Source organism: Lathyrus oleraceus, chromosome 1 (assembly GCF_024323335.1).
Source record: "Lathyrus oleraceus cultivar Zhongwan6 chromosome 1, CAAS_Psat_ZW6_1.0, whole genome shotgun sequence".
NCBI classification, from domain to species: Eukaryota; Viridiplantae; Streptophyta; class Magnoliopsida; order Fabales; family Fabaceae; genus Lathyrus; species Lathyrus oleraceus.
In genome coordinates this window covers 456977578-457121756 of record NC_066579.1, presented here as the reverse complement: position 1 = coordinate 457121756, position 144179 = coordinate 456977578, and the positions used below count along the sequence as shown (strand labels likewise).

General features: G+C 36.2%; 12 protein-coding genes across 24 annotated transcripts; 4 read left to right on the top strand and 8 right to left on the bottom strand.

Annotated features, from left to right (window-relative positions):
• Positions 1-4674: 4674 nt before the first annotated feature.
• Positions 4675-9682, bottom strand: LOC127084788 (probable protein phosphatase 2C 62). Its single transcript, XM_051025310.1, has 9 exons — positions 9240-9682; positions 8537-9073; positions 6586-8417; positions 6350-6472; positions 6122-6209; positions 5694-5863; positions 5330-5473; positions 5067-5195; positions 4675-4951 (listed from the first exon to the last, which is right to left on the bottom strand). Exons 1-9 carry the CDS (start codon positions 9463-9465, stop codon positions 4790-4792), a joined length of 3411 nt encoding a protein of 1136 aa, XP_050881267.1. The 5' UTR covers positions 9466-9682; the 3' UTR covers positions 4675-4789.
• Positions 9683-15040: 5358 nt separating this feature from the next.
• Positions 15041-16530, top strand: LOC127084779 (chlorophyll a-b binding protein CP24 10A, chloroplastic). The gene is made up of 2 exons (XM_051025302.1): positions 15041-15551; positions 15857-16530. Exons 1-2 carry the CDS (start codon positions 15319-15321, stop codon positions 16404-16406), a joined length of 783 nt encoding a protein of 260 aa, XP_050881259.1. The 5' UTR covers positions 15041-15318; the 3' UTR covers positions 16407-16530.
• A 3595-nt stretch (positions 16531-20125) lies between these two features.
• LOC127084767 (cationic peroxidase 2) lies at positions 20126-38227 on the bottom strand. Of its 3 annotated transcripts, none has more exons than XM_051025289.1 (4): positions 37818-38227; positions 21058-21236; positions 20821-20983; positions 20126-20734 (listed from the first exon to the last, which is right to left on the bottom strand). In XM_051025289.1, the coding sequence occupies exons 1-4, from the start codon at positions 38032-38034 to the stop codon at positions 20316-20318; spliced, it is 978 nt and encodes a 325-aa protein (XP_050881246.1). In that variant the 5' UTR covers positions 38035-38227; the 3' UTR covers positions 20126-20315. The 3 variants fall into 3 exon arrangements, with proteins under 3 accessions (XP_050881246.1, XP_050881239.1, XP_050881231.1); XM_051025282.1 differs by having other exon boundaries at positions 21058-21177; positions 37759-38221; XM_051025274.1 differs by lacking the exons at positions 20126-20734; positions 20821-20983; positions 21058-21236 and adding exons at positions 36667-37266; positions 37357-37519 and having other exon boundaries at positions 37639-38171.
• Positions 38228-52533: 14306 nt separating this feature from the next.
• Positions 52534-53660, bottom strand: LOC127115302 (uncharacterized). The gene is made up of 2 exons (XM_051046880.1): positions 53391-53660; positions 52534-53304 (listed from the first exon to the last, which is right to left on the bottom strand). The coding sequence occupies exons 1-2, from the start codon at positions 53658-53660 to the stop codon at positions 52534-52536; spliced, it is 1041 nt and encodes a 346-aa protein (XP_050902837.1).
• Positions 53661-55972: 2312 nt separating this feature from the next.
• Positions 55973-58850, bottom strand: LOC127084746 (cationic peroxidase 2). Of its 3 annotated transcripts, XR_007788784.1 has the most exons (5): positions 58219-58850; positions 57933-58095; positions 57466-57840; positions 56599-56689; positions 55973-56500 (listed from the first exon to the last, which is right to left on the bottom strand). XR_007788784.1 is itself a non-coding variant. In XM_051025260.1 (4 exons), exons 1-4 carry the CDS (start codon positions 58612-58614, stop codon positions 56658-56660), a joined length of 966 nt encoding a protein of 321 aa, XP_050881217.1. In that variant the 5' UTR covers positions 58615-58850; the 3' UTR covers positions 55973-56657. The 3 variants fall into 3 exon arrangements, 2 of the variants coding, with proteins under 2 accessions (XP_050881217.1, XP_050881211.1); XM_051025260.1 differs by having other exon boundaries at positions 55973-56689; XM_051025254.1 differs by lacking the exons at positions 55973-56500; positions 56599-56689 and having other exon boundaries at positions 57253-57840.
• A 14843-nt stretch (positions 58851-73693) lies between these two features.
• On the top strand, positions 73694-75775 carry LOC127084735 (probable inactive receptor kinase At2g26730). Its single transcript, XM_051025244.1, has 2 exons — positions 73694-74452; positions 74941-75775. Exons 1-2 carry the CDS (start codon positions 73789-73791, stop codon positions 75615-75617), a joined length of 1341 nt encoding a protein of 446 aa, XP_050881201.1. The 5' UTR covers positions 73694-73788; the 3' UTR covers positions 75618-75775.
• On the bottom strand, positions 75710-82439 carry LOC127084686 (protein LNK1). Of its 8 annotated transcripts, none has more exons than XM_051025198.1 (9): positions 82272-82439; positions 79819-80644; positions 79497-79692; positions 78786-79318; positions 78321-78672; positions 76944-77609; positions 76496-76644; positions 76187-76322; positions 75710-76101 (listed from the first exon to the last, which is right to left on the bottom strand). In XM_051025198.1, the coding sequence occupies exons 3-9, from the start codon at positions 79497-79499 to the stop codon at positions 75997-75999; spliced, it is 1944 nt and encodes a 647-aa protein (XP_050881155.1). In that variant the 5' UTR covers positions 79500-79692; positions 79819-80644; positions 82272-82439; the 3' UTR covers positions 75710-75996. The 8 variants fall into 8 exon arrangements, with proteins under 8 accessions (XP_050881155.1, XP_050881165.1, XP_050881180.1 ...); XM_051025208.1 differs by having other exon boundaries at positions 80548-80644; positions 82272-82406; XM_051025223.1 differs by having other exon boundaries at positions 79497-79685; positions 80548-80644; positions 82272-82406.
• Positions 82440-83437: 998 nt separating this feature from the next.
• On the bottom strand, positions 83438-87664 carry LOC127084675 (uncharacterized). Its single transcript, XM_051025173.1, has 5 exons — positions 85383-87664; positions 84938-85100; positions 84673-84836; positions 84036-84294; positions 83438-83887 (listed from the first exon to the last, which is right to left on the bottom strand). Exons 1-5 carry the CDS (start codon positions 87401-87403, stop codon positions 83780-83782), a joined length of 2715 nt encoding a protein of 904 aa, XP_050881130.1. The 5' UTR covers positions 87404-87664; the 3' UTR covers positions 83438-83779.
• A 20654-nt stretch (positions 87665-108318) lies between these two features.
• Positions 108319-114507, bottom strand: LOC127084665 (uncharacterized). Its single transcript, XM_051025162.1, has 2 exons — positions 113803-114507; positions 108319-109207 (listed from the first exon to the last, which is right to left on the bottom strand). The coding sequence occupies exon 2, from the start codon at positions 109203-109205 to the stop codon at positions 108420-108422; it is 786 nt and encodes a 261-aa protein (XP_050881119.1). The 5' UTR covers positions 109206-109207; positions 113803-114507; the 3' UTR covers positions 108319-108419.
• Positions 114508-119189: 4682 nt separating this feature from the next.
• LOC127115301 (protein MAINTENANCE OF MERISTEMS) lies at positions 119190-119857 on the bottom strand. Its single transcript, XM_051046878.1, has 3 exons — positions 119813-119857; positions 119291-119716; positions 119190-119213 (listed from the first exon to the last, which is right to left on the bottom strand). Exons 1-3 carry the CDS (start codon positions 119855-119857, stop codon positions 119190-119192), a joined length of 495 nt encoding a protein of 164 aa, XP_050902835.1.
• Positions 119858-126176: 6319 nt separating this feature from the next.
• LOC127084652 (uncharacterized) lies at positions 126177-131334 on the top strand. 2 transcript variants are annotated; one of them, XM_051025153.1, is made up of 10 exons: positions 126177-126561; positions 126752-126962; positions 127627-127752; positions 127844-127999; positions 128626-128752; positions 128889-128930; positions 129349-129531; positions 129643-129685; positions 129861-129938; positions 130577-131334. In XM_051025153.1, exons 1-10 carry the CDS (start codon positions 126482-126484, stop codon positions 130641-130643), a joined length of 1113 nt encoding a protein of 370 aa, XP_050881110.1. In that variant the 5' UTR covers positions 126177-126481; the 3' UTR covers positions 130644-131334. The 2 variants fall into 2 exon arrangements, with proteins under 2 accessions (XP_050881110.1, XP_050881102.1); XM_051025145.1 differs by having other exon boundaries at positions 129349-129540.
• Positions 131335-132079: 745 nt separating this feature from the next.
• Positions 132080-139371, top strand: LOC127084641 (potassium transporter 7). The gene is made up of 10 exons (XM_051025132.1): positions 132080-132547; positions 133496-133724; positions 134055-134303; positions 134465-134515; positions 135868-136128; positions 136386-136438; positions 136546-136660; positions 136777-137031; positions 137728-138250; positions 138466-139371. The coding sequence occupies exons 1-10, from the start codon at positions 132281-132283 to the stop codon at positions 138995-138997; spliced, it is 2535 nt and encodes an 844-aa protein (XP_050881089.1). The 5' UTR covers positions 132080-132280; the 3' UTR covers positions 138998-139371.
• The last annotated feature ends 4808 nt before the right edge of the window (positions 139372-144179 follow it).

The following is a 144179-nucleotide window of genomic DNA, read 5'->3' as shown; positions in this document are numbered from 1 at the left end:
TGCCGGTCTTGGATATTCATCTCTTCCTGAGCATGTTGTATCTCTCACCCTCATACCTGGCGTTCAGATCACATGTCTCCTTGAGCTTATTACCCAGTAACCGGTAATACCTCGTCCCGCTGCTTCCCCAGGAGTGTCCTTGTGGACATCCCCAGCGAAGTCCCTTAGTGGATTGTTTTCATCCGGATTTTATCCGAAGTATCCGCTGTGGATAGTTTTTTGCTGTATTGGCATATTCCCCAATACATGCATCTTCGAGTCAGCTCGAGTCTTTCCATTGGATCTTTTCCCTTTGGAATTCTGTTCCCCGCGCTTTGAGTCGTGACCTACTCGCGCATTTTTATCCCTTTTCTATCCCCAGGAGAGTCCCTAGGGTCTTGGTCCCATGGAGTGAATTGCTCATATGGATTATCAGTGGCTTCTGATTTCTTTACTTTTTTGGACACATATCTCCACAGAGTGCTACCATTTTTCATAACTACATTTGCATCATGAGGTCTCTTAGGGACCAAAATTCATCTCTTTGTTATTATTTAAGCCCATTCTACCCCGTCGAGACGAAGATTTTAACCTTCACTTCTCCGGCTAGAATGACCTTAAATAGGGGCATCTGTAAGACCCCAATTTTGACCTATGGCATCATAACATTGCATTTGCATTGCCTCAAGGATCTTTAGCATCTTGGTTCCCTTTGCCTTTGGGTGGGACTCCTTGTGATTGGTTTGAGATCACCAAGCATGCTTGAATTATACATCATTGTTTCTCTTACTTTTGTTTACTAACCAAAAGCACAAAAATGTGTCACTAACATCTTTTGTTTGAAGCTTGAGTATCATCCAAGACACTTTGTGGGTTCTATTTAGATGATCAGTCAACACAAGGGAATGGCTTGAGATACTTCCAACAGGTTCAAATGGGGTCTATTCGTCAGTCAAAACGTTAATCTTGAAGGAGCAAAAGTTTGTTCATGAGTTGTCATGCTCGTTAGGCGAGCAGAATGGGTCGCCTAGCGAGTCCCAAGAAAAGCCACCGGAATCACCTACGCCCAGAGGAATTTCTTGAACTGTCATGCTCGCTAGGCAAAGCCCACGTGTTGAAAAAAAAAAAGAACGAAAAAAAAAACGAAAAATAAATAAATAAATAAATAAATAAAATATAACAGAAAAATTTTGGACTTGGGCCTCTCTCATTTGAGCCCAGAAGTCCACAAAAATCAGGTTATAAATTCAGAGTTTCAGTGAAACAAAAGGCCATTTTATTCCTATTACCCTGGCAGGGAAAAAGATAGTGAGAGAAGAGCTAACAGAGTTCAGAGCAACCTCCAGAGACTGAAGGGAACTCATCTGCAAAGAACCAATTCCCTCTCATATAAACCCTAAGAGTGCTTTGCAAACCCAACCGGACAATTCAATTTCATTCGATCTCTCTAGTCAGGTTTGCCTTATTCCCATTACTTTATGCTTTTAATTTGAATGCTCTGAATGTATGAGGTATTATGGGTGAATTTGATACCCTTTTGATGCATGTGTTTGACAAGAGGTTTAGGCCTCCTACCCTTGGTTGCTTTTTGTGAGCTTTTTGTGAATTTTAATGGCATGATTCATGTGGTTACATTTTGATTTGGGGGCAACTCTTGATTACCCTATCTTGTTTCTCTAACATGTTTGTTGAGTTTTGTTTTGTGAGGGCTCATATGACTCTTGCAGGGATAGCTTGCTTGGTGTTCCACTTTATTTGTGGGGTACCACCTGGAGGTCTATTCCGATTACCTGTACTGACTCACTTTCTTTGATGGTGCTAGCTTGAGAGATCTCTGGGTTTCTTATCTCTTTAATTGTTGTTACTTCGGATCTTTATCCGTACGGTAGATCTCTCGATCCCTTTACTTTTCCCGCATGTTACCGATTTCTTAGGTTTCGTATAGCCTCTCGTGGCATGTCATTTAAGGTAGTGCGGTTCCTTCATCTAGGACTGCCTTTTTGCATGAGCATCCCTAAACACCCCAAACTCATTGATTTTTCTTCTCCTAAGAACACGTTATCTCCTTCTACTATAGGCAAGTAAGTCTCCAAAGGTCGAGCATCCGGTAGATTGCGTAGTAACGTCGTTCACCCCAAAACACAAGCCTTACCCCATAGGTGGTCGAACTACGTTTTGCTCTGATTTTCATCCCAGATGAGATACGTAGGCATAAGACGCGATGTCTTAGCGAGCACACTCCTCTTTAACCCATAGGTAGCCGAGCTACGAAGACTCTGATTCTCAAATTCAGATGAGATACGTATGCAGTGGATGCGACGCCCGTGCGAGTCATTTTCTTTTGACCCTTCTTTTAGTAAGTAGTACATTAGATAAACATACACACTTTTCTCATCCCTTCAATCATGTTTGCACAAATAAATTTTCAAAAAAAACAACAACCTTTGCAACAAATGTGAAAAGGGCTCCCTAGGAGTACCTAGGATGCTTTGGGTGCCTAACACCTTCTCATTGCATAACCAACCCCCTTACCCAGATCTCTGACATTTTTACTAGTTTTTGATTCGATAAAACTTTTAGGTTTTTGTTCGCTTTCTAGCCATTCCTTTGGATAAATAGAAGTGCGGTGGCGACTCGACTTGTATGATTTACCTTGGATTTAGTCAATATCTCTAATGGTAACGAATACCCCGCTACAGCATCCTTACTGAATTTTCCATTATGTTGCTTCACTTTCACACGCTCTTATCAAATTTTAGTCGGTATGTTGATTAATGACAGCCTCGTCACCATTATGTTCTTTTGCCAGGCATTGGGATCTCTAAAGTTGAGATGCCCAATTCTATAATATCATAACCAATCTTCTCTACTATTCGCTGTCGCAAGACACCTATGCTCCATAACCTTCAACTCAACCTTGAAAGTTCTATTGGCATTCATATGAGCTTTTAGGATCAAAACCTTGTTTTCATCCATAATGCGTAGCGCCCTGTTCTTAATGTGAATCTTGTAACCTTTCTCAAGAAATTGACCAATACTTAGAAGATTACACTTGATTTCGAGAATGTATAACACATCCTTTATCAAATAATATCTATTGTCCCTTCTCCTCATTGAACACTTGTCTTTCAACTCTAACTTCATCTTCTTGAGGTTCCTTCTTGTTGGAATTGCACTTTCTTGCAAAATGGCCAAACTTTTGACCATTAAATAATTGTACACTGCTCTTGTCAACGATTCTTCTTCCACCCTTACCTCTTGCATAGACTCCTCTAGAGTTGTTTGATCCAGCACCCCTACTACCACTATTTTCACACTTTTAGAATGTTAAATTTTTGAAATTTTGGAACTCTCTTCCACCAAAATTTTGAAAGTTTCCTCTACCTTTGTTCATGGGACACGTTCCCTTCGCCTTCTTGTCTTTCAGGAGGTTGCAAAGTTATCTACATCTTTGTCTTATCAGCATTCCTTTCCTCCATTCTCTGCTCATGTTCCTCAAGAAAGCCTTACTTACATCTCCTCTTTTTTCTTTGTCATAAGATCTTTCGATTCCTCAATCACTATGATTATGTTATTGAATCTTGTCGTCAAAGAAATCAAGATTTTTGCGACAACATACTGTTATGTGATCGTTTCTCCACATGCATTTACTTGGTTCACCAACCGAGTAATTGTCGTCATAAAATGTTGATGTTCTCCTTCTCCTCCATTTGAATCAATTCAAGTTGACATTTGTGAGTTTGTAACCTTATCGCCTTCGCCTTGTCAGCCCATGCGTATGCTTTCTCCAAGATTTCTCACGCTTGCTTTGATGATTCGTAATCATTGACTTTCTCAAAATTATACGTGTCAACACATTGATAGATTAAAAACAGCTCCTTGAAATCTTTCTTTTTCTCTTCCTTGTGCGCAACTCTTTGTGCATCAGCTACATCTTCCACAAGAGGATTCACACCGTTCTTTATCACTTGGAGAACATCTTAGTAGCCAAACAACACTTTCATTTGCTTGCACCATTTGTCGTAATTCTTCACATCAAGGATGGATAAGTTTGCAGGAATTCTTTCATTAAAGACTGAGGTCGTGATTATACACAAGGAGTTTGATGGATCGAACAACTCTTGATATCAAATGTTAGAACTTGGAATCACAAGATTGGTGAAAATTAATTGAGTAATTGAGTGTGGAGAGGGAAAGAGAGAGTAATTATGGATGAAATGTATAGTAATTTTCTCACAAGATACAAGGGTATTTATACAACAATACAAGAGATTAGATATAATTAACTAACAATAAAACTAAAACTCTTAGGTCTAACCGATTGCACTATTAATACAACTTGTTGCACTTTGCTTCTATTTCAGTTTTAACCCAAAAAAAAAAAACTCCAGGTATAACCAATTGCACTTTACTTCTGTTTGAAGTTTTACAAAAGAGTGCAACTTGACTTAAGAGTACAACTTGTTGCATTGACTTGAATTATCTTCAATTTTAACATAAACATTCTTAATCGCTCTGAAACTTTCTTCAAATAAGAACAATTTACTACCATCTCAGTTTCTCATAATATTCATCCTAAGAATTTTCTTACCTCACCAGGATCTTTTATCTTAATTCTCCATTCAAAGTCTCTTTGAACGGACTACTATCTTACTTACCAGAGGTTGTCATCAAGATATCATCGACCTATAGAAGTTGGTATAGAATGATGTCATCACTCCATTTCAATATGTATACACAAAATATACATAAACGGTTGTATGTGCACGTGAAATATCAATAGATATTGAGACAAACAAACTAGAAACAGCTATGTAGTTTGAACTAATGACACTATAACAGTTACATCATCAAGCTTGCCTCCTGCATAACTCACATAGCCCAAAGCCTGAGCTGCATCGGCAAAAGGACTTCCACTGGATCTTGATCTTCCAACCTCTTGTGCCGCCGTCGCCAAAATTTCTGCTATTTCCTGCAAGTTATCCATACACGAACTAAGCATAAGCTACCAAGTGTTTTAGACTTCAGAAGAAATAGTAGATATTCAGACTCAAAAGGAAAATAAAGACGTAAAGGCGAGAATCAACCTGAGGTTCCAGGCTAGCTTGTAGTGATTTTGATATAGTTGATGCGATTTCATGCTCATAAAGATTGTCAAAAAGGCCATTTGTGCCAAATACAATCACATCACCATTGTTTAGATCGATTTTGTATTCCTGAAACACAGTTACTTTGAGTCTCGATCGTATTCAATCAATTTATCTAAATTACTCTTGTAGGTTTGATGAATATTACTAATTATTCAGGAATCAGGTGCAAATGAGAAAATGTTATGAGGTAGACTGCATACCTCTATGACTTCTGAGTGGTCGTCGCCTTTAACCAAATGTATCGGAAAACTGAGCTCGTGAAACATTGCATTTGATATTTTGAAGACGGAACCATCTCTTATAATGATAAATCCAGTGTTACCAACATTGGCTGCATGGAGAGCCTGCAAATAAATTGTTATAGATGATTCACATTCTTTGAAAATGTGGCGCGGAAGGATTTTATTTATACTTTTCTGATCGCTAAGGTAGTTGAAAATGTTGTATCAATCGAATGTATAACTCAGATGTCACTCAATCTGGCACTGCCATTATCATTCATTTGAGCAACCGACTTGTCGTGTTCTAATTTAAACTATTTCGCAAAAATAGATAATCACTTACCTGTCCGTCAAAATAAGCAACCAAAACCGAAGATGACCCTGGAGAATGAGTTTCAGCAGCACTTTTGATAAGAACATCTGCAGGTTTTATTGTTGAAATGTTCTCATAAGTTGACACAATATCTTCACACTTTCCCATGAGTTCCCTGATATACACTCTGGTATTACTCCCTGCATGATTTTTTCACGTGTATAAGTATAGTTTACAACCGAAAAAGACAAAAAACCAGAGCTTTGATAATGGCCGACTGGGAACGATACTCTTTACTCAATCCAACAAATGGAAATATCATGTTTTAAAAATAGTAAATGCATGTTAACAAATTACTGAGGAAAATGAAAATATATTCAATAAATAGCATTTTGATAATTCAATTGGACTGTTAAGAGTTTGTTTTAAAACTAACATTCAGTGTAGCAATAATATACCTTCAAGTGACCACTGGCCAACTCCATCAGCCACAACTAGCCAGTTTTGGGGAGAAATAATATAAGCATCTTCTCGATTTGTCAGTGCCTGAAAGTTGTTATCAGTAGGCTTATTTACCATCTACTTTAAGAATTCAAACCAAAGTTGCGTAAAATATAATAAGCATAGACGGTCAAATTTCTCATCAAAAAGATTTGAAAGTCAAGATATTCATGTCTGAAATGTACCTCGGAGGGATGAGGCAAGCAAGCAGCGCCAGAAACCAGGAAAAGCTCCGGTCTTGTAATTCTTTCGGTATTGCCAACGTCTATTTTGTTTTCCAAGTCTGAGGATGGAACCAATTCATCGAGCTAAACAACAAATTGAAACATAAATCGTATTAGAAACGGTAACCACTCAAAGAAAATCATATGCTCGGTAAAGTGAGTTATAGCCCTCCATAAGGAAAGGGAATAAGACTAACCAATGCTGACTTTTCCATTTCACTTGAATCAACTGAGTCATCCACAACGTGGAGGCTTGTTATATCATCATAAGCATGAAGTTCAGACCCCAAAGAAGTAGAAACTTGTGCTGACTCGCTTAAGTCAGTATCAACACCACCAGTCAAGTTGTCTGTTGCACTATAATCAAGTTGTTCAGACTCTAAATAAGTGGATATTGGCACCGATGCGTTTAACTTGGTATCAACATCAGAGGTCAGGTTGCCCGTTTCACTATAATCAACTTGTTCAGCCTCTAAAGAAGTGGATAATGGTACTGACTCGCTAAACTCGGCATCAACACTATCAGTTGGGTGGGTTGTTTCCTTATTTACAGATTGTTCAGAGTCTAAAGAATTCGGTACTGGCACCAACTCACTTATTATGCCGTCATTAACATCATCAGTCAAGTTGTCTGTTGCACTATAATCAATTTCTTCTGGCTCTAAAGAAGTGGATAATGGCACCAATTCACTTAACTCGGTATCAACACTGGCAGTCAAGTTGTCTGTTGCACTGTAATCAACTTGTTCAGCTTCTAAAGAAGTGGATATTGGGACCGATTCACTAAACTCGGCAACAACGCTATCAGTCAGGCGAGTTGTTTCACTATCAACAGACTGTTCAGAGTCTAAAGAAGCCGGCAATGGCACCAACTCATTTGTTAAGATGTCATCAACACTATTACTCAGGTTGTCCATTTCACTATAATCAACTTGTTCAGACTCTGAATAAATGGATAATGGCACTAAGTCAATCTCGTCTGCGTCAACACTACCAGCCAGATTGTCAGCTGCACTACAATCAACTTGTTCAGACTCTAAGGAAGGGGACACTGGCACCAATTCACTTACTGTGGCATCAACACTGCCAGTCAGGCTGTCTGTTGCACTATAACCAACTTGTTCAGACTCTAAGGTAGTGGATACCGGCACCAATTCATTTGTTTCGGCATCGACACTCCCAGTCAGATTTTCTGTTACAGTATAACCAACTTGCTCAGACTCTGAAGAAGTTAATACTGGCACAAACTCAGTTATGTCTTCCTCATCTTGCGTAGACTCTAAAGAAGTGGATACTGGTTCCAGTTCACTTATGTCAGCTCCGATACTGCCAGTCGGAATGCCTGCTGCACTATAACCAACTTGTTCCGACTCTGAAGAAGTGGATACTGGCACCAACTCACTTGTTTCGACATCAACACTGCCAGTTAGATTGCCTGTTGTACTATAATCATCTTGTGCAGACTCTAAAGAAGTGGATACTGGTTCCAGTTCACTTATGTCAGCACCGATACTGCCATTCGGAATGCCTGCTGCACTATAACTAATTTGTTCTGATTCTAAAGAAGTTGATACCGGCACCAATTCATTTGTTTCAGTGTCAACGTTGACGGTCAGATTGTCTGTTGCACTGTAATCATCCTGCGCAGACTCTGAAGAAGTTGATACCGGCACCAATTCATTTGTTTTGGTATCAACACTATCAGTCAAATTGTCTGTTGCACTATAATCATCTTGCGCGGACTCCGAAGAAGTTGATACCGGCACCAGTTTACTTGTTTTGGCATCAACACTGCCACTCAGATTGTCTGTCGCACTATAATCATCTTGCACAGACTCTAAAGAAGCGGATGCTGTTTCCAATTCACTTATGTCAGTATCAACACTACCCGTCAAGTTGCTTGTTGTTCCGTTGACAGAATGATCAGACTCTATAGAAGTGGATAGTTGCACCAATTCAGTCAAGTCACTAGCATCTCCGCCGCCTTCTGGGCTGTTTTTTGCTCTATCCACACCGCCACCATTGTAAACTGTAGAGAGATGAGCAACTTCAATGTTAGCCTTCTACCTGACAAACAGAACAATAACTATCAAAAACATAAATGGGCATTGTTGATTAAGGAGACAACCACATAAGCCAAAATATCACCTTCTTTCTCCTCAACTTCCAAAGAAGCACCACTGCTCAGATCAGAAATCACATCCGACTCTAAAGGAGAAACTGTCGAAACGCCAACTCCTTCGAGACTATCAACTCGAGAATCTTCCTTAGACACATTCAGGAAACCAGTAGGCTCAGCAACATCTTCACTACAAACCGCACCATGACCATCATCACCATCCTCAACTGAATCCAACATCAAACTTTTATCATTTTTTTGCAAATCATTGATCGCAGGTGTCTCCCTCTCAGGAACAACACTACTTTCGTCTTCACTCTCGAGAAGCTGAGGATTTTGATCAGCAACAGCAACTACTACAGTCGAAGATGATTCATTTTCTTCTCCTAAGTTACTATCATCCTCATTTCTCAACTTTTCAACACCATCATCACTCAGCAAAACACCAACACCTCCTTCCTCAATAACACCCTCAGGAACAAGTTTCTGTTTGTTTAATTCATCTACTACTTCTCTAATCTCACTAGCATTTCCAAATGTAAACACAATACTTCCATCCGAATGTTCTGTCAATCAAAGCAAGTTGAACAAAACACAAATATCAACAAAAAAAACCAAACTTTTTCAAATGAACAAAATAAAAAAAGAAACCCGCTAACCTAAATTGAAAATTGACAAAAACCCAATAAACAAAAAGGAAAAAAGCTAAAAGCTTGAGTTAAATCAGCTTACGAGATGAAGAGATGAGTTCAACAGGCTCATGTTCATGAGGAGATGAGGTTGAGGATGAAGCTGAACCGGGAAGAACATTGGTGTGGCGGCGAGTGGGGGTGAAGATGAAGCGTTTGGGAAGTTGAATTGAAGATGAAAATGGAAGGGTTTGGGAAGGTGGTTTAGGAGGAAGAATGGTGGATGGAAACCAGAGACAATGGAAGGTTCTGGAGAATAGGTTAGTCATTTGATGAAAGTGTGATTAACATTAATTGATTGATTCTATTTCTGAGTTAAGGATTTGAACTGTGTTTTGGAATGAAGAAAAGTATGAAGGAAAGGAAAGGAAAGGAAGGTCACGTGGTGAAAAGAAAAGAAACAAAACAACAATTGTATAAAAGCTTCTGCGCCATAGGTGTCATTCATTAACTTGATGCATGTCGATACTTTTTTATGGATTATACTAACATTGATCTCAACTCATAGATTAAGTGTATTTTTTATAAGATTGTTTTTAGAATAAAGTTTTTTTATTGAGAATAATTCTTCAATTATTTATGTTGGTATAATATTGTGAAAATTAAAAATATATTAATGATAAGTATTCATTTATCATTTTATATAAAATTATTTTTTTAAGAAACTTTCAAGAAACTAATTTTTCATTGTAAAAAACTTGAATTGTAAGGGTTAAATCACTCTCTAACCATAAGTGGTTTCATCTCCATCTGCTTGCATGGTGGATGGTTAACATATTCTCATGTAGTTGTGCTTGAAAATATGTGGTTAATCCTACGTCAATCGAAAAAGCTCCAAGGAAAATGGCCAAAAAAAATCTTTGAATATGTCACTACATGTTGAGGTTTGAGAATTTCTTCTAAAAGATATATCTATAATACACTAGATCCAACCAATATAATGCCTAATTCAATATGTGGATCTATGTACTTGCAAGTATTGTCAAGGTGATCTAAGGTGGTGGAGTCAATTGATTGATCATTTGTTTTGATGATGCCAACACCTGATATCAAACGACGTCTCTTGAAGATAACTCGAAATATTATCAAGCTATCCTTTTGAAGATGCTCTTGAAGATCAAGCCATCTATTTGAAGTCACCATTATAGTTGTCAAACGACATTTAAGTAAAAGATTTTAGTTTCAAGGTTCACCAGTGGTTTATCCTCTCAACTCTAAAATAATGGTAATCAACTTGAAGATATCTCAAGTCTCATCAAGCTACAAGATTAAAGGTTCTTGTGTGATGTTAAACTCAAAGATAATGATGTCAAGACTCGAAGCTTTAGAATTGTGAAAGAGAGAAAGTGTGAAAGCTCGGCTGGTTGTGTTTGTCTGAGTATCTAGTGTCTTGTAAAGACTCAAAGGTATTTCTGAAAATATTATGACAAAATATCACACACTAAAAACCTTTGAGAAACCTCTTTAATTTGTGGAAAACACACAAAAATGTTTTTAAGACCTAGCTAAATGATTAGAGGATTTTTTACAATTGGATAATCGATTAGCCCTAATTATCTAATTGATTATTTTCACTTGGTTGAGTCTAAAATCGATTGGGGCGGTCTCTTAATGACTGATAACGGCTAAATATTGAAACCTTCCATTTGTGGCTTGAACAATCTGTTGGACAAGTGACTTCAAGCACGAGAAAGGGGTGAATTCTAGTATTCAAAAAATTCTATTAAATTTAAAGTTTTGATACTTCAAAAGAAAATTGTGTTAGTATTTTTTAAGATCAGAGTAAACAAAGAGCGGGAAATAAAAATGGTAAAGTAAATGGCAAAAATTAAGAGATAAGAGTTTAGAGAGATGACATCAGTGATTTATCCAGGTTTGGTCGAATGCTGACCTACTCCTGTCCCCATGAGATCTTGTCGAGATTTTGACTATAAACTTGAGCTTTTACAGGTTATGTCCATGAACCTTCGATACAAGCACATCTAGAGATTTTACAATGGTTTATCCCCAACCAAAAATGAAGTTTTTACCCAGGTTGAGCTAACAAACTGATTTAAGATTTTCCAGGATAATCTCAATAACCAAACTGAAAATTTTCATTGTAAGTTTTATAACTAAACATATATTTTAAGACTTCTTAAAAATCTCAAGAACTAAACTCGATTTCCCATGAATATCACACTCATGAGAGTAGTAATGATGGCGCGACGCCAATATAAATTATTCCTCACAAATAGTTTTCAGTCACAAGCCACTAAGGCAACTTAGGTGAAAAAGAAAATATTTTTGATAGAGAAGAGAGATGAATTCCAAAGAAATAGAGAAATTCGAAACTCACATATGAAATAATAAGGAGAGGCGACTCCTTTATATGGGAGAAGAATTTGCTTAAAAAGGAAACGATCCATAGAGAAAATTAATTGTCCAATCGACCAGGTATTTATTCCAATCGATTAAATGATCTAAATAATCGATTATTTGGGTCCATTTTGGAAAGTTTGGATAGAGAGTCGTTACCAATCATTAAGACATTATCATATTGATTATATAATCGATTTTTCTTCTTCGAATCTATTGGTTATATGCCTCAATTGATGAGATAGTTCAAAAAATGCTTTAAATGAAGTTGACAATTTCCTAATCAATTAGCTAAGGCCTGAAAACATTTTTAGGTCTTTTATTAGTTAAGAAAGGGATTCAAAAATATATTTTTTTTGTACGTGTGCGTGTGTGTATGTTGTATGCGTGTGTGAGTGTTGTGTGTGTGTATGTGTGTGTGTATGTGTGTGTGTGTGTGTGTGTGAGAGAGAGAGAGAGAGAGAGAGAGAGATTTGCCCTAGTATCTTAAGAGTTACTTTCCTACTTTCACAAGATTCTGGTCACTTAGACAGACACGACCAAACGAGATTTGACAATTCCTCTCTTTCACAACTTTGAGACTTTCAATATCATTTTTCAGATACATCGATTATATAAGAACTTCAGTAGAATCTTAAGTCTCATACTTGATGATGCTTGGTATGTCATAAAGTTTGGTCATCAGGATTAGAGAATTGAAAAGTTATTGTCACCGACTTCAACAACCATTGGTGTTGTCATCAACAAAACATTAGGAAGTTTCCCAGCAGGATCATTAGCTTCATACATGGAAGCACATAGAGCCACGTTATCACCCTTTTTGATGATGACAATGCATCTCTTAGTGAAGTGGTAAAAGAAAAATAGATAGATGTATAATTGTAGTGGCCAAACTCCCCCTCACATGAGGAAGGAGTATACTCCACTCCCTTTGAGGGTATACTTATCCCCCTTGGCATAATTAAAAATAAGGAAAACAATCAAAGCACATAGATCACAAAATATTAAGTAGAGAAAAAGAAGAAAAAGAAGGAGAAGAGACGCATAATCATATTAATCCATGCATGATTTTTTTTAGAATTCCTAGTTCAGTTCTTATGAAAAAAAGTTTTCTTTAGGAAGATGTTTTAAAAAAACTTATGTGGGATGATTAGAGGAGGTCACAAATTCAAGTATTCATTCCCTTTTTTCAATGATACCTAAAAAATTGTGTGTAACCTCAATGTATTCGTCCCGAGAGTGAAGAGTCGAGTTTTTAGTGAGATTTATAGCACTAGTGTTGTCACATCTTATCGGGACAACTCCAAGATTAACACCATAATTACTGAGTTGTTATTTCATCCATATAATCTAAGAGAAACAACTACCTGAAGCAAGATTTTAGGGCCTCAGTTGTGGATAATGCAACACTTGCTTGTTTCTTGTTATGTCAGGAGACAAATGGGTTCCTAAGCAAGTGATATGTATCGTTGGTACTTTTTCTATCCAATTTGTACCCGGCGAAACCATAATTGGTGTACCCAACTAAGTCATAATTCACTCCCTTAGGGTACCATGGACCTATTTGTTGTATTCCACTAAATATCTCATGATGCATTTGACCGCATTGATATGTGATTCTTTCGGGGATGACATACAACAAACATTATATCAGGACGAGATGCAGTAAGATGGAGAAGAGAGTGTACATACCTTGATATTTTCTTTCTTCAACTGGTTTTCCAATTACTTCATTATCGAGGTTGCATGATGTTGACATTGGGATTTCTATTACTTTCGACTTCTCCATGTCAAGCCTCTTTAATAAGTATCTTAACTATTTGGCTTGATTGACAAATTTCCTTCCTTAGTTTGATGGATTTTAAGTTCTAGGAAGTATCAAAGCTACCCCAATATCATTGACATTTCAAATTCATTTTGCATCATTTCTGAAAATTCCTTGCACAAGGGTTCATTAGTAGAACTGAATATGATATCATCAACACAAATATGAATTAATCATATGTCATGTTCGGTTTTCTTGATAAAGAGGGTTTTATCAACTTTTCATGTCCGAAACTTGTTTTCAAGCAAGAATTTGCTTAGACAATCGTACCAAGCTCTAGGAGCTTATTTCAATTCATGTCATTCTTTCTTAAGCTTGAAAACATGATCGGGTAAAGTCGAGTTGATAAAACCTAGAAGTTGATCAACATATACCTCCTATTGGATGTAGCCATTAAGAAAATCACTTTTTACATTCATTTGAAATAGTTTGAAATTCTAGCTAATAACATCCCTATGACCTTTAATCTAGCTACATGAGCATAGGTTCATCAAAATTTATTCCTCCATGTTAATAAAACACTGCCAATTTTGTTCAGCTTGTTACGAAAGACTCATCTGGTACCAATAATTAAATTTCTTTTTGAGAACGAGTTCTCAAATGTTGTTCCGTTCAAATTAATTTAACTCTTCTTGCATGACAAAAGACCAATGTTCATCAATGATAGATTCATCGATTCCTTTTGGCTAAATTTGTGAAATAAAAGCCACAAAGTTGCATACCTTATTAAGGGATCGTCGAGTAGTGACTCCTTTATAAATGTCTCTAATGGTAAAAACATAAATAGTTACTATCCATCTCCTTCCACATTGTTGTCATGATGTCATCCCTAATTCATTTGTGACGAGTTTTGAATTCAATTATTCATCCCTATCTAAGTTTAGGAAAAAAAACATAAATTTATTATAGAATCGACTTTAAAGCCATAAATGGTAAAATCCATCTCCTTCCACAGTGTTGTCATGGTGTCATTTAATATTTTAGTATGAGAGAGAAGAAGTATGACTATAATTTAACCATTGGTAGTCAATATACTTTTATTTACAATATCTTTTTTTTCTTTACCCTCGCATCTTCTAAAAGGATTGATAGATGTTTAAAAACTATGGAGTTTTTAAACAAAAAAGAAAAAACTACAAACTATTATGCAAAACGAGTCCGATCAGTTGGGTATGTCTGTTTTACCCGCATTTTAATGCAGGACGGGTTAAGGAATTTGACCCTCACCCTCTAATATGTCGGTCCCGTCCACCCCGTTTTCTTCTCGTGTATAGGCATTTATATAAATTTTTGTTTTTTAGACTTAAAAGATGCAATGCCCGCATGCTTTCCACATCACATCCTCACTTTTTTATATGATCGATTTAGGTTTTAAATCCTCATTCTCAACTATGACCATCTCGTCCCACCCTATTTTCTATGAATTTTTTAGGGACGGAATTAGATGGGACGGACATGCCCAATAAATGTGTTAAAAGAGAAATTCACATCTTCCCTATCACATCTTTCAAGAAGTCAATAGTGATTGTTAAATCAATATTAAACTAAAATTTAATATCTATATTTTTGTGAGGCTAAGAAGCACCCTATGCTAAGAACCACACATATTGGTTCATTAAATTTGTTTTGTTTGGATTTACCTGTGTTCCAAAATTCACATCAACAAAAACAAAAGATAGCAAAACCACAGTGAAGTAGTGGAACAAGGTGTCCACGTGGTTGGAAGCCAAATCAGCTAAGGATTCACATCCATTTTCCTATTGGTCCAAAATCTATCCATTATACCTTAAGATTTCTTCCTTCAGATTTCATTGGCCTTCTATGAAAACCCCTCACATTATCATCCACTTCACATAAAATACTATCTAGCAAACTTCTATTACTATTATCTCATTATACATCTTTAGTGAAACTTCTTTAGAGTGTGAAGAGAATAGAAATGGCAGCTGCAACATCTGGTGCTGTGTTGAATGGTTTGGGATCTTCCTTCTTATCTGGTGGAAAGAGGAGCCAAACCTTGCTAGCTACTGCCATTGGAAGCAAAGTTGGTGTTGCAGCTGTTAGTCCTAAAAGACTTATTGTTGCTGCTGCTGCTTCTGCACCTAAGAAATCATGGATCCCTGGTGTTAGTTTCGGTGGAAACCTCGTCGACCCCGAATGGCTCGACGGATCGTAAGTCTCGCCTTTTCTTGCAATATAAGTATACGCGAATAATTGATTTTGACATGTTTAGAAGTTCCGGTGTATAATTGGTTTTTTACTCTAGAATTTATTCTAACTATATGCTAGCATTTGTAGTTTTTGGTTCTACAATGGATTTTTAGCTTTGAATTTATAGTTCAATTCACTTCGAGGTGAATTTTACGTGATCCTATTCAAACATAAATCATTTTACATTCGAATTGCTTAGAAATAATTTTACAGAATCGACTCAGTTTCTTTCAGAATTTTGAGTGTTCAATGTTATTCAATTGTAGGCTACCGGGTGACTTTGGTTTCGACCCACTAGGCCTTGGCAAGGACCCAGCATTTCTCAAATGGTACAGAGAAGCTGAGCTCATTCATGGAAGATGGGCAATGGCTGCAGTTCTAGGAATCTTTGTTGGTCAGGCATGGAGTGGAGTTCCATGGTTCGAGGCCGGAGCTGACCCTAACGCAATCGCTCCATTCTCGTTCGGTACTCTTCTAGGCACACAGTTGATTCTCATGGGATGGGTAGAGAGCAAGAGATGGGTTGATTTCTTCAACCCGGACTCACAGTCGGTCGAATGGGCCACTCCATGGTCTAAAACCGCGGAGAACTTCGTCAACTCAACCGGAGAACAAGGCTACCCCGGTGGAAAATTCTTCGATCCTCTGTCACTCGCTGGTACCATCGAAAACGGAGTCTACATTCCAGATACAGACAAGTTAGAGAGATTGAAACTCGCTGAGATTAAGCATGCTAGGCTTGCTATGTTAGCTATGCTGATTTTCTACTTTGAAGCTGGACAAGGGAAGACACCCCTCGGGGCTCTTGGCTTGTAATCGAAAACATTTCATGTAGATAATTGAACTGAGATGCTAGAAAGTTGCAAATGAAGCTTTTTCCTAAGTCTGTTACTCCATGACAAATTAAATTCTATGTTCTAATATTCGATGCATTTATTTACCTTGTGTTTGATCTTATATGTAGAATCATAGTATATATACTTTGCATTTACCTTGAAAACATATCTAAGCATTTATAACTAAAAGATGAAGCGAATTTATCTGAATGTGCTATAGTTATATGAATCCACCAAAAAAAACATTTGGAAGGAGCTGATGTGAATCACAATGAGAAGCTGTATGAGTCACAGTCTATTCAACAAAAATGTGGAATGGTCATAGTCCAACTGAGATAGAAACAGACTGATAGATAGATGTCATAATCTAAGACTTGTGAGCATTGATGGTGGCTGCGGAGAGGGTTGACATAGAATGCAAAATCTACTTTTCAGATTGAAGGTGTGTTCGGTGACACCAACACAATATTGACATGCACGATTATATTTAGATTGAAGGTGTGTTCGGTGACACCAACACAATATTGACATGCACGATTATATTTAACTGTATTGATTTTTAAATATTATTATCGGGCATCAGTGTATAAGTGGTGTCGTGTTAGAATTTAGGATTTAAGTTATTTCAATCATAAGAACATCAAACATGAGAGGCCTTTCAGAAAAATGTCTAATCATAAGAACATCAAACATGAGAGGCCTTTCAGAAAAATGTCTAATCATAAGAACATCAAACATGAGAGGCCTTTCAGAAAAATGTCTAGGAAAGAAATTGTCATTGATCGTAACACTTTATGTCGATGATAGAAACTCCAAGATTATATTTGTTGTGTTTCGATTTTGAAAATAGCCACAAAAGAAATTAGTCGACCCTATTTGTTGTGTTTCAATTTTGAAAATAGCCACAAAAGAAATTATCGGGTCGACTAATGTAACACTCCGGTTTTTTCATTTATTTTATTTTAATTGAGTTTATTATGTTTTATATTATTTTATTTGAATGCTCTATCTAATTTATTGATATTATTGAGGATTAGTAAAATTTTATTAGAATTATCATTAATTTTAATTATCTTAATAATAGAAATAATAAGAAATTGAATTTTAGAGAAATAATTAGAATTTAAATTAAAATTAAGGCAAAATGTGAAATTAGTGAGAATTGGGGAGAGTTAGGGAATCGGATTTAGGATTTTTTTAGAGAGTTAGGGAATTAGATTTAGTTTTTTTTTAGGAGAGTAAGTTGTCAGCGGAGTCAGAGAGAGAGTCTTAGCAGAGCAAAAAGTAGGAGAAAAGAGAGATTCAATTGTCATGACTACAAATTTGCTGCGAATTCGAGGTAAGGGGAATGTGATTGTTCATGATATGAGTATTTAGGACATAAATGATAGAGAGGATCCCTGATCATCTTTCTCTTTTCTTTAAATTTCTCTTTTATTCATGAAATTGTTGAATCTAGAGATGGTTTGTGCAAAGCCCTATTGATTGTTGTGATTTGATGTTAATTTAGTGTTGTATTGGTGAGTGATTTTCCTATGAAATTGCATGTGAAATTATGAGTTTTGATGTTCATGTTGATATGCTTTAAATTGATGAACATGTTAATGACTTTGTGGTTAACCAATGATATAAATGATTATTATGTGAAAATTGATGTGCTTAATGCTGTATAAGTGATATATGAAGATTTGCTGTGAGTTTTGTATTTTTTGGGATCGAAATCGGAGCTTAGAAAATGCTCCAACGGTGAAAACACAGAAATTTGCGCTCTCCACAACGATGACGGGCGTCAGCGGGATGACGGGCCATACGTCATCATGCCGTCTTAACCAAAATTGAGACCTAAAGCGAATTCTAAGAATTAAGCATTTATAAATTAATTGTTTATATAAATAATTTAAATATATTTTTATTTTTCAGGCTTTTTGAAATGAAAAGTTATTTATTAAATTATCATAATCGATTTCTTGTAAAATTTCTTTTTCAGTGGATAGTAAAGTCAACTCATTTAATTTTTGTTAAGACATTGGTGGTCTTAAATACGATTTTAATAATTTTAATTGTAATTTTAGTTTTAATTTGACCGTCATGCTTAGGGGTTGACGTATTTTAAAAAAGTTATATTCATAAATATGACAGTGAAAAAGATTGAGAGAAAGAAAAATAGTAGAAAACTTTTGTTCATAAATATGATATGTTTTAAAATGAAAAGAAACCTCTTAATTGTTTGGGCAATGTATGTTACCTTACTAATTAGTTAAACAAGCTTCTAATCAATTAAACAATTGTCCATATTGGTTTTAAGAAGTTTTATTAAAAGAGATGAGAGGTTTGAAAATATTTTTGTATATGTGTGTTGTTTTAGTACCTCAAAAATTACTCTTGTTTCATTTATAATATGCTGATTAGAAACTAGATAGAATGCTAAGCCCAATACCATACGAACTTCACACTTTCACATCTTCAAATTCACAACTTAAAGATCACCACTTTCACTCCTTCAAGTTCTTTTCTTTGATTAACCTTTGTCTAGCACTTTCCACTAGAATTTGAAATATTTTTCTGATGATACTTTGAGAAATCCCTTTCTTTGATCAAATGTAATCATCACGAATCATTTGAAGAGTTGTCATCATCAAAATTATTCGATATTACATGCACAACACATACAACCACAAAAGTATGCTTTGAAACCTAAAGTGATGAAAAGAAAGAAAACATGCTTCGAGGTTGCTAGAAATAAAAAATGCTAGAAACAAAAGCAGGAAAGTCGATGGAGGACAATACAACCTCAGATCGGTCGTCGTCGCCGATATATGTAAGACTGAAAAGTTTGCGGCGATGGTGCAAAATAGTGTCGGAACCTCAATGGAATCAATGGAGCTCTAGCAACCGGCGTTGGACATAGGTCCTCGGAAAACGGGTATGGTTTGAGTGTTTGGTGTGTATCAAGCTTGGCCGTTTTGGTTCACGGATCCGTTCGTTAATGAGTCGTGTTTTGGGCATATTATGGATTTGTTTGGTTTCATCAATTATAAATATGCATCTCTATCATTCTTATCAGAACAACCTTCATAAATTAGTTTGAAACACAGAGATGGGAGATCTCAATCTTAGTAGAGAAACTTAAATAGACAGGGATAGAAATTCCTCAAAGTTTTTAGAATTTGGGAAACCTTTGAAGGTATATCAAGGGATCGAGAAATACTTCTAAATACATTGAATTTGTGTGATTTATATATAGAGAGTTGAAGAGATTGAAAGACACTTTGTTAGAAAATATGATTTGTTCTTGAAAAATTGCGTAACTATTTTTTTTTTTGTAATTCTCTTAGTTTTTTGTAACAATATTTTTGGAAATATAGTAAATTGGAGAGTTGATCTCTCATTATAATAAATTAGTTTTTCCTAACCAGATAAGCAAATTTTTTATGTTCTCTTAATTTATCTTCCTCTTATATGATGTGGATTTGCATTATGATGTAGGTTATTTTGATTGTTTGAGAGTATTTATTTTGATTATTATCTTTTTTTTTTCATTTATCTTTACTATCTAACAAAAAAAAATTGATTGTGATTGAAAGCAAGAATGAAAATTATATAAAAATTATGAGTAATTTAAGGTAGAGGGGTTGTGAGAACACTCCTCGCCATGTTTACATTCCTAAATGTACACATGCCCAAAAAAAAGTTTGGTTGTTAATAACAACAAGAAAACCCTATTGGTATAAATGTCACATTTTCCTTTCATAATTTTACAGTTCCAATATATTTTGTATGAACATGAAAATAAAAACAAACAAAAAATTATTCAGTTAAATAAAGAATATGCCAACAATACAAACTAATCAATAAAATCACTACTTTATCAATAAAATCACTAATTCATTTAGTTGAAAGAAGAACATATCTTGCGGATTTCACCATCAACATCTGTCTTCACTCCAATGTTACTCATCTTTACCATTGATTTTCCAAATTCAACATTAAATGTTAATCCAAGCAACCCTCTTAAACCCAAATATCTCTGCACAAAGGTCTTTGTAGAAGCATCATTCCACAGCGCCTGATCTGATTGAAGAACTCCACGTCCATTCCTTAGATTAGCATAGTAAGAACTATCAAATTTGTTTTGACTTCCATTATCAAATGCAACCCTATTTGTAGCACCAGTATTTTGAGGACACAATGTTAGTAATTGTGAAAGAAATGAAGGGTCAATGGAAGGGTCAGCAGCACCATTTGTAGTGAAGTTTCTCAATCTGTTGCTGAAGAATTGACATGCAGTTGTACCAATTGTATGTCCACCTATTTCATGAAAATAAATAAGTAACACAGAATTGTTGCACAAGAAATCATGGGATTAAAACTAATGTGATTGTTTAGTCACTTACCAACTAAGGTGACAAGATCTTGAGTGGTAAGGCCTTTTGCTGCAAACTTCTGCTTTTGCACATCAACAGAATCATCAGGAGCGGGCAAGTTACCGACATCGGAAGCTTGTGATACGCGTCCGTCTCTTCGTCCGGTAGGCACTTGCCAACTCAGTCCACCACTCTACAATGTGTGCATAATTTAGTTAGGTCTATATTTGAGAAAAAAGTTAATATATAGTTGAGTTAGTTATTTACCAGAACAACCGAATCACGAGCAGCGAGGGCAAGAATATCAGCACAAGAGACAACACCGGGACATGCGGTCTCGAGCTGTGTCTTAGCATCATCAATAACTTCATAGCCTCTTAAACCAAGGTTTGGAAATGCTGTTCTCTCAGTGCCTGATCCGGCAACAAGAACAGATGCATCACAACCTTGAACAAAACAATCATGGAAGTGCATCCTAAGTAAACCAGGAGCCAAAGAAGAATCAGAGTTAACATGGGATGTAACAGTTGACTTAACAATGGATTCAGCTTTAGGACATGTACTTGAATAGAATCCTATACTTGTCCCTTGGCCATGCACTAATGTGTTCAAAATTGTCAAAACAAATAAAAGAAACACGCCCTTGAATAAACTATCCTCCATTTATATTGTTGTAAAAAAAATCAAGAAGTTAGTTATAATCAAGTGAATTGAAACGCAAGCTTTTATATGAAATGAAATATATAGGAGTTAAGACTTTAGGGTTTAGATGAATATAAGAGAGCTTTTGTATTAATGATTGTGTGAAATGATATTGATGAAGAGCAAGTATTTATATGGAAACTTTAGGGTCAAAATTAAGAGAAGGAGTAAGAAAAGACGGCTTGTATATACAAAATGCTTGAAATTAGCAGACTTTAGGAAATGAATGAGTGTGTGTGAATGTTAAAACTAGTGTGGTATACTTAATGTTATTGTGACTTGAATGTGTCTAATCAAAATATTGAAATGCTAGTAGTAGTATAAATAAACATTGTTGTCATTTTCGCCATGCAAATATATATAACTACTTCATGATTGGATAATTTCTCCAACAATTCCACCGCGTTTAATTACTTTTTCTGTTGATGTCCGGATTGGTTTTCTGTTGATGTCCTGGTTGGTTGATTAGTTGACTTATTATTTTATTCAATTAAAATTGAGTGAATCATTATAGGTAAGTTATTAGTGGTGGTTATTGGGATGATTAACTGGATTAGGTTGCTCTGTTTAAGATGTTTGTTTAAAATTGTGCAAATATCTTTAAGATAAAATAATTTAATTTTATACTATACGATTACTATTTATTCGGTAAGTAAATGATCAAAAATTACACACTCTGATGACATTATGACGAGTCAAATATGATATAAATATCACTTAAATAGAGTCACTTAAAAATAAAAACATTAAATAATGAAGAGGAGACAAGAGAGGAGAAAGATTTCAGAGTGCGGAAATCTGAAGTGAAGAAAATGAGATGGAAAGACCTCTATTTATAGGTGAAAATCTGACCCGATTGGAAAAAAACTTAGGGGAAAATGGAGTGGATCCGATCTAAAACTAGCCCTTATAGAACTTGATCAGTAAGGAAACATGATATGCAAGGTAAAATTATGGAGGCTTGCTAAAAAACTAGGGCTACCGTTATGGGATAACACACAAGTAATTAATTAAGAATTATTAATTAATTTACAACAAATAAATTAAATAATACTAAATAATGTTCACCATTTCGGGTACCATAAAATAATGGATCGCCCAAGCCAAAGTCTATCATAAATCGAGTCGAACCGAGTCGAGCAGAGTCGAGTCGGTCGAACGGACTGCGGCAGCAGAGTGCGCGTGCATCTGATGGTTCATGGTGGCCAATTTGGGGGAATCCTTGCTTCTTTTGGATCGCCATTCGATGGCCATTCTGACCGGCCTGGAATAACTGCCCCCCAAGACCTTGTCTTTGTATGACAGTACAAGGGTTTATTGTATTCTCCTCGTTCGTATCGGTCATTCCTTTAGCTTAGATGGAAATCCAAGGGAAGACGTAACTGTTTTTGGGGATTCACACCTTTAATGTGCCTCATGCTTCAAATGTCTTTTCGTAGGTTCCCTCGTAATGATCTTCAAGAACTGAAACACTTGTGTGTTTCCCTGAGGTGGTCTGAAGTGTTGATAGGGTTTATTCCTTTTAAAAAGCCATCATACGATTCTTGAGGAGTCAATTTCGTATTTCTTTGAGACGCTCTTTTTGCTTCATTGTTATCTGCATTTTCTACAATGTTTTTCCTTTCTGCATTTTAAGGAATTAGTATCCATCATGAGTCAAAAATTACAAGAAGATAATTATGCCTCCTGAGTTAACACAACCTTTTCATCAACTATTTGTGTCTTTGTTCGTGAGGGTGGCCTTGACGGAGTCTTTCTAGACATTGGCCCATCTTCGGATTATGGCATCTTGACTCTTGACGTAGATAAGAGAATTTATAGTAAGTGTGGAAAATGTTCCATCCCTTTCTATTAATGCACCTTCTCAATCTTGGATCTCCGATTTCCCTTCAACAACTTTGAAATAGAAGTTATGAATCATTTGATGGTTTCCCCATCGCAGTTGGACCCTACAAGTTGGGCGTATGTTAAAATTTTCTAGTATTGGTGCAAATATTTAATGGGGAATCCCTTTTTGTCCCTTTTCTTCCATATCTTCAAAGTTTAACGTAGTTCTACGACTTATACGTGGGGTCATGGTTTGGTTAATATTGTGCAAAATGTTTGTAGTTTTAGGACATTTCCGAAGAGCTTGAAGCATTTTTTAAAATTGATTCATTCTAGTCATCCCTCTCCACCCATATGCTTATGCGACTGTATGCATCGTAGGGAACGAAATGGGAGGCAAATGTACTGGTCTATTTCCCAAGTCCTAGAACAGGGGTCATTTCTTGATGGGGAATTAATTGTATGTCTATAAGAAAGACGACCTATCTCAGAAGGATCTATATCAGAAGAAATGGCTGGTGTATTTTGTCTAAGAGTTGGGTTACCCCGGGGGCATTACTCCTCGGGATGAAGCTTCACGAAAGCCCTAGAAACGACTCATTGAAACCCTCTCGCTAATGGGTGCTCATACCAAGGAGGAGATAAATGTCATTTTTGGATGTACTCGGCATCTCTATTATCAACTCAATTATTTGTAATATGCTTACTTTGGTTATCCTTATGTGCATATGCAACGAGGGATGAAAATGAACTCTACCTATTAAGACGCAGAATCCGACCAACTCAGACTACAATGGGCCCTTCAAATATTATAAGGGTGGTCAATGCTCCTTCCCCCTCAGGGTCTAGTGGAGGTGTTATTGTTTTGAATTATCCTCGATAGCCATTGCGTACGTAGGGTCCTCCAGCTCCTAAATATTTTATGAGGCTAGGCCCTCATACTCCGAAAGAACAACGAGCGTCTACCTCAGGAGAATATTGTTCTTATCTAGCCAACTTTACTGGGCGGGCTCTTGAGGAGGAACTGTTAACTCTGGCGTACTATACCTGGCACGCTTTTGTTGCTCTGTCCATTGGTAGGGTCAATCGTTGTTATGTTTTCTTGTCCAGCCAACAAGACAAGTAGAAGCAATAGCTAGAGGAAAGATTTGCAGCTTGACACTCCAGAGGGATACATACCTGCAAAAAATGCATAAATCATCTTCTTTTCTTATCAGGTAGGTGATGCTTTGAGTGCCCTCAATCTCCTCAACTGACTAGTTAATCATGTAACCCATTTGGTGAGGGTTGCATCAAGTAAGGATAAATACCTAACTTCTACATGATCTACTTTATCGGCTACACGTGCTTCTCTCTCTGTGGTTCTGGGAGACCTTGAAAACCCACACCTTGAGAATTCCTATTTAGCTCAAAGTTTAAATGAATAATCCACAACTAGTATGATGATTGTTTCAAATTCCTTTGTGAATGCCTTGTAGGAAGTAAATCCTTTTTACTATCCTCAGTGTATTTCTAGGGAGCAAGTACAACTGCAATAGATGCTCAAATATGGGAAGATCATCCCCATTAGGGATTAATGGCTCTTTTTTTTTTTTTTTAATATTCTACAATGTAAAGTGTGAGTGAAATGGAATAGATGGTGTGTCAATGTTCTTATATGTTTAAGGCGTGTATATATTTGATCATGAGTACTTTGCTCTGAACATTGCATGAACTTACGAAGTCTTTCCTACGGGGTCGCGCATTGACGTGTAGCCAACTTACTGCAACCTCTAGAGTGTGCTTCATAAGGGTGGACTTTCATTATTGTTTTAGTGGTTTTTACACTTTTTTGTGTATGTGCTTCGTGTTGTGGGGTTTTGATTGATGTGGTTGCACAGACATGGCATTTGCGATAGCACCACCGAGTCTTTGTGTTGGGACTCGAATCCCTTCGGTTGTACCCCGAACTCGTCATTACCTTGCACAATCATAAATAAAAAATATTTCTTAATTTGCATTTTTTTATTAGCAATTGGGACTTCAACATATCTAGCACATATAAATATCATTTTCTCTCAAAACCCTCACAATGTTATAAAAATTACACCTCCAATATTAATTTGAAAACTCGCAACTCATTTGTTCACTCATATTTTTCAAAAGAGTTTTGAATCTTTCTTGAACACTTGCAAACATTTTCTTTCGTCTTATGCCTCATTATTTTCCATTATCATATGGATCTAACTTTCGTATTTGTAGATTTTTTATTGTTGAGGAGATATATCTATTGAATTTAACGTTTATTTGAAGATTTGGTTAAGATTTTAAAGATTCACAATGTGTGTGGTGTTGTGGATGATTTTCAAAATTCTAGGGGAAAATAAGGTGGTTCTTCTCTCCAGGTTCATATTGGTAGTGTTGTATGGAAGCTTATAGACAAGGTTGGAGTTCTTCTCAATATTCGGACACACCAACGCTCAAGATACCCGAGGATTGAGTAAAGATCGCCGCAGAATGGAGGCTTTAGAGTCCGATTATGTGGAACCTTGTTTTGTAGGTGATATGCATTTAAAAAGGAAATCATCTTTTTTTCAAGTTTTGATTATGACAACTTATTTATGATGACTCCAATGTCTTCTAACAAAGTCAAACATAAGTTATTAAAATGGATAAAGATGCAAACCTAAGTATTATGGTTTGATGGACTTGGCTATCCGATGATGGAACCAAATAGAATAAAAGCTCAAAGCCTCATCTCATATAAACTCAAGCAAGTGTCTTCAAAATAAAACATCTGACAAGGTTTTGAAGTACAAGAAAGCCATACCCAAGTCCTAGTGAATATTGTGTAAAGCAAATGGGCATTCTCATAAAAGTACATGGCTAAAACACACACAGACACACATTAAAATATATTTTCAAACTAATTTTTCTCAAAGAAAATATTTAAAAATATGTCTTGCGGTTGTGACATATGAACTACGAGCAGTCATAATTTCTATGGGAAAGGTTTTGGATTTTCTAATTAATTAGAGTACTTATCTAATCGATTAGATCAGTTCAAAATTAAGCTCTAATTGATTACGACATCATCTTAATGATGTACAACAACTAGATATATTTTTCTTCCTTTTTGGAACTAGTAATAGATTACTATTGGAGATTATAATTTATTAGCATTAGGTTCTAATCAATTATATTATCTTAAAAGGCATTAAAACCAATTTCCTTTTTTAGCCAACCTCTAGCGTATAAATATAGGCCCCCTCCATTATTTCAAATCATCCAGAAATGTGTTTTGACACTTCTCTCTCTCTCTCTCTCTCTCTCTCTTTCTCTGTCTCTCTCTCTCTCTCTCTAATATTTTTATTTACTTCCTCTGACTAATATTTTAGCCGAAGTGCTTATTTGAGAAAGTCCTTTTGTGAGTGAGGAATATATGTATTTATGGAAGGGTAGAATTGTAAAATTCTACAAGGGAATTTTTTGTTATACCTTGGTTGAATATTATCTGTTTAGAATTTGTTTGGTTTATAAGCTAAACATTTAAAAGCTTTTGGTTTGGGTATTGTGTGGTCAAACCCCTATTTAGGTTCAAGCTTAGCCAATGCTAAAAGCTTGATAGGTTCGAGATTAGCCCATGATAAAATCTCATAATTTCTTGGTTAGCCCGTGATAAAATGAAGGTTAGGTTAAAGCTTAGCACATGATAAAATCTTGGATAATGTTCGAGATTAGTCCGATATTAAAATCTCTTAGGTTCTTGGTTAGCCAGTGATAAACCAATGTTTAAGGTTCATGAGCTTATCCCATGTTAAAAGCTTACAAAGTTTGTTTAGAAGTTTGAAGACTAACCGTTCCAAGGTTCTCGTGGAAAGAAGACTAACCGCTTTGAGCTACCGTTTGTGGAAGGAGAACTAGCTGCTTGAATCCATCTTTTGGAAGAGAAGACTCATATCGCCTTTAAAGTCACCAAAGAGGCGTTGCCTATCCAACTCACTTGCACAAACCTATCTTTCCAATCTTCATAAAGGATCGCACAAGGATCAAACATATGTATACCTGGTAGATCTTGCAAGGTTATCCATCCACTTTTAGGAAGGATCTCTACACTGAAAAAGGAAAAAGACACCTAAATTGTGGGAGGGACCCCCATATGTCGGGAGTAATCTATGAGGGGCGACATTAATAACTGTCAAAAAGTCCACCACAAAAGGGGTAAAAGGGATCATGACCCCTAACTCATGAATAACAGATAGATGAAAAAAATAGGGAATAAAGGTGTCGCCAATAGTGTTCATATTGGATTTCTATTTTTGAATAACAGGCAAATGGAAATCACGACGGAGAGGGCCTCCCGAAGCATTATCATGCACGGCTGGAGTTTTGGCACGTTAAAAGGTATAGAGGTATGATTGGATCACTCTTATATCTTACTACATTTAGGCCTAACATTATGTTTAGTGTATGCATGTAGGCTCGATATCAATCCTCTCCTAAGGAATCATATTTAAAAGTTGTAAAATGCATCCTTAGATATCTTAATGGTACTTCTAAGTATGGGTTTTGGTTTTCCAAGGGTAGCGATTGTAGTTTAGTTAGTTTCTCCGATTCCAATTTTGTCGGTTGCAAATCGGATAGGAAGAGTACTAGTGGAACTTGCCACATCTTTTCAAACTCCTTAGTAATTTGGTATAACAAGAAGCAAGTCTCCATTGCTTTGTCAACTGCAGAGGCGGAATATGTCGCAGCCGGTAGTTGTTGTGCTCAAAGTTTATGGCTCAAACAACAACTACTTGACTCCGATATTAAACTTCAACGTATTTCAATAATGTACGATAATACTAGTGAGATCAATCTAACCAAAAATCAAGTGCTACATTCGCGTACTAAACATATTTAGACACATCACCATTTCCTACGAGACCATGTTAAAAAAGGTGATGTCGTGTTCGAGCATGTTGATAGTAAAAATCAACTTGTCGATGTTTTTACAAAACCTCTTGCGTCTGAGCCATTTTTCAATATTTGTCAGGAATTGGTCATTCTCGATATCTCAAATCTTGCCTAATATATGTTGTTGCATGCACTCTTTATATTTTCTTTTAACCTTCTTTTGAAAGTTTTAGTTCATTTGAGTGCATCCTCCGTATATCATCTTATGAGGTAATAATGTTCTCAAATTATCTCTTTGTTCTTAAGTTTTTTTAATATTGCTTATCCATGACTTGTTTATTTGATCGCATGTTTATGATCCATGATTATGCAATATATTTTGATGTATGATAAAATTTCATGGTTGTTCACTTTCAAAAATTTCATTGGCTAACCCTTAAGTGTTTTAAATTTATATGTTTATAGTGACATCATCTTTGATTTCTTCATTATATGTATTTCATGTCTTTAATTCATTACATTTGAAGTATGTTAATGATATTTGTGTTGGAGCATGTTGTTTACTTAAAATATCTTCATTTTCATGATTTTTGCTTATGTCCATAATGTATCGATACTAAGGAATTTAGAGTCAATACATTCAAAGTTTGTACTGACTCCAAGAAAGAATGAGTCGATACATTGCTTGTAATGTTGAATATTTTTTTTGTTCAGTATGTATTGACTTCATCCTCGAATGAGTCGATACATTCATGTTTTCTTCAGTATTTCCTTTCAGTGTGTATCGACTTCAAACTCGGATGAGTCGATACATTTGTTGCTTTGTAATTCTTTTGGGATGTTGAAGTCGACCCCAAGGCCCATGGGTCGACCCATTAATATACAAAAGTCATTTTTCCCGTTTTCACACGTCAGACCATTTAATCCAATCTTAATGCCTCTTTTACTCATTTTTCAAATTTCTCTTTATTTTCCAAGCAAGCTAGGATCCATTTTCTCCTTCCCTAGAAAACTCATTTATTTCTTCTCATTTCACATTTCTTCATAAAATATACCTCTTCCATTTTCAAAATCAATTATTTTCATCTCTTGTTTTCTAGTTTGTGTGATTAGGATATATATCTCTTAGGTTAGGTAGTTGGGTTCTTCAATATCACTCCAAATCTTTCCCTGTTCATTACACCTTTTCTCAAACCCCTGGTGTGCACTCTTTCAAACCTGAAAAATTATGGCTCCCAAATTGAACAAGGGAAAACTTGATGGCACTTGTCATACGGTGAACTGACTTTATGTGTTTTGCTTTGGAAAGCAAATGTCGCGGTTAGCAAGAGTCGCCACCGACTTTTCTTTTATCCAATAAGGAAAGGTGGAAAAGAACAGGAAAGACCTTAATTAGATTTTGGGTCCGGGAGGTACATTATACAAAGGGAAGGTGTTAACACCCTTTGTATCCATGGTTATCCATGGGCTCTTAATTGCTTGATCACTTATGTTTGTCTGGAAAAAGTGGTTGTGAATTGTTTAGAAAATGTTTTGAAAAGAGAATTTAACTTTGTAATGATTCGTGTAGGAATGTATACAAAGTGGTTATCTCGTTCAGTTTTGAAAGTTGTTTAGAAAAATATAACTCGGTAATGATTCTAGCATGAATGTATACCAAGTGGTGATTTTCTAAAAGATGTTTTGAAAAGGTGTGAGGTGTGAAAAGTATTTCGATTGGTGAGTAAGCAATTAAGAGTTATACCTACCCAAGGTCTTGATGGGCATTTCCTATCCTTGTGAGGGTAAAACCGTCCTTATTATTGAGAAATAAGTAGTTTTATCCTTTGGATGTAAAAGGGTCATCGTAGGGTCATCGATTGGTCATTGAAAGCAACGGTTGTAAGGATACCTTAGCATTCGAAGGGACTATCATCATTTAACCGTAGGCTACACTGAAGGGTCATCGAGGGACAAAATCATATATTCGAAGGCAACATCCGAGGGGCTATGATTTATTTTAGAGGGACATGATGATTTAATCGAAGGGTCTTGGCTAAGGGTATCCCCACATTCGCGGGACATGACCATAATACCGTAATATCGTAGGGGAACAAAGAGAGGTCCAAGATCGCATATTTAAAGGCAAAGTTTTACAATTAATTAGATAGCCGTAATCGATTAAGTAATTAGGTCCACATTAAAATCGATGAAATCAATACATTAAAATCAGCTAGATAATTTAGGATGTATCTCCACATTAAAATTAAGTAATTCAGAATCCATCTCCATAAGGGTATCCCACAAATAAAGTGGAATACTTAGCCGGCCGTTTCTTCGGGAATGTGTAAGCCTTTACACAATTCAGCACACGGGTTAGAACATCGAGATAAAGTACAATTGAAAATTGCACCACAAAATAAACACAACAGTCATAAAGTCAGGCCAAATAATGCAGAATTATAATAAATCTTGATTAGATAAACATCAAGCAGAACAAAAAAGAAACAAAACAGCCACTGTCCCGTTCGCTCCTGCTTCGCCTAGCGAAGGCTTAGCGAGTGCTCGCTACAGGCTCGCTTAGCGATGTGCTAGCGAGCTGCTACGGGTTTTGAGTTTGATAGCAGCATGATCTCCGGCACCCTGAACTTTATGGCATTTAATTACCGGAATAGCATGGATAAACATTCAGGATATTCAGGCATACTTAAATTCACATGTGAAATCAAATTACATATCCGAAAATTTAATCATGATGCCTTATGTATGTAGCGATTACCGATTAAAAGCATAAAACAGTAGTGATGCGCAAACCTGTTTGCAATGGAATTGCAGCTTTGGATTGGCAAATCGGGTCGAATTGGGCGGAGGCAACCTTGGTGCGGATGAGCGGCCTTCAGGGTTTCTTTACTCGGAATTCTCTGAGTTGGTCTCCAGGGTTTCTATGCCAGGGTTTCTGTGCCAGGGTTTCGGTCCGTCTTCGTCCGTCCCTTTTCGTGACTGAAGTGTCGGTATTTATAGTGATTGTGGTGACCTAATGGGCTCAGAATGAAGCCCAAAAATTCTGATATTGGCAAGCTTCGCTAGGCGAGTATTGTAGCGAAGGGTTCGCTAGGCGAAGGATTTGCTCGCCTAGCGAGCAGGCCATCTGTGACCTAATGGGCTCAGAATGAAGCCCAATAATTCTGGTATTCGCAAGCTTCGCTAGGCGAAGGACTTGCTCGCCTAGCGAGCAAGCTAGTTTGGGCCTTTTTCTGGATTGGGCCTGTTGTGAGCTGGGCTTTTGTTCCTTTAAGGTCAATGCCTTGAAAAATAAGTTGGAGTGCCTTGAAAAAGTGTTTTGTAAGATTAACGGGCAAATTTTGGGGTATGACAACACTTCTTCATCAGTACCTGTAAGTTCTCTTTCATTGTTACCTCCTTCTTATGTTGCTGATTTTGAAAAATCATTCAGACATCGGATTGCGGTCAAGCAACATGTGTATGATTATCCTGTTGCTAGTGAGTTACACATTCCAAAGATTTTTTATCTGATGAAATTCCAAGAGATCAACAATTGTTTGAAAGTTTCAACGAATTACAATGAAGACTTGATTCAAGTCTTTTATTTTGGGTTAGAGTCAAGGCAAGGATGCACGTTTTGTTTTCAGATGTGAAAACACTTCTATCATGTTATGGAAGACACATGAAGGGAGGTATTTTGTCTGTCTATGTTCTCAAATTACTCTACCTTTTCTGATTATTCCTTTCATCCAAATTTTGATTTGAGAGGTTACCTAAATTCTTGTCTCAAAGCCCCTAGGGCAGAAGATAACTTGGCCAAAATGTCAAATGGTTATTTAAATAAAAATCCACGTATTCTGCATTGGATTGTGACTCATGTGTTGCGTCCAAGAAAGGGTGGTCATTCTCGAATTGAGATAACTGAGGTTCATATAATGTATCTTCTTCAACATAAAATTCCTATCAATTGGCCAAACTACTTTGTTTCTAGAACGTTGCTATTAAAGAGTGTAACATAGGGTCTTCTCTATGTTATGTTTCTATGATTGTGAAGTTTCTGAAGCATTTATGTATTGGCGTGCCAAACCTTCATAACATATCTTTTTGTCAAGCTCAAGAATTTAGCATGAGCACAATGAAACACATGGGATATCATTGAGATGATGATCTAAAGGTTTACTATTATAAGATGAATGGATATGGTAAGATCATCTATAAATACGATGATTCGGCTGAGTTTGGCATTGATGAATGAAATATATAAGAATAAGTTCCTAACATGGATGCAGACATGGTTAACACTCATATTGATGATGATAATGCTTGGCAAGGTGGTGCATCTGAATATAAATACCTGCATGGATGGGGTGAATGGCAACATAACTCATGGACTCAACATGTCACTACTTATAGAAACTTCTCTGGTGGCTCAATTGGTGATGAATCATCTATTCTTACTTTGCTCGAGAACATGCGTGTTGAGCAACGTGAGCACCACGAAGAGGAGTCACGTAGGCGTGACAAGTTTGAAGCTACTCTAGAGGAGCATCTTAGAGAAGTTAATGAACATCTAACATCCCACGACAACAATTTCAACAATTTTGCCTCGTATGCTACAGAGTAATTCAATGAGATTCGTCAAAACATGGCTTCTAACCACGCTGCAACTCAAGCTGGCATCCGTGATATGATTTGTGACCAAAATGACAATCACTGCCACTATCAACAATTTTATCAGGAAATGTGTGATTTCTAGGATTATGAATATGGTGGGGGAATGTGTTGCTTGGTACATGGGTAAGAGACTTGAAATTCAGGATTGTAGAGGTCGAGGTCATGGTTGTGGTCATTAGTTAGGCTTCCTTGTGGACAATGTTTCTTATGGATACATTTATGTTTCCATGTTTAGTATGTTATTCTGTTGTAACCTTCTGACAATTTTGTTATGAATTTCATATGTTTTTGTCTGTTTGGTTGTGTATTTATGTATATGCTTTGGCTCACTTAGACGTAATTCTTTGTGTATGCATGTTTTGGTTGGATCTTTTACTCTTTGCAACACCTCTGAGTGATTTATATGTTATTGTGTATTTTCAATGATACTTCTCATGTTTTCTGTCTTTGTCTCTTTCTGATGTTGTCAAAGAGGGAGAAGTACAAGGTTTTATAATGCACATATTCAGAGGAGCTTTGATAAAGACACCAATTGCTTCGTATGTTTTTCCATCATAAAAAAGGGGGAGTGTGTGAGTTCATTATTCTCTTAGATATGTTTTGAATGATGTCAAAACTAGGTAACTTACTACTTTGTGTATATTAGATCTTATTGTCTATGTCTAGACGTGCATCATCATAATAGAACATCTAAAATTAGATTAAATAGGCCATTGCAAGTTAAAATTATGATTTTTCATGAAAAATGAGTCAATGGGTCGATACAAAATGGCTATGTATCAATACCTTCTGAATGAGTTTTAAAAGAAATGATTCTAATGTGAATGTATCGATACAAAGCATGAATGTGTCGATAAAAAATGCAAAGGAGTCGACTCCATTTGAAAGGATTTTTCAAACAAACATCCTCGCCTTCAATGTATTGGTACATTGATGGTATGGGTTGATACATCACAAGAATGAGTCGACTCCCCCATGCTTAGAGTCGACTCTTATTGAATTTTCCCCCCCAATCTTATATGCCATTGATGTATCGAATCCTTATGGCTATGTATCGACTCCTTAGCCTTATGTATTGACTCATTTGAATTTGAAGTCAATACATTAAGTTTATTTTACAAAACTTGTAATTTTCACTAAAAAATGTTTTATTTGTTCTTCTTTCTACACGCACACATATAAATATGCTTTCATGCATCATTTCTAAATATCGAAACCAAGAACACTCTGAGAATTTTTCTCTTCATCTTCAATCTTTTTCTTCATACATTCAACAATTACACAAAATCATTTTTGTTGATTGTTCATATAAAATCGATCAATAAGGTTCAATTTAGGATTGTTGTAATCATAATTGGGTTGAGTATTCTTTGGGGGTTTCGTTGATAAAATCGATTAGGGTTTTTACTCCAAGATCAATTATTGATTTGAGGGGTTTGTACAAGACTTTGTAACAAGGATTCGGTTGAGTGAAAGCTTTGAAGAACTGGAGGTTCGGTCAAAGGAGTAGCGGTAACCGGAGGATCGACTTGGAAGTCTCGGGTCACTTGATCTTGCTTAAGATCAAGGGGAGAGAAGAAGTTAGGATCAACATCAAACATAGGGTGTGGGGATTTAGTTTTCTATTTTTTCTCTTGTAAACTACACTTGCAAAGGTTAATTTCACATATCTCAATTCTATTTTGAATTGAAGGCAAATGTACCCATAATGAGAACAATTGGGCAACTTCCTAAACAAATCTTGGTGTTTTCTCTCTCTCTCTCTCTCTCTCTCTCTCTCTCTCTCTCTCTCTTGTCATAGTAAATATTTCCAAAATATAATTTTTTATCTACGAAAATTTTATTATGATCTATTCACCCCCTCTAGATCGTTGCCTTCATCTAACATTAGGATTTCATATTACCCGTATTCTTCTTTTTAGCTTGTTGAGGGAGTTGAGTCAGGGTGGACCAAGCCCAATCCGGTCCTCTTCTGATCCTCGCCCCGCATGGGCTGATATTACATGGGTCACACCTTGTATTCAAGTTCACACCCTCTATGGCTCATTCATTGTTTTCTTTCTTTTTTGCTTATTTAATTTGTTATAAAAAATTAGAAACACTTTGATTTAAAATGTGTGTTAAGTGTTTTATCAAATAAGAATTATAATAGTTTTTTTAATAAAAATATATATAATGTTTAGTTTGTTTTATATTTTTTTCAATTTTATTTTACTTCATTAAAACCAAAAATAAAATAAAAAGTTTAGTTTTAGATGTATGGATTAGGATTGAGCTCATCTAATTATATATTTTTCAAAATGCCCAATAAATTCTTTTTTAAGACTTGGTACTTAGAGATAATATTGACTCATGTTTGGTCTAATTGTTTGATCCTTGATTGAGTGTATGATTACTTGCATGTCTTGTTAATTATGGATGATTGTATGTCATGTTTGATTGCATGATTAATCTAGCCTTGTATGAAGATCTTTGATTGTTAAACAAGATAAAGAATGATGGTGCATAATGAAATCAACCTTTCAAAATAAGAACAAACACTTGATCAACATCAAGTTAGTTTTCAAAATATCACCATTTTCAAATCATTTCTTATCTCCGCAACGCAAACCGAACCTCGATCCATATCAATTGACTTTTTTCGAGACGATGCAAGACAACGCTTTGTCCACTTGAATTTGTTAGTAAGTTAGCGACGTTTCCCGCGAATGTTGATTTGTAAATTCATTTTTTCGTGATGTAAATGTTCCCTTCTCCACTTGTTTTGGGTAACAAACAATGTTTTTCCGCCGATTGAGACAAAATAACTTTCGTTAAAATCGACCAACAAACAAATTATTTCTACCCATAACTACGTAGTCTTGAGTTCTCCATCGCGCATAGAGATACGTTGGAGCGAGACCCACAATCTCGTCAGACACATTAATAAAAAAAACTACGACCCCTTTTCTTTTCTTTTCACACTTTTAATAACTCAAAGGAAACAATTAACATAAGCTAACATTCGATCGTAATTTTAACTAAAAGGTTCTCGTTGAGTACAAAAGATGTGATGGTTGGTAATATATTCCCCTTGCGTAATCGACTCCTAAACCCGAATATGGTTGAGACAATCATCTTCGTTTAAAGGTTTTATCGATATTTTTCTACTCCTTTATTGAAATAAATAAAGTTCGATGGCGAATCTGTTCGAATTATTTTTCGCGAGCGTGCGACGCGCTTCGCGAAGGATCATACTTTTCGAGATACGACAACTATGAAGAAACCTCTGGTGCTGCAGATCGATAACAAGTCAACCATTAATCTTGCAAAGAACACAATTCTGCATGGAAGGTGTAAGCACATTGAGGTTAAGTTTCATTTTCTAAGGGAACAGGTAAATTAGGGTGAACTTGAAGTGAGACATTGTTCGAGTGAAGCACAGTTGGCTGACATTTTCACCAAAGGACTGAAGATCAACAAATTATTAACTTTGAGAAAGAAATTAGGAATAATTCAGATCGACTATGATTAATTTGTGTTCGACAACTTGAATTATAAGGGGGGTATGGTATGCTATGGTATAATACAAGTTGTAGTCCAACAAATAAGTTAGAGTTAAAGTTTGTTACTTAGTAGTCAAGTCACTTAATTGTATATAAATAGATACTTTGTAATTCAATTTCAATATTAACAATCTTTATTCTTCTCTCTCTTTCTCTCTTTACCAAAAGTATTTCAGGCACTAACAAGATTGACATCTTATTTAATTAATCACAATATTTATAAAAACAAATTAACATTGACAATGATTTTAATACAATTGTCGAATAATTAATCACAAACCATAAAAATCCATTGGTACATATGGCACACTTCTTTTTATACTTTTACACTTCGAACATATTTCTTATGAATTTTGAAAACAAAAAAAGAAAAACTATAACTAAGTATTATACACTTAAATGGAAAGCTAACCAACACTAAAGACTAATGAAGAAAACTATATAAGCACTTAGTTGAAAGAAGAACATATCTTGCGGATTTCACCATCAACACCTGTCTTCACTCCAATGTTACTCATCTTTACCATTGATTTTCCAAATTCAACATTAAATGTTAATCCAAGCAACCCTCTTAAACCCAAATATCTCTGCACAAAGGTCTTTGTAGAAGCATCATTCCACAGTGCCTGATCTGATTGAAGAACTCCACGTCCATTCTTTAGATTAACATAGTAAGAACTATCAAATTTGTTTTGACTTCCATTATCCAAAGCAACTCTATTAGTAGCACCACTGTTTTGAGGGCATAGTGTTTGTAATTGGGAAAGAAATGAAGGGTCAATGGAAGGATCAGCCGCACCATTTGTAGTGAAGTTTCTCAATCTGTTACTGAAGAATTGACATGCAGTTGTGCCAATTGTATGTCCACCTATATATTTATAAATAAACTTTATATTCACTATATATACAAATTAAACCCTAAATAAAATTAGATTATTTTGTAGGTTGAATTACTTACCAACTAGGGTGACAAGGTCTTGAGTATTAAGGCCTTTTGCTGCAAACTTTTGTTTTTGCACATCAACAGAATCACCAGGACCAGGCAAATTATTAACATCTGAAGCTTGTGACACACGTCCATCTCTACGTCCAGTAGGTACTTGCCAACTCAGTCCACCACTCTGCAATGCATGCATAATTTAATTAGGTCTATATTTGATAACATTATTACACACTTTTTTATATTATTACAAGTTACAACAATTTGAATGCTAAATATATAGTTGAGTTAGTTATTTACCAGAACAACCGAATCACGAGCAGCAAGGGCAAGAATATCAGCACAAGAGACAACGCCGGGACATGCGGTCTCGAGCTGTGTCTTAGCATCGTCAATAACTTCATAGCCTCTCAAACCAAGGTTTGGAAATGCTGTCCTCTCGGTGCCTGATCCGGCAACAAGAACAGATGCATCGCAACCTTGAACAAAACAATCATGGAAGTGCATCCTAAGTAAACCAGGAGCCACGGTAGAATCAGAGTTAACATGGGATGCAACTGTGGACTTAACAATGGATTCAGCTTTAGGACATGTACTTGAATAGAATCCAACACGTGTCCCTTGGCCATGGACTACTGTGTTAATGATATTAAACACAAGCAAAAGAAAGACAACCTTAAATAAAGTAGCCTCCATTTATATTATACTTTTGTATAAACGGAATCAAGAACAAGAGTTATGATTAAGTGAAGTGGAGTTTATATATGAAATGAAATGAACTATAAGAGATGTTGCAATGATCGTGTAGTGGAATATACAATGCCATGCATGAGCTCAGGTATTTATATGGAAAGGTTTAGACCTTTTTGGGTCAAAATGAAAAGAATAAGTAAACAAAGATGGCTTGAATAGAAGTGGGTGTTGTGTGGGTGCGCATGCCCTCTAGTTTTGTCTTGTGGTGACAAAGGTTACAATATATGCAGCAGCTAAACTAGAATGCAATTGGTTTACGCGTGAGAGAGGAAATGAATTTTGAATGTCACAAGTATGGTTTACTTTATTTTATATTATTATTATTATTATTGTCGTCACTAGAATGTGTCTATTCAATGGAATATGATTGGACCATTTCACCAACTCTGATTTGCTTCAAAACATTTTTGCGTTTACTTTTTCTCACCAATAGGATGGCTTTATTGATTCACTTTTACTCTTCATCTTTTTATAATTCTGTATATGTGGATAACAATGTTACTGTATTCTCATTGCACTGTTAAAACTTTTCTATAATTTTTCTTATTAACAAGTGATCATCTCGCATGTTTAGGATTTGTTTCATTTTTTGTTCAATCAAATATTTTATTTTTGTTGTGAGAACGATGTCGGAATTACAAAGTATAATTTGTTTCTTGACCGGTAAGAAATCCACAATGGTAGAAAAGAAGAAAATAATAAGAACACAATGAAATTGATTATAAACTATTATTCTTTACTTTCTCTTTGAAATAAGATTACAAGTGTTATAAAATAACAAATAACCTCTCTCATCCTAATTAGGATTTGCGTTATGCAATTATAAGAGACTAGTATGCTATTTATAAGAAAACTCAAATACTAATCTAATGGGCTTTTACACACAAAATCATTACACAAGTTAACTTAGAGAACAACCTAACTTAAACAATTGGACATAACAAACAGACTCAATTCGACATACAAACAATCCTAACATACTTCGATTATATCATGTGAACAGACTTAGACGACATGTTAATAATCATGTCGGATTGTCGAATCAAGAAGTTACTCTTCGATCATACCAGAGTTCGATCCAATATCTCACAAATCTCCATCTTGGAACAAACTCTATAACATCAAGGGAATAAACTAGCTTTCTTTTTTCTATGTCAGTTAACGCAACGTCCATGGCCGCGACTCCATTCAACGCTTCTAAACAACCCTGCTGAACCAGTAGGGCTTTCATCTTCAAGCGTCACAAAATGAAATTGTTCACTCCTGTGAACTTTTCAATCTCATACTTTGTTGACGACATCTTCTCCACGCTCACTGCACTAATTTATTGTGAAAAGGATAGTGAGAACCCTGTCCTTACTCAATGTTTGGGGGCGTAATAGCTCCTGTCATAACATTTGTCTACTAAAACCCAATCTACCATAATCATCTTCTAGTTTAGGATTTAATTTTGCAAATTTAAGATTTTTGTCATTTCAATTATATAATTTTAATTCTCAAGCAAGGAATGAAATTATATTTTGTGTTTTAAATTTCTTTTAAGTGGTTTTTATGTTAAAAAAACATAAATAAATAAAATAAATAGAGGAACAATAATTGACTTCATCCCCAAAAAAAAAATTCTAATGACTTAGAACAATTCTAATTGGATTGCAAAAATATTGGAAACAAGGTCTTTATAGCTAATTAATACACCTTCTTGTGATTTATGATAACCCATGTCGTGCCTCTAATAGTTAGGAAAGTAGCTAGCCTCTTATACGTTTGAATTGTTTTAAAATATGGAATGAGGATTCATGAGAGGATTTAGTTTAGGAGAGAATAAGATGGATTGCTTAAGGCTAGCACGGGGGATACGCTGCATGTAAAAATAAACAAACAAAAGTGTATAAAAAGAGTGAAATTGCCAATAAGCATAAATCAAGTTCATGTTCCTGAAATTGGAGGAACACTTCATGTGCTCAAAATTAGAGGAACGGTAGATGTCTCTGCCATTAAAAGTAGGTTGGACTCATTACAAGTGAGATCCCTTCAGGTGAAAAGATAGAGCATCTAGTAAAACTTAACAAAAATAAAAGTACATGTGTAAACCTTAAGTTCAAAATGAACAAAAAGTATAAGGAAAACAATCAATTCCCTCTTTCTGAAACTGAAAGAAATGAATTCTTTGACCATAGGATAAGATAACCAAACTAGAATTTAGGCTGACTATCTTAACTGAAGAGTACTAGCATGACAGGTAGCATCAGGAAGAGCACACACACACACACACACAAGTTGAATAGTACAAGACTGAGTTGTGCCAATTTTTTAAAACAGCCTCCTGATATGACTTCTAGGTTGATTATGAGTTGAGTTGTTAGAGTAGGAGAGAAAGGACAATGCATTTTTTCTATTGTTACATGTCGCATCACCTGAGGACATGTAATGATTTAAGTTTAGGGGGTGATAACCCATATTTTGTAAGTTAATACAAGTCCTAATATTGTGATAATGTCTTTTGTTTTATCATTCGGTAGTTAAATTCATTGCATTTTGTTGTTTTGAGGGTAATTTGTATAGAGCACAATATGTGCTCTCTTTGGTATTTTTTGTGTTTGTTGCTTTTGAAAGGTTAGTTCTAATGAGGCCAGGCATGACAGCCTGGGATGGCAACTGGTACCCAAAGGAATAAGAAGGCTATAAGCAACTGGAAGAAAATGAGAAACATCGATTGCATTCCTAAGGCCCATGTGGAAGCAATTTGTGTTGGTGGAAGAGCTGATTTGAAAGGATAAGAACAAGGCACTAGAAGAAAAAAATCCAGTATGTAGTACAACCAATAAGAGCGCCATGCAGCAAAAAGGACGGTGTCGCCTGCTCTTTTGCGCCATCAGTCTTTCACGCTACACTTTGTCTCCCACTACTGTCTATACCTGAGCCCAATGATGTACGAGTGAGAAGAAATGGAGGAAACTTTGCTTATTTTCTTTTGGGCCTGATTTGATTCATTCTCAATCCCATGATCCAAGACATTTTGCACATACCCTAGCTGAAGTAACTATAATATCAGCTCTTAAAGGAGGAAATGAGTTTAGCATTTTCTAGTGCTTACTGCTGATACCTGGTGCGACAAAAGTTGTCTCTTGATGATTAACCATTGCAAGAATATGAAGAAGTTTCTCTTAAGTTGTTATTTATTTTTAAATATGTGTTTAAGATTGATTAGCTTAGGAATCAATAATATTGTATGTACTCAGCTCATTATGAGCTAAACCTTTTATGTTGAGCAATGAGAAGTTAATATAATATAGTTTTTATGTTAAGTGATGTGTTGTTAACGTTTTGTTTTATCATTTGTTAAACTGTTATAAATCTGTTTTTTTTATTGATCAACTAGGAAAAAGATAAAAGTTTGTTGTTATGAGAGATCCAATATCAAACAGATTTTATGAGAAAAGTGCTTTAAATAGTAGGATAAAGATATTCACTAGATTAGTCTCTTAGAGATAAGTGGCTTTAACCATAAAGGATTTTCATAATAAAACAAGACATACTTTAGCATTAGAAGCGAGGCTTAGATATTTGTCTCCTTGTCCTAAAGTATATGCTTTTGATGATGTAGAGATACACCCTTAGATCAAGTTCTGACCTTTCCTGAAATGACACAACACATGATGCACACATAAATAACCAATTGATATTAATGGATTATTTCCCAACATGATCTCTTTTATTGAATTCATTTACTACCCAACATTGTTGTACTAATTATTTGTTACTAAATTGGACCTGTAACAATCATAAATTGTTTTATCTTGCTCATGCTTATTTACAAAAGATATTTTTTTACAAAATTATTCTAAGTTACCTTCCATTCAGCCTAACCACTTTGACCCAAACCCCGGTCTGCTCATACTCCGAAGAGACACAAACATAGGCCTTCTGAAAGTCAGCCTTCACCATCAAGCACGACTTCTTGAATTTCTTAGCAAAATCCATTAACTCATTGATGACCAAAACCCCATCAAGCATCTGTCTCTTAGAAAGAAAAGTTGATTGATAATTATAAATCAACTTCTCCATCACCTTCTTCAATCTAGTAGATAAAATCTTAGCTAGAAATCTATATAGACTCTCCCAGCCAAGAAAATAGATACTCCTCCAGAGATTGCAGATTATCGACCATGGGAATCAAGGCAAGAAAAGAAGTTGCCACAACTCTGGGTAAAGAAGGCTTGACAAAAAAGTTAATAACAAATATAAGCAAATCCCCCATTCACAATATCCCAACATGCTTTGAAGAAGTCAAGGTTGAACCCAACCAGATTGGGACTTTTCTCACCATTACTAGACCAAACCACCTCCTTAATATCGTCAAACAAAAAAAGGAACTTCTAAAGCCTTGCACTCATCAACATATAATTTATTGAAACTCACTCCAACTAAAATATGTCTACTAAAATTGGTTTCTTGGAATCTCAAAATACCTCTTGACCTCAACCTTGACCTCATCCACCTGATCAACCCAACCATCAATAGAATTTAACCCCAACAAACTATTCCTTCTAAATTTTTGTTTCATAATTTTATGGAAGAATTTAGATATGGAATCCCCTTCAACTACCTATTTGTGTCTGGCCTTTTGACTCAGAATTCTCTCTTTAGTCTGCAAAGATTACCAAACTCAACTAGACGCTAAAGACCTCCTCTCAATTATTGCATCTGAAACCTGCATCCTATCAACCGCCAACAAACTGTCCAACTCATTAAGCTCATTGACCTCATAATCAACCTCCAATCAAGAATATCAAACACTTATTTATTCCAACTCCTAAGATGACCCTTGAGAATCTTAAGCTTTTCTTTGATGATAAAAGCAGTCGAACCTTGTTACGAGAATAGAGTTCCAAGTCTTCTCCATAAAAGATAAGAAGTCCTTATGAAGTAATGATGTTCAGTATATCAAAAGTAAGTATTGTTTGTATCGTACCCATATGGACCGATGTGATATCACAACCGTTCAACAATTTATATGATTTTAAGTAGAAGTTTGCAAGATGTTTGATGGTTTATAGTTACAGAATGCAGATGTATAAACGATAGATAACGTTTCAGAGATATGAGAGCTTTCCGGGATTAGATTTCATCCACTGATTGAATAAGTAATTTACTAATCAATTATACAAAATCTAGATATTCATCAATATTATCATGTATCACTAACAAATAGAGTTTACTCTAAACTTCTGATGATAATTCGACCTTATTGTTTAATCGATGATTTCTCAACCTATTAAGCAATAAGGTAGCATTAAGAACCGATACTTGTGGTGAATGTTAAATCTAAATCTATGTTTAGCATTTAAAATCTAACAGATGATTATCTTAGATCAAGATCCGAACCGTATTTCTCAATATAAATTCTAATCTATAAAGTTAATAAGTGAAACAAAGATGACATCGATATTAATTCATAAATAGATTGTATATAATGCCATGATCAATAAACATACATAGTGTTACGTTGAATTACATCCAATCCCAACAAGAAATGGATTTAGCTGCTCATGGTAGCTTGGTACAAAATAGAAGAATGAAGACGAATGAGCATCAAACATGATTTCCCGATAATATGATGTGTTCCAGCTCATTTCTCCCTTCCACTCTGATCTTGTTTCTATTTTACAGGTGTGTTTCAAAACTCAACAAAAGATACATACCAAAATGACTTGGTTGTTATTTATAATTTTTCCAAAGTATCAAGACCGTGCTACAACGGCAAAAACTGTGTTGCAGCGCACCTAGTTGCTTAGCTGTGAAGAGTTCTGAAACTTCCTTTGGATTTAAGCCGCCTTAGTCCGCTCTGCATAAAAAGTGGTGTTGCAGCGCACTTACGATCTGTGCAAAAAGTTGTGTTGCAACGCACTTGTGCTCTTCCTAGCATGACACACATTTCCTCATTTTCTCGCCCTGAGCATGCTGATAGTGAGCCTCCACTAGAAAATGAAGTTTTGTATTTTCTTGTGGCGTGCTGCAGCGAGCTTGTGGCGTGTTGCTCGTGTTTTGTTTCTTTTGCTCGCTGCAACGAGCTTGTAGCGAGCCCGTTTTCTTGTTTTTCTTTTTGGAGTTTGCATTGGGTGATTTTGCCTGCATTAATTCAAATCAAATATTAATAAGTAACCATTTTATTACCTAGTTTCAATTTCTAATTAAAATAATTGTTTTTTGTCAAGGAATTCGTATTAATGGACCTTATAAGTGTCAATATATGGTCCTCTAGTACTCAGTCTTGGCCACTTATCAAATTCTCCCCAAATTGAATTCTTGTTTGTCCTCAATCAAGATCATGGATCTTTCAAAGAAAGAGACTCTATCAAGAGTGAAAACTCAATGATGTGTGCACATGTGCAAGTCGTGCTCTTTAACTTTTTGAATCAAAACATGATTATGAAAACTTTTTCTCCTGTAAATATTAGATCATACTTCCAAAAAGCAATGACACAATTTCACTTGAATCATCTTATCACTCTTCTTCATAAAAAGGATGAAGATATTTGAAAATTCAATTGTGGTAAATGAGCTCTCATCTAATAACCTTGTCAACATCCTGGTCAATTCATGTGTTCATCTTAGCAAATCAGATTTGAAAATTTTTGCGAGCATAATTCACAAAGGACTTTTGTTAAGGTTGTAACTTGTCCAGGTTTCACATGGAAAGGATATTTCCTAAAGTTATTGCTTCAAAATTCTATCCAAGTTCATGAAAAGCTTCACTCATTTGTTCATACCTTAATCTTTTCCATTTTTCTTTTTCACTCCTTAATTCATTTGTGATGTAATAGTTTGATTCTGCATTTCTTTTTCTTTTTCCATCTTTTTATTTTTCTTTCTTTCTTCTTCATTACTTTGCATCTTTTTTCTTTTTCTATTTGTACACTAAGTAGCCTCTCCCCAACTTACTCCTTTTCATGAGTGTAGTTCTTTTAATCATGATTTTCCATCATAATTTTTATTCCGATTGTGTTTTCAAAGAAGATGGAATGGATCAATGATGTATTTTTTTTCCATTTTGAGTAGACATCACAAGTTCACTAAGTGGTTTTCTTAGTGATTTGTGTAATATTCAAAACTGATTCATTCTCTGATTTTCTGGTTCAAAAGGGTTTACAAATGCTCACTCACTCACAAGGTATGATGAGGCTATTTAGATGAGTAGTTTTGCTCAAACAGAAAAATTGTCTTTATCCTCTTTATGCTCCACAAAACTCAAAAGAATTTCCAGTGTCAACATGAACCAAAAGAGTTTGAATCAAGGATTATGGGAAAGTAAATCATTTTAAGTGTACAATGGATGTTCTCCTCAAATTTCTAGTTTTGGCTACATGATTCAAGCACGAAAGTATGTTTTTTGAAAAATGAGGCATGAAATGATTTTGCAAGAAGCAAAAAAATTCAAAAGCATACTAACATTCTACAAAGCATGTAAACATGTACCTTGCTTGTTGTGCATTTCTTCTGATTTTATCATCACCGTTCATTTCACTAGTTGAGTTTTCAAAACAAACTTGATTTGGGCCTTTCTTGTTTCTTCAAGCAATTTAGATCAATGATGAAGACAAACAACGAAAATGACCTTATTTGAAATTAACTACTACTACTACTTACTACTTTGAACCCATTTAAAACAAACAACTACTTAACATTTAACCACCATTCCCAAGTTGTGGTTTCAACAAAATTCCAATCAATTCAGGTATTAGGTTGGTAGTTAAGTAAGGGTTAGATAGCATTAATTTCAAGTTAGTGGTGTATGTCATTTGTGTGCAACCCAAGAATGTTGCGCAGGGCGCACTGGCATTGTGCTCTCCCATGTTGTGTAGAGCGCACATGCGTTATGCTTTGAGGTGCTCTGCGCACAAACCAGACTTTTCCAAATTTTGAAATTTTCAGATGAAAAATACGAAAACTAAAACCAAATTCTAAATAAAACGAAAAGAAACCATAAACATTGGGTTGCCTCCCAACAAGCGCTTGTTTAACGTCATTAACTCGACGCCTTTTTCAAGTGAATTCAGGGGAGTCTCTCTGAAATGATCCAAGAATCTTTACCACTATCATGTGTCTTTGCCTCGTCCTCTATTTTTTATCACTAGCATCCATTTTGAAGCATATACCTTTGGTTATTGGATGTTTGATGTCTTCAAACAAACTAAAATTGACCTCTTTATCTTGCATTCTAACCTTTATTAATCCCTCATCCATATTTATCATCATTCTTTCCATCTTCATGAAAGGTCGGCCCAGAATTAGAGAAGTGTCATCATTTTCCTTAATATCCATCACCACAAAATCTATAGGAAATAGAAATTTGTCGACTTTAACCAATACATCTTTAGTTATTCCTGATGGTCAGTGAAGGATTTGTCTGCTAGTTGTAGTATCATCTTCTTAACCACTGATAAAGGAAAGCGATTTATGTTGGAACCGAGATCAATCAACGCATTTCCAACATTTACGTTTCCTATAGTTATAGGTAACATAACTCATCCAGGATCAATTTCTTTTTGTGGAAGGGCTTTCTGAATAACAATACTACAACTAGCACCCACTTGAATTATTTCTTCATCCATGATTCTCTGTTTCTTTGTTAGAATTTCTTTCATGAACTTTACGTATGCTGACATCTGTTGAAGTGCTTCAGCCAATGGAATGTTAACTTGCAACCTTCTGAAAATATTTAGGAATCTCGTATGTTGCCTTTCTTGGTCCTTCTTGGCAGGAGCATGAGAATACGATAGGTGTTATGTAGGCGGATTGATCATCTTTCCTTTCTCTTCTCTTGTTTTCTACTTTTTCCACTTATCACTCAAATTCTTCTCATTTTCAACTACCTCGTCCTCAATTTTTTCTTTTCTACTTCCTTCTCATTTTCTCCCTCTTGTTTTTCTCTTCTTTCAACAATAACTTTTCCTCTCTCCGTATTTTCACCAACTCTCGTTTCAATCATTCTATCACTCCTTGTTGTGATTGTGTTGCAATGTTCCTTTGGATTATTCTACATGTTGACAGTGAATGTTCCTCCATTTGGTCATCCAAATGTTTAGCTATATGTCCCACTTGTGTTTCAAGATTCCTGATTGAAGAATTCATATTTTTCTAGTTTGCTATGGACATCTGCATGAATTGGTTCAATGTTTCTTATAGCTTTAACGTTATGTTCGGTTGAGGAGGGTTCTGAGGTTGTTGATGGAAATTATGATATTGATTTGGCCTATTTGACGGTCCATCCTCTTGCCTCTACCCTTAGCCATAGTTGGCATTGTTTTCGCGTTGATTACTTTGATTGCCTTGGTATGGTGTTGGTCTTTGTTGTTGATTCCCCATATAATTCATTTCTTCATTAATCGGAGGACAAAAACCAGTTGGATGGTCACCTGTGCAAAGCTCACAATATGTTATTTCTTTAAGTTGTTATGTTAACTTGGACAGTTGTTTAGTTAATTCTTCCACTTTTTGAGTGAGAAGCTTATTTTGTGCCAAGATAGCATCATTTGAGCTTAACTCCAGAGTTCCAGGTTTTCTTTGTGTCATACATTTGTTGTATTGCACCTGATGATTATTCAAAGCCATATGATTGATGATAGAAATTTCCTTTTCTTCACTTTTTGATAATAGCGAACCATCGACAGTTGCATCAAGTAGAAGCTTTGGTTGTGGTTGTGGTCCATTGCGGAAAATATGGATTTGTGTGAGTTCATCAAAAATGCAAAAAATTAAAAGAAAAAGAAAGCATAGAAATCTCCTCCCACACTTAAACCGAACATTTTCCCCAATGTTTCGATAAAAGATGAGGAAAGGAGTAACCTGGGTGACACTACTGCTGACCACTGGTACCTCTCCTGGCTCTGAATTCCTGGGACGACAACTCCTGCTGCGACGACGCTCCTCTCTAGAAACCTCTAAACGATCAAATCTAGCCGATAATAAGGCATCAGATTCCCGCAGTTGTCGAATGTTACCCAGTATGGAGCCTTGAGCAGCCTCCATCAGGGTAAGGTAACTCTGAAATTGCGCTTGTTGACACTACTGGTTTGAGAGGAGGGTTTCCTGGGATTCCATAATGTTGCGGTGTGAATTATCAGTCTACCGTTGTGATTCACGCATGAAGTCCATGTTGTCCTTCAGCTGGTGGAAAAATAAGTTTTGTCTGCAACTCCTCAAATAATTTATTTTGCCTTTCTTCGAGTTTTCCTCTGCGAAAAATGATTTGATGGTGCTCCATTTTTGCTCTTAGTGGTGAATGAGGGTGAAAATGGGTTTTAGAGTGGAAGATGGTGAAATGGGATTTTAATGGTGGAAATTGGAAATGGAAATGGGTAAAATAAAAAGGGGTTACCAAACTTTTAGTGGAATTTTAATGGGATTTAAGTGGGTTTTAATTGAGGTCTAGGATGGAGAAATGGGGAATTTGGAAGGTTTAAGATGAGTTTTTGAGTGAAAATGGAGGTTTGGTTCGCTTCTGCCCGAGATAGTGCTCAGACTCCATGGCGCCCGCTATGGCTAGATGGCGCCCGCCATCTTTGTAATTCAAGTTGGGTCGAATTTTGTTGAATTGGACTTGGGCCTTATGGTTTTGAGTCATTTTGGGGTGTGTACAACATCTTCTAAATGTTCTTCTTTCTTGTGTTTGTACATGCATGATATAATTCATTTTTTAACATAATAAAAATAAAAATAAAATAAAATAATTTAAGGAAACAATAAAATATAAGAGAAATGATATTATAAGATGAGATAATATCATAAGAAGAAAAAAACTGAAAAAAGACAATTCTATGCAAAAATAAACTAAATCTAGAACTTAGGAAATATATATAGATATATGTTTGAATATGCAGAATAAATAAAATGATAAAAGCTCGAAAAACATAGTCCCCAATGCGTCGATGGTTCCTCAATGCTACCAGAATCTCGTGCCTCTTCTAGCTGACGACGGAGTTCACCGATTTCCTCGTATAGGCAATCAGCCTTCGTGGCATGAGTAGCATCGGATACCTCTAACTGCAAGGCTAGGTCAGTAACTTCCTGGCGAAGGATGGTCAGTTCTCTGTGTAACTCAATAATCTCAGTGTGAATGTCGCGTCTCTGCATATCGAAATTATTAGAAAGCATTGTGATCCTATCTGACGGTGGCAAGGGATGGTATTCTGGTTCTGGAGGGGATCTAGGTACATTAGGTGTCGCATCCTAACCTTCTAAAGCGTATGTCCAATTTTCTTTATCATGGACGTTAGTCTTTGCTGGATCAGGTAAATTAAAGTAATGAATCGTCTCGTGATTTATCAGGAGCTTATATTGGTTCGGGTTAAAAGAGTCACTCCTCATCAGGCCACGGTCTAAACAGAAGGTAGCATTCATCAGGGTGTAGCCACAGAAAGAAGTCAGGTGGACTAACTTTCTATCAAGACCCAGGGAAGATGCTATATGTGACACAGTTCCTCCTACATGAATAAGTCCTTCAGAAGAGTTTGTTGTAAGGTTAAGGTTGTCAATTAGGAAATTTCCAGAAGCTACAGGGAGTGACTGGGTGATACAAAATAGGAAAAGGATTTCCTCAGCATTAACATGGGTATCAATATCACTCTTTCCAAGGAAAGTGTGGGCTAGGATCATTTGGAAGTAGCGGAAGGTTGGGTTATGGATTTTGTTGGACAGTTGCGTGGAAGGGTCAGGGCTTCCTCCTTCTGTGATATCGCTCTAGAATTTGTCTATCTCATCATGCATAAAGTAGCCTAAAGGAATTTCAGGCATAGCATCAAGGCCATACTGAAACCTAAGTAACTCAGCAAAGTCCTTATGATTGAAGGTGTACTCAATTCCAAACAATTTAAGTTAATATAGCCTCTCTGAAAACCGATTCCTATGTAGGGTTCATAGGTGAGGGAGCTTAAGAATTCCAGGGTCAGGTTCCTGTAGGTTACATGCATTGCACCAGCATATTCCTCCCATTGAAGTTGATTGCATTGATACCTCACACTTGCCTCGAGACCTAAGGTTTCCATGAAATCAGGGTCATGGTACCTAGTGGGTAACATGGGACGCTCAGATAGGATCGCATAACGCTTTCTCTGAATTTCGTCTCTAAACACAACATGCATATCATCGAAATTCTGCATCTTGAAAAATACGGTTAGTGGAGAATGCTACGGAGAGTAATGAGACCTGAAACCTGAAACATAAATATTAATAATGTTAGTTCAGTTAAATACATAAATAAAACATCGAATAAAGACAATGCAAAAATAATAAAGTGAGAAAAATAGAGAAAAATTATGGGTTACCTCCCACGCAGCGTTTATTTAACGTCTTTAGCTTGACGATTAGAGATTTATATTTGAGAAATAGGGACAGGTGGATCGATCAGAGTGTGGCAAGAGTAATTTGTAGGGATGACACCTCCTTGGTAGTGCTTCATCCTTTTCCCATTTACTACGAAGGGATTGCAAAAGTTCTTGATTTCAACTGCTCTAGACTTTAGGATCTTTGAGACCTCGTAAGGGCCAGTCCATCTTGAGCGCAGCTTACCAGGAAAAAGTCGCAACCTGGAGTTAAAAAGGAGAACATGATCACCTATGGTGAAATCTTTTTTTACAATTATCTTATCATGCCACGCTTTGGTTCTTTCTTTATATATTATGGCATTTTCATAAGCACTGCGACATAGTTCCTCTAATTTATGAATGTCTAGAATGCGCTTTTCACCAGCTGCTAGGTAATCCAAATTCAGGGTTTTAATGGCCCAATAGGCTTTGTGTTCTAGCTCAAAAGGTAAGTGACAAGATTTTCCATAAACTAATTGGTACGGGGTGGTCCCTATAGGGGTTTTATAAGTGGTTCTATAGGCCCATAATGCTTCTTTAAGCTTCTGAGACCAGTTTTTTCTAGATGTTGAAACCGTTTACAATAAGATTTGTTTAATCTCCCTATTTGACACTTCCACTTGTCCACTAGTCTGCGGGTGATATGGTGTTGTTACTCTGTGCTTAACTCCATATATTATCTAAAAGTTTATCAAAAATTCTAGATATGAAATGTGATCCACCGTCAGTTATAATAAGGCGTGGTACTCCAAATCTAAGGAATATGTTGTTTTTGAATAATTTAATCACTACTCGAGTGTTATTTGTAGGTGAGGTTATAGCCTCAATCCATTTAGACACGTAGTCAACAGCTACTAAGATATACTTGCTTCCCATTGATGATGGAAAAGGTCCTATAAAATCAATACCCCAAACATCGAAGATTTCTACTTCCTGGATATTTCTTAATGGTATTTCGTCACGCCTTAAGACGTTCCCTGTGCGTTGGCACCGATCACATCTGGTAACGTAAGCATGAACATCACGCCATAATGTTTGTCAGTAGAGGCCGGCTTGGAGAATTTTAGCGCATGTTTTAGATGTGCCTGCATGTCCACCATAAGGTGCGGAGTGACAATGTTTTATGATGTTTCCTACCACTTCTTCAGGGACACAACGACGGAATATGTCGTCTGTCCCTCTTTTGAAAAGGAGAGGTTCGTCCCAGTAAAAATACCTTACATCACTAAAGAGTTTCTTCTTCTGTTGGTAGTTAAGGTCAGGGGGTATGATATCAGCAGCTAGGTAATTAACAAAGTCAGCGTATCAAGGTATGTTGGTCACTTCTAGAGTTCTTTCAATGTTCCAATCCATTGGAAAATCGGAGTTATCGTCCTGAATGGTTTCGATTTTTGCCATGAGTCTATCATAGGTAAAATCGTCATTTATTGGCACTAGGTCTGGTTTTAAATATTCAAGCCTAGAAAGGTGATCAGCAACTACATTTTCCGTGCCCTTCTTGTCTCGAATATCCAGGTCAAACTCTTGCAGTAAAAGGACCCATCGAAGTAACCTAGGTTTAGCGTCTTTCTTTCTTATTAGGTATCGAATAGCTGTATGATCTGTATAAACTATAATTTTAGCTCCGACCAGATAAGATCAAAATTTATCAATAGCAAAAACAACAGCGAGGAGTTCTTTCTCGGTTGTTGCATAGTTGAGTTAGGCGGCATCCAGGGTTCTACTGGCATAGTAAATTACATGTAATTTCTTGTCCTTTCTTTGTCCTAGAACAGCACCAACAGCATAATTGCTAGCATCGCACATGATTTCAAAGGGTTGGTTCCAATCTGGGGGTTGCATAATAGGCACGGAAATCAGTGCTTGTTTCAAAAGGTTGAATGCTTCTATACATTCTTCGTCGAAAATAAACTTGACATCTAAAAGTTGAGGGATACTTTCGCAAGATATCTAAAAGTTGGTTTGTTTCATCTCTATTCAAGGTGGCGCTTACTATAACTGGGCGATTTAGTTCTTGATCTAAAAACTCATATCTTAGATTCTTGGGTAGTTCCTTAAGCTCTATAGATGGTTTCTTAGGTCATGGCATATGGTTCGGGGTAAGTGTTAAGCATTCATAAAGGTTATCATCCATGTGAGGCTCCAGTCTAAATCCGTCGTCTTCTCTTATGAAAGTCGAGGAATATTTCATTGTCTCAGGAGGTCTTTCTTGATCTAGCTCCCTTATGCATTCATCAATGATATCAATGGCATAAAAAGAGTCTTCTATGACTGGTGCCATTAGGAATTTGGAAAGTATAAATTCTATCTTTTCATCACCCACTTTGAAAGTTAGTTTTCCTCTTTTAACATCTATTATGGCTCCCGCAGTTGATAAGAAAGGTCTACCAAGGAGGATTGGGATTTTGTCATCTTCTTTAATGTCCATTACCACGAAATCTATTGGGATATAAAGTTGTCCAATTCTAACTAGAATGTCTTCTAATATGCCTACTGGATATTTTACAGATCTATCAGCTAATTGAAGAGACATCTTAGTCGGTTGTAATTCTCCTAGGTTTAGCCTTCTACAAACTGCTAAAGGCATCAGGCTTACGCTTGCTCCCAAGTCTAGGAACGCTTTGTCTATAACATGATTCCCTAAAATACAAGGTATAGAAAAGCTCCCGGGATCTTTCTCCTTCTTAGCAAGTTTGTTCTCAGCAATGGAGTTGCATTCTAAAGGTTTGGGATCATCTAGCCTACGTTTGTTGGTCAAGATGTCCTTAAGGAATTTAGCATAAGATGGTATCTGGGTGATGGCTTCGGTGAAAGGGATTTCTACGTGGAGTTTCTCGATCACTTTTATAAACTTTTTATATTCGTTATTAATTTTTGTCTATTTAAGTCTTTGTAGAATGGAATTTGTGGTTTATAAGGAGAGGGTGGAACATAAACTTTATCTTTATCTTCTCCCTTATCCTTCACTTTCTGGTCTTTTTGTCTCTCTACTTCCTCTACTTCATTTATAGACACAACATTTTTCTTAGAAGCCTTTTGTTCACTCATGACTGGTTTTACAGGTTCGTCATAGGTGGTCCCACTTTGTAGGGTAACAGCGTTAGCTTGCCCTCGGGGGTTTGGTTGAGGTTGTCCAGGAAATTGCCCTCCGGGTGTGGCATGGGAGGCTTGTTGTTGTTCTATTTGTGATATTTGGGTTTCAAGCATCTTATTATGAGTGATCATCAAATCAACCTTAGTTCCTAGGTGTGTGATAAGTTCATTTATGTGAATATCTTGGTTTAGGAACTCTTTGTTTTGCTGAGTCTGGGCCAAAATGAAACTTTCCATGATTTTCTCTAGGTTCGGCTTTTGAGGAACGACTTGCATAGGTTGGATTTGTCTTTGAGCTTGAAAACCTGGTGGTCTTTGAGGGGTAGAGTTTTGAATAGGGTTATTGTTTTTATAAGAGAAGTTTGAATGATTCCTCCATCTCGGGTTGTAAGTGTTTGAAAACGGGTTTCCTTAGGCATAATTGACCTGGTATGAGTTTGATTCAGTTAACAGATTGCATTCTGGTGCCATATGTCCTTTGGTTCCACAGATTTCACAATCTACAGCAACCGCGGTTGTAGGATTTGCAGACATGTGTTCGACCGTCAGGGCTAAAGCGTCCATTTTAGCTTTCATCATGTCCATACAATTGACCTCATGTATTCCTCCTTTGGTCTCCCTTTTCTCCACTGATGCTCGTTCCGACTCCCATTGGTAATGGTTTTGTGCCATATCTTCGATGAGAGCGCAAGCGTCGGGGTAAGGTTTGTTCATCAGAGCACCATCAGCGGCAGCGTCGATGGATATCTTTGTGTTATAGTGAAGTCCATTATAGAAGGTGTGAATAATAAGCCATTGTTCTAAGTCATGGTGTGGACAAGCTCTTAGTAGTACTTTATATCTTTCCCAAGCTTCAAAAAGTGACTCACCCTGATTTTGAGTGAATTTGCTTATTTGGTTTTGAAGGGCAGCGGTCTTATTTGGGGGAAAATATCTTGCAAGGAACACTCTCATGAGGTCTTCCCAAGTAGTTATTGAATTATCCGGAAGGGAATCTAACCAAGACCGTGCTCTATCTCTAAGGGAAAACGGGAATAGTCTTAGACGAATTGCCTCAGGTGAAGCACCATTGGTCTTGAATGTATCAGCTAGTTGGATAAAAATGTTTAAATGTTGATTTGGGCTCTCTGTAGCGAGACCCGCGTATTGATTTTGTTGTACTAATTGTAATAATGAGGGTTTTAATTCGAAATTATTAGGAATAGTCGGGTTTACTATATTAGAACTAGGTTCTTCGTTAGAAGTTTGGGCATATTCCTTAAGTGGTCTTCGGTTATGATCTTCGGTCATTTCTCTCCTAATTCTTTAGAGCAAACGACGTGCGCGAGCGTATTGCTCTGGTTCAGCTATTAGATCTTCTAAACTTCCGGTACTACGAGTTTTTTGCATTTACCGGCTAATATGGCCTTAGTCTAGACGGTGTAACAACAGGGTACAAAAATTTGACGTAATCGGTCCCTGACAACGGCGCCAAAAACTTGATGGGTGTTGTGCAATATGTTATCTGCAAGTATACGGAACACGTCAAGGTAATACAAAAGATTATCGTTCTCACAGAGACCAAATTGTCAATCTATTGATTTCTATTATTACGGTGCTTATCTAAGGTGGTCAAATAAGTAGGTTCAAGTATACTGAAGTGAGAATGACGAAGTAAATAAATTCAGATAAAATGCAGGCTCAGATGTAACTCACATCAGTTAGGAAATACTCCAATTGTTTCTAAACAGATCTACTTATGGGGCAATATTTTCTACTTAGAGAAGAATCAATTTAACAGGAATTGTCGCTTTCGCTTATTCAGAACCGAGTTTACTCTCTAATTAATGCCCTCCATTGTCACAGATGAAGGGTGCTTGTCGCGTTAAAGTAGTAAACCTATTTTTAAGAAATTAAATCCTTGACTTAGTTAAAAAGTGATTTTGATTTGGAAAGTTTAACTTAAAAGGGATCCATGACTTTCGGTCAAGGATACGGATTTTAAACCTACAAACGCGTTCGAAAATAGTTTCAAAATTATTTTCCAATAATGTTAAGAATTCCCAATTAACCGAACAAAGTGCTTTCGCTACTTTTGACCAGTTAAAACTAACCAAGTTTATCTTTAAGAGTTGGATGGCTTTCGATCTTACCCAACTATACTTCGGCTCTACTTTCGTAGTTACCGAACAAAATAAGCACTTAAAACTTGTGTCAAAATCAAAACAGCCCCTAAAGCATTTCTACAGATACAAATAACGGAGTATCATCTTAACGATGATCCTTACATCCCAACCTTTAAAGATTTAGCCAGACATGAAAATAAGTAACAACATAGCAGAATAAATCATATTTAAAAAGGGAGAGTAAATAAAATGTGCAAGTTAAATAAGCGAATATGTAAAAGCGAGACAGGCAAATAAATAAAGTAAAGCATGCAAGAAAAATAAAACGTAAATGCGAATAACTTGAATAAGAAATCTGCTCCAAATTTGAGACTTTATTCTGGTACACTTGAAAAGAAAACTTGATTGAAAAGTAAAATTGCGGCAAGATTGTTTGTACAGCGCTCCAACCTAATTACAACTCAAGTGCGATAATCCCCCGATGTGACGGATTATCGCTTTTACAATGGTGAACTTTAGGCTTAGTGTTGTGAACTAAGTTGGATACCTTTTCGTGAAGTGAAAACGCCTATGTATAGAAGTTTTAAAAAGCTCGCCAAAGACAGAAATGTCCTCCAACTTCCCTTAGTGGGGTCGTGCCAACAAAGGTGGCGTCCGCCATCCCCACCAAGGCGTCCGCCGTGTGTACAACATGGAAAGATCATGGGAAACATGGCAGTTACCACCGGTTGACAGCTTACACGTCATGGCACCCTCCTTGACGGACGCCATGTTGGACGCCTTGTGAACAAATTTCTACAAAAACTTCGATTTCTTGCTCGTTTGGCTTCGTTTCTTCACAAAAGGCTCCTGTAGGACAAAATATCTGAAAATAGGACAAAAGGAAAACAAAACACAAGAAAATGACAATAAAAACTTAATAAGCATGTGCAATCTGAGTCAAATACGCGGTGTGTTTCAGTGTTATCACTTTGCGCTACAACGAGCTTGTAACGAGCCAATTTTCTTATTTTGCTTTTTGAACTTTGCATTGGGGGCCTGCATTATTTCAAATCAAAGATCAACAAGTAACCATTATATTACCTAATTTCAATTTCTAATTAAAACAATGATGTTTGTCAAAAAATTTGTATTAATGGACCCTATAAGTGTCAAGATATGGTGCTCTAGTACTCATTCTTGGTCACTTATCCAGTAACTAACAATTAAAAAACTTGAAAGGCTTCGGCCCCCGTTCTTCTCCTTCCCTTTGATCCAAATATAATAGTGATAAGAGATATACGAGAACCTACCTCCCATCTTGACCCTCTAACAATAAGAATCTATCGAGCCGACTCATAGTTTGCGATCCAATCTAAATAAAGTAAACTTACTATCCGCGGTTGGAACGTCTACAACCTCAAAAATTTCAATGAACTCATTAAAGTCGTGCATCTCTCCTAAATTAGAATATTTAGAAGAACATCTCTTCTCCCTCTTCTTCTTAATTGCATTAAAATCTCCGGCTATACACCTCTCCCTAAGAGAGAAACTACTTTTGAAATACAAATTTCTCTTATTATTTGATGATGATTTTGGTATAATTGTCTAATAATTCATCATAAGCGAAGAAGTTTCCATTGATATATATGTCACACTTTTTTTATACTATTACACTTCCAACATATTTCTTATGATATGAAAAGAAAAAAAAAACTATAACCAAGTATTATACACTTAAATGGCAGGCATGCCAACACTAAAGACTAATGAAGAAAACTATATAAGCACTTAGTTAAATGCAGAACATTTCTTGCGGATTTCACCATCAGTACCTGTCTTAACTCCAATATTACTCATCTTTACCATTGATCTTCCAAATTCAACATTAAATGTTAATCCAAGCAACCCTCTTAAACCCAAATATCTCTGCACAAAGGTCTTTGTTGAATCATCATTCCACAGTGCTTGATCAGATTGAAGAATCCCACGTCCGTTCCTTAGATTAGCATAGTAAGAATTATCAAATTTGTTTTGACTTCCATTATCCAATGCAACTCTATTAGTAGCACCACTGTTTTGAGGGCATAGTGTTTGTAATTGGGAAAGAAATGAAGGGTCAATGGAAGGATCAGCCGCACCATTTGTAGTGAAGTTTCTCAATCTGTTGCTGAAGAATTGACATGCAGTTGTACCAATTGTATGCCCACCTATATATTTATAAATAAACTTTATATTCACTATATATACAAATTAAACCCTAAATAAAATTAGATTATTGTGTAGGTTTTCAATTACTTACCAACTAGGGTGACAAGGTCTTGAGTATTAAGGCCTTTTGCTGCAAACTTTTGTTTTTGCACATCAACAGAATCACCAGGACCAGGCAAGTTATTAACATCTGAAGCTTGCGACACGCGTCCGTCTCTACGTCCAGTAGGCACTTGCCAACTCAGTCCACCACTCTGCAATGCATGCATAATTTAATTAGGTCTATATTTGAAAAAAATTGTTACACACTTTTTTATATTATTACAAGTTACTACAACAATTTGTTTGCTAAATATATAGTTGAGTTAGTTATTTACCAGAACAACCGAATCACGAGCAGCGAGGGCAAGAATATCAGCACAAGAGACAACACCGGGACACGCGGTCTCGAGCTGTGTCTTAGCATCATCAATAACTTCATAGCCTCTCAAACCAAGGTTTGGAAATGCTGTTTTCTCAGTGCCTGAGCCGGAAACAAGAACAGATGCATCACAACCTTGAACAAAGCAATCATGGAAGTGCATCCTAAGTAAACCAGGAGCCAAAGAAGAATCAGAGTTAACATGGGATGTAACTGTGGACTTAACAATGGATTCAGCTTTAGGACATGTACTTGAATAGAATCCTACACTTGTTCCTTGCCCATGCACTAATGTGCTTACAATACTTAAAACAAACAAAAGAAACAAAACCTTAAACAAAGTACCCTCCATTTATATTATATTTTTGTAAAAGTGAATGATGAGTTATGATTAAGTGAAGTGCAGTTTATATATGAAATGAAAGTATATAGTTGTTATCAGGAGATTAGGGTTTGTAATGATTGTGTAGTGGAATGCATGAGTGCAGGTATTTATATGCAAAATAATGAGAATAGGTAAACAAAGACGGCTTCAAGTGGGTGTTGTGAGTGGAAGACTGAGTAATAGGTTGATGGAAGGTGGCCCTCAAATGTTTGTCTTGTGGTGACAAAGGTTCCTAACTATAGTGCCATATATTATATACGCAGCTAGAATGCAATTGCAATAAGTTTCCGCGTGAAAGATTGTGTGTGAATGTCAAATATAAGTGCGGTTTACTTTATCTTATTATCGATTATGACTTGATTGTGTCAAATCGAAGGCCACTTTGGATGGCTTACTTTGTCATTTTTTCCATGCAATATACTATATAGAATTGGTTCCTTTTACGAGTGCCTCATTGATTAATTGACTTTTAATTTTAGCTTTTATACAACTAAAATGGAGTGAATCATTATATTCCTCTCATTATGTGTATCATTGGATAGATCTATTTTCGTTCATTTATATATGCTATTAGAAAATCGTATTTTGTGAGGAAATTTCGGACTAAATTGATTTTATCTCAAACTATATTACCCCAAAAGTCAACATCAAACAATATGTGGCATATAAGTAAAGAAATTATCATCTAACAAATTGGTTTTATATGGATGAGATAAATCAAACTCTAATTTTAAAATAATATCAGAGTCTTATTTAAGATTTGTTAGATCACTAGTTATCAGATTTTTTTTGGCGGGATGTGTTAAGAGTTTTATATCTAACAATATATAGAATAAGTATATGTTTATAAATTTTGGACTAAATTGATATAATCTCAAATTATATTATGTTAAGAGTCTCACATTCACTACTACAAATAACGTTTTTAACGCCGCACGCGAAAGAAATGTAATCTCTGCTACTAAAGCGATGTAACAAAGGGCGACATGAAAAGATGTCACTTAACACCTCGGTTAATGAAAAAACGAGGGATAAAGTTGTCTGATTATGGGTTCGTACATCAGCATCTGCATTTTTATTATTTACAAAGTTGGATGACGCGCTCAACATAAAATCTCGGTTGATGGGTGGATTTTTTTTATATTTTCGTTTGTTCTTGAATTACCGAACCATATCATAGAATACAGAACCATATTTTGCAGATTTCTGAAACATAAACATTGTACTTGTATTATAGAACCATATCACAGAAGAACAATAATTTACACCAAATGCAAAGTCAAAATTGGACAAACCTTATACTTTTACAGCAAAACTAAATCAAATGATTAACCAACAAAAGCAATTACCAAAATGGAAAGTCTTGTAGCCTGTCCAAAAGTTATATGCTAAGATTTGTCATCGATCGTTAAACACGTATAATTTGAACGACAATTTAAATCAATTAGGATAATCAACAACAACATTAAATCTTTAGTAAAAGGAATAAAAAAAAGTAAAATGAATAATTATAAATTACTAACTGATATAAAACATTTACTTACTATATTACCTCTTTATGATCACGACAAATAACATGTGCATCATTTGAATCATTTTCTTTAGATGATTGACGTACATGTGTTGGGAAATAAGGGGTCTCATAGTTAAAATCTTGATTTTTATTAGGAAGATATTTTCCTTGAAGTATAATTGACCATCTAGTGTTAGAAGGATCAGTGACATGAAAAACTTATTTTGCTTGGATTGCCATGATGGATGGTTTATTCTTATAAGTTGCCTTTTGAAGATCAACCTGTGTGAATCCTAATTCATCGGTTTATACATCGGTGTTACTATCAATCCACTTGCACTTAAATAAAGACACTTTAAAAGAAACATAATCAATATCCTCAATGAACCCAAAGTACGCTCTAGATGCTAGTACATGATTGTCATCTTTGGCACTAGAGAAGTACATGGATTCAGCTTCAACCATAACCCCACTATTTTGTATGGTACTACGACCATCTTTTAATTGTCTCTGATGCACAAGTACTCTCTTTAGAAACACTTTCATTAAACCAAGTTTTGAAAGTTTTGTTATGCTCAATCAACAACCATTTTTCATTCATCCGAGGATATTTTTCCTTTATAAGACTTTTGTGAGTGGTCATGTAAGGTTGAACTTCAGCCAGGTTATTCAATATATACAAATGTGCTTGAAGAACTATATCTCGACTAAGAGTTTTAACATTTAAACCTTGAGTACCTCTACTATCATATCTTCCCTCATGACGAGACTCGGGAATTCCTATAGACTTAGCTTTTGACAAATACATTGTACAAAATTCAATACCTTCTTCTGTTATATATCATTTAATGATCGAAGCTTTCGGACAGTAATGATTCTTTGTATATCCTTTGGAGATCTTCATGTATCTCTCTACGGGATAATCCACTGTAAATAAACTGGATCAAAAATTCTGATCTCCCTTACTATATGAACAACTAAGTGAACTATAATGTCAAAGAATGATGGAGGGAAAAACATCTTTAATTGACACAATATAATTGCAGTCTCATGTTCCAACTCGTCTAAATTTTCAGGATCAATGACTTTAGTACATATAGCATTGAAGAATAAGCACAATCTGGATATAGTTACCCTTACATTTCTTGGTAAAATATCACGGATAGCCACTGGTAGAAGTTGTTGCATCAAGACATGAAAATCATGAGATTTTAAGCCAACTAATTTGTGATCGTTCTCTGACACAAGTTTCTTCACATTTGATGAGTACCCTTAAGGAACTTTGATTCCCTACAAACAATCACAAAAACTTTTTTTCCTTTTTTAGACAGAGTGTGACAAGTTGGGGGCAAATATATTTTATTTCCTATTTCTTTTAGGGCTAACTCTTGTCGTATACCCATCACCGTCATATCTTCACGGGATTTCTTAGTATCTTTTGTCTTGCCTTTAATGTTGATAAGTGTTCTAATCAAACTATCTAATATATTTTTATCCACATGCATCACATCGAGATAATGGCTTACATCAAGACTAGACTAATATGGAAGATCAAAGAACACTGGCCTCTTTTTCCAACTATTTTTCTCCACATTCCCTTTTTGTTTACCTTTTAATTTCTTTCCAAAGACAACCTTAATGTGTTGTTGTCTTTTATAAATTTCCTTCCCGGTTAAAGGCTTTGGAGCGAAATTAAACTCATGTTCTCCATTAAAAGCCTTCCGCAATCTACAGTATTGATGATTAGGTCTTAAAAAAATTTGATGCCCGGGATAAATATTCTTTTTTCCATTTTGTAATTGGTGGTGGTAGGTATCAAATTCACATATAAGACACACTTTATGTTCCTTGACGTTGTACCCAGACAAATTATTGTATGCAAGAAAGTCATTGATTGTGCAAAACAATATGACACGTAGCTTAAATTTATCACATGTATACGCATTATCAACATCAACGTCTTCCTCCCACAAAAGTCTTAAATCATCAATCAATGGAGTTAAATAAACATCTATGTCTTTCCATGGTTGTTTTGTACCCGAAATCATCATTTATAACATCATATATTTGCGCTTCATACACAACCATGGAATGACGTATGGTTAGTACTCAAATTACCAAAAGGGTTCATTCCTTCGATGGAAACTCCAAGCCTGAGGTTCCTCGGCTCTAGTGAAAAATATGGAAACAAGGAATCAATTTTCTTCCATTGCAATGAATGAGCTACATGGCGAATTTTTCCATCACACACTATTTTATCTGCATGCCATCTAGTATTATTTGCATCATTTGCATTAACAAACAATATCTTGAATCTTTGAATTATCGGTAGGTACCACATCACCTTGGAAGGATCACCCTTTCTAGTTACATTATCATCATCTTTAATACCATTGGCCTTCTTCTTGTAGCATGACTTCCCACATCTCGGGAACTCCTTCAAGTTTTCATATTCTTTCCTGTATAATGTGCAACCAATATGATATGCATAATCCAAATCCATTGGACACGATATCTTCTTGGCCTCATAAATACGGTTCGGTAACATGTTAAGAAGAGTTCTTCTTGTCCTTTATTATAGTTTTGATGAACACAAACACATCAACAAAAAGAAGCCAAAGCTTGAAGACTAGTGCAATCAAGTTCAAATGATAATAATCTTTGGAAAGTCAATGGAAGAATCAAGATGGTTGAGTATTCTTTAAATTCAAGTATATATATATATATATATATATATATATATATATATATATATATATATATATATATCTTAATTTCTCGGAATTATCATGATTCTCTCATCTTGTGCATTCATTTTAACATCATGTGAAAACTTGTTTGAAACTTAATTTTTAAGTATTTTTCGAATTGATAGCAGGTGTAACCGATTACACCAATTGGTTAACCAGTTACATAAACGTAAAAATGGTTATTCAAAAGATTATTTTAAACATTCTATTTTTGTTAAATTGTGGCATTTGAAACCGCCACAATAACGCTTTAAAACCGCCACAATTTTCACCAGTTACACAAACGTAAAAATACCTTAGTTTTTGAAAAAGTATCAGGTGTAATCGGTTACTCATTCGAAATTTTCAAAGTTTACATGAAAAATCTGATTCCAACATTTTGCAACTTTCATACATCAAATATGACAATGTTTTATGAATATACACTTTTTCATAAGCATGCGTGTGTGTGTGTGTGTATATATATATATATATATATATATATATATATATATATATATATATATATATATATATATATATATATATATATATATATATATATATATATATATATATATATATATATATAACTTCTGTTACAAACTCAGATTTGTGTATACCTTGTTGTTCATGATTGTTGGAAACAAGAGAGTGAAAAAGAAATGATTGTTTTCTTTTTCTCTTGTGTTGCTTATGTTTTAAGATTGTAGGATAGGTCTTGGTAAAAGACTTGTACAGAGATCTAATATAGTTGAAAATCTCTTACTACGTAAGGGGACTGGGTGTACTCTCGGATTGTGAGGGGAACCAGGATATATCGTTGTGTCTTTTACTTTATGCATTTATTTTTCAGCATATTTAATCTCATATTAATTCTGAAAAATAACAAAACTAGTGTTAACGCTTCAAATCGAGAAAAGTCCAATAAATCTAATTCATCTCCCTCTTAGAAACCGTGAATAAACTTATAGTTGGTATCAGAGTAAGTTCAAGTAATTTGCTCTTGTGATCTAGAATGACTTCTGGAAACCCGGTGTTCATAAATGGTGGCAGCAATAATAAGCCTCCATTGTTTTGTGGTGAATACTTCGATTTTTAGAAAATTCGCATGAAGACTCATCTAGAAGCACAGGGAGATGATATATGGGATGATGTACAAAATGGTCAGTTTGTTCCAACGAGTGTTGTCAATGGTATTGGGACAACAAAGATTAAAAGTTCATGGAATGAAGATGATAAGAAGAAGGTACTCTACAACAAGAAAGCAATCAACAAACTTCAAAATGCACTTATCATGGATGAATTCTTTTGTGCCTCTAAATGTACAACAACAAAACAAATATTGGGATACATTGGTGTAAATTCATGAAGGAACCGCTGAAGTAAAGAGATCAAGGTTAAATATGTTGAGTCAAGAGTACGAGTTATTCATAATGCAGCCCAGAGAATCAATCCTTACTTTACAAAAGAGATTTGTTCACTTAACCAATCACTTGATTGCTCTCAGTAAGACTTTTACTAACGATGAATTAAATCTTAAAGTGCTTAAGTATTTAACCAGGGAATGGCAACCAAAGGTGATGGAGATATCAGAAAAGAAAAGTCTTTCTACCATATCGTCCACTTTCTTGTTCAGAAAACTTCAAGAGCATGAAATGGAACTTGAAAGATTGGAGAAGCATGAAATACAAGTAAAAGATTAAAAAGAGGTTGTCTTATAGGCAAGAGTCAAATTTCATGATAGAAATCAAGAGGAGGAATCCACTTATGATGATGATGATCTTATCAGAAATTTTAAAAAGTTCTTGAGAAAAGAAAGGAAAAAGGAGATCATTCAGAAAGAAGCACCAATAAGGAAAGTTACATGTTTTGAATGTGGAAAAAGGGGACATGTCAAGAGTGAATGTCCTACACTTAAAAAGAAATATAAATTCAAAAGAAAGAATCATAAAATGGAAAATAGAGCATATGTAGCATGGGACGACAATGAAATAAGTTCATATTCAGATGAAGGTCCTGCAAACAAGGCATCGATAGCAAGGTTTTGGCCCATTTTGGCAACTTGGTCCTTTGCACAAATGAAGTCCTTAATGATTGAATTGATGTTTGACCCTTGAAACAAAGATTTATAGGGACTCAAAAGGCACATTTGGATCAAAGAAGCTTGTTAATTTGGATAAAAATTGAAGTTATGGAGTTTGGACCAAAGGCATGGCATTCTTGCAAATTAGGTCAAACCAACTTGTACCCTTTTATGTAAACTTAATGTTTTCTTGCATTTCAAGCCACCATGATGATAGAATAAGAATCCCTGAATGAAAAATTAATTAGGGCTTGAGTGATCTTAAGGATAGCTTGAGGATTAAGTGATGTGGCATGGAAAAAACACATGAACCACCTTTGAATCACAATGAAGCAAACTTGCATTTCCTTTGACCAAAAGACATATGTCTTGCCTTGATTTGGAGCATGATCAACTACAAGAGAAACAAGAACAAACAAGTACCCTCTCTTATTGAAGTTAGGGTTAGTTGTTAAGTAAAATCAAGATGAGACCCTAATGTTAACATACAAACTACAAAGAGGCAATGCTTTTGATCCCATGACCAAATGCAATGGTCAAGCATGATATAATTTGTTGTATGCAAATGAATTGATGCAAAAGAAAAAAAGGGAGGATAAATTTTGGGGTATGATACTATTGTTGTTGAGATCAAAGAGTTTTCCTTTGTTACTGATTTTCTAGACTAAGAAACATGTTGACTCAATTACTGCACAATAATAGCAATGTCAATTGCCAGAAAATATAGAACAATCGGTAAATAGAGAATAAACAGTATTTAAATGAGTGCAACCAAGAGAGATAAGAGAATCAAAGGTTTTAAATTATCACTATTTATTATTGATGATGCTTATTATTGTTGTTGATGCTTGTTGTTGTTGCTGCTTATTATTGAAGATTATGTTTATAATTGTTGTTGATGCTTATGTATTTGTTGTTGATGATGCTTATTATTGTTGTTGATGCTTATTGTTGAAGATGATGCCTGATCGGGAAAATAGCAAGTGTACTATTTTTACCGATGTAGTAATAAGGAGTTTTATTTCCAAGTATTGGTCTCAGGGATTGCGTAGGAAATACTTATTTTACTTCTGATTCTATTTGAACAAAAACACAATGGTTTGGTTGGTTTGGGGAATTTATAACAATAAACATAAAAAGATAGTAAAGAATAATTGATTAAGATGAAACATGCTAGGGTGAGTGGTTGATTTAACTAGTTATGAATTCAAGTCAAGATTTCCTCAATACACATGAAAACTTCAATTACCTAACCTCAGAATGTTCTTCCTTAAGTCCTTAATGAAGAAACTATTAAACCACCAATTCTTACTCAAATGTCCATTCAACTAATCACTGGTTTTAATCATAAATAATATCGAGGTTTATGGTGATTTACAAAAGTTCCTAGTCCTAGGTGATCCAATTATAAACCCAATTGTGTGAAAACCCTAACAATCACAATCCTGTTATTGATAGTCATAGATCTAATTGTATTTGTCTGATACAAAAGCATAATAACATCACACAATTGAATTGAAATATGTAACATAGTAATAAGGAAATCCATAGTTAGAATTCATAACATCAGATCAAATCAGGACCACCCCCTTAGCATTTGGGGGTTTAGCCTCTCATAGTATTCAAAGAATTCATAGCGTGGAAATTAAACATTACAAAGAATTAGGAGATTTTGATATTCAATGGTTGATGCCCTTGAATCTCGCCGTCTTCAAATCCTCCGTAGTAGATATATTCTCCAGTGCAATGTTTTTTCTCGTACGTTAAAAAGTGTCTTTCCCTCTCTCTCTCAAGTCTTCTAATAGCTTCAGATGGATTTTCTCCTAGCAAAAAGTCCAAAATACCCTTAATGAGCAGAATAGATCCACACGACAAAAAGTAAAGTTTCTCAGTTGCGCCCATCAACACGGGCCGTGTGGATTCACACGGGTGCCCGTGTGTGCTCTTCAACATTTGTATTTTCAGAGCAAGCTACAGAGGCATCAACACGGGCCGTGTGGATTCACACGGGTTCCCGTGTTAACACTCTATTTTACCTCTCTGAGCTCTCTTTTCCTGACAAACAACACGGACCGTGTTGATGCACACGGGGGTCCGTGTTGACCTGTTATATCTTCATATTTTTGCCTTTCTGAGCATCCAACAATCAACTATTAGTCCTTTTGAACCTATGCAACAACCTGTAACAATAACACTACCAAATCGAAGCATAAAAGAGACTTTTTGACACAAACATGTAACAATATGCAATACGATAGTAAACTAACAAAACATGTTAAATGACTATAAAACAACTAAAAACAACCACAAATCTTACCAAAGTGATGAAAATATGTCGGATCAAAGGTGGGAATTCAATGGAAATGGTGACCGATCACAACCCCAAACTTGTCTAATTGCTTGTCCTCAAGTGATGTATTGAGTCCAAACAAAGGTCACCCACGAATTCATTTTCTACAATGCAACCTTGTCCTTCACAACTTGTGTTCTTCCTTTCCAATCAAGTTTCCGGTTTTCCCGACTCAGATTGCTCGCCACATTTTCACATCAGAAGCCTCGTTACCTGCAAGCTTTTTCACACACTCACAACATCTCTCATGGTTTGTTTACACTCACAGCACAACATGCAATACCAAACTCTTAAATTTGAATACATTCTAATTTCACTACAACAACAGATTCCACACACTTTATGAGGTCTTTTTGGTTGTAACGGGGCTTGGGTATGGTGGGATAAACACAGAAATGGATAACAAATGGTTTTGAACTCGACATTCATGTTGTTTGATTTTCTCTTCTTTTTTTTTCCGTGCATAACTCATAACTTTGGGGGTTTATTCACTTTTGACTCTTTTCAACTCAATTCTTTGTGAGCATTTTATAGGTGTTAGAGTCTTAAGTCTCGGCAAGTGAATTTTTCTCCTTTTTTTTCTTTTTGGACATCCACATGTCTCTTCTTTTTGTATTACTTTTAGATCTCTTATTATGCACTTGCCTTTTCTTTCAAGGTTACCACCCCAAACTTAGCTTTTTGCACATCTTGTAACTCACAACAATCATGTTGAGTGATGGAAGAAATGAACGATTAATGGTTAACATGGGGTTTATTACGAACAAAATGGCTAAGGCTCAACGGGGTTCACGAAGGGTAAACATACAATTAGGGATGGCTAGAAAGGCTCTGGGCTAAACAAACAACTTGCCTTAGTGTGTGTTGTCATGTTGTGAAGTGTCAAAAGAACATACGCAAAATCATAGTGGTAGAGTCATACCTGGCTGAACTCTCATGCTGATATTTAGTGTTTGGCCTTTGTATTCTCACCATGTTGGTTAAACTTACAAGCTCTGAAGTCTCCTAGTGTCATGTGGTTTCTTTTCCGATTCGGTTCTACCATACCGCTCTCTTGGTCCAGTGTCACCAAATTGTGTCCGACTTTTACTTTCTCATGGTTGCATCAACTTCCGGGGTACCTTATCAGAACAAGTATGAGGGGTGTCTTTCATCCACTACAATCGATCCCGGATTCGTCCAACAATTTCTCATCACTCTGTACACACAGGTAAACAACAAAAACAAAAATACTACGACAACAGAAGCAAAAACAAAAGCCAAAAACATATACAAATTGAAAACGAAATAAAACATGAAAGGAAAAACCCCCCACACCTGAACTAAACATTGACCTCAATGTTTAAATCCAAATACAAAGGGGACTTACAGTGACTACTGTTGTGGAGGAGGCGGAGAATCGTGCGGGAAGTGCAACATCAGACGTTTCATCATAGCTTGCATGTCATCCATGACCGTCCCTTGTCGGAACAATTCCACACCTTGTTTGGACAATTCCGCACCTTGTCTGGTTTGCTCGGTATGGAGGATACCCATCTCAGTTTGGATCCAACCCCACTGGTCCTGAGACATAGAAGATGACCCTTCACCATGTAGGTTTGAATCCTGTGGGGTGGCACAAATTGCTCTTCTGGTCTATCATCTTCCTCCATCTCATCACCTGAAAAATCCTGGTCATATTGAACATTGTCCCCTACAGATGGGGCTAAAGCTGTATACAGCCAGTTAGCAACATTTGCAACACTAATGGAACCAGGTGCTGGTAACGCAAGTACTTCCACATTATGAATCACCAGAGAGTAATAATTCAGCATGATTGCAATCATTTGTTGATTGACAAAAGTGTTCATGTCGATCTTTGTCTTACCAGCCACTACTGCTTCTTCCATCAATAGTTGACCATAACCAAAGTGGTCCACAATCTGAGTGATCATGCCACCCACAGAAATATTGAGAGCTTGTGGGTGAAATATATGTATCTTGACAAGAAGGTTTGGAAAAAAAATTGAAGTCTCGTAGTAGTGAGGAGTTCATGGTTGGTACCAATTGTATTTTCTAATAATTTTATGGATAAACCATGGACGTTAATATTTTTCCTATGTTTATAACAAGTTAAAAGTGAAGCGGGAAAGCTGAACAAGTCCAAAAACAAATACCCTTATAGATTGTCTCGTGGGGGATTGAGAAAATCATGATTGCTGGAAAAAAGACAACAACTAGGAGACAGGGACTCCATGAGTCGTGATGGGGAACCATCACCACCATCACGACGTGAGAAGTGGAAGAGGGCTCGACTAAGACCAAAAGGAGACTACACTTCATATGCCTCCAGATTAGTAGCTGAGAGAATTCTAAGTAGGACTTGTTGTGCATATGTTTAGTGTTATTTAAATCGCTTTGGTAATTAACAATGTATGTCTTATCATATTGTGTAGGATTCGTTGGTTAACTCATCCTGTGAAGATACCTTTGTTGCAGAACCACTGCATGATATTTTACTAGAAGCAATCGGAACAAATGAGCATGGTGAGCGTGTCCGTGGGATTGGAGATGACATCTTCCTGAGAGTGTTTTTTATTTCGTCTAAAAAAAGCACCGGACAGGTGCAAAATGAAACGTTGGAAGAGCTTCAGAGGAAGATATATACTCAAAAGCAAGAATTTGACGAGAAGTTAGAAGCGGAATGAAAGAATTAAAAGAGTTATATGCGGTATGTGAGAATGAGAATTGTGTTATCTGAAATGTATGATATATATATATATATATATATATATATATAGAGAGAGAGAGAGAGAGAGAGAGAATGTTAATTGTGTTTTGTGTTGTTGTGTGTATTTTATGATGTAGAGAGTCAGTGGAACCGTCCCACAGTGTACAAATGAAGATGAAGATGTTGATGATCAATTTCCTGGTTGAAATGTTATACATGGTGCAAGCACAAAAGGCAGTTGTTCAGCCATCCCCACCGGTAGAGATGTCCATTATGGGTTATTGTCTCCCTCTGAAGAATCGTATTCCAAAATGATGACTTACATCATGCGCAACGAAGAAGTGGTGTTTTCTCTTCTGCTAGAACATGATCCTGGGATTGAGGGGTTAAAGGAATTCTTTATGATTCCTAAAGATATAAAGGATATGATTGTTGGACAACGGTGGCAGGACATATGACTACTACAAGTTTGGTGCACATAAGTATATCTCATTATGGTACATTCATTGTTTTGTATAGAACTAATTTCTCACGTGTTCTTTTTATTTTGTTTAACATTTTAGGTACATTTACCGTGTATGTATAGAATTAAATAAATCAAATACTTATGAATTGTTGGATTCAATTAGAGTACAATTTATAAATAATTCTCAAAAATCATTGAAGAATACTTAGCATCACGGTTAGAGGAGGGGAAAGAATGTTACTTAGCATCATTCCTCAATAAGTGAGCATTTTTAAAATTATTATTTCTCTATTGTAGTTAGTTTTCATGTTTTATCAAATACTAATAATGTATGCTTGTATTGTTCATTCAGAGAATATTATCAATTGATCATCATATCTCTTCAGACGAATATGGTAATTACACTGTATTCGTTACACAGAGAACTTGATCCTACGATGAGACAAATTATTACTAGATAACTTTGTGTTTATGAGAATTTTTTTGAAATTTTATCTTTGACTTTACAATTATCTTAGTGTGTAATATTTTTAAATTATTTTCAATATACAGGTTGTCGAGAGGTAGTATAGGTTGAACAACTCTAGAAAAAAACTCGCATTTTGTGAGCCTAAGATAAGTAGATTAATTGTGACATTCAATATATATATATATATATATATATATATATATATATATATATATATATATATATATATATATATATATATATATATATATATATAATTCATGAAATGCATGTGTGGTTATATATTCATGAAATGTGTAAATTTGTAGAGGAGGAGACAAACACAGGGTTACGAGTGTGGTTATAAATTTGAAACACATGTTTAACATCGTCTCTGCCGACATTGTTGATTCGTGAGATCATATATATAATGTCATGAAATGATTTCAATAATAAACTAATTTGATTATTATAATTTAAATCATGTGATATTAAAAAAAATCACTTGTTTATGTAACATTTAACGATATGACACATTTCTTTTCTGAAGACTTAGATGATGTCCATAGACGTTGGACGTTTATTTTTAATGTGTTAGTTGAAAATGAGAGGATGGTATTATTAGATGAATTCGTCTTGTGTAAATATATATTTTTTGATTAATTATATATATATATATATATATATATATATATATATATATATATATATATATATATATATATATATATATGGCCGGCCATTCCCATTTTGGGGGTCAAAATTTTTTTTAATTACAAAGATAATGGATTTTACACCTATTGTTTCAAAAGTAGGTGTAAAATCATAATTGGTTTTTAAGAATTTATGATTTTATATCAATTTTTAAAAAAAGAGGTGTAAAATCATAATTTAAAAAAAAAATTAGGCCTATTTTTTAAATTAAATCCGGGTCTTCCGACTAATTGGACCGGCCATATATATATATATAGAGAGAGAGAGAGAGAGAGAGAGAGGTGTAATATACACGTAAAATAAATATAGGTCTGTAATATATGAAAAAATAATAATAAAGTATTTAATCACGGTTATTTATACCAACCGTTGTTATATATAGAACGTAAAATATTATTAATCATACATTCACTAGGTCTCAAACACATGATCATTTGCTTTATATCACAACGATTGTATATCAAAGTTGTTAAAAGGCAACCAAATACCTAAGATCGAGAATGTAAAATCATATAAAGGTATGAAACAACCATCATACTTGCTACAAATTCTTTGATTTTCACCTAGAGTCAAGACACCCCAATCCGAAGGTGGATTAACGAAGGCTCCGCCAAGACCACCCTCATGGGTGAAGATAGAAATAGTTTATGAAGAGACATGGTCAACCTAGGAGGCATAAGTATCTTCTTTTGATTTTTGACCCATGATACCTTTATTTAGCAAAGAAATGAAAAGCGTTGTAAAAAATGCAAACAACGAATAAGCTAAACAAAACGTCTCAAAGAAATGTGAAACTGACTTTTCGAAAATTGTATGATGACTTACTAAAAGAGAATATGACCTATCAACATTTCATATCACTTCAGCAATACACTCAATTGTTTCAGTTCCCGGAGGTCAAAAAGAGGGAACCTATGAAAATACATTTGAAGCATGAGGTGCATTAACGACGCAAATATCCAATAAATAATAACATATTTTCTTGATTTTCCATTTAAGTTAAAAAGAGTGATCGACAAGCGAGACAAATACGCCAAACTATTGAACTGTTATACAAAGACAATGGCTTGGGGGCAATTGTTTCGGACAACCAATAGGGTCATCGAGCGTTGATCCAAAGAGAGTAATAATTTACTTTATCAAATACAACCGACTCCTACTACTTCGACACAGTCGAATGCTAACTTTCTACAAAACTATGAATTACAACTAACAGTAGATTCCAAAAATGCATTTTCGAAAACTCTTGGAAAATATATTTTGAGAATAAATTTATTCATAGAATTGGGACGTGACTCAAAAATGAATGAATTGATTGTGCATGAGATACGCCCGAAAATGTGTTTCGAGAATCAGAAAAGTATTTTAAAATTTTCATAATGTTTTTCCACCGTATAGAATTGTATTAGTAATTCCCTACTTTTGTTTATTGAAATCTTATATTATATATTTATTAACTCGTAAAACTCCGTGTGAAAAACTCTTTAGAATTCACTCTCATCTTTCATGAAATAGATAATCTTACCAAATTTCATATTGCTAGGGTCGTGAACATGTATGCCCCCGCAATTGTGTTTATAACCATAGTAATTGTATGAAGTCCCATGTGAAAAAATTATTTTAGAATATAATTATTGAAAAGATATAATAGCAAGAAAATAAAGTACCTTCTTTTATAAAATTTTGTAGAACTTAATTAAATGGAGGACAAACCCTTAATATATTTTTACCTGCATGAATCCTAATTAATATTAACTAACCTCAATACAAATATAAGTTGAAATGGTTCTCATATATTATATTTTCCAACACTAATTGCACACTAAGACAATAATGGCCGTCCAAACTAAGAAACATAGCATCAAGAATCCAAACTTTTTCCAAGTTCATACACAGCTTTACACGACATGTCCAAGGTTGTATTACATCAAACTATATAGTAAATTACATCATACATAATATCTCTAGATATTATCAAAAGAATATCAAACATAGATACCCTTGTTATTGTCTTCAACTAGAATGACTAATTAGGTAGTACTGTACTACATTCAACATAGAAGTGTATCTAATAATCCATTTTCCATGCCATAGCTACAACACTTCTTTCAATCTCAACTTCACAATGGTGTTTTTTCCCCTTTTTGTTCTTCAACTTATGACTTTTTCAGTTCTTGCTATAGCTCAAGAAGAACCTAAAGGGAACCCCAAAGATAATAGTGAAGCTCAAGATAAACAACCTTCAAGTAATAAAAACAATTCAAATCTTTTATTATTAATTCTCAATGTGGTTCTTCTTCTTGCAATTATATTGCTATTGATTCTTTACTACAACACATCAAAGAAACTCAATAGAATAGTGAAAGGGCACATTGATAACATGTCTTATGAACAAGAGAAAGATGTTGAGACAAGTATTGAGAAGAGGATTGAGATAGGAGAAGGGACAACAATGATGACAGTGGAAGAGAGAAAGGAACTTATGTTTTTTAATGATGAGACAAAGTTTCAAATGGGAGAACTTCTTAGAGCTTCTGCTGAGGCATTAGGACATGGAATTATGGGGAATAGTTATAAGGCTATGTTGAGTAATGGACCTAACATTGTTGTTAAGAGGTTAAGGGACTTGAAACCTTTCACTAAGGAGGAGTTTGCTAAGATGGTGAAAATGATTTCTGATCTTAGGCATCCTAATTTGTTGCCTTTGCTTGCTTACTACCATTCAAGAGAGGAGAAGCTTATGCTTTATAGATATGCACAGAATGGAAATCTTTTCTCCAAACTTCATGGTAATTTACATCAACTCGGTTCTTTTTTAGTTTTCATTATGAGTTTTTACCTTAACCGTGTCCACAAGATCAGAGAAATACATATTTTCTTATATTTAAGACCAGAAAAAATACTGAATAAAACAATTTAATTAGTCAATATAATAGCGATAGTGATCTGATAAGTGTTGATTCGACAAAAATAAAAGAAGATAGATATAAGTTGAATTTTGAAACCCTAATATTAGTTTTCTTTTACTTTTGTTGAACCAACATTGTTTGCATCTTAATTTCGGTTCTAAGGACGAGTAATATCATGAGGTTTCTACTACCAAGGTATGATCACTATTAAAGTTTCAAACAATTTTCGAGCATTAGTCCACTTTAGGTTATATGTGATGCTTCTTCTACAGCTTACGAAGCACCCGAAAGAAATAAAAACATATGTGCATGTTAAGATTTTACATAATATTATAATGGTAACCAAATTCTGCATCACTTTCTTTCAGATGGAAGAGATGGAAACAGGATTCCATTCAATTGGAACTCAAGATTATCAGTGGCAAGAGGAGTTGCTAGAGCACTAGAGTACCTTCACCTCAACAACAAGATCCGTAACATAGTCCCTCATGGAAATTTGAAGTCATCAAATGTACTATTTGATGAAAACAATTCAATTCTTGTATCTGACTTTAGCCTTTCCTCCTTAATAGCACAACCAATTGCAGCTCAGCACATGGTTGTTTACAAATCACCTGAATATGGTTATGCAAGAAAAGTTACAATGCAATCAGATGTTTGGAGCTATGGATCACTCTTAATAGAAATCCTAACTGGAAAAGTTTCTCTCTGCTCAGCTCCGCAAGGGACTCATGGTGTGGATCTTTGTAGTTGGGTTCATAGAGCTGTGAGAGAAGAATGGACTGCTGAGATATTTGATAAAGAAATATCTTGTCAAAAGAGTGCTCTTCCGGGAATGTTAAGGTTGTTGCAGATAGCAATGAGATGCATCGAGAGGTTTCCAGAGAAACGTCCTGAGATGAAAGAGGTGGTTAGAGAAGTCGAGAAAATACAACAGATACACTTGATGTCTGAAGACGACGATGATGTTTCTTGTGATAGGTCTCTGACCGATGATTCCTTTTCAACTAGTAACTCGGGGATTTTTATCGGAGATGAAAGATAGATTGATAGATAGATTATCGTAGATTGGATATCTAAACCTAAAACACATTGTTCCTTTTGTTTTTGGTATCAAGGTATAGTGCTCCAAAAGAATAAAGTTACATACTTCTATGCATGTTTGTTTATGTCTCTAAATGAAGACTTAAACCCATTACAATACATCATATATTTCTCCCTTATGATCAGCACAAATGTAAAATGTGCATCGGTATCACGCTACGAATTACAAATGTACATCAGTGTCGTGGCATTCAATGCAAAACTGGATCACAAATTTAAAATGGGATCTAAGTAGGTTTAAAATGATTATACAACATCTTATACGATGGCATGAAAACTATAAGCTACAACAACATGATGTGCTAAACCTGGTTTCACATTCATTTGGTGTAACCCCCTAAAAGCTTTTTCTCTGCATCGGTAGAAAAATCTTCCTGAAAGACCTGATTCTCAGCCTTTACTGGATTGATAGCTGATTCATGTATCTGTCAATTAAACCAGAAAATGAGGCTAGGACCAAACAATAGCGTTATACTTTACCGAAACATGTCAAAATTCATGAAAGCATACCACGGCACTAGATTTGAAAGGTGCAATATTGTTTTGAAGCATCGTTGATTGATCGGTGGGCCTGTGAAACAATAAATGTGCTATAGACCTATCAATCGGATTTGTGTTGGTTTCAATATCCATGAACCCTGTACACCTGAATGACAGAAAATAATATTTTTAGAAGCACTGCATATTGCAGATAAACAGAACGAACAACTAGCAATACTCGAAATAATGCTACACAATCACTCAAACTCTGGTATCTCTTCATAATAGCTACCATGTTATCGAGAGAGATAATTCTGATGTAATAAAAGTGAACAGTACCTGCTTGCATCCTGCGTCATTGTGTCTTTGAATGCTTCAGTACCATCCCCAATGATGCCATCTGCATTTGAATTAGTATGTCTTTGCTCAGAACTCTTAGCTAAGCGGTATAAACTGTCCCTTATGCACAGTTTGGTTTTAATATCCAACTGCAATCAAACAAAGTGATTGATTTTCAATGATAAGTGACATATATAGGTAATAACCATAGGTAATCGTTCAGTTTACAAAAATTATTTTCAATTTTCATTTTAAATTACAAAAAACTTTATCTTGTTTTCTTGTGTTTTCTGTTTTCAAAATTTTGTATAGGAAAAACGTGAAAAAAAATTCATTGAAACAAAGTAAAAACAGGTGGCAGTTTTGAAATTAAAAATGAACATAAGAAAAAAGAAATATAAACAAAAAAAGCTTTTATAAACTTGAACATCGTAAAAGATTCTAATACCTGATCCAACAACTGTTGCAGGTGGTAAAAGCTATTTGCTTCAAACGAGTTTTGGTCAAGAGCAGAGCTAATGGGTGAGCTTTCCTGTACAGTTGATGAATCTATTTCTGATGAAAATCCTAGACTAACCCCTCGAACTTTACTTTGACCTTCATTTTCATTTTCAAACTGATGAGCTACCAACTGAGAAGAACCTGGACTGTAAAATGGCATTTCATTTGTCCTTCTTTCACTTTTGAAACTCCTACTTACAAGGTGTTCATCATGGTTATGATACTTTTCCCTCTTCTCATTTGTTTCCAAGGCAGAAGCCTCCGAAGAATGACCGTGATAACTCTCCGTGTTTGAAGCATAAGATGATTGTATAAAAGGAGGTCGATGTCCATCAAGCTCAGCTCCTGGTCCATAGAAAGACGAAGAGAGGGAAGTGTGATTTGGACCATGACTAAAGCCTGGGTGCGTTAAATGAATTTGTGTCTGTATGCAGCCTAAAGAATCATAATCTATGTTCTGCTTTTGCTTCTGATTACTATCAAGAGAAGTAACTCCACTAGAAGAGGCTCCAAACTGCTGATTTATATCTCCGTATTGCTCAGGAGGAGTATAAAGATGAACAGAATTGCCAATTTTTCGCTTTCCTGCTGATGATGACTTTGGAAGCTTCTTCTGCAAATGTAATATAAAGAAACTGTTGGTGATATACAAATTAAAAAAGAATTTATTAATTCAGTTTACGGTTTCGCACTAATAAAATACACCAGGCATTCAAAAACTAACCCACCCTTGCAATCAAACTTGCATTGTAAACACGACAAACCCAACAAATTACCCTCAAAATGAAAGAATTTATTTGAGTCCTGCACAATGGTCAAGCACAATTTCCCATTTAGTGAAATAGTGAAACATGAAAAAACATTATTCACGACAAATGGTGTGATTACTAGATTTCCCAAAATGCACACTTAGTATTAGTTCGAACTATAATCAGGATAAAAAGAATTAGGCCATGAATATGCCATAAAACCATCTTAGGAAAACTATATACTTAAATATTTTAATTTCTGAAGAATTTCATTATTTCAATTCCTTAAATTAAAAAATGAGGGTGGAGGTTTAATTTTTTTTTCTAAATCATAAACCTTGTGGATAAGTCTATGATCATATTTAGAGACAGACTGAAACCCATTCTAGAAGATATGACCTATGAGGTCATAGGCGCGTGTCAAAATTATTGTCATGTGCCTTTGAGAGGATCATCATATGGAAATTTGTATGAGCCCTGTGTGTTCCAATAAAGAAACCACGTCGAAATGATAGCTTCATAATTTGAAATTCAAGAATTCAGAACCCAGGTTAAATAAAAGGCAACCAACAAACCTTTTCTTCGGGCACCAACGCATCTTTATGACCGGATTTTGTGTCTGATTCACTGAACATTGATAATGAAGCAGCGACACCGTTGACATCCACATCCATTTGAGATCTTATCTTCTTATCATCGTGGGATGACTTTCTGTTCGAACCATTGATCGGAAGAACTTCAATATTTTCCTTGGAGGAATCCATATTGTATCCTGATATGTTTTTTAATGGACTCACGTCTGCACAATGAAGCTTTAAGTCAGACATTAATGCATCATCGGAACCTTCAGCGCCATGCGAAGAAGAAAACCAGCAGAACTCCTCTTCATTATTGAGACTCTCCATTCCAAAAGTTAAATCACAACTTCTGCAATTTAAAAGTGATATTTAGATATTTATATGATGATTGCAACAAATTGATTAATTTTTCAGACAAAGGGAAAGATGAGGAAAGTTTTGTCAAATTGGAGGGTTTCTTACAACATCCTGTCAACATCTTCTAAGTTTCCTATATCCAGCCACCCATCATTATCAAGAAAGCTGAGTTCATTATCAGCTTGAGATGTGTGGTTTTTTGAATGTTGACACGCACTATCATCTTCCACCACACACTTGTTTTCTGAGACGGTATCATCTGCACAAAACTCGCTGCCACCAGAATCTATATTGCTGCTCTTGAAAAAATGGTCAGACATGCCTGTATCATCCGAAGTTAGCCTTTTTTCTTCTCTGTATGAGTCACCGTCACACGAAGAAAATACACCTTCAGACCATGAATCCTTTTCTGGCATTCTTTCATTCTGGGTCATATTTTGCAAGTATAATTCCTCTTTACCCAGAGTACCATAGCTACTAACACGATTGCTACTCCTTATACCACGTAATTTGTGTAGTGATTTCTTACTGCCATCACCCTCTATTACAAACTGATTATTGTGTGGGCTACCAGAATGGGGGACTATGAGATCATCATTCTCAATCTCATCAAATCTATCCCACACATTATCTTCAAACTGTAACACAAATATAGATATTTAGCAAATTCCTTATAGTAACCCCGCATGACATGATGTGGCAAATCCATACAAACACAAAATCTAACCCAATGAAGAGATAAATAGCAAACATCGAACTGGTATGTTTGACAACAAGATAATCAGTACAGCAATCCACAATAAGTTTCAAATTTACCATTTAATACGAATTGTATTCTATGCAATTCACATAAACAGTAGCATCAGCTACACCCACCACCAATCCACAATAAGTTTCTAACGGGAAGTCTTTCTGGTGTCTTATTTAATAGCTACCAAGCCACTTCTGCATCCGTAGCACTTTTGAACTTAGATTGCACAATAGCCTGCTTTTAAGGTTATGATGCTACAGACTAGAAGATAATCAGTACAGCAATGTAAACGTCAAATTAAGTCCGTAGATAGTGATATCATCAATAAAATTACAGAATGATTTGCATAATGAGTATACACATTTTTCAATTATCTACAAGATTTACCACTGAGCATTAGCAATAGGTCAGCATATTTGTCACAATTTCTCCAGGTCAACAAACTGCTCAATGTTGACTTCATTGATTTAGAATGACGTACTTAGAAATGCTCACTAGGGAACAAAGCCAAAGATGTCACACCATAGGGATGCCAATGAAAGGAAAATCATTTAAATGAATATGTTACTGGAACAAAAAAGAAACAAGCTCTAATTATGCTGAAAAATCTTTAACCTAAATGACTCTCAATGACAGGTTATCTAAAAGAAGATGAGGAAATTTTTTGGTTGGTGCAGAAAAAAGCACTTATACGGGGTAAAAAAATGTGTGTTTATTATAAATGAGAAGTGACACTTATAAGAGGAAAAGTAAAACGGTGCAATGCAGTAATAATTTGCTAACTGATTTTAGTCAGAAGAAATTTGTAGTTAATTTGCATCTTATACAGTGAAATTACCAATGTAACAAGCTTACTCTAGTTTGGGTTTGAGATATTTTCCAACCATCTAAACAAGTTCGGGATAAAAAAATCATGTCTTAATTTGAATGAAGATTGACAAAATTGTATGAGAGCAGAGTCCAAAGGTGACTCGAGGAAAATGCCATTATATTTGCGCTCATAATTGGAAACGAATTTGGGCCGGCTGTATGTTCTGCGTCGTGCTAAGATCAGAATTTGAAGCGGAGACAGTAAATACAAGCCACGGTGCTACGTAAGTATTTCATAGTTCATACCTCAAACATGCAGATATTTGACATTCCTCACGGATCTTCTATCCCCCTCTAATGATATGTTCAATGCTTGACCCAATGTCATGTCTATTTAGCAAACCTGTCATCAAAGATGTTTTTCAATTACAGAATACATCAATTACCTGACATCGCAAAACTGAAAAATCAACTAAGGAAAAAAAATTTTATATCAAGAAGAAAGAAATCACATGTTAAGTTCTACGTCAATTACATCGTGTGTCAGGTGTGAAGATATAATAGCAGAAACACATACGAATTATATATGATCTTAGTATCGCATCAGTGATGGTAGAGGAATTTCAAAATCCAATCTCTAAAACACTTCCTAAACCAATCAGAACTCACAAACCCACTGTGTTTATAATTTATGAATAGCATAGATCTATGATTACTAACAGTCTATGAAGGACGAACACCCGAATATGACCCCGACACTGATAATAATTTGAAAAAACTATTAAGTTAAATGTAATCATAAGTGTCGGTGCAGGTGTCTCATACGGACACGTCTTTTCTTAGAGGTGTCGGTGCTACATAGCTAACAGTTCGTAACCTTCACTGAATTTTTACTGTCAGGTTAACACTTATAGTTCACTTGTTATGAATCATGAGTCTAAAGATAGCCAACCGACATAGCCGTATATGAACAGAACATCTACTTCCAATCCCGAGATCTCAGTTGACCTGTGTCATCTTTGAAAACTTTAAACATAAGCATAGTTAATAAATATTACTCCCTCCGTCTCATAAAAAATGTCTTATTTGAACAATTTACGGTTCTTAAGAAAATGATGGGAGTATTGGTTTTGATAATAAAACTAATACCATTTACTAGAATATCCCTATTAATTTTAGTTAAAAGCGTGGTTGGATAAAGCGAAAGTTAATAAATAGGGGTATGATAGTGGAAAGATAATAATAAATGTTGCATTGATATGGTAAAAGGACAATTATTTTAAGACAGTTTTTATGAGACGGAGGGAGTACTATGATCTTGTTTGGATAAAGAGTTTATTTCGCACCTTATAGCATAAGCACTTATAGATAAGCTATTTTTATAACAATAAAAATAAAGTCAAAAAGTTTTTTTTATAATCTACATACAAGTTGTTTTCTTAAGATACCCTATAGAGCATATGAAAATAAGTTGTTTTCGTAAGTCTACCAATCCATGTTAGAAGTGCTTATACTAGTAGATAAGCTCAAATAAGTCAAACCAAACGGACCCTAAGTTCAAGCAACTTCAACTTACAAAATAGTAACTAATACTAAAAGTTATTAAAAAAAAGAGCAATAAACAAACAAAAGTTGAAGATCCAGAATAATGAAAATCCATTTCCACGTTTCCTTATCATCGAAACACTTCACCAACCAGACTTCTATGTTCTAATCAAATCAAAAATTCAAGACTCCATAAATCAAACTTAAAAAAAGTAAAAAAATAGAATAAAAATCACAGCAATTAAATTCAAAAGCATGAATCCATAACTACTAACTTAAATAATAATAACAATAAAAGCAAATCTCAAAGATATAACCAGAGTGATTTAGAATCTAGTTAGCTTAATTAACTTTAATATAAGTACATAATCATAAAATTAATCTTAAAAAAGAAAAGTACGAAGAAGCTGAGTTGAAGACATGTTTCTTCTCGAGTCAAAGTTTTCTTCATATTCATAAACTAGAGAAGAAGAAAGCGAAGTTACCAAAACGTGAAATCAGCAAGAAGTGATTATTGAGAGCTTTTTTTCACTTCAAGCGTTGTTTGGGTTGGGAATTGGGATTCCTTTTCTTTCCAGACCCTTCTTTCTTTCCTATCCCACTTCAACTTGCACGAAGAAATTTTTGTTTTCTTATTTTTTTTAAAATATTTATTTGATTTTTTAATTTAGGTATAAGAGATATCACGCAAAAACCGACACGTGGCATGAAAATGGTTGGAAAATATAGTTCGTGGTTAGGAGGTGGGTGTTTAAGATCCGATCCGTTACTGAGTTTTTATTGGCCCACGTGGAATTTCGGTTTTATTTCTGGACACGCGTCTGGTGGTTTTTCGTTCTATCGTAGGCACGTGCGTTCATATAATTGTATTTTATAATTTCTTAATTACCACTTGTGATGACTTTATTTTCGAATCTCCTCCTCTTTTCTCGTCCTAGTCATTTTTAAATTATAAAAATGGTATCAGGAAATATAGTTTAGTTTTCTTTTATAATTTTATTTGTTTGATTTTAATATGCTATTTTTATTTTATTTTATTTTTACATTTTTGAAAAATTAATTTATAATAAAATTGGTCCTTAAAATATATAGACTCTTACAAATTTAATATTTCAGGCATCTTATTAGATCAATTCTATCTATAAAAATATATCATGTTATCATGTCATACAACTATTTTAAAATTTATTGATTTAGGGATACATGGTCGTCATTGATCAACATGTTTTACACTATCATCCAATAAAAATATATCATTTTGTCATGTCATATAAGTATTTTAAAATTTACAGTTTTATTTGACGAGATGCATTATCGTGATTGACAATATAAAATAAATTTATACATTTAATGCATCACCCATTTTCTCAAGAATCAATTACATATTTATATTTTACTATTTTATTCCATCAATCAGTCTCTACAATAAAAAAATAATAAGTAATACATAAATAAATAAAAATAATATTAATAATGAACATTGCATCCAATCAACTATAAAAAGGACAAATAAATAGCAATACAATATGCAAATGGAACATTTTAAAAGAAAAATGGGGATTATATGCTTTAAATAATTAAACAAAAAGCATTAATGCAATAAACAAAAGTTCTAAATGAACTTTGTCTTTTTTTTTTGTACATAAACACGTGCACAGAATATCGAAACATGATATAATGAGAAATTGTTTTTACAATAACAGCAAGTTACACAGTACACATTCTCAGCCAGCGAGATAATCATAATTAACAGGATGATAAAATCCAACAACTTGAAATCATACAAGACAACAAAATAGTACATTCATAATTCAAATGAGAGCAAAACTGTCTGCTCAATGTCTCTCTTTTCAAAAATTTGCTGAGCAGATAGATGGATAAGTGATTCTAAATAGATTCGGATCATCGGTATGGTTACTAGCATCCCAACTTACAGTTAAATAACCATACAATGCATATAGTTATAATGATAAATGCTAAGGGCCAATGTACATCATTTCTTCAAAAGCTTCTGGGAGAAAATCTTCTTCGAGTACGGGCTATTTCGACAAATTGTTTTGTAGGACTCAATTGTTTCAACCAGAGAATTATACACATGGCCCTAGTGTAGAAGTAAACAAAACTTATCAGTAATGAAATTTAGCTCCTCAAAAGTCAAATCTAAATAAGAGAAACCATAAGGATCATTGATCAAGCCCGAAAATGCTAAGACATGACTATGAAACAGAAAATGAAGTGTGTGAACAAACCTCAGAACATCGAAGAGCCTTCTGAATGACATAATTTGCTTGTGGATCTTGAAGCAATTGGTCAAAGTGAGGATCAGAAAGCAGTTCATGAATGATTTCCGCCCTTTGCTCGTCATTGAATACTTCAAGACATTTTTCAACCACATGACTACTGTACCTCTGCATTGACATGTGTGCGTAACTACCTTCAAATTGCAGAGTCAAAGTTGTGGCAGCAGATGCAATTTTTAAGTCCAAGGTGCATTGAACAACATAATTTCTGCATAAGAGAACAAGGATTAAGAGATCAAAGGGTTGGAAAATGAAAAAGGGAAGCAAGACTTCATCCCGTAGTTTGAAAGTATAACATGAATTCAAAATATGAGGAAAAAATTTGATGTAGAATTATCCCTCCAATAAAAGTGATCAACTTGAATTTATTATTTGATTTGTGCACTACAATTCCCAAAACAGAGAAAAATGATCAGTAATTTTCAAGTGCATTGCTTCATCACATGGTTTAAGAAATTCCATAATTGAATAAACATGTTATAACTATGGACTTTACTTTATTAAAGTGAATAATTCACTTCAGAAAATAAACTAGATATCTCTACCAGAAATTTATATTTTTAAGTAATGTGCTTTTGATAGTTACCCGTATTTATCTTGAGCTAGCAAAAGAGCATTAGCAAATATTTCTGCAGCAAGAATTTCCCTATGCTCCCCGCTTGAATAACGAATGCATTTTTGTAGAACACAACATCCATGTTGATGAGTTGCAATGTCCACGCAATACTTGACAGCAGCAACATAGATAAACTGCTAAGTGCAAAACAACAGAAAAATGTAACTTTTCTACAACAAAATATCAATCATTGCACAAACATATCTGCCTAAATGATTTGAAAAACAAGTCATACCTTGTTATCTTCATTGCTTAGGCATTCCAAACAATGCTGAACCACGTGATTACCGTGAAGGTCTTTTATGAGGGTCAGGGATCCCGGTTCAAGAGCCGACACAACTAATGAAGTTTGTTGCTCGGTTTTGAGAGTCTCAATCAGCTTCTGAACAACACGGGTGCTGAGAGAAGTGGAGAATAATGAAGTCAAGTTCAACATTAGACAATCAATAAATTATTTCATGATTTGACTCTAGTAAAGTGAATAAATAGTAAAGTAAAAAAAAGTTGATATTTCAACACACTCCTGAATAATGATTAGCTAAGTAATGTAATACCAACAACCGATGTATTCTCAATAGTTGGTATTAATCACTTTTCATCGTCTAAAGTGAGTTGCTCACTTATTCACTTTAGAGGAGCCAAACTCATTATCTCAATACTTGTAAAAATTGCATGATTACCCGTGAGCATTTAACGAGATTTCCACAAGCTGCCCCGGCTCCTGGATCACCATGATTATGATCTTCATCCTTTGCTCTTCACTACAGACATCTAACAACTTTTGTATAAGATAATTTCCAAAAGGACTCGTCATAAGTTCAACCATATGACCAATGATCTCGTCAAATATGATTTGAACATCTTCTATTCTCCCCTCTTCAAACATTCTTTGCAGGTACCTGCAGCCATTTTGATCCTGGGTCATTAAATATATGCTCCCTCGAGCTTCCAACAGAGAATTATAATTAGGTGGCAAAGCAAATGGAGCTTCCGATAGAGAATTATAATCAGGTGGCAAAGTGAATGGAGCTTCTGACAGGGAATTATAATTAGGTGGCAAAGTGAATGGAGATGGGGAATTATAATTAGGTGACAAAGTGAATGGAGCTTCCGACAGGGAATTATAATTAGGTGGCAGAGTGAATGGAGAACCAATCCTAGAACTCCTAGGAGTTTCACAGGCTCCCATAACCGGATGCTGAATGTCTACTTCTGACTTATATAGATGCTTAGGAAAGCCAAATTCACGTGCAGCATTTTGACACCATCGATCCGAACGATCAGAACTCCCAGCACCAACATAACTTAATCCCTCATCACCCTGTAAGATGAAGCTCCCCTCCCTTCTAACAGCATTCATATCTATATTTCCTTGTGGGATTCTTCTAGCATTTGATGGTAGCACAACTCTAGCACTAGGCCTAAAATCAGTACCAAGGGAATGAAAAGGCAATCTCGAAGTTCCAGGTTCTTGCGAGTAATTCATTCCATAGTTCTGTGAATGAAGTGGAGCATGAACAACTGAATTTCTTCTACTAAAGTACGGTGCAGCCGTCTCATGTCCGAGGGTTCCTCTATAATGCTGGCTTCTGTGGTAAGAGGAACCCGTTGAACTTGAAGCACCAAAGTCATTCAATTGAGAGTACATAGTGTCGCGCTCGCATTGCCCTGAATAAGACTGTGATGATCTAAATGAATTAGCTACTCCATAATCTCGCCCTGAATAAGACTGTGATGATCCAAATGAATTAGCTACTCCGTAATCTTGAGCAAATGCTGAATTCATTTCAGCTCGACGATGACTAATAGGGTTATTCAAGAAAGGGGGCTGAAACCTCACAGAATCAGAATCCACTGAACTACCAAAGCCATTCAATTGAGAGTATATAGTGTCGCGATGGGGTCGCTCTGAACAAGACTGTGATGATCCATATGAATTAGCCACCCCATGATCTCGTGTTAATGCAGAATCCACAGGATTACCAAAGCCATTCAAATGAGAGTATATAGTGCCGCGCTCGCGTCGCGCTGAACAAGACTGTGACGATCCAAATGAATTAGCCACTCCGTAATCTAGTGTTAATGCAGAACTAATTTCAGCTCCACGGCGACGGATTGGGTTATTCAAGAGATGGGATTGAAACCTCACAGAATCAGAATCCAAAAAACCATTCCTATGACTATTATAATCTACACTAGGGTTATCTTGTTGATTACTAGTGTACATTCTACTGAAATTGCTACATAAATCAACAAACCTATCAGTACCGTGGCTGAAATCAGGATTATTAGGGTTATAGAAGGTCCCGGTTCCGGCTCCTGCGGCTCCAGTTCCAATTGCAGTGGTTGTTGATTTAGGATCCTCCATTAAAGGTGGTGTTGGTGTTCCATAATCAGAAAAAAAGCTAGAAGAAGAACCGTTTTCAGATTGCATTGAAAAACCACTGACAGTTACAGGTGATTTCAATGCCTCTTCATCATAACCCCTAACACCATTACCATTACCATAGTTTCCTTGATTCTGTTTCATTACAAATGATGATACAAGATCGTGATCGTAATCATTATCATGATTACCATAACGATCAAGACTTTGGTAAGGATTAACAAAATCATCGTCAGATGATGATGATGTTACCCGAGGGATCTCATTGAGCAACAATTCAAGCTCTCTTCCATCATCCTTCACGTTCTCTATCATCGTTTTCAACAATGGTTTCTATCACTCACTGAAACACTGAAAAGTGAAATCAGAAAACAGAAAAAGAAACTCTGAATAAATAGAATAAAATTAGATTGATGATCCTATGGTTAGGGTTTGGAATGATAATAGGAGAGTGAAAATTGGAATTGCATTTAATCTATGATCTCAAATTTGGATTTTGATTTTAAAGAGTTGGTGAAGCATGCAAAGGTTGAAGATTTATACTGGAAAACCGGAGGTGTATGTTACACACCATAACAAATAGAGTAGAGAATAAAAACTAACTAACACTACGCTGCGTGAGTACTAAGTCTTCCCCGCAACAAACTCTCGCTTTTTTATTTTTTAAATTTTAACTTTTTTCCACGTCATTATTCTTTAATTTTAATTAATATAATTTGGTTTTAATTAGTCAATATTTAAAAAAAAATTACGAAGCTGTGCACGAGTGACAGTTATTTACTTGAGCACTTTACGGTATCATGTGAGAGATTATTATATTTTTTTGTATACGTGTAATTGTAATTTTTTTATTAAAGTTTTTGTGTAAATTAGTATTAATGTTAAATCTATTTTAATTCTTTGAAAAATTAAAGAACTTTTACTTATAAAAAAAGTTATTCAGTTTCTTTCTTTCTATTTTAGGAAAACTATTTTTAGGATTAGAAATATTTTATTTAATAGAATGTTAGAGTACTGTTATTTATTACGAAATAATTTGAAGGAGAAGAATAAAAATATATGGATGTCATTATTTTAAAGAATAAGTTTTAATTTATTATAAGTTTAATTTTATTTTTAATATGAATTATGGGATAGTGGTAGATTATGAATAGTTGAAATTTATTTTTTCCTTTTTTATTTTCACTTTTTCTTACAAATAAGTATTTTTCTAAAAGATGAATTAAAAGTAATTACATTTAAATTTTGAATAGCTTTAATAAATAATTAATAAATGCTTGTAATTTTATAAGGGTTAAATATATGTTTAGATTTTACTACTATAAGAGAAATAAAAATAAATATTAAATATGTCTTAAACTTAGTATTTTTCTTGTGATATTTTTATTTCTTCTTATAAAATTCCTTTAATATTTTTATACTAATTATATTATATTTTTTAAAAACTTATATAAATATTATAATAAAAATACAAATTAATTATCCCTCTAGAAGGCTGTACCAAAACAATTATTAGTATTATAATTGTTAAGAATTTAATATGGTTAATAACTCTTTTTTTATTAAAGAAAAAAACTAATAACGTTCTTAACTATGATGATTTGATCCATAGAGATTTGTGTATAAAGACAGAGGTAGTATATTTTATAAAGAATTTATGTTGTTGATATCTACAATAGAGAAAGAAGTACTCTCCAAATTGTATGGTCTTTTTGAGGTAACTTCCATCCAAACATTAATTTTTAATAAACAAATAGCAATCTATCATGTCTATAGTGTCCTCATTTTAAAGACTGTACATTTCTTTCTTTCCATCATGTACGTTTTTTAAAATTTATCAAATATTTTAAGGTTTGTTTAAATACCATAGCCATATTAAAAGAAAAAGGTTAATATCTTAACTAGGTCAAGAATAAGAATTGGGCTTTAAAAAGAGGGTGATTTTTCGATCCACGTATCATCTAAACAACTTAAAACATTCTCATTAATAATATTTTTTTTTTGGAATTTCTTATCTCATTCTATGAGGTGAAAAAATACCCTCTAAAAAATCTAAAATCTCATTTAAATTTCGGAGATAAATCTCTGGACGTATTTTGTCTAAAATCTAAACGTTAACTAATTCAGAGATGTATCTCTGTAATATTTTAAAATATATATCATACATCCAATTCTAAAGGCATTTTACATGTTTATTGTTTCGGAGATGCATCTTCGTTTATGGTTTACGAAGACACATTTGTGTACCCTATTAGAACATTGCAGGTTATCTTTTGTTTATGTTTATTCAGATGAAGATGGGGATTTATAAACGTTATGTACCTTGTTATGTGATGAGATTTAAATCATACAATCGATATGCAAAAAATGACATAGATAAATCCATATGATCCAAATATGACATACATAAATAAAATCGAAATAAACAATAAAGTAGCATGAAGTGACAATAAAATACAATCCATAATGAATCCAAAATACAACTACTATATACTACTGCACTACTGCATATGTCGGACTACGTCTCCTCGGACTCCTCGGCCTTCAATATCTCTTGTTCTCCGGTGTTGTCTCGGGTACATCAATGTCTATCGTGTCTCCGCCATGATGGCATCTAGGACCTGTCTCACATCAGACCCATCAGGGAAGGTACCTCTATCAATGTTTGTCTGTGCAATCTCCATTATGCAATGACATCTAGTTAAGACATCACAAGCATGATCTAACAGTGTTTGTTCTTCCTCTAGTACCTACTGATGAGCTGCCCTCGGAGGATCTCCTAGAGCAGCCTGCACCATATATGAATGTGACACCCTGAAGAATCACTTGATGCACCCGTCGACGTAGCTCCAGACGCTCTCAACTATGGTATTTTGTGCCTTCTCCGGTACCAGATGACTCGCATGATCATCAAACATAACATTTATCTCTCTACATGTCAAAGTAGAAGGCACAGAGACAACAAGGTGTTTGGGAATGGTCTGAGTGTAACCGAACTATCGTATCATACACTTGGGCAAATGAGGAACACTGATACGTAATCTGCAAGCCAGCCATCTCGAGTATAGCAATATGGCGTCAAATGGTCGCGTCTCACGGTGATCAACATAATTATTGAAGTGCATGTCATTGGCAACCAAGCGGTCAATATACACTATGAATGGCTTTATCGCCTAGTTCCCTCTGAGCGGGGAAAATGCATAAGCACACAGCATATTCTTAGTGTAAGTCGGTACACCCGTCCAATTGGAGATATGCCAGAAGTGTTGGAGCATCCAAGCCTGAAAAGTGTTGGAAGACACGAATCATCAATAACGGTGTTGCAAAGAGGAAATGAAATTGACACAAAAACATTAAAAGACCAATAAACTTTGTTGTCATTAGTGTGATGTTGCATGTGACATGTTTCGTCTTTCACCTACAGCCCTCTAATAACTTCTAGTACAAGTAGACCAAATAAGTAGGGCCCTAGTTATACTCATGGATCCACTCAAAGTCCTTGAAGTACCGTAGATAGACGACAACCACATAAGTGACACTCTTGCCCATAAAAATTATAGTGCCAACCAAATATAGTAGGTATGCTTTCAGAGTCTACCATCATCTCGAGTGCCTCGTCTTTGCTAATTCTCTCATGATCTAGAAGATTCCCTCTAGTCGATAGATGAAATGACGACGTCTTGGCGTGACATCTCTCCATGAATGCATTAAGCATCCCATGGTTTACCGTAATATAACCTGCCATACACGAGTCCTTCATCCCAGTTAGGGACAAAGCAACCTGAAACCACTCCTCATTCGACTGAGGCAAGTCAGTAATCTTCCGCCATGGTTAATAATCTTCAGCGGATCACGACCATGTAGAAAAATAAATATATGTCAGAAACTTGTAATAATAATAAAAGTAAATATTAAAAAAATGAATCCAACTAACTTTACTTCTCTGCCCCAGGTGTGTCTGGCAGTATGGTCTAGGTACATAGGCAGTTGTGACAACTCTACAGAGCCTCTTCCAAATGCCTGAGGTGGTTTTGGCACATTATCCTCAGCAGCATCACTATTCGAAGGTGGCACTGGCATAGAAGCATCAGAAGTTGGAGGTGCATTTACTCAAAAGCATCATTCTCCGAAGGTGGCATTAGTGCATCAAGTACCACATATGACTCGGGTACCTCTAGCACCTGAATAGGTGGAACCTGTTGCTTGTGGGAGGATGGAGGAAGTGATGCATCGGTAGGCGAAACCCATCTCTTACGGGAAGAAGAAGATGGAGAAACATGAGCCATAGAAGTAGATGCCTATGCATGGCTAGAGTGAGCATGAGCCTCCAAAACCTGACTATTCTCCCACCACCTAATGCATGATGTACAATCCTCACGTGTTTCTGTCTATCATGTCCATTAGCCATAATGTTTGTAAGTAAATAGGACGATTAATACAAGCAACACTACAAGCAAGAAAATCAAAAACCAAACAGACTGAGAATTTCCAAAGATGCATTTTCGGTTACTGGGAAACTAAACATCAAAAAATTCCGGAGATGCATCTCCGAAATTTTCTACAACTTTTCATGTCCTTCAATGACGACAATGAAGACATGCAAACCCCAAAATTAACAGTTTGATCGTGATTTTCAACCAACAAACATGTTTTACAGTGTGTATAAATTACCATTCTTACAATTCCTACTTATTTCTTACCTAAATCATCATTGTCCACTCATTTACACAAAAACTCAAAAACCTTATTAAAACATCAAAAACTTACAAATATTGAATTTGCTTCACTGTTGGATGATGTCTCTTATGTCTTTGATGTTAATTGAAGATCCTTTGGGCTTGTTTCTTTGATTTTGGACTTGGTTTATGGAAAACATTTTGAGAGAGTTTGAGAAAGTTTTGAGTTCTTTTATAAATGAGGAAGGAGAAGGGTTAGAGCGCAATTTAAGATCCAATACCTTTCGAAGATGCACCTTTGAAATACGTTTGAAGATGCGTCTCTGAAATATTTTAACGTTAAGTTAGAAATTTATGAACTCGGAGTGCATCCGGAGATACATCTTCGAAATCTGGGGGAATTTTAGTATTTTCACGTGGTGCCTAAGTAATATATAGGGTACATTAAGAAATTTCCTTCCTTGTTTATGAGTCTGCAAACATCTAATAGATATAAAATTAAGAAGTAAAAAATTATGACTTAAGAAAGAGGAATTGGTTATAATCTTTAAGATTTATCTTTCTCGATAAACCTAAAACCATTATGATGGAATTGGCCTCCAACTCCACATTCTGGCAGTAAATCTTATTGGCGAAAAGGAGACTGAAGAGTGCTTCATAAGATTCACCAACTAACTTCAACGATAGTGATCGACGCATGGTTTTTTTATTGGGGATATCTCAACATCTCTGATCCTCAATGATCAGCTAACAGTATAGTAGGTTGAGTGGACACGTTTGTGATGGACATATCTATCTCATTGTTTAAACTAACTCTCACATCCAACGGTTCACAAAGAAGGGCGTGTTAGAGTAAATTAAGCCTTTTGCTCACTCTCTAAACAACCAACAAAAAACCCTGAATCGTTGCAAAAAATCACACACCCTCACCAAAGCTCTTCAACCTAAAAGCCTTTAAAGTTCAACATTTGAACTTGAGTAAGACTTTAGCTCAAAATATCACGCCTCTCATCACTCACGCATCAGAACACACAAAGAAAGGAGAAATAGTAAAAGGAGAAAAGATCTCAATAGTAACACAATGAATCAGAGAGGAAGGATCAGAGAACTCACCTAAGGTTGGTCGGAGTCTCGCCAAAGTTTCAAAACTCATGTGAGGTTTTCTTCTCCTTTTCTTGCGACTTCCTTACTTTCTGCTTATGGTTGTTGTTGACTGTACTTTTGTTTACCTTGAATTGTAGTCATTTGTAGCTAAGTGATGAATTTTTAAACCCGGGGTTTAATTAAGGAATATGTTTGAATTTATGAATTTGAAGGTTGTTTGGTTAAATTAGGGACAAATTCATGCTTAGAGTAAGATTTTGGTTAAGGTTGCTTTGACTAGTTTCCAAATTTGGGGTGTTTTTTATAAAATGTATAAATGGTGGGATGAATATGATGAATGCTCATCTGTGTTCATCACTTTGCCATCGCGTTGATCTTTTTATTTGGAAAAAGGTGATGTGTTTGGTTGTTTATACGATGGGTTGGGTGAGAGAGGAAACAAATAACCAAGGTGAAAAGAGAGAGAGAGAGAGAGAGAGAGAGAGAGAGAGGGGAAGAAGAAGAAGAAATGGGGAAATGCCTCCCAAGTGAGGTCCTCTTACCTTTGTGTGGCTTCTCCCTCATCGTATTGCTTGCATACACGCTGATAACATGTGGCTTGTTGCATAACCATCAGATATGTTAACGAGGCCTTGGTTGATTGGGTTCCATGCTTGACCCTTTCAACCATGTCATATGCTCGCATGGTCTCCACTCTTTAGATCTGTAGACATCTTGATCATGAAGTTGAGGTTGAGTCAAGCCAATTGACTCCCTCATGCCTCTTTTGGGTTGGTTGTGCATTGGGTCTTCTTTGGGCCTTTACTATTAGCGCCCCATCTACTCATATTGTTTACTTGTTTTTTATTTTCTTTTTTGTTTGTTTGTTTTTTATTGGTGTTGGGCCTTTGGGTCGTGAGTTTGTTTTTGCTATTTCCACCACTTCATTTGCTCACTTACACCCCTCCTCACACTTTTCATACCCTAAAGTTTGCCCTCCCTTTTTTGTTTTTCATCTAACCTGTAACTTGAGTTATCTACCCTCATTCATGTCTCATTCATATTCACCATTCATTCATGATTAACATCTACTAACAAGTATCACGGATTCAGGGTTTGGGGTTGATAAAATTCAAACTGGGTTGAAGTTCATGGCATTGCACATCATATGGATTGAAGCCCTGATTCATGGCCTTGCTAGTCAAGGATCTTGTGCATGACCTGTTGTTTGGTGGATATTCACTTGGTTTGATTCATAGCATTGATATAAGTCGTTTGGTTCAGGATATTGTGATCCCCATTCGATTGTACATAAGAGAATACACATTTGATCAACTATTGACTTTTTGGTCAACCAGTTGACCAAAGTCAACCATCAACCTCTAAATCTTTAATCATGTGATCCGTAATCATTTCATTTTTTTCAAATTAATTCTAGAAGTTTTGAATGGATTTTTTTTAATTAAAAACTTGATTTTAATTCAAAATTTGATTTTTGAGATTCAAATTGACTCTTGAGGATTAGTTTGATTTCATAACCATTTCATCATTTTACTCTAGCCGATTAATTTTAGAAATTATTGTTTTTAATTTCGAATTAAATTTGACATTCCATTTCATTTACTAGATTTTCTTTTTTGACTTGATTATGTTAGTGGGCCAAATCCACTTTCAGCCTATTCTAACATCCAATCCACTTAACCAACATTCAATTCCATTCCATAATCCCATAATAAAATCATTCATTAAACCAAATAGTCACATTTATCTATTTCTAACCATTTATCAATTAAATCTCATAATCCCATATCCAATAACAGTTTACATTATCCAATAAGCCAAACGAAAAAATAAGTAGCAATTTGCAGGTGGAAAAGCAAGTATAAACGCAGGTGCCAAACTGCAGAAGAAACCAACAGAATGCAACAGCAAATCAAAACGGCATCCAAATGCTGCAAACGACGCAAGCCAACCAGTAGCCGCCAAAACACGCAACAACGCGATCCACAACCAACGACACCAAGCTGCAACATATCAAATTAAAAAACAAATTAAAATAATCAAAACGCAACGCCGGAAATAAAAATGCAGCTTGATTTCCATTTCGAAACGCAATGCAGCGAGGCGTAAACGATAAACAAAATATGAAACGCGACATTTGCAATTGAGATTGAACTTAAGATTCAAGTTATAAATTGAGAGACTCATAGTAAATTTGTTTTTTTTCCTGGAGTCGATTTTCAAGAGTTCTTCCACCCTCTTCCTCCACATTGAAGAAAGTTCTCCATTCCTCTTTCATGCGCGCAGGATTCACAACATACCTAGCCTTCAACCTTCTTCCAAATACCTGCAAGATCTCCTTGTGGTCAATGTCGATCCTCTAGTTTTCGCCGCTCAACGATCCTGCGAGAATCCGATACCATAATCCGGTCGAGGCTCAGATTCGTGCACAACTGGCTCCGCCAAAGTAATGACCGATTCACTCGGGTAAGCTCCCTCTCTTACTGATTCGATGCGATTAAAAAATCGATTCGGCACCGTAGAATACAATAACTATTGTTACTCATCTTGTAAGAGTCGAATCGTTGGGCTACGAAATGTCGAGATACCGCGTCAGAACTGATTGATGAACGATCCTAAGCCGTGAAGCATCAGTGAATGGCGATGACGATTGTTAGGTGCGAGGTTGAGAGACGGATGAGCATGGTGGTGTTGGTACGATCCGTTCGAGCGTTGTCCTGTGCTTCAACGCGATTGAGGTTAACGGTGAATAGTAGTCAAAGCATGTTAAACACTTTTCCATAAGCACTTTTCTTCTCATTTGCTTTGTTCTTTTTCAGCATATGGCGCTTAGTATGATGGATTAGGGACAATTTTACCTTATACCCCTACATTTATCCTTCCACCCCTACATTTTATAAAAAATACCAATTTTATCCTTATATATTTTTAATTAATTTTTTATTTTATTTTTTAAATATTTTTAAAATTTTATTTTTATGTACCGGAAGACTTTGCAAAAGAGTTCCGGTAGTCATTTTTCAAGTATTTTTTTAATATTTTTTTATGTACCGGAAGACTTTGCAAAAGAGTTCCGGTAGTCATTTTTCAAATATTTTTTTAATATTTTTTTGTGTGTATCGGAAGACTTTGCAAAAGAGTTCCGGTAGTCAAATTTTATGTACCAGAAGACTTTACAAAAGAGTTCCGGTAGTCATTTTCAAATATTTTTTTAACATTTTTTTGTGTATCGGAAGACTTTGCAAAAGAGTTCCGGTAGTCAATTTTTGTGAACCGGAAGACTTTGCAAAAGAGTTCCGGTACTCATTTTTCAAACATTTTTTGACTTTTTTTTGTATACCGGAAGACTTTGTAAAAGAGTTCCGGTAGTCAATTTTTGTGTACCGGAACTCTTTTGTAAAGTCTTCCGGTACATAAAAAAAGTTTGAAAAATACGTGAAAAATGACTACCAGAATTCTTTTACAAAGTCTTCCGGTATGTAAAATAAAATTTAAAAATTATTTAAATAATAAAATAATAAATTATTAAAAAATATATAAGGATAAAATTGGTATTTTTTATAAAATGTAGGGGTATAAGGATAAATGGAAAATTTTACCTTGTACCCCTACAATTAATCCCATAACCCTACAAAAATTTAAAAATTCTCATTTTATCCTTAATTGGTTTTAACCAATTTACCATTTCATTTTTACCATTCGGTTGAAAATTGCAAAAATTACACTTTCACACCCCTCGCACCGGAACTCCTGCAAAAAGACTTCCGGTATGTATTTTTCCAAACCGGAAGACTTTAGGAAAGACTTCCGGAACACAAAAAAAAGCAAACCGGAACACTTAAGGAAAGAGTTCCGGTTCATATAAAAAAAAAATTCAAAAAAATTTGCATACCGGAACTCTTCTCCAAAGAGTTCCGGTATGCATTATGTGTGTTCCGGAAGTCTTTCTTAAAGTCTTCCGGTACGTTCTTTTTTATTTTTTTTTTTTTAATTTTTTTTTTTTTACAGAAATGGAAAATCTTCCCAAAATATGTGTAGATACTACTGATGCGTTTATGACGACGAAAAGATTTGGTACACGAGAAGAGGTTATCAGATGGATTAAAAAGGTTGGAATCGACAATAAAGTAACTGTTATTATCAGTCGTTCAGATACTGAAACGGGGAAGAGAGGGAGAAGTAACAAAATAATATTTGGTTGTGATAAAGGTGGGAAACACAAGATTAGTGATAGTGGTACCCAAAGTGCTTCCAAGAAATGTGGATGTCCATTTAAAATCAGGTCGACTCCGGCGAAAGATGGATCTGGTTGGAAGATTGATGTAAAATGTGGGTTACATAATCATGGTTTACCTGATAGATTAGAAGGTCATTCGTTTATTGGTAGGTTGACCACAAATGAGAAGCAACATGTCGCTGATTTGGCAAAGAGACATGTAGCACCTAGAAACATTTTGCTTTCCTTGCAAGACAAGTTTCCTGAGAATGTCACTCGGATTACGCAAGTATACAAGCATAAGAGTGTGATAGAAAAAGAGATAAGAGGTCCAAGGAGTGAGATACAACATTTGTTTAAGCTTATTGAGGATGCAGGATATGTGTATTGGAGTAGAAAACAGGATGACTCGGAAGTGGTGAGAGAGATATTTTGGGCACATCCTGATTCAGTTAAGTTGTTGAATATATTTCCGATTGTGTTAGTTATGGATAACACCTACAAGACAAACAAATATAGACAACCTTTGTTTGAAATTGTTGGCATGACATCGACTGAGTTGACTTTTGCTGTTGGATTTGCGTATATGGAGTCTGAGCAAACAGAGAATTTTTGCTGGGTACTGGAGAAATTAAAAGAGTTGTTTGTGAAGAAAGACATGTGTCCACAAGTGATTTTGACAGATAGAGATCTTGCTTTGATGAAAGCAATTGAAGTTGTGTTTCCCAACTCGATTAATTTGCTATGTAGATTTCACATTAACAAAAACGTTGGTGCCAAATGCAAACAACATGTGGTGAATGACCTGCAAAAGACGATAGACACATTATGGATGAAAGTTGTCTGGGCTAGTGATGAGGTTGAGTATGGTCAGCGGTTGCATCAACTTGAGCAAGCATGTGTTGATTATAGTGGATTTATTAATTATGTGAAAGACACATGGTTGACTCCACATAGGCATAGATTTGTTGGAGCATGGATTAATCGAGTCCTACATTTGGGTAACACAACGACTAATCGGTACGTCTTATAATTTTGTATGTGTTATTTTTATATCTGATATTATTTTTATGTTTTTTTTATGTGTTATTTTGAATATTGTCGCATCCTGCGAAAAATCAACCGGCGAGCCTAAAAATAAAAACACACAGAGCCGCCACTAAACGTTATTTATCCCAAGATAGGGAAAGGAAACGCTCAGAGAAACCTGGAAAGACATGGTCTCGCGACCAGAGAGAAAAGGTTCGGGAGTCGGTTACGCGAGGGGAAGGTATTAGCACCCCTCACGTCCGTCGTACTCGACGGGATCCACGCTCTAGAAAGATAAGGTTGCTATAAACATACATCACACACACACGCTACCGGATCACACAGGTGGGGTTAAGAAGAAGGGGCTCGGTAAGGTATCGCACCTTATGCCTACATATCTTGTCTGGAACAAGAATCAGAGCCACTGTAGTTCGGCTTACGCCCGCCGAACAACACAAAACAACAAAAACAAACAAGGGTGGCAAACATGGAGCCCGACAACCACTGGATGGAATTACGTCGGCATCCGAACCAAAACACACTCAAAAGGGCAAACATGGAGCTCGACAGCCAATCCTGGGCTTACGTCGGCATCCGAACCCAAACATACATAATCAGATAACAAGTAAACACACGCAAAAAAGAAAAAGGTTGCCCGGAGTGGTCTCGCACGACCACCTGCCTACATACCTCGTCTGGCACGAGGATCAGGGCGATGTAGTTCCCCTGAAAGGGACTAAATTGCTAACCAGAAACCGGGGAAAGATACACAACTAGGGAGCTGAGACTCGAGCCTAATGTTGTCATGCATCGTTAACCCTAAGTTCGGTTTTCTATCCTACTTGCATAAGCAAACTAACCTAACCAGGAAAGAAGCTAGCACACAAGCATACAATCATATATCAACATTAAATGAGAACAGGCATCTCAAACAAACATGTCAATCAAATAATCACAAAACACCCACTATAACCAAACAAGAGGCTCAATCAACGGGGTTTGACCGCCGAAGCGAGTCGTCTGTACAGGCTGGTTTTGCTCTTAACCTTGCCATTACGAGGCTAAGGTGAAGCAGATGAAGAGGTGAAGTGAGGATCAGACCTCACAGCTCATATCCCTAACCAGGGGGAGCTGACAAATGAGCATGGGTCCAGAATGGGGGAACCCTTCTATACTCGATGACTCTGACTCAATGTGCACTGCACAGGATCTTGGGCTTTTGATCTCAATGCTACAACCATGTAATGGGAGCAAGGAGAAGACTCACTGAATAGTGGGGGACAGGTTGCTTGTCCCTACCTTCCACCAATTGCCTTACTTGAAGGACTTTTCCTGCTTGGGCTTAAAAATAAACAAACACAATCATTGCCTCTTAAGGAGGACTTCAGACATTTATTTGCCCGGCCCGGTAGCAGCCGGGTCTCCAGACTACATGAAGTCAAGAAGACCTACCTCAATGCAAGTTGCTTAAGCAACGCAAAGCAAAAGTTCGCAAGGAATTGAGCAACTAAAGGTACCTGTACAAAAGTCAAACAGAATCAGCATCTACTTTCACAAACAGACAACAATATAATGATCAATTAACCAAGTACAATTATACACATAATGAGGTGCATAGCACAAGGCTCACATGAACCAACATCCTACAAAACAAATACATTAGTCATATGTGTCAAGTAACACAATCCATAATGTGGAGCAAATCTCCTTAATCATTATCTTTAACCTGAAAAGGTACAATCACACTCAAAGGTAAGTACTATGACCACTAGGACTAGCCTAGGGTCAAAAAGATGGAAAAATCCTAAAACAGCAGCCAATTCATGATGAAAACCAAGTAATATCAAATACAAAGGGATCCCAATTGGTCCCATATTCAAACTATGTTCCTATTTTAAATTATGCAACCTAGAAGGCAAATGAAGCAATGTTGAGTCTCATACAAACAACCAGCAAGATCATATCCAACCACATGTCAAAAAGGATCCAAAAAATCCACAAAAATTCTATCCTAACCAGAAGGCATTCAACAAGCCACATATTAAATTTCAAATCATTTGGACTAGTAGATCAATGGGAATTAATTAAACATGGTACAGCATGCAAAAACTACATCAAATGAAGTCCAAATTATGCACCAACTTCAATTAGATGGTAAACAGCAATGGTGCATCATAAATCAGTAGGACCAAAGCCAAAAGCTACATTAATGTGTCAGGAATTATGCTATCAATTTTCATGTCCATTGGATTAATTATGAGGATATGGTAACATAAATGCTAAAGGTTATACCTATGGAACTCTAATATGCTAGGCAGCAAGAAAAAATATGAATCAAATCGAAAATGGATTGTAAAAATCCACAAAAATTATCAGTGATAGCTAACATGTTAAACAAGCTTCACGCAAAAAATTAGGGCCATTGGCCAATGGGAAGCATGGTAATCAATTTGGTGAATTCAGCATACCAAACTATGTCACATATATACATGTCCAACTTCAATAATTCATATATAATAGACCATAGGCTAAAAAATTCCCAAACCTATGTCAAAAAATCCAGAAGGATGTCTAGAAGCCATGTTTCAATTTTCAATTAATTTGGATGGAGTATGTGGATTGTAGAATTAAAATGGTAATGTGTATGAAAATATGTACATGAAAAGGACCTCTATGTCAATTCTAAAAATTCCCAAGCACCTATATATTTTTTTATTTTTTATAAAATAGTAGAGAAAGAAACAAAACTAACAAAAAAATTGTTATATTCTTTTGATTATTTTTGAGCCATTTATGAATTTTTTAAGATTTTAAATAATTATTTAATGATTATTTCGAATTAATATGATTTATTTGGATTTTATTGAATTAATTAACGAAGCAGTGAGTTAGGGCCAAAACGGCGCCGTTGCAGTAAGTTAGAATGGATGGCTGAGATCACGCCTGGGCGCAAAAACACAAGATCGAAAGGCAACTGGAAACGAAGCGGATCAAAGCGAAGCATTTTCCAGAAATTGATGAAGTTCATCACTGTTCTTGAAGTTCTTCATCGCGAACGCAGGTTTTGCGCGAATCTTGATGGAAATCGATGAGAAGCACATCGTTGGAACCGGCTTTGAACCGCGATCACGAATATGGGATCGAATATGTTCAGAAATTCAAGAGGAGGACGAATCGATGGAAAAAGCGATCGCGACGAAAACCTAAATTTCACAATAATTCATACAATTTCCAGCAATTCTACAATCCAATACTTGATATACAATCTATACACATCAATCTACGATATACCTAGCTCAATTTAATCTATCTGTGAAGTTTGATTCCCAACCTTTTCTTGATGACAGTTGCGATGCCGTTGCGATTTCCAGCTCCGGTGATGCGAAACAGATGAAGGAGTCGGTGTTGGAAGGTGCGTAGAATGATTCTAGGAGCTCGAAGATGCTTAGATGATCAAGAATCAACAACTGTCATGGACGTTCAAGGCTTCGTAACAGTTGGAATCGGTTGCGGTTTTGCTCCAGCTTTCATCAACAGAGGCTCAACAGTACCTGCAATTTTTCAATCCACAGAGAAATTTCCAAAGAACTTGATAGGATTTGTCAAAATGAGCAAAAGGATTTGTGGAAAATTTTGAGAAAAAGAGAGAATGTGAGAGTGTGATTTTTTCAGTTATGATTTTCTGTTTGAGTTGAAAAATGATTGTGAGAACCAAGTTGAGAATTGTGAGAGAGTGATTATGCCGAGAGAGATGGTGAGAGTGAGTGTGGAGAAATTGTGCAGAAAAATGATTTTCTGTTAGAGTTGAAAATTGTGAGATTGTGATTAGATTAGGGTGATTGGCCGAAAAAGCCCTTCCAAATGTGATTATGCAGTTGTAGTTAGAGTCTATTTCTGTTGGGAATTAATTATATATCATCTCTTAATCCCAGTCTAAACATAATTAAGCAAATGAATTAAATGGAAAAAATGGTTTATGGTGAAGTTTGGATTCGAGCTCTTCAATGCCTTGAAGCATGACAGCATAAAATGGATATTGAAAACCAGCTCAAAATAGCATTTGGAAGCTGTTGGTATAAGCCTTGTTCCCAAATTCTCAATATTTCCAAAAATGACCATTTTGCCCTTCCTTCCAAATAGTTCACTTCAAAAATGGCATTTTGCATTGAGCCCTTTCCAAAAAATCCAAATATGCAACTTTGAAGTACACATTAAATGGAGTTTGTGCATATAAAGAACTTGCATTTTGGATAAACCATGTGGTAGTTATGCCCTCCCGATTACGGGTATTTCTGAAATTCACTGAGCCATATCTTGCAAACCGTACATTGGATTTTCAAGTTCTTGGACTTTTTGGAAAGGTGAGAACAAGATCTACATCTGTCATGTTGAACAATTTTTCATTTGAAGCTTCCTTGGACTTCTGTTTTTGAGGTCAAAAACTTTCCACTTTTGGAAACTTCAGTTACAAGTCACTTGCTATTTTTGGCAGTGTTTGTCCTGACCTGATTTTCTTCAATTTTAAGCTTTGAGATGTCATTTAACACTTGTTCCAACATGAATGCAGTGTGTCTAACTCATTTCCACCTCCAAATTCACCAGATCATGTACAGTTGACCACAGTTGACTTTTCAACTGACAGATGAATCAGGCAATGCACAGATCAATTTGAACCCCAATCTCCAACTGAAATGGCTCAAGGGTGAAACCCTAGCCTCAATAATCACCATATAATCACAAAATGATCCTCATCTTCTTCAGAAACCTCATCTCCTGATCCAGCCCTGATTGGCCCAATGCAACTGATTAGGGTTGACCAGTGGTCAAAACCCTAATCTCAAGGAATCTTCTTCAATCTTCTGATGACATCCAACCATGATGATGATGTATCAATTCAATCAATATGAAGACCGATACCCTTGAGAATCATGAAACCCTAATTCACGGCCCAATCCTCAGATGGCCATGATCAGTCAGTAACCTAGGCTTGCACTTTTGACTTCCTCATCTTCTGATCAAGACTTGGGAGAATGGCTTGCATAATGTAACCACATGATATGCAACATGAACTGCCTAATGTCCTAAAATGCAATGCAAATATGTTAATGCTAGTCCCAAGAGAGGAGGGCAAATTTTGAGGTGTTACAGCTGCCCCTATTCAATCCACTGTGAACCTGTCGATACGAAATAGCCTCGGCTTTCGGATGATCAGGATGAAGAGTGATTGAATACCAAGAACAGGCGAACAATTTGCACTCTGATGGGATAATAATTAACAACGCCTGTCAGCATCGGCGAAGAAACAAACTTTGAACAAAAATCCGTCTGGTACGGAGAAAATCGGTCTGAACACCGCACATCCCCTCGGGAGTATTATTCTTTCTTCTTGTTCTTTTCTTGAACCCCGAAACTTCTCTGCGCAAACGATCCTCGGATCTCTGCATTTGAACCCCGGAACTTTTGATAATTCTTGGTCTGAAAACCCCTTCGGTCTGAACACCGGGACATCGGCCTGATCGCCACTTCGGTCTGGATACCGCCTCGGTCTGAACTCCGGGAAATTGGCCTGATCGCCACTTCGGTCTGGATACCGCCTCGGTCTGAACTCCGGAAAACTGGCCTGAATACCACAAGTACATCAACCTGATCGTCGGAAACTTCTTCGATCTGAGAATCGGAAACTGGGCCTGAACGCCACTTCGGTCTGGATACCGCCTCGGTCTGAACTCCGGGAAATTGGCCTGATCGCCACTTCGGTCTGGATACCGCCTCGGTCTGAACTCCGGGAAATTGGCCTGATCGCCACTTCGGTCTGGATACCGCCTCGGTCTGAACTCCGGAAAACTGGCCTGAATACCACAAGTACATCAACCTGATCGTCGGAAACTTCTTCGATCTGAGAATCGGAAACTGGGCCTGAATACCACAAGTACATCAACCTGATCGTCGGAAACTTCTTCGATCTGAGAATCGGAAACTGGGCCTGAACGCCACTTCGGTCTGGATACCGCCTCGGTCTGAACTCCGGAAAACTGCTAATCACGTAACGTCCTCTGATTTTATTTCCCTCTCCGCCCGACGGAAACATTTCCTCCAATATCGCACTACTGGAGAACATTGCTGATCTAACGTTCTGATGCTAGACTCCTCAGAATAACACCTTTATCTTTCAGCAAAACCACCCCTCAAACGGTAACCACGGTTTGGGACTAGCTTATGCTTGCAATGATGCATGATTGATTTTTCTGCGTAATGCTCCATAAACATGGAAATGCTACGCGATTATTCATTTTTTATGCAATATGCCATGCTATTTTTTCATGATGAATGCATAAAAAGAAATATCCCCCTCTGGGGAATCCTCTGGGGGACACGAGACTCTCTGCTGAGGCTCTCGTCACTGCTCCGATTTCCACCCTGCCGGGGAATAGTACTGCTGCTGGGAGAATGCCACCCTTGCTGGGGAATACCTCCTTTGCACCCAACCCTCTCGAGGACCTGCTGGGTCAGAAGAACCATCATCGCGCTCTGTGGGGATACCACAATCTCTTTGTCTTGCTGGGGATACACGCCCCAACTCTGCTTTGGGAACCCTTACCGATACTCCCGCTGAGGAAATGGGCAATCTTCAACCTACCGGGGATGACCATCCAGACCATGCTAGGAGAAACGACTGCTACTCCGCTGGGGATTACCCATGCAATCCATAGGTAGAATCGGCTCAGCTGGGGATGCAGAAACCCGTCCGCCACGGGAATTTGTTCAATCCTCCGGTAAGATGAACACTGCTGGAGATATATTTCTTTGGAAAAGACCCGCTCCACTCGGGGGTAGCAACCTTCAGACCTGACTGCTGAGGAAACACCATTATAAACCTGCCAGGTATAACCACACTGACTCGGCTGGGGAGCTAGTCCTACGATTCTGCTTGGGGACTTAGCTGGGAAATAAGAATTCCCGGACTCGTCCGGACCTTTTCTGCTCCATCATCTTGTATTTCAAGCCGCTTCGTGCTCGACGAGAACGTACTCCTGGGAATTATACAGAAATTTCAATTTTCTGACTTTGAAGAGTCTTCTTGATTAATTTCAATGGTCGTCGGACGTCTCTCGTCGTCTCTCCACCGTTCCTCCTTCTTCCCTGATCGAACTCTGCGGGGAATTACAAACTTTCCAGTCTTCCGACTTTGAAGAGTCTTCTTGATTATCATCAAGGCTCGTCGTACGCCGCAACGTCTTCGTCATTTTTCATACACTCGTCCCTGACCGGACTCTCTGGGGATTTCTCTTGTCAAAGCTTCCACATCACAACCTGCAAGTGAGTGAAAAGTATCTAACAGTTCCTGCAAAACAGATCGTTAGATAAAACCGTGCCCCAGGCGTGTCAAGATTTCAACACTTGGGTCACTCAACCTTCCAAATAAGATTTCAAGCTTTCAATCTTATAAACATGCATTGGAAGGAAACCTGTATGTTTTAAAAATGCAAGATTCTTTATCAAAATAATCTGGATGTTTTTGCAATCAAAGCGATAATGAGAACAAAAAACAAAATTATTTGACTGAATATGCATTTTATTGATCGGAAAAGTGTGGCTCAAATGAGCAATACAAAAGGAAGCAATTCCTGAAAAGAGGTAACTGCGCACAAAAGGAAAAAATCTATCCTAATGGCAATGTGAAACTCGTGATCTCATCGAGTTCCAACTCGGTTACACCCCCTATGTCCTCAGACTCTCCATGCTTTCTGCCTTCTGAACAAGACAACTCTGACTGATCCCTACCGGGTATTATCCATGATGCCTTAACCAAAGCGCAAACGATCATGCTAGACGCAGTTGTTCGTTTCAATCCCTCTTTTGCCTGGACCGCCCTTTCGGGTTTTCAGTCCACCGGGATACCCATTTTTGCCCAAGTCGCCTTCTCAGGTTTTCGACTTGCCGGGTGTACATTTTCATTTTTATCCCTAATTTTTGCCCGAACCTCTTTTCTGTTTTTGGTTCGCCGGGATGCCCATTTTTGCCTGGACTATTTTGTTCTTTTCGTCCAGCGGGTCAATTTATACGAAGTATTTTTTAACTGCGTCCGCATTCACAGGGGATGGAAAATCCTCACCATCCATGGTCGTTAACAACAAGGCTCCGCCAGAGAAAACCTTCTTGACCACGAATGGACCTTCATAATTCGGTGTCCATTTGCCCCTTCGATCGTTTTGAGGAGGAAGGATCCTTTTCAGCACCATATCACCTACGTGATACACCCGAGGTCGCACCTTCTTGTCAAAAGCACGCTTCATCCGCTGCTGGTATAACTGCCCATGACAGATGGCTGCAAGCCTCTTTTCCTCTATCAGGCTCAATTCTTCGTACCGGGTCCTTACCCATTCAGCCTCTTGCAATTTCACGTCCATCAGGACTCTCAAAGAAGGAATCTGAACCTCCACAGGTAATACCGCCTCCATCCCATATACCAATGAGAAATGAGTTGCTCCAGTAGATTTACGCACCGACGTTCGACACCCATGCAATGCAAACGGCAACATCTCATGCCAGTCTCTGTAGGTTACCACCATTTTCTGCACAATCGCACCGTCGGTGCATTCAAACATTATCCGGGCAACAAAAGCTCATTCACCTTAACCTCCCCATCAGACATCAGAATCCGTTCGGATTCAGGGTCAGGCCCCTCCTCCGGGATCGGTCACTCTCAATCTTTCGATTTGAGTACCTCGAGATGTCCTCATCAGGGAATTCAAACTTCATCGGTTGATAATCATCAATGGGTTGCTGGGCGAGGTAATCAGACAATACACTCCCCTTGATCGCTTTCTGAGAGTATTACGAATTGATCAACATTTTTCCCTTCTCACAACCCGTCCGGTAAATGCTGGATTCTCAAACCCATACTCGATCAGATCCATCTCGGAAATCCACAAAGTGGTATGAACCAGCATATACTGTCTCAGTCGGCGAGCAGCCTATGCCAAAGTACAGCAAGTTTTCTCGAACAGTGAATGTATTGTTTCACAGTCGGTAAACTTTTTGCTAAGGTAAATTGCATGCTCTTTTCGACAAGACGCGTCATGCTGACCCAATACACCTCGTAGACCCCTCGAAGGCCGTCAAGTACAGATTGACAATTGTTCCTTTCACAGGAGGCATCAGAATCAGAGGTTCCTGCACCTTTCTTTTATTTTTCAATGCCCCTTGGCAATCATTATTTCACCTGACCGTTTGATCTTTTTTTTTTTTCAACAACTGGAATATAGGTTCACCCGTGGCTGTTAGATGAGATGTGAATCATGACAGGTAGTTCAATCTTTCTAAGAAACCACGAACCTCTTTCTTTCTTTCTCGGTTCAGGCATTTCTCGTTTTTTTTTTTTTAATTATTTTTTTCTCTTTTTTTTTTAGCAGGATCGACCTCGATTCCTCTTTGACAATGAACCCCAACAGCTTACCGGCTCGCACTCTGAACGTGCACCTACTTTGGTTCAACCTCGGTTTGAACTATCTCAATCAGTCAAACGACTTGGCCAGATCTGCCAGATGCCCCACTTCTGCTTGGGACTTTGCTATCATGTCATCAACATAGCAATCGATTTCATGATGAATCATATCATGAAACAAAGTCACCATGGCTCTCTGATATAGGCACTGGCGTTCTGCTTCTTTAGAAGGCAGTCTTCTTTCCATAGTAGCTTGAGCATAATGATATCGGTATCTGTCCCGGCATACCCTGACATGACCAGGTAGAGACATCCACATGCTCTTCCAACAAGCCTACCATCCTGCTTTCAACTTGCCTCTGAAACGGCCCGGATTTTCATCCCCTTCCTGACCTCGGCGGTGCGTGGAATAACAATCTCAACCCGCTCCTCGGGCGGCTGAATCACCTTCTCCTCTTGTTTTAGCAATCTGATTAATTCCAGCAGATCACAGTCTTCTTCGTCTTCTTCTTCAGCAAGATAGATCGGTTTGTCGAAGTCATATGAGGGGTAACCAAATTGTTATCGACGAGATCCGGAAACTTGTTTTTGAAGTCGGAACGAGACAAAACAAAAAGATAAAAATGAAAATAAACATTGCCATTTTTATTTTGTTTTTAAACTGCAAAAATAAATGAAAAACAGGGAACGCCGCTTTTTGACTGAAAAACATCCTTTTATTCATGATGCAGAAATGCAAATTTAAACGTGAGGTGGCCCTTACAATGGACCATTGCGTGTCGGGCAACACGTATGGCTTTCATGCAAATAAACTGAAAACAAGAAATAATACTCTTCCAGACGAGTAACAGTGTTGATCTTTTAGGCCTTCCAGCTCCCTGGCACGCACGATTTTATCCACTGATCAATTCCCCAGTCACTGTTAGTTTCTTTACCCACTGCCCGGGTGTAATTTGAATCTTCAGTAATTGCATTCCCCATCACCTGACCATGCGCCGGTATGGGATTAGCATTAACATCTGTCAATAGTGAAAAATGGAGGGCCTTGGACTCCAGCAGGTCTTGAACAGTATGCTTAAAGGCTCTACAACCCTCAATGTCATGCCCCTGCGTACCAGAATGAAATTCACACCTGGCGTTCTCATTATAGTTTGGTGGCCACTGATCTGCTCTCAATGGAGCTAACGTCCTTGGCTGAACCATCCCCAGATCCATCAACTTTTTAAACAGAGCAGCATATGGCATGGGTGGCTTGTCAAAATGACGATCAACCCCTTTTCCTTTCACCTGATTCCCAGCTCCCTGTCTCTTCTGTGGAGTTGGCTGAGGTTGCTGCCGGATTGACTGATTACCAGCAGGGATGGTTACTGCAGCAGTGTGCTGGTAGTAACGACCTCTACCGTGTCCTCTCTGGGCGTACACAACACTCGAGTCACCCTCATCCTTGCACTGGTCATTACCAAAGGATTTCTTCGGTCCAGACAACGAAGTGTTTCCTTGCATGTTCCCCATCTTCAGCCAGTCTTCAATCCTCCTCACCTTTTCGGCAATTACCTTTTGCTCCAAGGCGAACTCTTGCATGACACTGATCAGTTCTCCCATCCTCTTTTTCAGCTCGAGAATGTCAGCGTTGGACGAATTCATCATTCCTGTGTCAATCAAAACAGGTTAGAAACTGACACCTGCAAAACAGAAAACAAGTTATTATGCATGAATGCAATGTCTATCCATATGAAGAACACTTTGTCTCTCGATCCTGGCTTCATTGAGACATATAACAATCGGCGGCAAACTTCTTATATTCAGCATTCAATCTCATCGTGCAGATCGGAGATATGTGATTTGGCATGAATACCCCCAACCATGTGTGTGCTTGTGTGAGTGCATACGGTAAAGCAAATAAAGCTTGAAGATCAATCACTGACTGAAAATCACCATCCATAACCAAAAGAGTGCACTATCAGTGCCATAGTCATACATCAACTCAGATAAAGTCAAATACAATCCTCCAGAATCAGGAAAAGAAATACAAACAAGTGAATTCCGTCAACAAGCCTGACGGTAATCCAACACAAATGAAAGATCTAGCTAGATGAGGGTCCCACAGATGGCCCTATCTCATCTTCCATCCTCGCGAACTCTGCGGCGAACCTGAGCTCGGTATTCTCCTGCTGTAGTCTTCCAACTTCCTTCTGATGAATCTTCATCTGCCTGAAGTAATGGTCTCTCTCAGCTAGGTAATGATCTCTCTCAGCCCTGATCTTTGCCTTCTCCGCTTCCCACTCTGCAGCAAGAACTCTGGCTCTCTCATCTCTCTGTTCCTTGACAAGGATTTGCCTCCTCTTCTCATCCTCAATCACCTTCGATGCTCTGAACAGCTTCTCCTTGGTGATGTCATGCTCCTTGTTAGATGATGCTAAGGCCTGGCTGATCTTCCCATAGTAGGTTGTATCCATCTCGAAGCGTTTGGCCTCCAAGGCATGCCGCTTGCCCTGATCTTCCATCTTTACTTTCATCTCTTGGTTGGATGTCTGAATCCGAGCAACAGTCATCTCTAACTCCGCTTTCTCCGCAAGTAACTGATCTCTAGCCCTCTTCATCTCAAGGAATTCTTCCATGCTGACAGAAGAACTTGGACCCTCGATCCTAGGACACACAGAGTCACCTCCAGGAAAAGGTAGAAATGTGAGCTCAATCCTCTTTCGCAACCAATCTTCAAAAAGAGGAAAATACCGGCAATTGACTTTGCCATAGGGAACCTTGCCCTTTCTCTGGATGTTGCGCCATGCCCCAGACACCTGCACCAACTTGGCCTGATCGCCCTCAGCTAAGAAATAAAAAAGACTCCTGAATCTCCCTCTCAAGAGGAGGAACCTCCACAGCAAACCCCATCTGTCTCCTGAGAAGTATCGGGTTGTAGTTGATGCAACCCTGAACTCCTAGGAGAGGCACATTAGGGAATCTCCCGCAACTGTATATAAAGTCTCGACCAGCCAGACCATTATGAGTCCAAGCAATGTCATCAGCCCGCAGACCCATCAATCGGAAGGACCACTTGACACTGGGATCAATCTGAGCAAAGGCACCTCGGGAAGGCAAATATCCAATAAACCATTTAAAGAGCAACTGAGAACAGCATCTGACCAGACCACCACGTCTCTTCTCATTCCTATTGTGCACTGAGTAGTAAACATCTCCAATCAGAGTAGGAATAGGGTTTCTCTGTATGAACAACCTGATAGCATTATGGTCCACAAAATTCTTCTGATTAGGAAACAGAACAATCCCATAAATGCTCACAGCGATTAATGCACAAACCGTCTTCCAGTTACCCATAACAGCATGCTCCTTGGTCTTAGCCTCCAAGAAACTCAAATGAAAACCGGGTAACTTTCCCTTCTCCTTCAAACCTTCCTTGACCATTTCCGGACTCAAATAAAGAGCACGTGAAATCCCAAGGACATCCGGCTCCGCCCTAGTGACATGGAAAGGAATCTGATCACGGATCTGAATACCCAGGATGCTGACATAATCCTCCATCAGAGGTTCCAACAGATAGTCTGGAAAAACGAAACACCTCAACCCAGGGTCATAGAACTGAAGAAGAGTGTGGATGGCGCTCCTGTCGCAGTCAGTGAGTCTGAAAACCATCTTCAGAATACCGCCGTATGACTCTCTGAACAGCCCCACATGGTCGGGAGTAATCAATGCTATCAACTCCTTCAGCACACCAATCTCAGGATCAAAGAAACTGTATACAACATCGGGCCTCAAACCGGTCATCATCTCCGAACAGAAATCTCTCAACCAGGATGTCAATAAAAAATGTCCCTGCATATGGGTAAACATGGGTTAGATGCAATTAATGCAAAATGTAATGATGCTGATGAATGAATGCAATGCGTTGCCATCCTCCAAGCCATCTGATCATCTGCACTGAATCTGGATTCTAAACTGATCATAACCATCTGAGGAACCAACAATCACAATTCTGACCCACGGGTTCCGAAATAAACGGAAGACAGATACATCATCATCATCACTGGTCTCTGAGCAGACATACCATCACCATCTGAATCGGCCCAGGGAATCCGAAATAAACGGATCCCCACTGATAAATATCTCGGCCCAGGGAATCCGAAATAAACGGATCCCCACTAATAAATCACGGACAGCACTCCGGCGTCACGGCAATAAATGACCATAAATCCGACTTATAATTATGTCTCTGAATCACAGATCAAAAGTCACCATCTGAAGGCTATCTGAACAAACATCTGACAGAACAACCCTCCCCTCACAGGTAAGTTCTAATCAAGTCATCCTAAGGCGGATAATGGTCTCGACAATCGGGCGGAGATACTCAATGGGTTTGCCCTTTCGGGTGTGCCATTGTAGCTCCCTTAAAATCGTCTAAACCAAAGATCCGGGAATGATCGGTCACCAGAGTCAACAACTCAAATGGAGTGACTCAAACAAAGCGGAATATCCACAGAGATGAGCACTATCAAGTGAGCCTCGTCCGGCTTGTGGCACATCACGCCGCCAGGCACATGTTGACTTAACATGAAAGAGGCAACGTGAGACCACACTAGTCCTAGGTGTATACTCGGGCCTGGGTTTTAGCCCCACTCAGAACACCCACCCCACACAACAGAACCACCTGCAGAGGACAGCAACAACATGATAATATGATGCATGCAAACATTTAATGCAAATATATACACACTGGTTAGAATAATAAATGCAATAAATAACACAAACAAGCAACCTAAACTAATCCTAGAACGCTAGGAAGGACTCGCTTAGGGACGATGGACCAGCATAGGTCTACATCGCAAATCCCCAGCAGAGTCGCCAGCTGTCGCATCCTGCGAAAAATCAACCGGCGAGCCTAAAAATAAAAACACACAGAGCCGCCACTAAACGTTATTTATCCCAAGATAGGGAAAGGAAACGCTCAGAGAAACCTGGAAAGACATGGTCTCGCGACCAGAGAGAAAAGGTTCGGGAGTCGGTTACGCGAGGGGAAGGTATTAGCACCCCTCACGTCCGTCGTACTCGACGGGATCCACGCTCTAGAAAGATAAGGTTGCTATAAACATACATCACACACACACGCTACCGGATCACACAGGTGGGGTTAAGAAGAAGGGGCTCGGTAAGGTATCGCACCTTATGCCTACATATCTTGTCTGGAACAAGAATCAGAGCCACTGTAGTTCGGCTTACGCCCGCCGAACAACACAAAACAACAAAAACAAACAAGGGTGGCAAACATGGAGCCCGACAACCACTGGATGGAATTACGTCGGCATCCGAACCAAAACACACTCAAAAGGGCAAACATGGAGCTCGACAGCCAATCCTGGGCTTACGTCGGCATCCGAACCCAAACATACATAATCAGATAACAAGTAAACACACGCAAAAAAGAAAAAGGTTGCCCGGAGTGGTCTCGCACGACCACCTGCCTACATACCTCGTCTGGCACGAGGATCAGGGCGATGTAGTTCCCCTGAAAGGGACTAAATTGCTAACCAGAAACCGGGGAAAGATACACAACTAGGGAGCTGAGACTCGAGCCTAATGTTGTCATGCATCGTTAACCCTAAGTTCGGTTTTCTATCCTACTTGCATAAGCAAACTAACCTAACCAGGAAAGAAGCTAGCACACAAGCATACAATCATATATCAACATTAAATGAGAACAGGCATCTCAAACAAACATGTCAATCAAATAATCACAAAACACCCACTATAACCAAACAAGAGGCTCAATCAACGGGGTTTGACCGCCGAAGCGAGTCGTCTGTACAGGCTGGTTTTGCTCTTAACCTTGCCATTACGAGGCTAAGGTGAAGCAGATGAAGAGGTGAAGTGAGGATCAGACCTCACAGCTCATATCCCTAACCAGGGGGAGCTGACAAATGAGCATGGGTCCAGAATGGGGGAACCCTTCTATACTCGATGACTCTGACTCAATGTGCACTGCACAGGATCTTGGGCTTTTGATCTCAATGCTACAACCATGTAATGGGAGCAAGGAGAAGACTCACTGAATAGTGGGGGACAGGTTGCTTGTCCCTACCTTCCACCAATTGCCTTACTTGAAGGACTTTTCCTGCTTGGGCTTAAAAATAAACAAACACAATCATTGCCTCTTAAGGAGGACTTCAGACATTTATTTGCCCGGCCCGGTAGCAGCCGGGTCTCCAGACTACATGAAGTCAAGAAGACCTACCTCAATGCAAGTTGCTTAAGCAACGCAAAGCAAAAGTTCGCAAGGAATTGAGCAACTAAAGGTACCTGTACAAAAGTCAAACAGAATCAGCATCTACTTTCACAAACAGACAACAATATAATGATCAATTAACCAAGTACAATTATACACATAATGAGGTGCATAGCACAAGGCTCACATGAACCAACATCCTACAAAACAAATACATTAGTCATATGTGTCAAGTAACACAATCCATAATGTGGAGCAAATCTCCTTAATCATTATCTTTAACCTGAAAAGGTACAATCACACTCAAAGGTAAGTACTATGACCACTAGGACTAGCCTAGGGTCAAAAAGATGGAAAAATCCTAAAACAGCAGCCAATTCATGATGAAAACCAAGTAATATCAAATACAAAGGGATCCCAATTGGTCCCATATTCAAACTATGTTCCTATTTTAAATTATGCAACCTAGAAGGCAAATGAAGCAATGTTGAGTCTCATACAAACAACCAGCAAGATCATATCCAACCACATGTCAAAAAGGATCCAAAAAATCCACAAAAATTCTATCCTAACCAGAAGGCATTCAACAAGCCACATATTAAATTTCAAATCATTTGGACTAGTAGATCAATGGGAATTAATTAAACATGGTACAGCATGCAAAAACTACATCAAATGAAGTCCAAATTATGCACCAACTTCAATTAGATGGTAAACAGCAATGGTGCATCATAAATCAGTAGGACCAAAGCCAAAAGCTACATTAATGTGTCAGGAATTATGCTATCAATTTTCATGTCCATTGGATTAATTATGAGGATATGGTAACATAAATGCTAAAGGTTATACCTATGGAACTCTAATATGCTAGGCAGCAAGAAAAAATATGAATCAAATCGAAAATGGATTGTAAAAATCCACAAAAATTATCAGTGATAGCTAACATGTTAAACAAGCTTCACGCAAAAAATTAGGGCCATTGGCCAATGGGAAGCATGGTAATCAATTTGGTGAATTCAGCATACCAAACTATGTCACATATATACATGTCCAACTTCAATAATTCATATATAATAGACCATAGGCTAAAAAATTCCCAAACCTATGTCAAAAAATCCAGAAGGATGTCTAGAAGCCATGTTTCAATTTTCAATTAATTTGGATGGAGTATGTGGATTGTAGAATTAAAATGGTAATGTGTATGAAAATATGTACATGAAAAGGACCTCTATGTCAATTCTAAAAATTCCCAAGCACCTATATATTTTTTTATTTTTTATAAAATAGTAGAGAAAGAAACAAAACTAACAAAAAAATTGTTATATTCTTTTGATTATTTTTGAGCCATTTATGAATTTTTTAAGATTTTAAATAATTATTTAATGATTATTTCGAATTAATATGATTTATTTGGATTTTATTGAATTAATTAACGAAGCAGTGAGTTAGGGCCAAAACGGCGCCGTTGCAGTAAGTTAGAATGGATGGCTGAGATCACGCCCGGGCGCAAAAACACAAGATCGAAAGGCAACTGGAAACGAAGCGGATCAAAGCGAAGCATTTTCCAGAAATTGATGAAGTTCATCACTGTTCTTGAAGTTCTTCATCGCGAACGCAGGTTTTGCGCGAATCTTGATGGAAATCGATGAGAAGCACATCGTTGGAACCGGCTTTGAACCGCGATCACGAATATGGGATCGAATATGTTCAGAAATTCAAGAGGAGGACGAATCGATGGAAAAAGCGATCGCGACGAAAACCTAAATTTCACAATAATTCATACAATTTCCAGCAATTCTACAATCCAATACTTGATATACAATCTATACACATCAATCTACGATATACCTAGCTCAATTTAATCTATCTGTGAAGTTTGATTCCCAACCTTTTCTTGATGACAGTTGCGATGCCGTTGCGATTTCCAGCTCCGGTGATGCGAAACAGATGAAGGAGTCGGTGTTGGAAGGTGCGTAGAATGATTCTAGGAGCTCGAAGATGCTTAGATGATCAAGAATCAACAACTGTCATGGACGTTCAAGGCTTCGTAACAGTTGGAATCGGTTGCGGTTTTGCTCCAGCTTTCATCAACAGAGGCTCAACAGTACCTGCAATTTTTCAATCCACAGAGAAATTTCCAAAGAACTTGATAGGATTTGTCAAAATGAGCAAAAGGATTTGTGGAAAATTTTGAGAAAAAGAGAGAATGTGAGAGTGTGATTTTTTCAGTTATGATTTTCTGTTTGAGTTGAAAAATGATTGTGAGAACCAAGTTGAGAATTGTGAGAGAGTGATTATGCCGAGAGAGATGGTGAGAGTGAGTGTGGAGAAATTGTGCAGAAAAATGATTTTCTGTTAGAGTTGAAAATTGTGAGATTGTGATTAGATTAGGGTGATTGGCCGAAAAAGCCCTTCCAAATGTGATTATGCAGTTGTAGTTAGAGTCTATTTCTGTTGGGAATTAATTATATATCATCTCTTAATCCCAGTCTAAACATAATTAAGCAAATGAATTAAATGGAAAAAATGGTTTATGGTGAAGTTTGGATTCGAGCTCTTCAATGCCTTGAAGCATGACAGCATAAAATGGATATTGAAAACCAGCTCAAAATAGCATTTGGAAGCTGTTGGTATAAGCCTTGTTCCCAAATTCTCAATATTTCCAAAAATGACCATTTTGCCCTTCCTTCCAAATAGTTCACTTCAAAAATGGCATTTTGCATTGAGCCCTTTCCAAAAAATCCAAATATGCAACTTTGAAGTACACATTAAATGGAGTTTGTGCATATAAAGAACTTGCATTTTGGATAAACCATGTGGTAGTTATGCCCTCCCGATTACGGGTATTTCTGAAATTCACTGAGCCATATCTTGCAAACCGTACATTGGATTTTCAAGTTCTTGGACTTTTTGGAAAGGTGAGAACAAGATCTACATCTGTCATGTTGAACAATTTTTCATTTGAAGCTTCCTTGGACTTCTGTTTTTGAGGTCAAAAACTTTCCACTTTTGGAAACTTCAGTTACAAGTCACTTGCTATTTTTGGCAGTGTTTGTCCTGACCTGATTTTCTTCAATTTTAAGCTTTGAGATGTCATTTAACACTTGTTCCAACATGAATGCAGTGTGTCTAACTCATTTCCACCTCCAAATTCACCAGATCATGTACAGTTGACCACAGTTGACTTTTCAACTGACAGATGAATCAGGCAATGCACAGATCAATTTGAACCCCAATCTCCAACTGAAATGGCTCAAGGGTGAAACCCTAGCCTCAATAATCACCATATAATCACAAAATGATCCTCATCTTCTTCAGAAACCTCATCTCCTGATCCAGCCCTGATTGGCCCAATGCAACTGATTAGGGTTGACCAGTGGTCAAAACCCTAATCTCAAGGAATCTTCTTCAATCTTCTGATGACATCCAACCATGATGATGATGTATCAATTCAATCAATATGAAGACCGATACCCTTGAGAATCATGAAACCCTAATTCACGGCCCAATCCTCAGATGGCCATGATCAGTCAGTAACCTAGGCTTGCACTTTTGACTTCCTCATCTTCTGATCAAGACTTGGGAGAATGGCTTGCATAATGTAACCACATGATATGCAACATGAACTGCCTAATGTCCTAAAATGCAATGCAAATATGTTAATGCTAGTCCCAAGAGAGGAGGGCAAATTTTGAGGTGTTACAAATATCTGATATTTTTAATATTTGATATTTTCAATATCTAATGGTATTTTTTATATCTGATATTTTTAGGGTTGAATCTGCTCATTGGAAGTTAAAGCGGATGTTAGGAAACAGTATAGGTGACATGGTCAAATGTTGGGAAGCCATGAATAACAACTTGAGGTTACAACTGGGAAACATTAGAGCTTCATTTCAAAAGAGTTTTTACAAAGTTGAGCACGCGCACGTAAGTCCCTTTTATGGTTATTTGCGTGGTTCCGTATCTCGAGCTGCTTTGAGACGTATTGCTGAAGAGTTATTGAGAGTTGATTATGTTGGAACTAACAGGCAAATATGTGGTTGTACTCTTAGAACATCTTATGGGTTACCTTGTGCTTGTGAGTTAGGAAGATACAGAGTAGGTGGTATACCGATACCCATTGATGCTGTTCATGTTCATTGGAGGAAACTAACTATGGAAGTTGAGTTAGAGATAGGTGAAGATGATGGATCAGAGGTGGATATGACGGCTGCAATGGATGAGTTGTGGAGACGATTTAGGTCATTAGATGTTATTGGGAAAAGGGCATTAAGGAGTATGGTATGTGAACTAGCATACCCAACAATGACAACATTGTGTCCACCACCTGAGAAAATAAAAACCAAAGGAGGAGTGAAGAAGAAAGGGAAAAAACCAGCAGATTATGATGTTTATAGGGACCCTTCGTATCATGAGTATGTTGATAAGGCATCTCAATCTTCACAAAGGCAATCTCAACCATCACAGACTTCGAAGAAGATCAAATTATCAAAGAAGCAACCACAATTCATTGTTCAATTTCCTAATCATATTAGGTCATACATTGAAGATGTAGTTAATGTTGAATCAGATGGTAATTGTGGATTTAGAGTCATTGCATCATTGCATCATTGCATGGATATGGTGAGGATGGTTGGTCAATGGTTCGCAGAGAGTTGGGGTTGGAATTAATAGACAAGGATAGGTCAACTTTGTATGACAAGTTATTTTCTAATCGGTTGTCAGTTGTGGGAGAATCTTTGATGATAGAATCGTTTGGTTCACAACCACCTGAAAAATGGATGAGTCTACCAGATATGGGTTACTTGATAGCGAATCGTTATAATGTTGTACTTGTCTGTTTAGGCAATCCGTGCATCACTTTCTTTCCGATGACAAGTTCACATTCACCAAATGTCTCTATTTATTGCATTGGTTTTGTTAACCAGAATCATTGGGTTCAGGTACGTATTTATATGTCTAAATATTTTAATTATTTCAGTTAATATTTTATGTTATATGACTTAATCTTTTAATTATTTTACTTTATCAGGTTAACATGAAAGAGGGGTTTCCATTGCCACCGGTCACATTAGATTGGAAGAAATTTTGTTCTCATATAGCAACTACTTGGATGCTAGGATTTGCAGGACGTATGCAACATTGGCAATTACTTACACCTGTATTAGCATGATTATGTAATCAAAACATAAATATGTAATCAAAACATGAAATCTATATTATTATGTCTATTATATTCAAAGCTTAATACATATAATCAATGTGAACGAGAAATATGCAAAGCTTCAAATAAATCAGAAAACTGTGGATCTTCCTCTTCAGCATTAACCTGTCTCAGATAGCGACGAATCAATGTAGATACACGAGCCCAATCAGGATCAGATGGCCCGACGTCATATACAGGAACGGGTACCTCTCTAGGAGCGTCACGATGGGGAGGGACCAACCGTGGATGGGAAACACAATAATACCACTCCAGATAACCGTCTTCTACCTCAGATGGAGTGGTGGCCATGGAAGATGAACCGATCACATCGACAACACTCTGATGGTAACTGATCCAATCAACATCAATATCCGTCGCCATCATACAATCCAGAGGTGGGGATGGAACATACTGCCTATACCCGAACTGACGTAAACATCTATCAGGCAAGTATGGAACAACTGTTTCACCCCACTTCAAACAGCCCCTGTAAAGACATATCTCATCAAATACACGCCATGCTCTATGATCCTCAAATGGTCGCCAGATGACGTCGGTAGGTGTCAGCTCGTCCAAAATAGGTCGTAAATCATCGACCTTCAGGACTCCCTGTCTATACGACCATCTCATCGCTCGGGGAAGACCACAGTTTCCAGCAGGATTCCAATTCTCCCCTCTTTTTCCAACAGTTGGAAAATACTCGTGAATCCAACACTGTTACAAAATAAAAACATAATAAATAAAACAAATTAAGTTACAATATTTTATAAAATGAATCCAACACTTAATTAACAAAATTAAATTATATACCTGTAGGAGAGTAGGATATCCACCTAGCTGTTTGCAATTGTACATGGACGCATCTCCAAGATATCGGTAGAGGGTAACTAGTGCAGCTGCTCCCCAACTATATCCTGAACATCCATCCAAGTCCCTAAACAGGAGGAGGTATCGTGCCTCTACAAGTGTAAATGTCTTATCAGCAAATATGGTGGAACCCACCAACATCAATAGATATGCTCTAGTCGCATATGCCCAGCTGGAAGCAGCCCTATGATGTACGAATATATCATATAACCACTCCAACTTGTAATACGACCCCCTGCAGCTCCGAACATGTGACTGTGCCTGACCCTGTGACACTCCTAGGTAGTCAACAGCAAGTTCAACAGCTAGCTCTTCAGTCACATCCTGAGGACTCCAAAAGATACCCCTAATGGGCAAGTGAAGTAGACATGCGACATCATCTAAAGTAATGCTCATTTCACCAAACGGCATGTGAAATGAAGATGTCTCTAGATGCCATCTTTCCACAAATGCAGAGACAAGATTTGTGTCTATCTTGTTCAGACTCGTTCTCTGCAGTGAAGCTAAACCGGATCTAGATACCCAACTCTCCATCTGTGGTGGAAGAGCCAATGGAACCCTAGAAGTCAACTTCAGTCCATGTCCGGCAACCTTCAACTCTTTCTTTGGTCCTCTTTCCTAAAAACAATTAAAACACATATTAGAAAACAAATTATAAAATATTCAACTATTATTCATTTTCAAATATAGCCCGTTTACTTACCTCACCGAACCATATATGTCGAGCAACATGATGCTCGTACTTCACCAAAAGAGACGTATCGTACGACCCTCCTGGATATCCAGTCGGCTCAACTGCAGCTGCAGATGAAGATGCACCCCGGTCTAACGTGCGGACTGGAATCCGGCCATCTGCACCTCTTCTTCGAACCACTGCAAAAATAATGTTAAAAAAAATAATTAAAATTAAAAAAAAAAAAAAAATGTACCGGAACACTTCCAAGAAGAGTTCCGGTTAGCAAAAAAAACAAAAAGCCTTCCGGAACACTTTCTTAAAGAGTTCCGGTATACATCAACCAAACCGGAAGTCTTGAAGAAAGTGTTCCGGTATACAAGTATACAAACCGGAAGACTTTCTAAAAGACTTCCGGTTCAGTGTCCATTAAAGACAACAAACCGGAACTCTTTAGAGAAGTGTTCCGGTGTTCAAATATCCAAACCGGAAGACTTACTCTTAAGTGTTCCGGTATACAGTGCAAAAACGCCAAAAATTTGTCTTCTCCGGAAGTCTTCAACGAAAATGGTAAAAAAAATTTGAAAGGGAAAATATACCCTATTTATATGAGGGTATTTTGGTCAAAAAAATTTTAATGTAGGGGTATGGGTACAATTGTAGGGGTATAGGGTAAAATTTTCGGATAAATGTAGGGGTATAAGGTAAAATTTTCTGGATTAGGTTGCTCATTGGTAACACCTTGACTATTTTGGCCTAAGGCCCAAACAAGTCTGTTCACAATGCACTCTCATTTTTCCAGTCTGCACCTCCCCCAGGTTGGGCTTATGAGCTTTCCTTTAAGCCCATTATGTTCAGATCCATGCAATAAGGAGTGCTTAGTTAATAATTAAAATAGTTCTGTTAGTAATTAGAATTAATATAATTTGTTAATAGGTAGAATTTTATTTTGATTGGTTAATTGTTAGAATCCTAGTTTAATTTGATTTCTATTAATAATTAGATTGATATTAGAACTAATTTGATATTACTTTTGATTGTTGATTTTAGATATTAATTTCGATTGTTGATTTTAGAATTAATTTGATATTACTTTTGACCGTTGACTTTAGAATTAATGTGATATTCACTTTTGATATTGTTTAATTTTAGAAATTTTATCTTGATTTTGATAATTGTTTTGATAATTTTAGAATATTGTTTCACTTTAGATTTAATATTTGAATTGATAATAAATCTCTTATATTCTTTTGTCTTCTTCTTTTACTTTGTCTTAACATCTAACAATTAACTTCTAACTTTTAATTTTCGTATCTAACTTTTACGTTTCGCATCTAACTCCTAACAATTTATTTCTTGTTATTTACTTACTTTACTTTGTTTTTTATACATACTATATCATGTAATCATCATCAATCACTTCATCTTAAAATCAACTTAAAAATGGCAAAGACTTTAAAAATGTAAAAAAATACAATAACTCCCAAGCATGGAAAGGACCTTGGACAATGGACTTAGGGACTCATTAGGACCCTTGCAAGAGACCTTGGACAATTATTTGACCTGAACATGGAAGGAGCACTCAAGACTCAAGAAGAATTGTAATCTTTTATGTGCTTTCTAGTTTAGGACACAATGCACACACAAGGCTTTCTCTTGAGCTACCTGACAATGAAACCATTTATTTCCGCACTCTCGTGTACTTTACATGTACCCCTCCCCTTTCAGATGTATGCTTTTACTTGCTTTCTTTATTATTGCTTGCTAGCTATCCCTTAGGCATTATGAACGATCACTCTTTCAAAATCAATAAGCAAACCCTTGATCCAACGTCAAGCGGACTTTCTTAAATCAAACTTAAAAACACAATAAAATATGATTAGAATTGTACGCTACGAGCCTTAAGTGGTAAAGAAGGGATGAGAATGAAGTTTTCCTACACTCGTTCTGAATGCTTCAAACACAAGATGCTTGGCTTGGTAGTTTAAGGTATTCACCTTTATCCATAGTCTTTAGTGCAATCCAAAATCAATAACACTTTCTCAAAACGTAAAAACAATTCAACGCATTCAAACCTTTTGTTTGTGCCTTAGGGCGTCACCATCGAAAACCTTCTTCAAGGTAACAAAATTAACAAACCAAACAACATTTTATACCCACGAACTACGGGACTCTGATTTCTCGCTTCAACAAGTGGGCATACATAGCCACAAGGATCCAATCCTTGGCGAGCACACTAATTTAAAATCTACCTCCACTCCGTAAACCTTTGGTAAACAAACATTTCGATAAACAACATCCATTTAAGCGCAAACATCCTAGATGGTTCCCATGGAGTACCATGGATGTGAGGGGTGCTAATACCTTTCCCTTGCATAACCGACTTCCAAACCTGTTCGTGGTTTCAATGACCATTCTTTGGGGTTTTCTCGATATTTTCCCTTTCCTTTGGAATAAATAAAAATCGATGGTGACTCTGTATTTTTCGCGTAGCGACAACACTTATTTATTTTCTTTTGCTATTTTATTTTATTTATTAATTATTTTAAATAAGTAAATAAATAAATGGTAATTAATATGAATATTTCAAACTAAAAACCTTTGATTCAACATCAAGTGACATTTTCAAAATTCATCATCTTTTGACCGATTTAGAATCAATGCAAATCAAACTTCGATACATATCGAGTGCATTTTCTAGATCAAAATTAAAATACCTAATCATTTTTAATATATTTTCACCAATAAGACGAAAAATGAACAATTTTGTGTCTACTACTCTTTTCCTCGATTGTCTGGATATGAGTCGTATAGCTCGACCATCTAAGCATTCGTCATCCGTTTAAAACTTCCAACCTTCATCTTAAACCTCTTTCGTAATTAAAGCTTAAGTAAATTTATTTTCATAATAAATCGAACGAAAAAGGAACAGTTTGGCGTCTACCACTCTTTTTCCCGAATACTTAGATACGAGTCGTATAGCTCGGCCATTCGAGTACTCGTATTCCATTCAAAATACCTTAATCATATCTAACCCTTTTACAATTAATTGGGTGAAAAGGGAACGGTTTAGTGCCTACTACTCTTTTCCTCGATTGCTTTGATACGAGTTGTATAGCTCGACCATTCGAGCATTTGTCATCCACTCAAAAACAAACTTCAACTAATCAAACTTGTCTTTTTTTCTCGCCCCGCGTGATCGAAAACCTTTTTTTTACAAAAGAACATTATTTAGACCATTCTACAGTAATACAAACAAACATTTGTGCCTCCAATTGCGAGCATACAAGCAACATCTAACCGCTACAATAGAATCTAAACATTCATTCAATAAAATAAACCAACCAATACGTAGTTTTTTACGAAGAACTATGTAGCTTTAGATTCCTCATCACATCTGAGGATATGTAGGAGCAAGACCCGCAATCTTGTCAAACACCTTAATAAAAACCTTCCCGTGACCCATTTTCTTTTCCTTTTTGAACTTTTAATCAATCGAAGAAAACAAATGAATGAAAGCTAACATTCTACTCGCAAGTCTAACTAAATGGTTTTCATTGAGTACAAAAGATGTGAGGGGTGCTAATACATTCCCCTTGCATAATCGACTCCCGAACCCGAATTCGGTTGCGAAAACCATTTTCTTTTTTTAAGGGTTTTATCGATATTTTCCCTTTCCTTTTATAATAAATAAAACCCGTTGGCGACTTTGTTATCATCTTGAGTGTGCAAGCACTTCAGGTTACATTTTTCGTGTCACGGCAGATTGAGGGTATTCAGGGCAAAAGGTAAAATTAACATAATAAAAAGTAGGACATGAGGTATATGAGCATTTATCCTAACACACAGAATTGACTCTCGAAATCGAATACGCGAAAAACATAGTAAGTTATAGAAAATAGACAAAACTTTGTATAACACTTACTTTCATAGCATATGTACTATCTCAGATGAATAATTCGTCTGCTTTTACTACCCTTAACTATTCATATGAAAACTCGTATTTTTAGCACATATATGCGACTTTCTTAACCAAGAGAGAGACGCCTTGTTAGTGTGTTTACTGGTGAATTTGGTCAACAAAACAAGTTTCTATTAATACTTAAAGAATCAAACTCAAAAATATCCTGGAACATATTTGTGTGAATTATAGTTTTTGAACATGTTGTTGTCGAAATCGAAAAGTAATGTTTGAAAGATAATGATCCGAACTTAAGTGAAATCGAAATGTAAAAGCTTTGCAAATAAAGTGACTGAAATTGAAATGCAAAGATTTAAAGGTAAAATGATAGAAAATAACTTGAATGCAGTAGTAACTTGAATGTAAAATGCTTTGAATTCATAAAAGTGGAACGCATACGCACATATTTTCTCACTCATTTCTCAATACGCAGATACTTTAAGTCTGCAGGATTTTTAGTACAATTGTAGACCTCTATAAAAGTAATGAAAATCTCTTACGGGGTGTGAGGGGACTAGATGTACCATTGTTTGATAAATGGAACTATTATATATTTTTGTGTCAATTTTCTTTAATGCACTTTAGTTTTCCAACAATGTCGTTCATTCGTTCATCATATTTTCCGAAAAAATAAAAGGAACCATAACATCTGTAAAATAATTAAAAAAGTGTGAAAACCTAATTCATCCCCCATCTTAGGCGCACTCAATACTTACATCTAACCTTAAGCGTACAAAGCTAGGCTCATACTATTTGCAGGACCCCACATACTACAAGTATGTTGTGGGGGCATTGTAATATGCTACCATCGTACGCCCTGAAATTAGCTTCTATGTCAAAAAAGCATGTCAGTTCCTATCTCAACCACTAGAAAGTCATTGGATTGCAGTCAAACAAATCCTCAGGTAGCTCAAAGGTACTCTTTATCATGGTTTACTTTTCACTCCAACTAATAATCACAAACCACTCCCTATTAATGTCTTCTTTGATGCAAATTGGGGTTCGAACCCGGGTGATAGAAAATATACATTAAACTCTTGTGTATATTTGAGTATAAACTCAGTTTCTTGGTGGTCTAAGAAAAAAATCCTAGTGGCAAGATTTAGTACTGAAACAAAGTATATGAGTATGGCAAATACAACAAGAGAGGTACTTTTGCTTCAGTCCCTTATTGAAGAACTCAAAGTGCTTACCCTCACTCTTGTCCTATATTGTGATAATCAAAACATTATGACTCTCTCTCACAATCATGTTCTCCATGCCAAAACTAAACACACAAAGTTGAACATTTTCTTTCTTAGAGAGAAGGTCATCAACAAGACACTCCTAGTCAAACACATTTCTGCCACTCACCAATAAGTTGATATTCTCACCAAACATTTGTTATCTTTAAATTTTTTTGATCTCAGAGATCAACTCAAGACTATGGATAAGTCAACATTGACTTAAGAGAAGTCAACGTAGACTATTGGCAAAGGCGCTCACCATTTGAGAAAAAAATATTAGAATATACTAACTGTGGTATAAAATAATTATTCTTTATAAAAATATAAACTAATTTGCAGTAAACTTAATGATGCAATTAGAACAATTATAATTATAAAGTTGTTTGTTACACCGAATGCATGCAAGCAACTTCGCTATATTACCTTTGCTAAAATTTCAATAATCTAATAATCATTTTCTCTCTCACTCTCTAAATTCAATGATAAACCATTCTTCATCCTCTTTGATTTTCTATCAAAACATAACTTTTTTGTATTTTTAAACTTTAGGGTGCAGAGTATTGGATTCGGTCCCAACCCGTTTTTTTGTTGGAGCAAGTCAAGATTTTGGGTCGGTCACATATTCTATGCTGTCCTTAATTTAAATTTAAATTTAAAATAGAGAAGAAAGGAAGAAAAGAAAACAAAGGGAACTTCGTCACCTTTTGTTTAGAAGCTGAGAGTGTTGAGCCGCTTCTTCGTTGGAAGCTTCAATGTCGGGAGGAGGACCATCTCGCTCCGCCGGCAAACGCCCCTTTCAGGAAGACGATGACAATTCCAATCAAAATCAACCGTAATTTTTCTCCTTCCTCTTCTCAACTCTCAAACCCTAATCCTAATTAAACCTACATGATTTTATCCATTTTATTGTCACATGCTGTATATATGTTTCCTTTTGTTGGATTTTTCTTCAGATTGTTATGTTGAGTTTCTTGCACTTGATTTTGTGATAGTTGATTTGAATTTATTAATTTATCATACAGACCAAAGAGGATTAGGTTTCCAAAGAAAAAGAAAGGGAGTCAAGTAGATGTAGTAGTGGAGCAAGTAATTGTTGAGGAGAATGTGAATGACTTGTCGAACCCTGTTGTTGCTGCCAAAGAGCGGGTGAAACGCAGGAATCAAATTACTGCTGAGCTCCTGAGTGAGGAGAATGGAGGTATCTCAGTATCGGCTGCTGAAGTGACTTATGAGGTTTGTTTTTTAGGTTTTTCTTTGAGTTATTATTACATTGATAGATGCTAGTAATGTTCTTAGCAAAAGATTGAAATTGACTTCCTGCAGAATGAATTATTTGAATTTTGAACAAATTGATAAAAAAAAGGTTATGGTGATCGGTAACTAACCAATTTGCAAAAAATGGAGTTAGTAATAATCTAGAGTAGATTGTCGTAATTAGATTATTGTTCATATAGTGTAAAGACAATATGAGTATTGATGAATGAATTATTCATTTTCTGGATAGAACATTATGAAGAAAGTTGATCCATGCAACCGACCCCACATAGTGGGATAAGACTTGGTTGTTGTTGTTGTTCTTGCACTTTGATGTTACTTGGGAATTTGAATTTTCAGCAATTGGAACGTTTCACAAATTGGCAATGCTTGGGAATAATATTTTTTTTCTAAAATAATTTCTATTTGTTGTATGGAGTGTTTGTAATGGATTCTAGTAGGCCTAAATTATATGCTTGTGAAGTTTGTAGCCAGTTGGTTTTTGTTCAAATGCATTTCTCGCACTGTGATTCTCTCCTAAATTGGCAGTAATTTTATAGTCAATTTGTTTCCATATTCATGTGTTTTTGGGTTCATATAAAGTATAGGCAAGCAAGCAGTGATTGGTAATGTGTGTTGGCAGGATAATGAGGATTTTGTTGATGATGGGATTCAAATTGAGCCTTTCAACCTCGATAAAGAAAGGGAAGAAGGTTATTTTGACGCATCCGGAAATTTTGTTGAATATGTAAGAGATAATGAGATTAAGGTGAGGTATTTCTATTTTCTAGTATTTTTCATATTCTATTCATGACTATTTCTTTTTTAATCTATTAATAAGTTGTCAAGGATTCTTGCAGGATGCATGGCTTGATAATATTGAGGTTGATCCTAGATATGCTGAATTAAGCTCTGCAACAAAAAATGATGAAGAGGAGGAGGTCCAAGAACTTTCTTCTAAAGATGTGGCAATCATGAAGAGGCGCATTGCAAATGTTCTTGAATCAGAGGAAACAGTATGTTCTATCATTCAATTTATTCTTAGATCTGATTGATTGAAGAGAATAAGCCAATGCTTTTGTAATTCGTGAAAACAAAAAATATTTTCTCAAACCAAACAAACCCTTAGTTTATTGTTTTGTGATTTGTTGTCTTTGTTATATTGAAGCATCATTATAGAATGCGACATTTATTTGCTTTCTGTATGGCAATGGAGTTTCTTGTTGAGAGAATTTTTACAATATTTAGTGGTTAGTTTATTCTCTAAATGTATAAAGAATGTGTAATTTTGAAGTTGGAACAAGGGACTGGCGAAAATGAAAAAAGTGGTTGTTGTAAATTCCGTAGCAGGCTATTCAATGTCACTTTCAACCAGACTTGTTAGGGCTTCATAAACCCGACTTGTTAACCCGACAGATAAAAGAAGCAAATTATTGTGGTAGGAAGTTATAGCTAGCTTGTAACTAACTATCATTGTTAATTTTATATAATATTTAATTGCTTTCTCTTAAAGTCTTGCCATTGGAAATCACTATAATTGGCGATAGATATTATGTACATATTTACATTTTACATTTATTTTGTTAAGGGATGTTGAAGGTCATTTGTTGGTTTGTTTTGATTGATATTTTGTTTCCAATAGGTCTTGCAAGGTTTGAGAAGGTTAAAAGGTAGCGGTGATAGAAAGACAAAAATGTCCGGTGAGACTAAGATTGTGTTTGACCAGCTAACTGAGGATGCTATGAAGCTTATGGAGAATGGTGAATACAGTAAGTCATTCTCATTAGGTTCTGTAAATAATATCCATGGTTAATACATGTATTCATTATGGTAGCCTGATGGGACCCTTTATGTTTTCCAGTTTCTTGTGTTTTCCTTATGTTCGTCCGTTTGTGTTTCTTGTAGATGTTTATCATGAAAATAAAGAGGTTTTTGAGCGCGAAGCAGGTTAGTGTATTATATAATGCATTTGTTATATTTTTATTATGTTGTGACACTTTATTAGCATGATGGAATATGCTGCCTAAAATTCATAACTTTATATAATTATTAACTGATCAGCTATGTCTTTTGATTACATAATTCTATTCCACTTATGTTCATATCATGGCCGTGATTTTTAATGAAATATGCTTCCCTATCATCATATATTATGATAGCAATAAAACTATTTTTTTGAACCATCTTATTAAGCCCAATATTTAAGGGAGATTGGTCCTCGGCAATATTTAATCTCATAATTTTTCCTGTCTCTTCTTTCATTAGTTATGATATCCACATATAGCTTTACAAGGAATATGACACCTGTTTCCGTGGGAGCACTAATTGCAAATGCTTATGCCTTTTTACAATCTCTCTTTTTCAGAAGGATATGAGAAATTAGCCAGGGTAAGAGGAGAAGGCACATCCATGGACACTCCAAATCCACCTTTGGCTAGTGCTGATGATTTTGATATGTTTGCTGCTGATGATGAGCATGCTGCCACTGAACCATCTACAGTTGAAAATAATGCAGTTAGTGAACCACCATCAGATGCCATTGCTTCTGGTACAGAGGGTAAAACATCGCCTCTATAAGCTTGACATCTGAACTGGAACTTTTTTTTGTGCTGAATTTTATCTTTAAACTTTTAATAACTGGTTCTACTTTTCTTTCTAGGCGGAGCTTTGCAGAGCGATTATGTGTATGACGAATCTTCTGGGTACAACTTTTCTCATACTTTTTTGGAAATAATCTAAAATGGTCTACATTATTCACCTATGTTCTAATGCTGTAAAAATTCATTTAGAACTCATTTCTTCTTTTCCTTGATGCATTCTTTTATAAAAAAATTATGCTGAAAACTCAATCTGACATCAATTCGTTAAATGGTCCAGGTATTATTACAGCAGCAGTTTGGGCTATTATTATGATCCAAATACAGGGCTTTATTGCTCTGAAGAAACAGGGAAATGGTATTGTATATTGATGATTCATCTTAGTGCATGTCATGCGTCATTTTTTATATTTGTAGTATCTTTATTAGCCATCTGAACACATGCCTTTAGACGTGAATGCTTTGCTTCTTTGTTTAAATCCTAATCCTATTCTGGTTAGATAGATAATCTTATATAATATAGGAAACTATATCAAGAAACATTTATAATTTTGCTTTACTTTAAGCTTGATCTTGGGTCAAAATTGAAAGACACACGAATGATTCTGCTTGTGGTAGACCAAGATTCTGCTTATATCTATCTTTTAACTCAGGCTCTTGAATTTTTGGATTCCATGTTGGGTGGACCTTGTAAAAGTAGCTGGATAGTTTTTTATATTATAAATGAGGTATTGCAGACCTCAAACCATGTAGAATCACACGAGTGGCAGAGTTCTCCCTCTAGAGTTTTAACATTTTTGTATTTCTAGGATTCAATCTTGAGAATTCTGGTTAAACTTTACGAGATTGTCATTTCATTCAAGCGCTCTTGAGTAGTACTAGTAGAAGTAGATGTATAGTTTAGTAGTAGTTGTTTAGTTTAGTTACTGCATTCTGTGGTGGACTCATTCTTGGTCTTATTGCTGACTGGAAATGTTTATTTTTGTTTTAATACAGGTACTCATTTAATGAGGAGACTGGCAGCTACGACGAAGTTAATGAGGTTGCCACCAATTCGAGTTGAGGGACCTGTTTCAGAAGAGTATACAGACAATTTATAGCATATCATTTGTACAGACAGTATGTGGGGGCACCTTGTACTTGTTTAGATGCTTACTGCCAGCAGTTTTTCTTCCTTCCTTTACCTCTTTAAGGTTGCTGATGTGTAATGACCAAAAAATCACCTAAATTGATCCCTTGAAGTTAGGAACGATAAACACTTTCCCGTAGCATACTTCTGCGTCGGTATTCCAATGGAAAAAACCTTGTGATCGTGCTGGATGCGCCCTGGAAACCCCGTGTCTACAAAAACAAACATAGCAGTTGTCAGTTTACACATCAAATTCCTAATCTATTTTTGTACGTGCAACTGGATAATTGTTTTTTGGTGTCAAACTTAATGTGTCAGCCTGCGGTGGGTACTAGACACTCTTCAAACTTAATGTGTCAGCCTGCGGTGGGTACTAGACACTCTTCAAACTTAATGTGTCAGCCTGCGGTGGGTACTAGACACTCTTCAAACTTAATGTGTCAGCCTGCGGTGGGTACTAGACACTCTTCAAACTTAATGTGTCAGCCTGCGGTGGGTACTAGACACTCTTCAAACTTAATGTGTCAGCCTGCGGTGGGTACTAGACAACCAAGTTTTATTCATTAAGCATATTAATCACTCTTTATTAGTGTGAAAGTATTATACAATTGTTACAGCGCACTAATTTTATTATGTTATATGGAACAATCTTAATACATTAAATAATTGCAATTAATATAATCACTTAGAATTATATTTTTACTTTCTTTTACAATATTTTGCCTACCCAACCCTGTCAACACCTCTTTGATAAAGACAGTCTTGATATGCAAAAACAGAGAATTCCCGGTTCCTGGTTTATCGGATTATGCTGTTTATCTTGGGACTGTTTACTGGTCCACACAATTCCGAGGATACAGCTATATTTTTTTGGATAACATGAGGAGAATAGAACTGAATCAAAATAGAGAATAACTTTATCAAAAAGTAGAATAAAGGTATCATTGCTTTACACCGTTATCTGTAGTTATTATTAAACATATATATAATTTAAGAGTTTGGTTGTGTCAAAATTTATATATATGTATAGTTAAGTTCAGTTAATATCTTAAACAAAAGTTTTAGTATGATATAAAACGTTTACATTAATAATAATTATGATCCTACTTTATTATGTACTAATTTATTTACTTAGAAAATATTTAGAAAAATATAATTATATGCATGTAAAAAAATGTGTATAAATTAATTTGATTATAAAAATAATAATTTTTAAGAAATAGTAACTTTTATCATGAGTACAACAATGACATTTAAAATGTCACATTTTTATTACTAAAATAAGATAATTTACAGTAATTTTTGATTTATTAAATAAATATAGTAATGTAATACTAATATCTTATGAGGCTTGATTTATTATTATATTCTAATCTAATTTATTTTCTGTTGGTGTCTATCTCACGCATAATCACCACCTTCTTCAAATTGTATATCTGAAAAAAATGCAAACAGTACCTAATGTATATGGCACCTCACTTTCTAAAATCGAACCATATGTATGCGTGGAACCCTAAAGATTCCGATTGATTTTCGCATCCATCACCATACCGAAGCTCAGATTCTAATCAATGGCGGAGGAAAGTGGAGAAATCAATGGCGGTTTCTCGATGGACTCAACCGAATCACGCTGGGTTTTCCAGGAAGATGACGAAGATGAAGATGTTTCTGATATAGAAGAATACGACGCCGATTTGAGATTGAGAGGACGCACTACTGTAGTGGATTCCGAAGATGAGGATAACCTTGAACAAAAACTCATACGCACTGGTCCTCGAATCGATTCGTTCGACGTTGAGGCTCTTGATGTTCCTGGTGCTCCTAGAAATGATTATGAGGTCCTTCCTTTTTCTCTGTAGAGGAAATTTGTAGTTTCTTTTTTTGCTTTTTTGTTACTAATTTTAGAGTGGAGTGTGGAATTTTGATGAGTTGTACTAAATTGTAATGCTAGTTTATAAGGTATTTCGTTTTTCAAAGATGGTAATTGTGATTGAGTAGAGTTTAGCTATGAAGCACGAATCCTGACATGACACTGACTTGGTAATAATTTGAAAAAAATGAATAAATTAAACTAATCGCTAGGGTCTGGGTCGGTGTCCGGACACTGACACCGACACCGACACGCCTTTTTTTAGAGGTGTCGATGCTACAAAGGAGTTTAGTTAGTTGTATTGTATGTAATAGCTAGAAAATATTTTGGTGTCAATTTTTTTGAATGGATATCCATGAATGTGTGTGGAACCTTATATTTGTTACTTTGTTACTTTGTTAATTTGTTAATTGAGTATGATAAGCTGGTTATAATCCATAAATGGAAAGTAAGGAGAAGAAAAATATGTATGAAATTTAACATGGTTCAACCTACAGCCTACATTCAGAGGTATTAAAGAGAGATAATTTACACTATGATTGGTGAAGATTAAACGAGTATCAAGTATTTGCTCAATGTTCTAAATCACGTGTTCTGATTCACTATAGTGTGTCTTATTTTTTTTAGATAAATAGAAACTAACTAGTGATTTTATAATACAGCTACTTTGTAATGTTTATCGTCTAATGATGATGCTCACTTCTATTGTTTTTGGAAGTTGATCCTTCATCCTTTTGTTTAGTTTATGGATTATAAATCTACTCCATAATTAACTGATGCATTGTATAAGGCTTGTGCTCACCCTTTAAAAACCTCGTACTACTCATTCATAAGAGTATAAAGTTGTAAAATGTAGTGAAACATAAAAAATCTATATATTAATGTTAATGCTTTTTGTCTTCATAATGTATTACAGGACATAAGTGTAGGAAAAAAAATTGCGTTGGCTTTTCAGACTCTTGGTGTTGTCTTTGGTGATGTTGGAACAAGTCCATTATATACATTCAGTGTTATGTTTAGAAAGGCCCCTATAAATGAAAATGAAGACATTCTTGGAGCATTATCACTTGTCTTGTATACTTTAATCTTGATTCCCTTGCTGAAATATGTCCTGGTTGTTCTGTGGGCCAATGATAATGGAGAAGGTATATTAAACTAATTATTCTAAAATGGCTTTAATTTGTATACATTGTCAATGTAAAACTTTTTTACGCATGCATCCAATCAAATCACACCATAGTGTCACATGTAGATATTTGTGGAGACACTTTAGGAACTAACTTAAGAAAGTGACACTATAATGTGATTTAATTGGATACACATGTAAAAAAGTTTTACACCGTCGGTCAATGCATAGAAATTAATCTCTTCTAAAATAAACCATTAATATTACTGGCCTTTCTCTCTCTCTCTGACTATTATAGTATTCTGCTAATTATGTCCTCAATACCATAGTTGTTTTTGAACTACTGCAGGTGGTACTTTTGCGTTATACTCCTTGATTTGTCGTCATGCTAAGGTGAGTCTTCTCCCCAATCAGTTGGCATCAGATGCCCGTATATCAAGCTTTAGGCTAAAGGTGCCATCCCCTGAGCTCGAAAGGTCATTAAAAATCAAGGATAGACTTGAGGGTTCTCTAACTCTAAAGAAGACTCTGCTGATATTAGTGCTTGCTGGTACATCCATGGTGATTGCTAATGGTGTTGTAACACCAGCAATGTCAGGTTATTAACTGCTATTACTTTATTTTGCCAAAAATCTGGTGTTATTGATACCTTGTTACTTGTGTTTGTGGACAATCAGTGTTTTCATCACCATTTCACTACCGTGTTTAGTGTTTTCTTTTGTATAATAATTCTCACTTTCTATCTATGTCTTGTTGCAGTATTGTCATCTGTTGGTGGTTTAAAAGTTGGGATAGATGCAATCGAGCAAGGTATTACATTAACCTATATATAACCAGGGCTGGTCCAAGGCAGTGAAGTAAGGGCTTTTGGCCTCAACAAAGTTTTTTCTGTTATTGACTTTTTATAGAAAAAAGGGAAGGCCCCTCATGATAATAAAAAGCCCAACTTTAAGGTCACTCATTTCAAACGCCTCTCTCAAAAATTGCTTCAGGCCTTTCTCACTGTTGGGCGGCTCTGTCTGTAATATAATAGTTATTGATACTTAGATTTGACATTGTTGCCATCAAGGCCAATTTTAGATGTAAATATCTGGTGACATCCAACAATCAACTTCCCTTGAGGAAGAAGAAGATGGTCCGAATTCCCATACTTTTAGGTTTTGTTTGGGAGTAAGGAGGGGAAGGGAGGGGATAATTTTGAAAAAAGGGAAGGATATAGTGGAAAGAATTGAAGGATTCGGGTAGGAGGATTGTGGAGGGTTTATTTTTATTATAAAACAAAATCCCCCTAGTTTGGGGGAACTCGAATTTTATATTAGATGATGAGGGTTTTGGAGGGCTTACATAAAGTTTTCAAATATATTTTATGCAGTTATAATATTCTAAAATTAAAAATATAGTAGTAATAAACATTCATTTATTATTCTATTCAAAAGCATAATTTCAAAAAATGTTAAATATTTCTATATTTTTTACTTCAAAACCCTTCCCCTAAAGCCCTCTCTTCCCCTCCCCTCCAAACACGCTAACAAAGCCTTAAGTGGGTGTGTTTCTTCTGTAATAGCCTGGCATTACTTGGGGAAGGAAAACACTCCACATGCAGTCTTAAGAATGAATATAGAAGTCAAGGACCCTAGATGTCGGAAAAGACTAAGGAGGCTTAGCTTGATTATGAAAATGAACGATAAGCCCGTTTCCCGTGTTGACACAACTCACAAGACAAAGTTGATATATTGGGCAAGTTTGGCACCAATTTATGCAACTTTGCAAAGCCGGGGTAACACGGTTTAGCATATATTAGAAGGGGAAATTTATGTTACTACAACAATACGGACGAGTGGTGAGTTGGTAGAGGTCATTAGACTTGCATATGATGATGCTAATCATTTGACCTCAACTCCAGTTCTACAGCATTTACTATGTTTACATGATAACACACAAGCATAACTGTCCTATATACACCTGATCTCTAACAATTTACAACAAATATTTACTACTGCAGTCTATTAACTTGGTACGAGAGAATGGAAACCTTTTTTGTTTTAGTTTTGTTTCTGAGAGGGTTAGATAGGTGGGCGTATTAATAAGCTGAGTTGATTTATAAGTTATGGTTTGGTCATTTCTATAGCTGCATTAATCTTTTCTCCATTTTAACTATGCAGATGAAGTGGTGATGATTTCAGTTGCTTGCCTGATTGTTTTGTTCAGTGTACAAAAGTTTGGAACGAGTAAAGTGGGACTTGCAGTTGGACCCGCTTTGTTCATATGGTTTTGTTCTCTTGCGGGTATTGGGATATACAATCTTGTCAAATATGACAGAAGTGTCTTGAGGGCATTTAATCCTATTTATATCTACTATTTCTTCAAGAGGAACACAACTAAGGCATGGTATTCTCTTGGGGGCTGTCTTCTGTGTGCAACTGGTAAACAAAATACACAGGATCTTGAAACTGGGGATGTATAACATAGTTTAGATTTTATCTTGCCAGTTAGGTAGATTTGGCTCAACTGCTATTGTGTTTTTATTTGTTTAGATACAATGCATTGCTAGCAATTACGATTGTCACTGTCTAAGTTTTCTCACAATCACTTTTTATTTGAATATGCAATATGAATGTAACTATTGCTGTACACAACCTGTACAACTATTTATTAAAATTCCCAGTGAACTGTGTTGCAGGTTCTGAAGCCATGTTTGCAGATCTTTGCTACTTTTCTGTACGATCAGTGCAGGTAAACTCATACTAGTATTTATTAGAGTATCGTGCTTCTTTCATATCTTTTATATCCTTTGTCTTCCTGTGTACTAACATGTGATACTTGATGGTGCTAATTTGCAGCTTACATTTATCTTTCTTGTTTTGCCGTGCCTGCTACTGGGTTATTTGGGTCAAGCTGCATACCTTATGGAAAACCATGCTGATGCTGGTCAGGCCTTTTATTCTTCTGTTCCGAGTAAGTGTTGACAATATTATTCTTTACATGGGTTGTATTTGCAATTTATCCCGCTTTACAGTTGGCTGTTTCAACAAATTACAGGATTTTCAAGTAATACTATTCTCTATCTGCAGGTGGTGCATTCTGGCCAACTTTCCTTATTGCTACCATTGCGGCACTTATTGCAAGCCGGGCTATGACAACAGCAACATTTTCATGTATAAAGCAATCAACTGCACTTGGTTGCTTCCCTCGTCTTAAAATCATTCACACCTCCAGGAAATTTATGGGGCAGATCTATATCCCTGTCCTAAACTGGTTTCTCCTGGCTGCTTCGCTGGTGCTTGTCTGCTCTATATCCAGCATTGATGAGATTGGAAATGCCTATGGTAATGATTGTTTTAATGTTTTTGGAAAATGCTACATGTGCCTCTAGGGCACGTGTTAAGAATCACAGTATAGAAATATTGTTTTAATAGCGTCCATTCTATTCTTTTAAAGTTAAAAAATATTTTTTAATATAAAATTTGTAGTTTTAGATTTACTTAAACACACATCCTTAAGGAGCAAGTTAGCAAGGCCTAATGTTTTTTTATATATGCAGATAATCTGTAAATTATATCAGCAATATATACGGTGCTTGTGATAATGTTAATATCACGTTTTTGTTGAGGTCCACACTTGTGATTTGCTTAGAGAAGCCCATGCATACTGAGACTTTTAAGTTTAAACCCTATTGTATTGTTGCCCTGTTTTTTGAAAAGCTGGATTAAGCTAGGAACAATGTACAATTGTCAATCTGTGTATATATTTACGAGGTAGTAGTTTTTGCTATAATTTTATTTCAAATGGGTATGGTCACATTTCTGTTGAATTTACGGAAAACACTTCATCTTGAACTTTGAATTTGTGAAATGAATAGATCTTGTCCATAATAATTTGATTTGACAATCTAGATAGGGGGACCGTGGTTGGAAAGTTTAGCTTTCTTTGGCTTTTGGGCACTCAATTTAGTTTTCATTATATTATGTTATTCTGTATTATTAATGAATTCATATTCAACTTTTTCCTTTTTCCACTTTCAGGAATTGCTGAGCTGGGCGTGATGATGACAACCACTGTTTTACTAACCGTTGTTATGCTTCTTATATGGCAAATACACATTATCATAGTGTTGTGTTTTGCAGTAGTCTTCTTGGGATTGGAGTTGACTTTCTTTTCATCTGTTCTGTTGAATGTGGCAGATGGAAGTTGGATAATTTTGGTCTTTTCTGTAATAATGTTTCTGATAATGTATATATGGAATTATGGAAGCAATCTCAAGTATGAAACTGAAGTAAAGCAAAAACTGTCAATGGATTTGATACGAGAATTAGGGTCTAATCTTGGGACAATACGTGCTCCTGGAATTGGTTTGCTTTATAATGAGTTGGTCAAAGGAATACCAGCAATTCTTGGACATTTTCTGACTACACTTCCAGCAATTCACTCCATGATCATATTTGTGAGTATCAAGTATGTTCCGGTTCCTGTGGTACCTCAAAGTGAAAGGTTCCTTTTCCGGCGAGTTTGCCTCAAAAGTTATCATATATTTCGTTGTATTGCCAGGTATCTAACTCTTACTATCTGCTTTGCATCCATCACTTTCATTTTTGTCCTAGCTTCTAACCAGAAATGGAGCTCCTAAATACTTCTTTTACACCCAACTTGTGCAGTAGCTTCATGTATATCACTTCAAGGGGTTCATTTATTGAAAAAGTTAATAATGTATGCTGTTATCATTTAATAAAAAGTTTTTTTTATCTGTGCTTTCATCTCAACAGATATGGTTACAAAGATGTTCGAAAAGAAAATCACCAGACTTTTGAGCAGATGCTGATTGAGAGCCTAGAGAAGTTTATACGCCGTGAGGCTCAGGAGAGATCACTAGAAAGTGATAGGGATGAAGATGATTCAGAGGATGAGTACTCTAGCTCTAGAGTTCTAATTGCTCCAAATGGTAGTGTTTACTCACTTGGGATTCCTCTTCTTTCTGGTTTTAAGGATACAAACACCTCTGTTTTAGAAGCAAGCACATCAGAGGTTTTAAGCAGCACAACCTCCGAGTCGTCGGTGTTTGATGCCGAGCAGAGTCTTGAGAGGGAGCTATCTTTTATTCGCAAAGCTAAAGAATCTGGAGTTGTTTATCTTCTTGGTCATGGGGATATAAGAGCAAGGAAGGACTCTTGGTTTATCAAGAAGCTAGTAATAAACTATTTCTACGCCTTCTTAAGAAAGAACTGCAGGAGGGGGATTACAACTTTAAGTGTGCCCCATTCACATCTGATGCAAGTTAGCATGACTTACATGGTTTGAAAGTCAATTTTACAGCGCAATGGAAACAACAATTCAATTGGAAGCCACTGTGTGATAGCGGTGAATCTCGAAGGGTTTTATTTTGGAATGCACAGTTCAATTTGTTTTTGGTTGATCCTTTCTAGTTGTTTGGTCTTGCTCATCATCAGAAATCTTACTGATGTTTGTTGTGGCTGCGTCGGCCATCTTCATATACGGAATCCAAATAGGCTGATAAACATAAGAACAGATATGTTAAAAAAATCGATACTGACATTAAGTATACACATCTGTTAACAATTCCACTTCAATGTGAATGTACAACTATAGACACTGAGTCTTGTACAGTGGCATTGGCCCTTGGTTTTAATTTTAATTTATTAAGGTTCTCATAATTTCTTGTTTGCTTCCCATTTTTGTGAAACATTTTGACTGAAAGTCAAAAGAGTTCATATTTACTTTACATCTAAAATATTTGGATGATGTTTTCTCTGTATTTTGGTTTTTGATTTCACTGATTCTGGAGCGAAGTGCTTATTCATAAAATCTATGAATCACTATTTTTCTCATAATAAAATTTGGAGGGTGTAGATCAATGAGATTGTTATCACTAGTGGAAAATTGGAAATTGAAAATTGAAGTAATTCTCTCTTTTACGTCTCCATTATTCTATGGGTGTTTTTTCTTGGTGTGAATTATGTTCTTCGTTCTTAGTGTGAATTATGGGTGTTCATTTTTCTTCTTGAATGTATCTTCGGTCCAGCCACGGGTTTATACACCTTCTAATTGTGCTATAATCAATTGTGTTATTTCTAGTTCAACCCACCCTTCTAGTTGTGCTATAATCAATTGTTATTTCTAGTTCACCCTACCGCTGTGAAATCTTTTGGTGAGCACAACAGTTTTTTTTGTTGCTGCTGCTGTATTTTATCCCACACGCTCCAGCAACTAGCTTCCAGCATCGACCACCGCAGCCACATTTCAAGGTGTTTTCATCGTTTTGTTGGTGATTTTTCAACTACTTTTCTTCTTTAACCGCATGTAGATCGTCATGTCCGGCACCAGATCTGTTACCTCCTCTTCTTCCGCTTTCAGTTTCATTCCTTGTAAAGAATTGGTAGGTAGTGTTAATTATGCAGGTTGGGTTGCTGTCCAACGAAAGCTAATCGATTACTGACAAAAGTGGCCAATGTTGCTCAAACTTAGCTACAAAGACTTTTTCATTTAGATCTTGGATTCTTGACTCATGCACCACTGGTCATATGTTTGGTAACAAACTGCTTTTATGGTATTTGACTTATATGGACACACTCCCAAGTATTATTTTGGCTAATGGATCACAACCCAAATGTCAAGATATTGGTCAAACAAATCTCATACCCACATTTTCCTTAGACTTTGTGCTCTATGTCCATGATTGTATATTTAATTTAATATCCATCAATAAACTCACTTGTACCATACCTTACTCTAATACATTTTCTAATGTTTGTGTTCTTGTGTAGAATCAGAGTATTGGAATGACGATTGGAGTGAAGCATGAGTCTCAAGGTATATATTACCTTCCAACACCGAACACCTATTTCTTGTTCAGTCATCAAGTCTTTGTATGTTGTTTATCAACGTTTGAGACATTCTAGCCTTTACAAGTTACATCTAGTGGTTCAAAGTCTGTTAAAATTGTCTACTTTAGAGTCAGTCATATGGTAGTTTGAGAAACATACTAGGAATTTCTTTCTCGACAGAGTCAATAAAAGAGTTAGTCTCATCTTGCATTAGTTCATTATGATATTTGGGGTCTTAGATGTTGCTATATGCTTGAGTTATCAATATTTTGTTACTTTTATTAATGAATTTTCAAGATGCACTTGGATATTTTTAATGAAAAGACATTTGGATGTATTCTAAAAAATTTAAACTTTTTGCTCATAAGTAAACACACAATTTGGCACCCACATTAAAATTTTACAAAGTGATAACGCTTGTGAATATTTGTCTATCCCTTTTCAATCTTTCTTGACTTCACAAGAAATCTTCTATCATACCTCATGTGCTCATACTCCTAAAAAAACGGTATTATTGAGAGAAAGAATTGACACTTAGTTGAAATGACTCATACCATACTCTTTCATAATGATGTATCTCTCGTTTTTAAGGAGATGCAATCCTAAAAGCTTGCTACTTAATTAATCACTTGCCTTCCTCGGTACTCAATAATTAGGTATCACATTCTATTTTGTTCACCTAACAACATCTTTATTCTCTACACTTTGTGTCTTCAGATGCATATGTTTTGTTTATGACATTACTCAAGGTAAAAATAAACTTACTACAAAAATCCTCAAGTGTATCTTTTTCGACTACTCTCGTATGCAGAAAGGCTATTGATGTTATTCCCCAGATCTTCGTTGATACATTGTCTCTGTCAGTGTTCTTTTTGAGACCCGTCCTTTCTTCCCTTTTACACTTGAAGAGCCCAATAATTATGGTCAATCACAATCCTTCTCTATAGAGGTCTTAACTTTCCCTGTTGCATCAACACCTGTCTTTATCCCCACACCCGTCTCTATTATCACACTCAGAGGCCACGTCCACCACCTGTTCATCAAGACTCTTGTACTCTGATGGATTCTCATCATTCACATCCTACACAATAACTACCTATTTCTTTACGTAAAGGTAACAAGTCATCTTGAAATTCTGATCCTATTTATGTTTGTCATTTGTATTACCATCGATTATCTACACCTTATTATGATATTGTGGTTTTCTTAGATTCTGTGTCAATTCCTAAAATTACAAGTGAAGCTATGTCTCACCCTAGATGACGACAAACTATGATCGATGAAATGTATGCTTTACATTTCAATTATACTTTGGGATTTGGTTCCCCTAACTGATGGAAAAATATAGTGGATTGTCGATGGGTCTATACAATTAAAATTGAGCTTGGTGGAAAGATTGACCGTTTAAAAGTTTGTCTTATAGCGAAAACACATATCTCTTTTCTTGACTAATAATACACATTGTCTCTAGTTGCCAAGATCACATCTGAATGCCTTTTTCTTGCCTTAGCTTTTATTTATCAATGATCAATTCATCAACTAGACATCAAAAATACTTTTCTACATGATGAATTATAAGAGGAGGTGTACATGACATAACCACTAGGATTCAATGTTAGGGATGCTTCTCACATCATATGTCAACTTCGTCGATCTCTTTTATAGCTTAAAACAATCTTCACGTGCTTGGTTTGATAGGTTTATCATTGTGCTCCAAGAGTATGTCATGAGTAGATGTTAAGCTGATTACTCTGTCTTCTCTTTGCATTCTTCATAAACCACTTGGCTCTATCTGTTGGTCAATGTTGATAACATCGTCATCACTAATAATGATAAGGATAGCATTCAACGGTTAAAATAACATTTGTCTCTATACTTCCATACTAAAGATTTGGGACCACTAAAATAATTTTTTGGGATTTAAGTTGCTCAATCCAAGATTGGTATGGCTATTACTCAACGAAAATATGCTCTTGATATACTTGAGGAAACTAACTTGCTTGATTTTCGACCTAGTGACACTCCTATGGATCCTAACGTCAAGCTATTACCAGGTCAAGGGAGCCACTAAAAGACCCTGGTAGGTATCGACGTCTAATTGGAAAACTTAATTACCCCACATTGACCATACCAGATATTACATTGTTGTCAGTATGGTTGGCCAATTTCTAAATGATCCATGTGACGACCATTTGAACATTGTTCTTAAGTATATAAAGAGTGCGTCGGGTAGAGGATTACTTTATGAAAACAAGGATAACACCTAAGTCGTGGGTTATTCTGATCTTAATTGGACATGATCATTGTCTGATCGACGACCAACTTTAGGGTATTGTATTCTGCTTCTGCAAGGTCTAGTGCATAAGCAGAATACCGTGCTATGGAAGCAACAACATGTGAACTCACATGGCTAAGACAATTACTCTAACAACTCAAATTAAAATATGTCAAGGCAACAAAACTAATTTATGACAATCGAGTTGCACTTCATATCACTTCCAATCTGACTTTTCATGAAATAAATAAGCACATAGAGATCGACTGCCACTTTGTAACATATAATATTCTTTCAGGAGAAATAATAATTGATATTTTTGGTTCAAATGATCAATTGACAGACATATATACTAAACCCCTTAGAGTACCTCAGGTTGAATCTATTTGTAACAAGCTTGGTGAATATAACATGTATGCTCCAACTTGAGGAGAAGTGTTAGAATTACTTATGATTGTTGATATTCTAGAGTGATTGATAGTATTCTTAGACTAAATAACTTCCTAGGTTAGTGCTTATTCATTAAACTTCAATATATTTATTGTAACACTGGTATAAATACAATTAGTGTGATCTAACTTAACATACACACAATTTACATAATTCTATAATATATTGTTTTGTTCAAGAGCCAGAAATAGAGTGATGATCGGAAGTGATGGTGGAATTGATCCTTCGACACGGTGGAAAGGAAGGACTTACAAGGTTAGCACTATAATATCCAAGTCATTATGTGAGGAAGAAAAGTGAATTGAAATTGTGATTGAAACTTGTTATCTAAATTTGGAACCTTTCAATATACGTACATACGTACGTATGTATGTATGTATGTATGTATGTATGTATGTATGTATGTATGTATGTATGTATGTATGTAGAGAGAGAGAGAGAGAGAGAGAGAGAGAGATGACACTGATATTTATAATGATTCGCGTTCATTCTTGCTTTGCCTACGTGCACTCTTGAATGGTTTCCCATTGGAACATGCATAGTTCCTTGTTATTTGAAAAATATTTGAAGAGTTCATTGTTAGGGACCAATTGGTACTACTTTTTATATCATTTTATTGGTTCCTTTTACCAAGTTTTGATGTAACACACTTTTATTCTCACTATTTTGTATAAATGCAATTAGGTTTAATTTATTTTGTTTTGAATAGTTATTTCACATATTTGTTAGTTTTGTAGAATTTTTGGATGAGAAAGCTTTGGATTGCAGCATCATAATATGGAAGATTTTGGATGAAGCTTGCAAAGCAAGGAAACTGAGGCAGCTTCAGTTCGCCCCGCGAACAAAGTTCTCCCTGCGAACTGAATGACAGTGTCAGTTCGCGCCGCGAACATAGTTCGCCCCGCGAACCCTG

Excerpts from the sequence above, each read along its gene's own strand:
- LOC127115302 (XM_051046880.1), bottom strand. The coding sequence starts at position 53,660 with ATGCTTGAAACCCAAATATCACAAATAGAACAACAACAAGCCTCCCAT. Across the intron at positions 53,305-53,390 it reads AGGGAGAAGATAAAGATAAA|TTTATAAAAGTGATCGAGAA; the intron begins GTTTATGTTCCA and ends GAATATAAAAAG.
- LOC127084779 (XM_051025302.1), top strand. The coding sequence starts at position 15,319 with ATGGCAGCTGCAACATCTGGTGCTGTGTTGAATGGTTTGGGATCTTCC. Across the intron at positions 15,552-15,856 it reads CCCGAATGGCTCGACGGATC|GCTACCGGGTGACTTTGGTT; the intron begins GTAAGTCTCGCC and ends ATTCAATTGTAG.
- LOC127084652 (XM_051025145.1), top strand. The coding sequence starts at position 126,482 with ATGTCGGGAGGAGGACCATCTCGCTCCGCCGGCAAACGCCCCTTTCAG. Across the intron at positions 126,963-127,626 it reads CTGCTGAAGTGACTTATGAG|GATAATGAGGATTTTGTTGA; the intron begins GTTTGTTTTTTA and ends GTGTGTTGGCAG. Across the intron at positions 129,541-129,642 it reads CATTGCTTCTGGTACAGAGG|GCGGAGCTTTGCAGAGCGAT; the intron begins GTAAAACATCGC and ends TTTTCTTTCTAG.
- LOC127084788 (XM_051025310.1), bottom strand. The coding sequence starts at position 9,465 with ATGACTAACCTATTCTCCAGAACCTTCCATTGTCTCTGGTTTCCATCC. Across the intron at positions 9,074-9,239 it reads TGAACTCATCTCTTCATCTC|AACATTCGGATGGAAGTATT; the intron begins GTAAGCTGATTT and ends TTTGATTGACAG. Across the intron at positions 8,418-8,536 it reads GGAAGTTGAGGAGAAAGAAG|TTTACAATGGTGGCGGTGTG; the intron begins GTGATATTTTGG and ends ATCTCTCTACAG.
- LOC127084735 (XM_051025244.1), top strand. The coding sequence starts at position 73,789 with ATGGTGTTTTTTCCCCTTTTTGTTCTTCAACTTATGACTTTTTCAGTT. Across the intron at positions 74,453-74,940 it reads TCTTTTCTCCAAACTTCATG|ATGGAAGAGATGGAAACAGG; the intron begins GTAATTTACATC and ends ACTTTCTTTCAG.
- LOC127115301 (XM_051046878.1), bottom strand. The coding sequence starts at position 119,857 with ATGTACAATTGCAAACAGCTAGGTGGATATCCTACTCTCCTACAG. Across the intron at positions 119,717-119,812 it reads GATATCCTACTCTCCTACAG|TGTTGGATTCACGAGTATTT; the intron begins GTATATAATTTA and ends ATTTTGTAACAG. Across the intron at positions 119,214-119,290 it reads TGGCCACCACTCCATCTGAG|AGAGGTACCCGTTCCTGTAT; the intron begins GTAGAAGACGGT and ends TGACGCTCCTAG.
- LOC127084746 (XM_051025254.1), bottom strand. The coding sequence starts at position 58,614 with ATGGAGGGTACTTTGTTTAAGGTTTTGTTTCTTTTGTTTGTTTTAAGT. Across the intron at positions 58,096-58,218 it reads CTCGTGATTCGGTTGTTCTG|AGTGGTGGACTGAGTTGGCA; the intron begins GTAAATAACTAA and ends CATGCATTGCAG. Across the intron at positions 57,841-57,932 it reads AGACCTTGTCACCCTAGTTG|GTGGGCATACAATTGGTACA; the intron begins GTAAGTAATTGA and ends ATAAATATATAG.
- LOC127084767 (XM_051025289.1), bottom strand. The coding sequence starts at position 38,034 with ATGGAGGCTACTTTATTTAAGGTTGTCTTTCTTTTGCTTGTGTTTAAT. Across the intron at positions 20,984-21,057 it reads CTCGTGATTCGGTTGTTCTG|AGTGGTGGACTGAGTTGGCA; the intron begins GTAAATAACTAA and ends CACACATTGTAG. Across the intron at positions 20,735-20,820 it reads AGATCTTGTCACCTTAGTTG|GTGGACATACAATTGGTACA; the intron begins GTAAGTGACTAA and ends TTCATGAAATAG.
- LOC127084675 (XM_051025173.1), bottom strand. The coding sequence starts at position 87,403 with ATGATAGAGAACGTGAAGGATGATGGAAGAGAGCTTGAATTGTTGCTC. Across the intron at positions 85,101-85,382 it reads ATCTCGTTAAATGCTCACGG|CACCCGTGTTGTTCAGAAGC; the intron begins GTAATCATGCAA and ends CACTTCTCTCAG. Across the intron at positions 84,837-84,937 it reads TAAGCAATGAAGATAACAAG|TTTATCTATGTTGCTGCTGT; the intron begins GTATGACTTGTT and ends TGCACTTAGCAG.
- LOC127084641 (XM_051025132.1), top strand. The coding sequence starts at position 132,281 with ATGGCGGAGGAAAGTGGAGAAATCAATGGCGGTTTCTCGATGGACTCA. Across the intron at positions 133,725-134,054 it reads GGCCAATGATAATGGAGAAG|GTGGTACTTTTGCGTTATAC; the intron begins GTATATTAAACT and ends GAACTACTGCAG. Across the intron at positions 137,032-137,727 it reads TGAGATTGGAAATGCCTATG|GAATTGCTGAGCTGGGCGTG; the intron begins GTAATGATTGTT and ends TTCCACTTTCAG.
- LOC127084665 (XM_051025162.1), bottom strand. The coding sequence starts at position 109,205 with ATGATGAATTCGTCCAACGCTGACATTCTCGAGCTGAAAAAGAGGATG.
- LOC127084686 (XM_051025182.1), bottom strand. The coding sequence starts at position 80,571 with ATGTCAAATATCTGCATGTTTGAG. Across the intron at positions 78,673-78,785 it reads GAAGATGTTGACAGGATGTT|AAGTTGTGATTTAACTTTTG; the intron begins GTAAGAAACCCT and ends TTTAAATTGCAG. Across the intron at positions 77,610-78,320 it reads CGTTGGTGCCCGAAGAAAAG|AAGAAGCTTCCAAAGTCATC; the intron begins GTTTGTTGGTTG and ends TTACATTTGCAG.